Source organism: Dioscorea cayenensis, chromosome 7 (genome assembly GCF_009730915.1).
Source record: "Dioscorea cayenensis subsp. rotundata cultivar TDr96_F1 chromosome 7, TDr96_F1_v2_PseudoChromosome.rev07_lg8_w22 25.fasta, whole genome shotgun sequence".
In the NCBI taxonomy this organism is placed as follows: Eukaryota; Viridiplantae; Streptophyta; class Magnoliopsida; order Dioscoreales; family Dioscoreaceae; genus Dioscorea; species Dioscorea cayenensis.
In genome coordinates this window covers 1,270,664-1,404,801 of record NC_052477.1, presented here as the reverse complement: position 1 = coordinate 1,404,801, position 134,138 = coordinate 1,270,664, and the positions used below count along the sequence as shown (strand labels likewise).

The 134,138-nt window shown below is 35.9% G+C and overlaps 20 protein-coding genes, 1 non-coding gene and 1 pseudogene across 34 annotated transcripts; 7 read left to right on the top strand and 15 right to left on the bottom strand.

Moving 5' to 3' along the window:
• Positions 1-1,789: 1,789 nt before the first annotated feature.
• LOC120264727 lies at positions 1,790-4,584 on the bottom strand. The gene is made up of 5 exons (XM_039272548.1): positions 4,430-4,584; positions 3,222-3,389; positions 2,063-2,741; positions 1,881-1,965; positions 1,790-1,813 (listed from the first exon to the last, which is right to left on the bottom strand). The coding sequence occupies exons 2-5, from the start codon at positions 3,367-3,369 to the stop codon at positions 1,790-1,792; spliced, it is 936 nt and encodes a 311-aa protein (XP_039128482.1). The 5' UTR covers positions 3,370-3,389; positions 4,430-4,584.
• An 8,202-nt stretch (positions 4,585-12,786) lies between these two features.
• LOC120265408 (mediator of RNA polymerase II transcription subunit 19a) lies at positions 12,787-18,065 on the top strand. Of its 3 annotated transcripts, none has more exons than XM_039273300.1 (8): positions 12,787-12,913; positions 13,452-13,583; positions 13,851-13,918; positions 15,834-16,123; positions 16,203-16,430; positions 16,552-16,611; positions 16,721-16,849; positions 17,862-18,065. In XM_039273300.1, exons 3-7 carry the CDS (start codon positions 13,888-13,890, stop codon positions 16,769-16,771), a joined length of 660 nt encoding a protein of 219 aa, XP_039129234.1. In that variant the 5' UTR covers positions 12,787-12,913; positions 13,452-13,583; positions 13,851-13,887; the 3' UTR covers positions 16,772-16,849; positions 17,862-18,065. The 3 variants fall into 3 exon arrangements, with proteins under 3 accessions (XP_039129234.1, XP_039129235.1, XP_039129233.1); XM_039273301.1 differs by having other exon boundaries at positions 13,452-13,594; positions 16,552-16,606; XM_039273299.1 differs by having other exon boundaries at positions 13,452-13,594.
• A 155-nt stretch (positions 18,066-18,220) lies between these two features.
• On the bottom strand, positions 18,221-19,468 carry LOC120265409 (protein DOG1-like 4). Its single transcript, XM_039273303.1, has one exon. It carries the CDS (start codon positions 19,209-19,211, stop codon positions 18,552-18,554), a length of 660 nt encoding a protein of 219 aa, XP_039129237.1. The 5' UTR covers positions 19,212-19,468; the 3' UTR covers positions 18,221-18,551.
• A 2,209-nt stretch (positions 19,469-21,677) lies between these two features.
• On the bottom strand, positions 21,678-26,999 carry LOC120265602. The gene is made up of 7 exons (XM_039273547.1): positions 26,622-26,999; positions 26,501-26,572; positions 26,215-26,425; positions 22,866-23,064; positions 22,696-22,781; positions 22,376-22,467; positions 21,678-22,260 (listed from the first exon to the last, which is right to left on the bottom strand). The coding sequence occupies exons 1-7, from the start codon at positions 26,878-26,880 to the stop codon at positions 22,004-22,006; spliced, it is 1,176 nt and encodes a 391-aa protein (XP_039129481.1). The 5' UTR covers positions 26,881-26,999; the 3' UTR covers positions 21,678-22,003.
• A 2,713-nt stretch (positions 27,000-29,712) lies between these two features.
• Positions 29,713-36,247, bottom strand: LOC120265598 (lysophospholipid acyltransferase LPEAT1-like). The gene is given in 13 exon segments (XM_039273544.1): positions 29,713-30,067; positions 30,408-30,429; positions 30,520-30,605; positions 31,054-31,106; positions 31,472-31,535; positions 31,681-31,821; positions 32,703-32,836; positions 33,789-33,857; positions 34,116-34,180; positions 34,936-34,973; positions 35,100-35,228; positions 35,788-36,096; positions 36,098-36,247. Coding segments are annotated over 13 exon segments (1,233 nt in total). The 5' UTR covers positions 36,173-36,247; the 3' UTR covers positions 29,713-30,019.
• Positions 36,248-37,473: 1,226 nt separating this feature from the next.
• On the bottom strand, positions 37,474-39,835 carry LOC120264514 (peroxisomal membrane protein 11-3). 5 transcript variants are annotated; one of them, XM_039272327.1, is made up of 2 exons: positions 38,918-39,835; positions 37,474-37,499 (listed from the first exon to the last, which is right to left on the bottom strand). In XM_039272327.1, the coding sequence occupies exon 1, from the start codon at positions 39,620-39,622 to the stop codon at positions 38,921-38,923; it is 702 nt and encodes a 233-aa protein (XP_039128261.1). In that variant the 5' UTR covers positions 39,623-39,835; the 3' UTR covers positions 37,474-37,499; positions 38,918-38,920. The 5 variants fall into 5 exon arrangements, with proteins under 5 accessions (XP_039128261.1, XP_039128262.1, XP_039128258.1 ...); XM_039272328.1 differs by lacking the exon at positions 37,474-37,499 and adding an exon at positions 37,505-37,522; XM_039272324.1 differs by lacking the exon at positions 37,474-37,499 and adding an exon at positions 37,538-37,730.
• Positions 39,836-42,985: 3,150 nt separating this feature from the next.
• On the top strand, positions 42,986-46,133 carry LOC120265716 (probable protein phosphatase 2C 33). Its single transcript, XM_039273666.1, has 7 exons — positions 42,986-43,528; positions 43,623-43,794; positions 43,884-44,101; positions 44,189-44,296; positions 44,389-44,514; positions 44,605-44,837; positions 45,675-46,133. Exons 1-7 carry the CDS (start codon positions 43,313-43,315, stop codon positions 45,892-45,894), a joined length of 1,293 nt encoding a protein of 430 aa, XP_039129600.1. The 5' UTR covers positions 42,986-43,312; the 3' UTR covers positions 45,895-46,133.
• LOC120265717 lies at positions 45,939-50,866 on the bottom strand. 3 transcript variants are annotated; one of them, XM_039273667.1, is made up of 11 exons: positions 50,652-50,866; positions 50,205-50,311; positions 50,043-50,118; positions 49,688-49,740; positions 49,084-49,570; positions 48,736-48,896; positions 48,437-48,638; positions 48,058-48,184; positions 46,900-47,970; positions 46,592-46,839; positions 45,939-46,521 (listed from the first exon to the last, which is right to left on the bottom strand). In XM_039273667.1, the coding sequence occupies exons 9-11, from the start codon at positions 47,047-47,049 to the stop codon at positions 46,218-46,220; spliced, it is 702 nt and encodes a 233-aa protein (XP_039129601.1). In that variant the 5' UTR covers positions 47,050-47,970; positions 48,058-48,184; positions 48,437-48,638; positions 48,736-48,896; positions 49,084-49,570; positions 49,688-49,740; positions 50,043-50,118; positions 50,205-50,311; positions 50,652-50,866; the 3' UTR covers positions 45,939-46,217. The 3 variants fall into 3 exon arrangements, with proteins under 3 accessions (XP_039129601.1, XP_039129602.1, XP_039129603.1); XM_039273668.1 differs by having other exon boundaries at positions 50,205-50,290; XM_039273669.1 differs by having other exon boundaries at positions 50,205-50,277.
• Positions 47,525-50,302, bottom strand: LOC120264726 (calmodulin-binding protein 60 B-like). The gene is made up of 9 exons (XM_039272547.1): positions 50,205-50,302; positions 50,043-50,118; positions 49,688-49,740; positions 49,507-49,570; positions 49,084-49,381; positions 48,736-48,896; positions 48,501-48,638; positions 48,058-48,184; positions 47,525-47,970 (listed from the first exon to the last, which is right to left on the bottom strand). Exons 1-9 carry the CDS (start codon positions 50,300-50,302, stop codon positions 47,525-47,527), a joined length of 1,461 nt encoding a protein of 486 aa, XP_039128481.1.
• A 659-nt stretch (positions 50,867-51,525) lies between the features above and the next one.
• LOC120265789 (protein DEHYDRATION-INDUCED 19 homolog 2-like) lies at positions 51,526-55,340 on the bottom strand. Its single transcript, XM_039273755.1, has 4 exons — positions 55,081-55,340; positions 54,842-54,990; positions 52,448-52,743; positions 51,526-51,922 (listed from the first exon to the last, which is right to left on the bottom strand). The coding sequence occupies exons 1-4, from the start codon at positions 55,157-55,159 to the stop codon at positions 51,811-51,813; spliced, it is 636 nt and encodes a 211-aa protein (XP_039129689.1). The 5' UTR covers positions 55,160-55,340; the 3' UTR covers positions 51,526-51,810.
• Positions 55,341-57,248: 1,908 nt separating this feature from the next.
• LOC120265903 (zinc finger CCCH domain-containing protein 14-like) lies at positions 57,249-58,348 on the bottom strand. Its single transcript, XM_039273856.1, has 3 exons — positions 58,273-58,348; positions 57,598-58,190; positions 57,249-57,533 (listed from the first exon to the last, which is right to left on the bottom strand). Exons 2-3 carry the CDS (start codon positions 58,150-58,152, stop codon positions 57,249-57,251), a joined length of 840 nt encoding a protein of 279 aa, XP_039129790.1. The 5' UTR covers positions 58,153-58,190; positions 58,273-58,348.
• A 129-nt stretch (positions 58,349-58,477) lies between these two features.
• On the top strand, positions 58,478-58,551 carry TRNAT-AGU. Its single transcript has one exon. It is a non-coding gene; the product is annotated as a tRNA-Thr (tRNA).
• An 81-nt stretch (positions 58,552-58,632) lies between these two features.
• Positions 58,633-63,953, bottom strand: LOC120264386 (exonuclease DPD1, chloroplastic/mitochondrial-like). 3 transcript variants are annotated; one of them, XM_039272201.1, is made up of 6 exons: positions 63,848-63,953; positions 60,667-60,797; positions 60,198-60,299; positions 59,454-60,059; positions 59,000-59,205; positions 58,634-58,925 (listed from the first exon to the last, which is right to left on the bottom strand). In XM_039272201.1, exons 4-6 carry the CDS (start codon positions 59,987-59,989, stop codon positions 58,723-58,725), a joined length of 945 nt encoding a protein of 314 aa, XP_039128135.1. In that variant the 5' UTR covers positions 59,990-60,059; positions 60,198-60,299; positions 60,667-60,797; positions 63,848-63,953; the 3' UTR covers positions 58,634-58,722. The 3 variants fall into 3 exon arrangements, with proteins under 3 accessions (XP_039128136.1, XP_039128135.1, XP_039128134.1); XM_039272200.1 differs by lacking the exon at positions 60,667-60,797; XM_039272202.1 differs by lacking the exons at positions 60,198-60,299; positions 60,667-60,797 and having other exon boundaries at positions 58,633-58,925.
• Positions 63,954-68,884: 4,931 nt separating this feature from the next.
• Positions 68,885-72,027, top strand: LOC120264336 (two-component response regulator ARR10-like). Of its 2 annotated transcripts, XM_039272143.1 has the most exons (6): positions 68,885-69,246; positions 69,448-69,600; positions 69,725-70,099; positions 70,189-70,265; positions 70,601-71,785; positions 71,877-72,027. In XM_039272143.1, exons 1-6 carry the CDS (start codon positions 69,039-69,041, stop codon positions 71,943-71,945), a joined length of 2,067 nt encoding a protein of 688 aa, XP_039128077.1. In that variant the 5' UTR covers positions 68,885-69,038; the 3' UTR covers positions 71,946-72,027. The 2 variants fall into 2 exon arrangements, with proteins under 2 accessions (XP_039128077.1, XP_039128078.1); XM_039272144.1 differs by lacking the exon at positions 68,885-69,246 and having other exon boundaries at positions 69,546-69,600; positions 69,671-70,099.
• Positions 72,028-74,130: 2,103 nt separating this feature from the next.
• LOC120265681 (COBRA-like protein 7) lies at positions 74,131-76,456 on the bottom strand. The gene has a single exon (XM_039273632.1). It carries the CDS (start codon positions 76,429-76,431, stop codon positions 74,446-74,448), a length of 1,986 nt encoding a protein of 661 aa, XP_039129566.1. The 5' UTR covers positions 76,432-76,456; the 3' UTR covers positions 74,131-74,445.
• Positions 76,457-79,923: 3,467 nt separating this feature from the next.
• Positions 79,924-83,771, bottom strand: LOC120264890 (probable galacturonosyltransferase-like 7). Of its 3 annotated transcripts, XM_039272774.1 has the most exons (3): positions 82,321-83,771; positions 80,374-80,443; positions 79,930-79,994 (listed from the first exon to the last, which is right to left on the bottom strand). In XM_039272774.1, exons 1-2 carry the CDS (start codon positions 83,466-83,468, stop codon positions 80,416-80,418), a joined length of 1,176 nt encoding a protein of 391 aa, XP_039128708.1. In that variant the 5' UTR covers positions 83,469-83,771; the 3' UTR covers positions 79,930-79,994; positions 80,374-80,415. The 3 variants fall into 3 exon arrangements, with proteins under 3 accessions (XP_039128709.1, XP_039128708.1, XP_039128707.1); XM_039272775.1 differs by lacking the exon at positions 80,374-80,443 and having other exon boundaries at positions 79,924-79,994; XM_039272773.1 differs by lacking the exon at positions 79,930-79,994 and having other exon boundaries at positions 80,443-80,529.
• Positions 83,772-86,215: 2,444 nt separating this feature from the next.
• On the bottom strand, positions 86,216-88,888 carry LOC120264891. The gene is made up of 3 exons (XM_039272776.1): positions 88,787-88,888; positions 86,716-86,817; positions 86,216-86,625 (listed from the first exon to the last, which is right to left on the bottom strand). Exons 2-3 carry the CDS (start codon positions 86,807-86,809, stop codon positions 86,480-86,482), a joined length of 240 nt encoding a protein of 79 aa, XP_039128710.1. The 5' UTR covers positions 86,810-86,817; positions 88,787-88,888; the 3' UTR covers positions 86,216-86,479.
• Positions 88,889-101,667: 12,779 nt separating this feature from the next.
• LOC120264725 (extensin-2-like) lies at positions 101,668-104,786 on the top strand. Its single transcript, XM_039272545.1, has 2 exons — positions 101,668-101,709; positions 104,373-104,786. The coding sequence occupies exons 1-2, from the start codon at positions 101,668-101,670 to the stop codon at positions 104,784-104,786; spliced, it is 456 nt and encodes a 151-aa protein (XP_039128479.1).
• A 1,645-nt stretch (positions 104,787-106,431) lies between these two features.
• LOC120265757 lies at positions 106,432-112,070 on the bottom strand (annotated as a pseudogene).
• Positions 112,071-124,620: 12,550 nt separating this feature from the next.
• LOC120264724 (pectinesterase-like) lies at positions 124,621-126,413 on the top strand. Its single transcript, XM_039272544.1, has 2 exons — positions 124,621-125,623; positions 125,697-126,413. Exons 1-2 carry the CDS (start codon positions 124,621-124,623, stop codon positions 126,392-126,394), a joined length of 1,701 nt encoding a protein of 566 aa, XP_039128478.1. The 3' UTR covers positions 126,395-126,413.
• A 328-nt stretch (positions 126,414-126,741) lies between these two features.
• On the bottom strand, positions 126,742-127,338 carry LOC120264246 (pathogenesis-related protein 1-like). Its single transcript, XM_039272045.1, has 2 exons — positions 127,127-127,338; positions 126,742-127,037 (listed from the first exon to the last, which is right to left on the bottom strand). The coding sequence occupies exons 1-2, from the start codon at positions 127,302-127,304 to the stop codon at positions 126,742-126,744; spliced, it is 474 nt and encodes a 157-aa protein (XP_039127979.1). The 5' UTR covers positions 127,305-127,338.
• A 587-nt stretch (positions 127,339-127,925) lies between these two features.
• Positions 127,926-128,530, top strand: LOC120264245 (pathogenesis-related protein 1-like). The gene is made up of 2 exons (XM_039272044.1): positions 127,926-128,103; positions 128,186-128,530. Exons 1-2 carry the CDS (start codon positions 127,926-127,928, stop codon positions 128,479-128,481), a joined length of 474 nt encoding a protein of 157 aa, XP_039127978.1. The 3' UTR covers positions 128,482-128,530.
• The last annotated feature ends 5,608 nt before the right edge of the window (positions 128,531-134,138 follow it).

Sequence of the window (134,138 nt, the reverse complement as noted above, 5' to 3'; positions counted from 1 at the left end):
AGTTACGTATTGGTTCTATCACTGTACCTATCAATACCCTGATAAATATGTGCCACCACTCTCATATAGAAGAAAGTATGAGCAAAACCGCGTTATTAAGAACTTATCGACTAGAAACCGAAGACCACATAATTCCTGAGCATAACTGTAGAAAGAATCTTCTCACAGACACACATAAACATGTGTGCCGTAACACATAGTGAATCCAATTTCAGATAGAAGACAGTATAAGCAAAACTGCATGACAGCCCATCCCTAGAAGCCTACCTCAGATAATCCCTTAAAAAAGAGATTAGTTAAGGAACTAAAGCCATTTATTTCTAACAAGTTTGAAAATTGTAATGCCTCTACATTCATGCAGGTTTTGCCCAAGTATGTATAATACTTTTTAATGCGTCTAGATTTATACTTAAAAGATATTGATTAGATAATCTACTTTAAAGGAAAGATGAGGTGTAGTATAGACTGGCCAGTGTATCTAACAGGTGTGCAAACGGCTGAGGTTTGACTTGCATTAGATAATTATATAAATAGGAGATTCTTGCCTTTCTACTAGATGTTAGAGATGCAGAATTGGAAAGATGTGCATTTAAGCATTTCCTCCGCCAATCAAAGCCCAATGTTTGCATTACACACAGCTTATATTAATCATACGTTGGCCAGATTTTCATAAGATTACAATATATCCAGTATAAAATATGTGGAGCATGTAACAAGTAAATTACATAGTATTCTACCTGGTCAAAAAAAATAAATAAATAAATAATACATTGAAAACATAGCCTTAGAGTTAAAATTTTAATTGCACCACCTTGATGACCCAAAATACCTCTCCAAACTAGAGTAGTTTAATTTCATGGTATTAGAAAATTGCCAATATTGAGCAATTGCCAACATTATAAGTAAAGATGTTCTACAAATGTAAACTGTGTACAAGCCTATAGCATTGCCCTATAGTAATACTAATATAATGGGAAATCATCAATATGTTTAAGATTGTCCTCTGATAAATTAAAGAACTTATAATATCATTAGTACTCATAAGGAAAGAATAGATAAAATCCAGTAAACAAGGAAGCATGTGAAATGACAGCCTTTGACTTCCAAGTTGCTAGAACTCTAAAACAACTATGTTGACCCAAAAAAAAGTTTCATTCTATGTGGTACAACACGTTCTTTTTTCTTTCAAGTAATTGCCCAAGAAAATTAGCTGAAAACAGTTTTAAGAAGTTACAGAGTCATGCCATGAACTTCAGCAAACAAGAAAATCTAAGGGTACAATTGTTTTACTCATCATGTTACCCAAGCAATATCATTATGATTAAACTATAAATAAAATAGGCAATAGTCATGATAGAGTGGAGATGCATTTGAGCTACACACATTTTAATTAAAGGAAAGCACCATGTAAACTAAGAATGGTTGTTTTTTTAATGAATGCTTGCTTCTGGAGAAAACCTTGATGAGAATTTTAAGTTTAAAGATTCTGATCAGAATTAAGAAAAAAACAGTGACGCCATCGCTTTGGATGCTTACAACAACTCTCTCCTGCATTTATATGTCATAACAAACAAATTAAGATGTAAAGTATTTCATGCAAAATAGATTCTTTCAATTCGAATATTATCAGGGGTTAGTTTACTATAGTTGTCTTTAAAAAAGCAGTTATGAGACAGAAGTGAAAGCCTATGGGACTAAATAAACACTACATTGACTTAACAATGTTCTATGGGACAGAAGTAAAGCCTTTAGGGAGAAAATAGTCTATGTTTACCTAGAAAATCTCCTTCTAACACAAGTTGATAGACAGAATCTGGTTGAAAATAAAGAAATACAAATGAACATGAATATAAGTCATAAGCAAGGATTAATATAATTACTAGATACTCCAGAAGTTGCCTATCTTTGTTCGTCCTTGATTCTGCAATATCCCAACAACCTTTCTCAGCCAATTTTTTAAGTGAGCTGCACAATATAACACATTCTAGTGATGTGAACAATGGATATCTAAACTCAAGTTAGAAAACAGTTCCAAAAGAAGCAAGTGGGAAAGAGAATGTACCTTTCTTTATACAAATGATATACATATGGAAACTCTTGCTTGAGATTATTCCTCGTAATCATGTTATAAGCATTCTTTAGCATCTTCATGTCCAGATAAGTTTGAACAAGTAAACATAACATAGGTTTTCCCATGAATGTTGCCCATTTTTCAGCTGCTTTAAATTGATTGTTTTGCATCATTTTCACAAGAAGTGATTCACTGGATAGGTGGATCTGAAAGCGTTCCAGCAGTGTCACAGCAGTCATGTAAGACTCTGCTTTTATGAAGTTAAATATATAGTGTTCCATGTGTGCCTTGGCTATGTCTAGCATGCCATCATGCTCCAAACCACATATGGCTTCTCCAAAATCTTTCAACTCAAGATCATAAATTTCTAGAACCTTGATAAGAATGCGATCTTCATGGGGAACAAAACCGGCTAGAATGTCAAGAGATAACTGCACTGCATGATGTCTTGCATCTGATGAGTCCGATAAAACTGATTTTGAAGTTTTTACACGCCTAAGAGAAGATAGCAGCAGGTGGCTGAAGCCCTCTGTATATGGAGGCCCAAGTGAAGGTAAGAGATAAAGGCATTGTGCTACAAAAGTGGATGCATCTGGTTGTGGTGAATTGTACAGGGCTTGCGTAACCTGCTGCTGAAGAACTCGGAATTTATGAGTTGCTTTATGCGACCCTAAAAAATTTTGTTTAAAAACAAAATTGCAATTATTTTGAGGTATGGAATGCAAAATCAAGTGATAAAATAAAACTTTAATAAAAGGTAATGTTGATATTAAATTAATGCAAAATAATCATCTCTCATTGACAGAATAAGGTTAAACATTGCATTTACTATACTGCTATAAACAGCAAACTTGCCTCATACTGGTATCAAATGACAATTTAACAAAAGAAACACCAAGATATTTTTCAAATCAACCATGTGCAGATGGGCATTTTAAAAAACAAAAAGTAGTACTTGCATAACTCAAACTTCAGTATTGAGCTTTTCTTAATCATATGGATGCAGTAAAGTACATAGACGTCATCCATAGACATGCCAACATAGTTAGAACATGCTGTTAACATCCCCCAAAAAAAAAGTGATAATATAATAGTCATAATATTTTCAGGGTAGGTTGCTTGATAGAGATAATAGAGTGCAGAAATTTACCGCAAATGTAACACTCCTTCAACAAATATACAAAAGCTGCTGGCGGAACATGGGACAAATCCGAGAAAGTATGCAAACAAATTGAATCAGTTTGACAAATATTTTCTTCACATTTGCTGTGATGCATAGACACTTCCACCGATTTCATAGCTGGAAGAATACAAAAACCTACAAGATTGAGAATTTCAGAGAAAAATTAGCACATCAAGTGAGTCGGAGATCAGAAAGTTTTTTAAACTTTATCAAGAACTAAGATTCATTGTCTAATATAGAGAATTAACTTTGTCACTGTAGAACCATTGCATTCAACTAGTTATTTAAGGTTAACAATAACTCGGTTTCTTGTTATCCTCCTGTAAAGTCAGATAAGTTAACTAAGTCAGACAAATCATGACTGGTTGTTCAATTTCAAAATCCAAATCATCCTTTCAACCATAACAGAAGCATATAGCTGTAAACATCCATTCAACCCCCATTAAAAAATTTCAAAAAACCTAAACAACAAAAAGAATCACCAATTTAGGAAAATTCAAGAACAAAATCACCATACAGGGTAATCTAATTTATCAACAAGAAGTACCAATCCCTTCGCCGCATGGTCACTCACTTCAATGATAACCATGGCTCAAATCAATCAAAATCATGTCTAAATTATTTTAATTTATCAATGCAATGACAAATGATAGATGCACCATAAACATGGAAAAAAAAATCAGATAAATAACAGAAAACTAATTAGAAACATGCCAAGAATCTCTAATCTTAAACCAAATTCTTAGAAAAACAAAAAAAAAACAAGTACCAATGCAATGCAAGATTTGATAAAAATGCCATCCACATTTAAAAAAAAAAATCATATATAACCAGAAAGCAAATTAGAAGCAGCCCCCTAAAAAAACCATCAAAATACTAAAAAGAGGATCATCTCAAAATATCATCTACAACTAGAAGCAAACATGGATTGATAACAGTTTATACGAACTTGATCAGCATTGAAAGAAGAAAATTCGAAAAGACAACGATCTAAAATGCCTTTAAACCAGAATCAGGACACAAACAACACTGATTAAAGAAAAATTCTCCGGAAAAATCAGAACAAAAACATAGCAGTTGACATCCATTCGAATCCCATTAAGAAAAACTTTCAAAGACCAAAACAACGCCAAGAATCACCGATCTAGCAAAGTTCAAGAACAAAAACACCATACCAATGTGCTCCGAAGGCGAATCCGGAGGAGAATGAAGGATGAGAGAAACCCTAGGGTTTCGATTGGGCTCTCTCCAACCTCTCGAACTCTTCTTTCCAAAAACGGCAAAGAAATTTGCTCGCTGGGTCGCGGCCACGAGAGTCGTGCTTGGTTTCCTTTTGAATTCCAACAAAATAAACAACCATTGAAGAACGGTATATATATATATAGAGAGAGAGATTCTAATCCAACGGTGAAAATGTTTAAGTTTCAAAGGTTGATGATCTCGAGGTGAATGCACGGCTGATATTGCTCTGCTGTTGGAGTAGTATCTTTTAGAATATTTGTAACCGTTTAAATCACTGTCAAAAAAATATCTGATTTGATGCGTTAGAGAACTTTGTTAATTATGCTAATTATTTCATGTTTTGAAATTTTTGAAAAGAAAAAAGAAATTTATATAATATGAATGTGCTGATGTAACATTTATAATCACATGAAAGTTTTCAAAGAGCTACTCCTATGTTGCTTTTGGCCTTTGCTTTTATTTGATTTTCTTTTTTCCTTTTAAATTTACAAGTTAATGATAAAGAAAATCTCAAACTTACTTTGATTCAAACAGAGCGATAGTAGCTCTCTATGGTGACCACCATTATTTGTATAAAGGGACTTATTACCCAAAAAATAACTTTTTCTCAATAAAAAGATCTGAATTAAATTGGGCTTATGATATTGCTCCCGAATCAAATTATCCCGCTCTCAATAAAAACACCAATGATAATTACAACGAAAAACCCACAATCCCTAAAAGACCGATATGATAAATGGGATTGATCCTAATATATATATATATATTCATGGACTCTCCTCATTTAGGCGATATAGTAACTAATGAGACTAAACCAAGTTTATAATATACTAGCATGAAATTTTATTTATCGTTTTTATCTTCTTTTTACAATCCAATTCCTTTATCTCCTACGACAAAATTCACTATATCTAATCTATATCAATTTTTGTACTAATTTGTTATATTTTAATATATTATACATAATTTATCCATTTTATAAAATATTTTAGTGTATATACATTCATGGATATGCCAAGGAAAACTCATAATTTTTTATTTGAGAGGATAGTGAAATATTAACTCCTGCATAGGTGGTTCTAATTCAAGATTAAAAATTAAAAAAATTTGTTTAATCATCATTGCAAGTTTATATATAAATCTACAAAATACTATTTTTTTAAGTATATCACTTTATATATAAATCTAAAAAATATTTTTTTTTAATATATCACTTTTATAATAGAAGAGTTTAGTATTTGGTTTTCCTCCTAATTTAAAGGTCAAGATTTACATCTTTATGCACATTCAAAAGAATGTCATGTTAATTTAAATAACGTTTTCAATCCAAAGGGTTTATTATTAAAAATAGTGGAAATTATCAAAAACACCCTCTAAGTTTGCATTATTGCCAAAAACACCCGTTAGTTTTGCACTCCCCAAAAACTCCTTCCTTTTTATTTCCATGCTTTTCAACCCCCAAAGCATGTAAATCGGATGTCAACGCAGTGTTATTTTAAAAATTTTATGGACAAAAATGCCTCGCATGGGGAGTCGTGATCGCAGACCCATTTTTGGCAGTATGAGAGAAAGTGGGTGGGGGTTTTCAGTAGGGTAACCCCAAGAGAGGAATTTCATCTGAGCCTTTTTAGTTATTTTTTTCTCAACTAGAGTCTTCGCTAAACCATTTCAGCTCGTCTCCGAAGTTGTCTCTCACGTGCCAGCCTCTGTAATCGCACTTTTTCCCTTTCCACCAAAGATCTCGAAGGAGAAGTCCCCAGCAACTATATGCTATTTCACCGCTTGCTAAACCATGGTATTGAGTACGGTTTTTATGTTAAGCTGCTCATACAAAGAAAGATTTTTTTCGGTTTTGTTTTGTGCCTCTGCTTTTTGTTGGAAGATATTGAAGTCTCATGGGATTTCTCTCTGGGGTTTTTGTTAGTCTCGTCGGGAGATTTCTGCTAGGGTTTTGTGTTGTTTTTGTGCTTTTCGTCTCAGTATACACTCATCGTAATAGTTTTTTTCGATTGTTATGATTTGTGTAATATTTATAATGTACTAATTCCCTTTCATTTGATATGGTTTCGCTTTTTAAAAATGAGATGTTACGCTTAAATGTTGTTGTCTCGCTTTAATAAACTAGTTCTCCTGCTTTAACAAATGATATCTCCGCTTTATTAACCGAATGTTACCGCTTTAAAAATCTTATATTTCCGCTTAATGTGTTGTTATTATCGCAAGCTTTTGACTATGGCGGTCAACCTAGTTAACGGGCGATGCTATTTGACACCCGGTAGTGGAGACCTTAGTCGAATCGAAAGATAACACGACCCCTCTACATCGGGAGATCATCCGAGGACACCGCTTTGCAACATTCATCGAGTTTGAAGCTATCTACCAAGAGAGGCCCTTCTCGATTCTCTATTGCAACGAATGCGATGTACCGCACTCAATAAATTCGGGATCGGGAAAGCCTGGCTGAAGTTTCGAGCCCTCAAGATGTGGCCCTCGCTCTTGGTCTGCGTTGCTGATGGCGACGCAGCTGTGTTTAAGAAGAATAAAAATCCGATCGCTGTTCAAGGTAGGTATTTATCAAAAAAACCCATGAGACACAGAGACTCCATCAAGAGCGCTCTTGTCCAACCGGGTTCGGCAGAGGGGAAGAAGAAAAATTTTGTCAAACTCCTAATGGTGTACCTCTACGGGTACGTCCTCTTCCCAAATACATCATGCCTTGGCTCGAACTCGGATCGTTGATTATGTCGATGATCTACCCGCCACTGGGCGATACGCGAGGCGCGAGCGAGCGCATGAAGTGGGTCGATGGAGGACATTCCACAAGCGACCGCTCGAGTGCAAGATAGATCGCCGGAAGAAGACCAACACGGGGATATATTAAGGGGTGCTCTGGTCGCGCTTAACGTATGGTTTTATGAGCTGACCGGAACGGGAAAGAAAGTCCGATTCAGCAAGATCCCAAGGATGTTGTGCTACGGTGAAAGTAGTTACCAGAAGCAAGTGACGGTAGAAACCAACTTGTCATCGCTCGAAGGAAAAGAGGTAATAAATCATGGACAATGTTTAACATAAGTCTTTAATGTTTAAACATTGTATTTAGCGTTAAATGTGTTATTTATCTGTAAAACTTATTATTAAAGGTTTAAACATTGTGTTTTTCCGCTTTAAATAAATTTGATAATGTTTAATATAAAAAAACTATGTTTAACTTTAGTTGTTATAGTTTAAACCGAATGATTTTGTCTGAAATTGTTCGTTTATATATGTTAGTTTTGTCGAAATGGTTCCCGTGAGCTTGAAGAAGAAATATATGTTGGGGCCAATCGACTGAGGGATACTATCGCTCGCGAACCACTCGCCCGGCGAGGGATGAAAGAGGCGACCTCTATCGCGCCTCGCCAACCCCGTCTCGTACTTTCCACCCCACCACGCCGACGCATTCCTCGAGCCCGGAGAAGCCCTCCCCACCATGCCACATCGCACAGCCCCCTACCACGACAACGAGCAGCTCCCCGATTGGCAGGCCCCGACCATGGCGACCCTCCGACAGTGGCGACCACCCTGCGACATTAGGCGAGATGTCACCCGAAACTCTTACGCAGACGTGCAGGATATTGATGACCGAGTTTCCTCGGCTTGTCGCTCGTGTTGAGGCTCTGGAAGGACGTTCACAATCGACTGCGCCGTCCCTCCAAACAACTGAAGCACCCGGGACGAACGAGGCGCAGGAATTTGACGACGACGACATCATCGGGGTGGCCATTCCAAGACGGCCACATTCGAAGAGACTTGCGAAAAAGAGGAGAACAATACTGCCTCTGTCTCTACCGCCGGCTGACGATGAAACAATAGCAAAACCATCGGCGGCTGATGCTGTTACTGAGTCTGTCACCGTTGATGACATGGCCATGACGGTGGAGGACATCGTAGATAATGTGGTCATCGCCGCGGTGCAAAAGATCGTTAACTGTCTTCTTAACGAAATCCATGACCCGGTGGAACCGGCTGCCGAGATTGCGGCATCAAAGACGGACACAATCCCTGAAGAATAAGAACAAGCTAAGGATTTGTCTCCGATGATCGTCTGCCGTGGCCACGCTACCGAGAAGATAGTTGATTCTCGCTGCCGTCGGCGTGGCCGATCGTATCGCGATCGAAAGGAGGACACAATCCCACAACAACAGAAACCATGTAAGGATGTGTCATGCGGTTGATCCTGTCGCCGTCGTCCCCGCATCGAAGCCAGACACAATTCCACAACAAGAACAACCACGTAAGGATGTGTCCGCGGTTGATGTTATCGCCGTCGTCCCCGCATCGAAGGAAGATGCGGCTGGTCGTCGAACACCTTCAAGGCACAACGACAGTGCTCTATGAAGACCCCGACCGATCAACGCGAGAGATGATCAAGGCCAATCAACAATGGGACAAGGCGAGCCAGCAAGTCTTCGTTCCAAGAAGAAAAAAATGGGTTGGTCAATCTCGTCTTAACAAGTACGACAGGGGAGTTGATGAGGATCTTCCTTAATCGCCGTATGGACGGTGTAAGTTTAAAGTTTTTCATGATAGTGTTTAAATTTTTGTTTATAGTGTTTAACTTTCTATTGATATTGTTTAAATGTTTATATGTTATCGTTTAAGTTTTCTATTTAACGTTTAATTATTTATAATATCATTTGACCATTGATAATATCATTTAACTATTTAGAATATGGTCTAATTATATCACATTATCGTTTAATCTCGAAAGACTGTCGTGTGGAAGAATGACTGCCGTCGCACTACACGGGCCAATTTATACACTCGCTTGAGGGAAGGAGATGGTCACGAGATGATGTGATGGACGCTTTTTGTATGCATAATACAAAAAGTCGCTGAGCAGTGCCATATCCCTACGAAGCGCGCTCCATCATAAGACCGTTGGCATTTGTTTATGTCAAAGCGAGGACGGCACATGAGACAACTATGGCTATGATCGGAGATGCTGTGCGCAGCTTGCATGAAGTTCAAATTGTCATCCTCCCGATCATAATGAATGGCCACTTCCATGTCGTCATCCTTGACAATGACAAACAAGAATACAGGCATTATTTTTCATGCGCGGGGTACGAAAAAGACGCATCGGACATGGTAAGTTCTGATGGCAAGATCCACAGAGTTGCTGCACTGGTCGATCACTTCGTAACGATCATCGACACAACGACCAACGCGAAGATTTCGGCTATCCTCAACAATTATCTCTACCTTCGAATGTATGTCTGGGCATAAGTAGGTCTACATATTGTCATCGCTCGAATGAAAGTTCTCACTTCAACATGAGTCTCTGTTTAAACGTCAAGCTTTTTATGTTTAAACAGATACATATAGTGTTTAAAATAACGGTTTACTTTTTAACTAAAGTCTATATAATGTAAATAATATGTAAAACGTTTAAACATCTTTATGTATGTGATTAAACACCGTTGTCAGTTGTTTAAAGAGTAAATCGATTATTAGTATAACTGTTTGTATTGTTTACAATGCCGTTCTTTGTTATGTCTCTGTTTAAATTTGAAAATACAAATCTCTGATAACATTCTTATTCGATATTAACTTTATTTTGCCTCGTTTTAAATTTCATTTTTATCGGGTTTAACATTTTTCTTATGAAGTATCAGCGTAATTACAATGAAATGTACTTAAAATACAAATCTCGAGAAAAAAATACATTTAATACAATACAATACAACATTCATTTTATTATTAAATATCGACGTAATTACAAAATGACCATCACTTAAAAATACAAATCTCGATAAAAAAATAGAATGTAAGACAATACAAAAATTCTCATTTTAAGCTTCAAACTCTCCGTTTAACGCATGCGACGTAACCATCACGGACAGTCATTGCTTTATAGATCAAGTACATCGGGTGAATACGAGTGTCCACAACACTCGTTCGAGCCGGACCACATTTTTTTATTGATCGAGTTCTTTTTAAAAGGATATGTGATGAACCTTCTTTCCGGTAATCATCCGTGATCAACTTGTAGGGTGAAACTTTTTCTTCTTGACCCAGGCGAACGCACTTCCGTCATTGCTTACCCGTAGAGTGAGCAAGAAGGCGAGCATTTCGATTTGGGCGAGAAAAAAAGTTTTTCACCTACAGTCGTTAGGGATGACAAGAGGGAAAAACAATCATGACACATCCTGTAAAAAGTCTATGATCTTAAAAATGTGGTTTGAATGGTGCGAATGTCGTGAACACCAAATGTTCGACTCGACAGGATTACCATCACACAAGAAGAAGAGGAAGAGGAAGAGGAGTGGTTGCGCCAGTAGAGTATGTTCAACGAAATGGTTCTTCCTTCCCATTTATCTGCGAAATCCAACGACTGCTGCCGCTTTCGACTCGATTTTTTTATGCTCGACGGCAGTGGAAACGCTTGGGTAGCGAGCGTGCATTAATTCACGCTGAGACCGCTGCCACCATCGCGTTGTATATTTTTAAGCGGATAAAAAAATACGGTTTTAAACGATAAAAGAACAAATTTAAACATAGAAGCCAATATTTAAACAATAACAAATATATGTAAATCTAAAGTTCAATATTTAAATAATACTAAGAAGTATATACACAATGCCTACTCGGCAACAGATTCATTGCACGATCTGCGATTGTGACTGGAAGCGTGGTAATGGCTACAACACAACTTGCGGACCGGAAGGGTGGCAATGGCGACAACACAAAAACTCTCTATAATTTAATCGGAAGAGCTAAAATTGAGTACACCAAATGAGAAGAAGAAAAAGAAGAAAAAGAAGAACAAGAAGAACAAGATATGAGCACCCTAAACTTTGTTTGAGAAAAAGCAAGCAGGAGGCATTGGAAAACAATGCATAAAGTTCGAACATGATGTGATTGGGCGCCATTTTTCCCTCCTTTTGCAAGGGCAAAAAAAGAATTTCATATCATGGACCCACTTCAACTTACCGGCGGGGGGGTTAAAGGGAATGTAAAATATAACGGAGGGCTGTCCGGGGTGTGCAAAAGTTGGAGGGGGTTTTTGGGAAGTTTTGAAAATGACGAGGGGTGAACAGTAATTTTCCCTAAAAAATATATCATGGTAAAATGTAAAACAACATTTTCTTTAAAAAAAATGGAATTTTGGTAGAATATATATGTATTTTTAACTAAAAATGCTATATATATCAAGGACATGCATGTTGATTAGAAATTGATCATTTAGTCCATGCTTGGTGATACAAAGTTTGGACAATAAGCCCACACCCATAATTGAGGACATGTTATCGCTGCATATAGTGAGAATTGAACTCAAAATTTTTTAAATGTCTCATAATCGTTTTTTGCAATAAAACTAATATTGTTTAGTTATTGGCTCTTTAATCATAAATGTAAACTTTTAGGTATACATGCAATTATTATATATAAAAGAGGAAATGTAATATGCGGACATTCATAAAACGTCCACATATTATAGAAAAAAAAAAAGAAGAGAAGCAAGAGGAGAGAGACAAAGAGGAAAACAATACCTCAAACCATTGTGCTGGGTTCTGGGTGAGGTGGAGAGTCTTGAGGCTTTTATAAATGTTTTTTTGGAGGGGGAAGAGAGGAGAGGAATGAGGTTAAATGGCTCAAATTAGACATGTTATTGATATGATCAATAATCTTACGGTGAAGAATTCATCACAACATCAACACGGTTCATCTCACTTTTTTATTATCCATCAAATTAATGTTCATGAATTATTGTACATCCGACTTTATTGTTCATAAGAGTTATGTTATACCCTAAACCAAATCCATTAGATTTGAATTGAATAAAATTTACAACTAGATAAAGAAAACGTTCACTCATACCCTCTATTTATAAATACAACATGTAAATTTCTCAGTATTTAAATTAATTAAAATTTTAAATTCAAAACATAATTTAATCAATAATTAGAATAAAAAAATCAAGAGATTTATTTTTGGTTTAATTGATGTACATGTTCTTTGTGTACTTTCTGCCCTTTTAGTCATTGAAATATTTTTAAGTACAATTACCTAAAAATATTGTCGTAAATTAAATCGACTCAACTCGATCAAATATAAGAATTTAATTGTACCTAAAAATATTAGAAGGAATAAAAAAACAGAAAATACACAATTATAGGATTATGTACGGCAATTAAACCTTTATTTTAACCCAAAACTCCGACCCGCTAAAAATCCCCATCCGACCCGTTATCCATTAAAAACCCGAAACCCGTTAATCCCCGCTCTCAAGTCTCTTCGCTTAGTTTACCCGTCGTCTCTTGCTTCTCTTCCTTTCTGTTCCTCCAAACACGCGAAGCTCATCCGATCTCCAGAACTAGGGTTCCTTCCTCCGGCCACCTCGCCGCTCCAATCGGCGATCCCCATCATCGGAGGTACACCTCGATTCATGCCTCCGATTTCAGCTTTGCCCTTATCTTGAATCTCATTCTTTGTTCGATTTCTTCGGCCCATCAGCGAGAACAAAACCCTAGCTCTTGGGTTTTAATCATGGAGCCTTGTTGAGCTGTTTTGGAACTCCATTGTTCTTCCAACTATGTGAACTATTGGTGTTCTAGTTTGTGAAAATTCGTTCTAATTAAGTTCGTGGCTTATACGTTCTGATTGATATCGATCAGCTTGTGTATTGCTTTATTAGTGATTTTGGATTTCGCAATGTGAAATTTTTATATAAAACGAGAGGATCTGTTGTGGTTAAGCTGATTGTGATAGCAGGATGAGTTGAGATGTATTCGGATTGAGTGGAAGTTGAGATTGAGAAAGGAAATTTCATTTATTTATTTATTTTGTGCGTGTGGTTGAATGAAAGATAAGATTGAGAATAATTTATCTGAAAGTCAGTGTTTTTACTTTTTATAGGTTAAAATTTGATTTTTAGCAGAAACCCTACTTGTTCTGATCTGTTCAATGTAGGCATCTTCACAATACTGGAGTGTGCTTCAGCGTTGGGTAGAAGTCCAGGGCAGTGGAGACAGACTTCATCCTGTGAGCTCTGAAGTTGTTTTTAGAAAAGCTGTCACATCTGTGTGGCTGTTGCTTTAAGCTGTAAGTATCAGGTATAAGCTTCTCTCAAATTTTTGAAGTTTAACTTTTTTCTATAGATGGCCAAATCTTACAAATGGTACTTGTCTCTTGTTCAGTGTTTTTGTCTGTTTTTTCTTTAGTATAGAAAATCTGGTGCGTCTCTTATTTGTCTATAACTTAAATATCTGATGTTTTTATCTTATTTGATTATATCGTAGACAATGCTGCGGTGTGTTTGAAATTGTACCTTGATTTGTAATATTTATCATGCGATTATTTTAACTTCAGAAGTAGATGGTCTGCACATCCATGTGGTTTTGATGTGATGGATCCTGAAGGCAAGAAATTTGGAAGAGGTAACTTATTGGAACTGCAGCTCAAGTTGTTTGTAATGAAATTTCATTAATTTTTATTGAGAAAATAGGTGTTCGCCCATTCGTTTAATCTTTTATTGCTTTTTTAATCTGAGTTTTGGATTATAATTTTCTTAAAATGTAGGGGTGTTTCTTTTTTAAGTATACATACCCCTTTTGATAGTGAATATTTCCATGGAGTATGCAAAGAATATTATGCTATATAAGTTACTGTATCAACAAGCTAAGCTGAGTGAAGCTTGTCTGCTAGGCATGCATTCAGAACCTTACTTGAATCAGGCTTAGTTAATTCAGGACTTTGTTGAGTCAATATTAGCTTCTGCTTAGTATTCAGCATATGAAATCAAATTAGTTGCTACCCAGAACAAGGAGCCATGAAGTAGTGAAAGCAACTTAATAGTGTTATCATCATGCATGACATATTGCCACTATTACTTTTGATCTAAGCAAGAACCTTAGATACCAATTAAATGCCAAGTGTGTATGCTTATCCAAATTTAACCAATCCCTACTAGCCTGGAGCTAATTTTCCTATAATTGAACTTAAACGAACACTTGGCCATATGTTACTAGCAGTGCTACCTTGATATGCCATTAACATATCTGGAAGAAGCCAAAAAATGTATCTTCTATTTGATCTTATTGGACATTATGATATAGATACACCATAAACATATGTGCCTCCAAGTAATATACATCCTCCATAAGTGCATCTTCTTATTGGAGGGAGTGCTATAGATATGCCGTAAATGTTTCTTCTTCTTGGATGACTGATATAGATATGTCAAAAATGTATCTTCTCATTCCCAAGTGATAAGTGAGTGACTGTTTGTGTCATCATGATCTCATATTTCTTTTTCACTCCAGCACCCCCATCTTAAATTTTTTTGTTTTTCATTTTCAATATGAAAGTTGTTCTTATTTTTTTAAATTACGGTCTTTCTTATCTTTCTCAATTTTTAAGACTTTATAATTTTTGTGATATTTCATGACTCTAGGAATTTTTTATATGGCTTTAGTTTAAATTTTAATATAATTTGAATCTCTTATCCACAGTTTTGTTTCTTTAAAAAACAACTTGTTTTGGTACAATGATATTCTTGTTACAGACACATGCATGTATGCCTTTGTTCGGGTATTTGGATAATGTATGAGCTAAAAAATCTGAGCTTTAATAACAGGTGATCTTGTGAGTGAGCTGAGCTTGCCCACTTATTAATTTAAAAAAATAAATAAAAATTTTTTAGCTATTTGTTCGGACTAGATAAGTACCATATGCTGAATTCACGTAACTTAGAAAGTTATAATGTGAACTAGTGAACTTAACATTGGTTCAGATAATTTGAAACATTTGACAAGCTATTCCAGGCTGTTTCTTCCCAGTCTGCCCATTTGCTTTCGTAATTCAGGATGCTTTTGAGATACAAACTGATTGCCAATCTCCTTCAAGTTATTCATGAATTATAACTTGACGCTTCTTATTACAATGTCTGTGCTGTTTGAGTTGTAGAGCTCAATCTATTATGATAATTTGTTAATTTGTAATATTTCTTATCACACCCAGTCTGTCTGTTTGCTTTTGTAATGCAAGATGCTTTTGATATATGAACTGATTGACAATCTCTTTCAAGTTATTTATGAATTATAACTTGATGCTTCTTTTTTACCTCTAGACATGGGAAAAGATTACAATGTCTGCGCTACTTGTGTTGAAGAGCCCAACTGATTATGATAATTTGTTAATTTGTAATATTTCTTATCGTATATCACAAACATTCTTGTATGATATTGGGCTCCATGCAGCTAGAGTTCAGTTCATTCAGTCACAGGAGGCCAAAATTCCTAATCCCTTGGTTTTGAGAGTTTCAAATGGATTTATTCTTGTTTGAAATTTCAGGTTCTCGGGAACTTACAGGCGCTGTTGATCTTATAAATCACTACAAATTGTTGCCTCACCATGATTTCTTTTGCAAAAGGTCTCTGCCAGAATCAATATCAGACACACATTATCTTCATAATGTTGTCGGGGATACAGAAATACGGAAGGGAGAAGGGATGGAGCTGGATCAACTGTTCCAAAACGCCCCGTACTTGAGAGAAACAACCGCGAACATTCAACCCTTTGACTTGGATATCCTTGGACAAGCATTTCAGCTGCGAGAAACAGCTCCCATTGATTTGCCCTCTGTAAGACATTCACTTCTATGGGGATTCTTAAAGTACCCTTGGTAGTTACATTTATGCTTATCTCATGAGTTATCTATAGGCAGAGAAAGGGGTACCTACTATTAGTGGGAAATCCAAAGGTGATTCCAAAGACAAGGAGAGGAAACATAAAAAGCATAAGGATAGAGATAAGGATAAGGATAAAGAGCATAAGAAGCACAAGCATCGTCACAAGGACCGGAGTAAGGATAAAGATAAAGAGAAGAAAAAGGATAAGACTGGACACCAGGATTCTGGCGGTGAGCCTTCGAAGAAGCACCATGACAAGGTATGCCTTTATTTTTGTAGTTTTCTTTTCCCATGATCCTCTTGTATCTGCCATAGTTTGAGCTTGGTTCCAATTTTGTTCTTTGATTCCATTTTTATGCATGTGTCTTTGTCAAACGCAGAAGAGGAAGCATGAAGGTAGTGAAGATCCTTCGGACATACATAAACACAAGAAAAGTAAGGTACTCAATTTTATCCAACTATGCTGCTTGCTTTTCAGCTTATACACCAACCTGCATAACCATGCCCATTCCCATCCTCAAATTTATCCCATTTACCACTGTTTTTCAGCACAAGAGCTCAAAAGTCGATGAAACTGGAGTTGTAAAGCTTGCTGGGTGATAAACTTCTTGTGCTCATTAAATGTTTCACTTTTTGCAAATCATGTTGGTTGGAGATTAATCTCAAGGACATTGGGAGGTATGGCCATTTATCTTGACCTTATACTGATATTTAATCTGTCATATTGAGCATTTCCGTTTATTCTGCAAGTAGCTTCATCTAAACTTTCTTGGCATTTTCATTTCCTTGCTTCTTCCAAGTATTCCTGTCATTCTGATCAAAGATTGCATCTTGATACTAAACATTGTCACTATGAAGCTAATTTTTTTTTTGGGGTGGTGTATTAGGGTGTCAATCATTTAAACCCACTAGCATTGCTGGTTGTTGAATCATATCATTGATAATATGCTTGAGGAGAGAAAGGAACATAGGCAGCTAAATGGCATTTGTTTATTTTATTAAGGGAGTTGGTCCTGAGGAATCTTAATTGTGGATCAGGATATACCATCTGCACAATAGAAAGAAATAGTTTGTGTGCACGCTCTCCTAGTGTAACAGATGACAATTCTTTCTAAAAGATGCTCTTAGTTCACTTCTTATACACGGAATAGTGATGTAGCAACTGTGCTATTGGATGTATTGGCTTGCTCAAGAATTGCAAATCATCATCAACTCATTTTCAATTTGTTCTTTTTTTATTTTTTTCAAGTGTATTGGTGGAATGTTGTGTCAAAATCTGTGGTTTTTTTTTTCCTAGGATGTCATAAGATATTCAAATCAATGTTCCACACTGCTGTATTTAGGAATTAAGTTACTGACAGATGAAGTACCACCATTTGAATTTAATAAAAATGGCGAACGATGGCTAGAATTATTATTCTTTCAAGCTATAACCTCAATGTTTTGGTAGAACAATTTCACCCCAAAAGAATTAGTCACTAGATTGCGAGACTAGCTGATGGAGAATTGGATATGTTAAATTATCGCTATATGCTCCTTGTTGAGTTTCACACTGTTTTTTTACTTGCCCCTGTAGAATGCATGGAAGTTGGAGATTAGTGTAATACTTGTGTTTTTTCTTCTCAATAATTTGGTGAATTTTATGATGATCATTGGCTACTATTGATATTCACATCTGTTATAAATGCAGGGAGCTTATCAGGGAGAACAGAAACCAGTATACATCTTCAAGAGGAAGCTCATAAACCCAACCACGCAGCCATGCAACCTTTTTTCCCAGAGACTGGCTAAATATTAATTTTGATCCAATGTAGTGTTTGTAGAACAGACAGGATAATGTAACAACAGCAACAACAGCAGCATCAGCAGCAGCAGCAATTCTCCTTCAATTCCACCCCTCATACTAATTTTAAGTCACATGTCATTCTCACAAAAAAATTAGCTCAACAGCATCTTCCATTAAAAATCTCCAACTTTTCAAGCAAGACCAATCAATTGCTCCCCACTCAATCCATTGTCCATTCTCAATGTGCAAAATGCAAAATAGTGTATTGGAAACCATTTATCATTATTGAGATTGCATGCAAAGTAACACTATTTACTAATACCCCTTGTCTATCTAGCCCTTTTTCGCTGACTTGTAAAGCATTTCACCATCAACAACGTTACTCCAACAACAACAACAACAACAACCCACCATTGATTACTACCACAACCAAGTGAACCAACTACTACTACTACTACCACTCTAAAGTCTACAACAAACAAACACTACTAGTAAAAATCCAAACCACTTACAACTACAACAACTAAAGTGATAACTACTACTCCAAAGTTATACAACAAAGAAACACTAGTAGTGAAAGAAAGAATTCTAATTCTAAGTAGAAGAGGAAAAAAACTTGAGCCTGATTTGAAGATGAAGACTGGCAGCAGCGGCGAGAAAATCCACGGTTTGTTCAACGCTCAAAATCTCGACCAAGCTCGTGACGGTGTCAGCGCGCAGCGCATCAGCGGCCGAGACAAGCGCATCCAGCTCGGCCAACAACAACTGCGCCGCATTCCCAGACGAAGAAGAACCCCCTTCACCTTCACCTCCTCCTCCTCCTCCTGATGTTGTTCTTCTTCTCTCTCCTCTCGCCAACCTCAACATCGCCGTTGACGCCACGGCCTCTTGAACCTTAGCCAACCCATCCTCAACCTCCTTCTCTCGAGCCACCGTTAGACGTCTGAGCTCATCGACGGCAGGGGATTGAGCAGGGGTGAGTGGGTGAGTGATGGCGCGAGGGAGAAGACGGAAAGCTAAGGAAGGACGCCAACCAGTGGCCCAGATAAAGGTGCGTTCTAGTGGGGTTAGCCATGGGGCGGAGAAGAGGAGAAGGACATCAGTGCGGGATTTTTGGGCGTAGTATTCATGGTAGTGAGCGAGGACGCGTGAGATTAGGGCACGTTGAGCGGGGATGTCATCGCGGTTGATTGAGAGAAGCTCGCCTAGGAGTTGTTCTTGGCGTGATATCCATGCTGGGTAGTATGATTCCATTATTATTGAATAACAATAACAATAACAATACCAAGAAGAAATTAACAACAACAACAACAAAGAACCAAGAAGAAGATGAAGATGATGATGGTATGTATGTGTGGATGTATGAATGAAGGAGATGGTGTGGAGATTTATAAAAAGGGTAAGAAAGAAAGAAAGAAGTGGTTGCTTAGGGATGAAGGAGGGCCGGTGAGCGGTGGCGGAGTTGAAGGCGGCAGGGAAGGCTCGCTATTAGAGATAGAGAGAGACAGACAAATAAGAGTAATTTAGATATATCATATATATATATATAGAGAGAGAGAGAGATATTATTATTATTATTATTATTATTATTATTATTATTTTATAAACAATTATTATTATTATTATTATTATTACAAATGGCATTGGATTTGGAGGCATATGCCACGGAAGCTTTCTGCAACTTGTATGAAGGCGTGATGGGGGCCCACATAACTTTGATTTAAATAAAGACAAAAAACAAAACTTGGTAGCATAAGCAAACCTTGTATATATACATATATGAGTATCCATGAGCTGGGGACATCTTTAAATTTAATTAAATTTAAAATGGAAGGACTTTCACATTAATTATTGGATTATTATTCATCAAATTTATTTATGTATAATATTATATAATATTATATAATAATTATGTATAATAAATTTGTACGGTGTTTATATAAATAATAGCTGTTGGATCATCATCAAGCCATTATAAATAAAAATCTCTAATAACTATATATATTTTTATCTGTGCTTGTGCTATGACGAGATTGATGTTTTTTTTTTTTTTGAGAAAGACAACCAGCACTATAACCCAAGGACGGGAACGTGTAGAGAGTAAGGCTCAACGTCGACCCATGTACTTTCACCTCACGCAAAACATGAGATTTGATCACTGAGTTTTTTTAAAATAAATACTTTACGTAAAAGACCTGATATCAATTGACGCAAAAGTCATTGGTAATGAGGTTGATATTCTCACGGAGAAGATGACTTCTGTGTTTTTAAGTTTTTTTATGTATATATGTATACATTTATTTGTTATGTAGTAGTGTTGAAGACTTAGGCGATAAGTGAAGCAACAAAAAGACAAAATAAGGGAGGTTTGGATTTGGATATAATAGATGCTGGATTTTGTACGTTTGTTTTGGATATATCTGCACTGGGGAAATATAAACTATATTTGTGCAAAAAAACACATTTAAATCTATATTATGATATATTATTATTATGAGAAATATATCACATGACAAATAATTGATAGCGAGAGATTTGATTATTTTTATTTTTTATTTTTTTAATTTTTTTCTCCCACGCAAATACAGTACATGTCCTCCACAAATATCGGAATTTTCTTTTATAAATTAATAAATGTCTAAAAATTATATTTGGCAACGTAATTTTTAAAATTTTTTAATCATATATAAATATTATTATATGGGTATATTCTTACACAAATCTCAGAGACACACATAGTAATATAATAATATCGAGGGTCAAAAAAGTCATCTCACAATTCAATGCCGCCTAGGAAACACACACTATCTGATAAGTTTGCTGACATAATGAATGAAGCACGCGGTCTAATAACATTTGTTTTTTTTATTATAAGATTTTGATATATTTATCACGTGATTTCAGAGTTATCAAATAATAAACCTAAAAAAATCTTCATATTTAAAGAAAAATATTATTGAATTCTTTTATAAACATGTTTTAGTGTCCAATTAAGACAAGATGTTAATTAAATATTTGATAAAATAGCTCTAAAATTATTTTGATAAATATAGAAAAGATTACACCTAAGCTAAAAAACCAGATATATCTGTATGCGTATGAGCGTGTGTGATAAAATTAATCCTATCATAGGCTGCAATCGAACTAAACCAAACTTTGTGATGTTCAAACTTAGCTCAATACTATCTAAACCAAGCTCGAGCTTGAGCCGAGTCTATTTCAAACTTCCTTTGTTAAACTCGAGCTCGACTCGCTAAGGAAAGTATCAAACTCAAAGCTCGGCTCGAGTCAAGCTCGCTAAGGAAATATCAAACTAAAGCTCTGCTCAGGTAGGTGGGTTGCTATAGTATAATAACTACAGTGCAAATTATATAATAATACAGATACAATACATGCATTACAGTATTTTTAATCACTATACCATACCTACGATTTAAAATATGTTTAAATTACTATAATATTATATGATACAATACTGAGTTTCACACGAGACTTAACGAGTCGAGTAGTGTGAAACTTGAGCTCGACTCGATTATTTACTCAAGCTCGAAAATCAAGAGCTCGAGCTCGGTCCATTTGCTTAATAAACAAGCTTTTTTTGAACCGAGACTCGAGTAGCTTGCGAGCGCCTTGCTTCATTTGCAGCCCTAATCTTATGGGAAAAGCAGCTTTACTAGTTAATATATGATCACATTCAGAAAGACAACGAAAAATATGCAATTTTAAACATTCAAACTGATAATTTCACAATTGGGTAAACAACATATATTCATCATCATCACAGCACTGGAACACACACACACACACACACACACACACACACACATATATATATATATATCTGTATATAAAGATATATGAGTTACCATAATCCAGCACATGAAAAATACAATGGCAGCATATTCACTCTCTCATCTTTCTTTCACTGTTTTTTTCTTTCTTTTTAAACATGCTATATCTATATCAGAAATATCCCTCTACTCTCAATCTATTCTCAAACAACTTGTTTTTTTTTCCCTCAATGCATAACCCACAAATAGAGGCTGTCATCTCAAATGGGATGCGAAAAAGCGAAAGTCTGGGTGATTCACCTGTCGATCGCGAAGCCATTTATCTGCAGTTTCTTGTAGCGATGTCACTTGTTGCTGCTCATCGTCGCTGTCTGAAGTCCAAATAGAACCCTTAAACTTGTATGAAGCCAGCCCAAATACGGGTAAATGCAGCTTTGTTGACATTCCATTGGCACCGCCGGACTTCCTTGTGCTAGATGAAGGACGATCCTCGTTATGGCCACTGCTGTTACCTGCCCATGTAAAACCATTTGAAACATTCAGATTATATACTGTGATGGATCACATTATTGTTTCTGTGAGACTGATATTCAAAGTGTTCAAATGTACAGATGTGAATGTCTTTACTTTTAATAGGTGTGGCCAGCAAATGGAAGGTCAAGAAACAAGCATCCAAATCGCGCAATGTGGGCCCTATCGGAATCCTATATATAGGGTACCTGCATTGGATATCAAATAATTTGTAAAAATAGATTAGCACAACTAGGGCATGAAAAATGGAGAAGGATCACAAAGCAAGTCAAACATATCAAGAAATGACACTAATAATCAACCAATAGATCTTTAGATTTTCAAGTGGGTCTCAAAAGAGCCACCCACTTATGAACTTATCTTTTCCTGAATATATGAGAACCATCTACATGGCAATGGAAGCATAGTGTGCATACCAAGCTACAGAGATCCAACTGGAAGGACGCAGATCACAGCTTCTATATGTCTTTAAATCAGGAAATCTAGTAGCAAGAGATGAAATCTGCAAAAATATGCAAGTGTAAATGATTGTGAAGGACAATATGTACTCTAGCCTTCATAAAAACCAAACTAGCACCAAACTCGCCTTGTCAGCTAATGGTTCTCTTCCATAGGGTGGATCTCGCTCCAAATACTCGAATATTGGTCGTTCTGGTTGGTTGGAAATCTCAGTATCATTTGCAGGACAATCTCTTTTCTGTCTTGAGAATTGGTTGGCATCACCCTCACTTCCATCACTGCTTGTACCCTGGCCAATGTCACCAACACTTTCCTCACCAGGGCACCTTCAGCACACACAAGAGAGTCAACAGTGTTAGTGCCTGAAAGTAATGCAAGATTAAGCAAACAGCTTCTTGCTCATGTTGATAAGAGTTTCACAGGGTTAAATTATCCAAGGGTGCCCATATTTCCACAGACTTTGGCCAGACTTAAATCATTATATCTGAATCATCATATATCATACAATAATAATTTAAACACAAGAGAGGAAGCAATCCCATGCTGGCACGATTAAGGCTATTAAATGAAAAAGCAGCTCGTGGCATCAGTCAAACTGAGCTCAAGCTTGATTTTTAAGCCAGATATTGATTTCAAGCCAAGCTCAAGCACAGACTGGCTTGTTGGACATTGTATCAGAATAGCTTAGTTGGCAGATATTATACAAAATGTACAACATATAACATGTACCTTCTTTTCACCATGAAATTATGTTGGCTATGCAGGTTGGAGTATGTATTTAAAAGATTGGATACTGATTTGATGATCCTAGGATCATTTCCCAACGTAGAAACAAAAATTCTGTTCTTAGCTCAGGCTCAGATTGAATTTAAGCCAAACTCAATCTGGGGGAAATATGGATTCAAGCTGAGCTGGAGCAAGGCATGCTTGCTCAAGCTCAGCTTGTTAAAGGTTCTAGTGTGGTCCAAATCACGACCGACATTAGAAATTTTGATGATGTGAGATATCATAGCAACATAACTGTGATGTATAAGATTCTAAAACCATAAGTGTACATATGACAATTAGGAGAGTGGGTAAAATGAGTGCTCATAAATGTCAGAAGCAAAAATAGCAAATTAGATCACACAAGAAGAGAATTTGATATCAAATTTATTAAACACATCTAATCATACACAGGGCTGTCATTAGCTACATTTTCAAAAGGCTTCAATATGAGAATCCAGTTGTACTCAACATATTTAGAACATCAGCCAAAAAAGGTAATGACTACAGTTGCAACCATAACAAATCATTTTTAATATCTCACACGAATTTTTTTCTTAAACATCATATATGTAAAAACAATAAATTGATTTCTTGGCTTCCATTGCTAGTTCCATGTCCTAAATCATTCTAAAAATTTTAACACTAGGTGTAACATACATAGTTGGATAATGATAAACAAGGTTACAATGTTTGAGATAACAATCTACAGTATGCATCATTTCAAAAAGGTTTATATGTGAATTAGAAAAGTGTGTGTGTCAGTGGCAAACAAAAACTACTCCCCATTGTGGTAGTTGGGATCACATGAGAGACCCAAAGCACAAACCTCCTTAAAATTTAGTTGTTAAATATTAAAAAAGTCCAATATGAACGAGATTTAATTTTCCAGGCAACAGAAATAATAAATCATAGTTCTCAACATCAATACCAAATGGTGTTTCCAAGTTCTAAACTGACGTAAGGCACAACCACTTCAAAATGAAGCTCCTGCTTATTGGAAATCTTATGCCTCTACCGGTTAACAAACAGAAAAGGTAAACGTTCGCAAACTTACGTCACTAGACATTGAGAAAACTACCAACACTACTTACAGATGTATTGGGTGATTAAAATGGAACATCATTTTGAATGGAACAATAAGACAGAATAATAGAAGCCCACCTCGTGCCAATCCCTGGAGGAAATACAATAATTGACCACCTACGCTAACGACAAAAACAACCAGTGAAGCTAGAATAAATGCAATGTGAAGGAGATCTTCACCCTAGATCCAGACTTTGACCTTGAAATAACACCCCAAATGAGACAGAATTAGCACAATGGAATAATAAATAGAATTGAATCTGCATATCAAGTTTTGGTAGAGATAATTTGGTAAATGATAACATTGACTTGAGTGTGATAAATGTTAAGAATTTCAAGCTGATTTCTTTATTGCAAATCTTGTTTGTAAGAGTTGTATAGCTTAATATGATAAAGAGCAGTTAGGAGACTAATACTACTATCATCCTTTCTCTCATCAGAATTAATTTTCTTATTACTGATTTAATTTGAGGCTAAGTGAGAATCATTAGTCTGGAATTCAATCTTCTCATGTTTGAGGTACTAGACTACAAGTGAAGTACTAAAGTAACAAAGTCCTGGCTAAGTCCTCTTCCAAACACAACTTGTGATCTTTCACATATGAAGTTATACACTACATTCCATAAACTTCACAATTAGAACAAACTACGTCACTAGACATTGAGAAAACTACTAACATTACTTACAAATGTAATGGGTGATTAAAATGGAACATCAATTTTCGAATGGAACAATATGACAAAGAATAACAGAAGCCCAACTTGTGCCAATCCCTGGAGGAAATACAATAATTAACTACCTACGCTAACGACAAAAACAACCAGTGAAGCTAGAATAAATGCAATGTGAAGGGGATCTTCATCCTAGATCCGGACTTTGACCTTGAAATAACGGCCCGAATGAGACAGAATTCGCACACTGGAATTCAATCTTCTCACGTTTGAGGTACCAGACTACTAGTGAAGAGCTAAAGTAACAAAGTCCTGGCTAAGTCCTCTTCCAAACACAACTTGTGATCTTTCACATATGAAGTTATACTCTACATTTCATAAACTTCACAATTAGAACAAACTTCGTCACTAGACATTGAGAAAACTACTAACACTACTTACAAATGCAATGGGTGATTAAATCGGAACATCATTCTTGAATGGAACAATATGACAAAGAATAACAGAAGCCCACCTTGTGTCAATCCCTGGAGGAAATACAAAAGTAACTACCTGCGCTAACGACAAAAACAACCAGTGAAGCTAGAAATAAATGCAATGTGAAGGAGATCTTCATCCTAGATCCGGACTTCGGCCTTGAAAAAACACCCCAAATGAGACAGAATTAGCACACTGGAATTCAATCTTTTCACATTTGAGGTACTAAACTACTAGTGAAGAAGAACTAAAGTAACAAAGCCCTGACTAAGTCCTCTTCCAAACACATCTTGTGATCCTTCACATATGAAGTTACACACTACAATTCATAAACTTCACAATTAGAAATTAGAACTCTTCTTTATAGATAAAGAATAAACACAAATGCATTAGCCCTAAAGATATTCATTTCTAATTCCAGATAGAACTGCAAACAACCCAAAGCTAAGAAATGGATCAACATACTATCAACAATACCTCGATCTCAAGGCTGACCTTGATGAATCGACATAAATCTGCAAAGCAGACAAGTAAGGCACATAGTACTGAACCACAGAGTCTCTGCCATTCAACACCAATGGCACTCCAGCACCATAAGCGCTCCACTCCGCAAACGACTCCCAGAGATCTTCAAGGTTGAAGAAAGGGCACAAATCACCTCCATCACGATTCCTCCGGCCCCCGCACGCTCGTCTGCAAGCACCAAAACCGATCAATACTTCCCCAAACTCAAGAAAATAGCTTTAAAAAAAGCCCTAAAAACCAACCTTAGAGAAGTACTGTGCGGGAACGGAGGGACTAGTGAACTCAAGGAACCGCTCCAGATTCCCAGCAGGGCGAAGGAGGAAGCGGCAACGGAGAAGACGAAGTCGAAGACGCAGAAGAAGAAGAAGAAGAAGAACCTGAAGCCGAGGGCTTCGCCGATGAATCATCAGACTCAGCACGGTTCTCCGCCTCTCGGACTTCAACCACCGGCGCGGAAGTCTTAGTCCGGGGCCGCACAGCCTTCTGCGGCTGCGGCGCCGCCGGCGGCTGCTCCTGAAGCTTCTGTTGCTGGAGGAGAAGCTGTCGCCTCATGGCCGGCGGATTGTAGAATCGATCAACGCCATGGACGCGGGCCGAAGACGAGCCTCCAACGACCATTTGGGCAGCGAGGTCGGCGATGGCGATCGAGGAATTAGGGTTTTGGATCTGCGAATGGTTTGGGAGAAGAAGAGGAGACGATGAGCTTTGTCTCTTCTCGTATCCCGTTTCCCCAACGTAAAAAAAGGAAGCTGTTTTTTTTACATTTACCACCTCTTAAAATTTAGTAATTATATATATCTATAAATATAGTATATTATATATATATATATATATATGATTATACGTCGTTCTCATATCACCACCGTTGAATTCAAATTCAACGGATTTGATTTTGGTTGCACAATAATATATAGAAACAGTATCAGTTTTACTATACTTATAAATAGTAATATATAGTAATTTAATTTGAACTCCGCTAGATCGTGATCGTAATAGTATTTTTTATTAATATGAACTGTCAAAATTGATTTTCACTAGAGTTACATAACAAAGTTAAAAAAAATAATACCTATAAATTATTCATTTTTCTGGTCTCTTTCTATGAAATATATAGAGTTACTATTTTGAAAAAAAAATGTTTGATAATATCTAACGGTTGTTATTTATGTAAAAAAAAATTGTGTAAATTTATTGTTGTTTAACTTATTTGATTAATGATGATTTAATAGTTATTATTTATACATAAAATTATGTAAATTTATCATTATTTACTGTATTTAATTACTGTTAAATATTATTTAATATAGTTTAATACTGTATATAAAATAAAGATAATCGTTGGATTTACATCCAATAGTCACGTAGTTGATGTGATATGATGCGCCTATGTATATATTTAATTTATTAAAACGTGCACTTTTTGGCTATTGTTGGTTGTGTTGAGATGACTTGGCTCCACTTGGCAGTGCATGTGGAATTGGATAAAGAGGAAGTTGCTAAAAGAATTTCCATGATAATTTAATTATTTTTAAAAAATATTTTAATAATTAATCCAGATAAAATACAATTAGTAAATTATTTTAAACAAAATATGCTGAGTTATTTATTTACAGGAATAATGCATTTTTCTTATATGTGAGAGGTTGGGGATTCTAATTTTTTTTTTTTTTTTACAATAATAATTTAAAGTTATGAGTGGAACATATTTATGAGAATAAATATATAAATAAAATATCTACATACATACTAATAATATATTTTTTTATTTATATATGGGAAAATTTAATATTTTTTCATGATTATTTCATATATTAAGAAAATAGATGCCTATAATAAAAATTAGAATGTTGAAATAGACATCATCGAAAAAGATTAATTAAAAAATAAATTTATCCAAAATTGAGTGAGAGAGAATTATTTAAAATGACCAGTAATTATTGATAGATTATCATAGGATTTACATAGCCAACCCCAAATAGTTATTGTGAGAAGAAAATGCTTATGTATTTTTAATAAAATATAATTTTTTTAATATTTTAATTACAAAGAAAATATAATAATTATAACTTTAAATAATATTTGGATATAAAATTATTTGATAAGCTATATATATAATTTTAAACATCATCAAAGTGCAAATGATATTTCATCAATAATAATAATTACTATGTTAGAAAAACCTATTAAAAGAGATCTCTCTTTATAAATGTCCGCAAATGACATTTATTATATATATATATATATATAATACGTCAATTGAGGGTGTTATATATGAACGTCCGTAGTTGAACATAGTTCATATTAGAGTGGTGCAATAAGAGTTAATTGGGTTTTAAATGGGTCAATTAATTTTGATACTTTTCACTGTTTTACTATTTCTAAAATAATTATACTGTGCATTACACAGTGTACAAAATCCATTCAACGGCTGATGCAAATGTTCATAGAAAATCCAACGATTGATACAAACGTTCATAGATTTTGAATTTATAAATAATTTATTTATTGAAAAAAACAATGGATTTTATAAAACACATCAATGAATTGAAGATTTTGCAAACCAAAATGTTCTGATCATCGTGCGGCTGGATCAAGATGATGAACAGGAGCATATCACTAGGCGTGCCACGCTGGCAGGTTGGCCTGGACCAGGACTACCTAGTTAACATTTGGACCATTTTTAGACATGGACCCACCTCACTCCAATTGGATAAGGTTTCTCTTTATGTTTTTCTTTTCCTTTTTTTATTTTATAAAATTAGTAAATTATGAACTAATCCTTCAAAAATGTTCGCTTATTTATTTTATATATATATATATATATAAATTCTTTCTTCCACTATGAACTGTTCTTTCACAGAAAAAGAGTGTTAAAAACCCATTAAAAAATGGAATAAAAACTAAAAAGTGAGAAAATTGCCAACATTACCCTTATAAATTCATAATTACTCTTGTACATCATCCCTGCAAAACATTTTTATTTTCATACAAACCTCTACAATTAAAACCAAATAAAAAATTCAATAGGAAATTAAAAAAAAAAAAACCTTGATTTTTTGTCAAAAAGGATAAGCGGTATATGATTTTTTTTTTATAAAAGGACCTGTCTGAATATTATTTGGATAATATATCTATATATATATACACACATACCAACATCCACAGTTGACGTACTACAATGAGTATTCATTAGGGTTGATTAGTTTTAAATTTTGAATTTTTTTTATAATTACTGTAGATCTAATAGAAATTAAGTTAAATCACTATACATTATTCATCAACACAATAATAAATCTAGTAAAAATAATACTGTATAATTAAAATTTATTAAAATACTGTATACAAATTGATTAAATAGTTTCATACCAAAATACTGTACACAAATTGATTAAACAATTTAGATCAAAACACGGTACATCATACTTTTCACCATATATTATTTATAAATATAGTAATATTATTTATTATATATACTATTGTATTGAAATTCAACTGTTGATACCAGATTCCATAGATTTTGTGTGTATATATGTAAATGTATATATATATATATATACAAACAAAAACAAACAAACAAATCCATTTAAAACAAGGAACACCATGAGTGCTTCACTATAAAAACCATATGATTCAATTTGGAGTTGGTGTTTGTTTGCCTGAGAATGTAGATGATTATGCAATCCATACTTCAATTATTTTTTTTGTTCAGAAAGAACAATAAAGGAAGCATTGAATATGTACCAGAAAGGCTGACCTTTCAGTTGGAAAAGATGATAAGGATGTTTAACATTGGCATTGCTAAAACCTGCAGAACAGATGACATCAAACTCGGTAAATTCAACAAGCAAGCATTGAGCGACGGACATGGAAAGACGCCGTGATAGAACAGAATAACGGAAGTGGCTGTAACAAACTTAGAATGAATGATCTAACCAGAGTTGTTCGAGTTTTGTGAAATGATTCTGAAGTTTTGAGCAATGTAGTAAATCCGTAAGTCATTGGCAAAATATATATCATTTGATTGTGGTATTGTTTTGAGGCGGGGAAAACTATGTACAAGGTCAGAAACTGATCTCTAGATCCATTGTTCAAATGATCAGAAAAAGAAACAAAAAATGAATGGTGAAATGTGACGCGTGTCATACCTTTTTTTCCTCTTGTGTGAATCTGTCATGCCCTTAAAAAACAATGAGCAAAAACAACATCAACAATTGCATCAGAACATAATTCAATAGGAGATTTTCAGATAATTGTTACCTGATTAAAGAAATCATTTCAGTTCCTCTATGCCAAATGGTTTGCCCAAACTTGAGGCCAAGGAAATACTCTGAGTATACAAACAACTGGACAAGTAGAAGTCACAAGAAGGCACAGAGCATGCAGTAAATTCAAGAGACAAGAATAAACAACAAGCACTATGCATGTATTTTGCCAGAAAAAAAAAAGATTATGGCAGCACAAGAAATCACATGTTAAAAAGTGCTAATAACCATGCTAAAAGGAAGAGAAAAATATAAAACCAAGTATGCTGATAAATCTTGATTTAGAATAGCATTGTTACAAGATAGTTTCATATATTCTATCTACCAATTGTCATTAAATTACTTTACAGCAAGATTTCACAAGTAAAACTAAGGAAATATGATTCGACAAAAGAACAGATACTCTTGACAGTTCTTTCAGCACACGTGTTGAGATGGTCCATAAAGATGCATGCAGACAATATGTCTATTCTACATAAATCCAAATTAGATTTGATAAAACATACCTGCAGATAACCAGAGAGATTACCTTGGTGTTGAACCAAGTACAGCATAAGAGGTGCATAACCAGACGATATTTGTCTAAGATATTAAGAGAAAAAAATAGAGGGTTAAGAGATGAAATAAATAATAAAAGAAGGGAAAGTTATACATTAATTACTGTCATACTCACAAATTTGTACATGGGCTGCTCTTAATTAGATGAAGTTATGAAGTTGTTGGAAAAACTAATGCTATCAAAGGCACCACTACTCATAATGGAACTATAACAACATACGGTCATGTATATGGAGTTGATGTTATACCGAACAGACTACAACAATAGCCAACATTTCTGTACATAAAGACATAAACCATGCGACTCAAAGGAGCTTTTGATGTCTCGTGAGTGAGGACAAGGGGTTTTCACTCGTCTTTCTGAAGTAAAGCACGTGGTAGACTATTACCCTTAAGCATCGCATGGTACATACGTTTCTCAGCTAGTCCAAGATCTGAAAGTTTTAAGTTACCCTGCAAAGAGCCACAAAACATAAGTCAGCAACAGTATATTTGATCCCAGACTGAGCCCCTAAACATATGACATTTTGGATATCAACAAATATCACTCCTTGTACTGGTCAGAAATAAAAGTTGAAAGAGTGAACTGTGTGCATACCTCAGTAGCCATTAGCTTCCGAACATTGTTAGCGTAAAGTTTAGGGTCTTCTTTTTCTTGTTCTGAAGGGTGATATATGGGCAGATAGATTACCTCCATATAATTAACAAATTGGCAAAGAAGGTAAAAGACATGGTGAATCTGTAAAGAAAAATGTAAAATAATATATCACCAACTCAAGGCATAATATTTACTTATCAAAAAGAGTAATTAAAGTTTCAACTCAATTTTTAAATATAAATATGAATTCCCAGTACAAAGGAAAGCACAAAGAGAGATGAAACGCAAAAAGACCTATAACTTGCAAAATATATACTGCTTGGGTTTTAAAGTATAGCTCACAAGATGGAGTTCTCTTTTCTACATCACACTCACCCTTGTAAGATTTTTCAATTGTGGATTTGCCGCCCACTAAAATATAAATTAATAACCATTTAATAAATAAAAACCATGCCTTGTATATATATGCAGCAACAACTTTAAGTAACTTCATGGTATCATAAACTTATTAAACTAAAATTACTTGTACAGCTGCTCCATTTAAATCTAGTATTAGCCCTAATCATTTTATAACTGCAGTTAAAAGGCACAATATTAACGAAGCATCAGGGCAATGATAATATAACATTGGAAGAAAATCAGCTATCTAATCCAAATGTCAACATAGTACGATCAATGAAGTGAAAGTGGTCAGGAAGGCAACTACCAATAGGATTCAACAATATGAAGACAAAGCAAAGTAAGAATAGAATTAGTATATAAGGCCCTAACCCTCAAATTTAGTACAACATTAAAGATTAAAGATTCTTGTAAATTTAGTTGTTCCACCAAGCAACTCATTTATCTTATATATGATCAAATTGTATCCAAGCCTTTTATCTTTGATGTCGCATGATAATCAAGCATGATCAGTCTACAAGTAAAATGTTTCATGAATTAATAAAAAATAAATACAATTTATCCCAATGTAACTGAAACATTTACAGAACCATAATTTACAGTTAATAGAATATATTTCTCACCCCTGATATGGAATCCCATGCAGGACTGAACCTACTGTAAGGATATCTTAGAATTACCGGGTGAACAGGTACTTTTGCCAGAAAGGCTCCTGTCTTGAAAGGGAGGAGGAAATCTCCATTTGTTGTAGTACCCTCTGAAATCAGACAGGTAGTCAGACAACAGAATAAAATAAGGTTGGGTAAAGCACAGGAGACATTAACACCATTCCTGTTTTACAGATAATGATCAAAGCTAAGAGGTTAAATAAAATTGCAGAAAAGAAGTTGCATATAAATGGAAAAAAAGAAAAAAATGAAAGCAGTCTGTGTGGGATAGTGTGTCACGTAGAGAACAATTGAAACTATCAGGCTACAAGAATAATACAATTTTAAATGTATTTGATGCTAAAGAAGAACTTAAATATCACAACATAAGATAAAAGCATTAATGATGATCTCACTATAAGACATCTTGTACATAAGGAAAATGCATTCCATCTGAGTTAAATGCTGTGGAGTGTGACATTTAGGGTTGAAGCTGCAACTATCTCATAAGTTTAAAATCTTGGAGAATAGATAAAAATTTATATAAAAATGTGAGCACATAAGGTTATCAGCTGAGTCACAATGTGAATATCATTTCAAGGTTGATGTCACCAAACCCCAAAACATAGTGTATGAAACAAGCACATGCAGATCCAGAATACTTGCAAGAATCAACTCAGTAATAAATCAAGACCTTTTGAACCAAATTAACTCATAGTATAGTATAGAAAGAATACACCAAAGATTGATTTGAATTATAAATGATATCCAACAAGTGGAAGGTTGAGATAAGGATTAGAGTTTCATTCGTGATTACATGATTTTTTGGTAGATAAGAAAGTTATATGGATGGAAATTCTATAAAAAGGCATTCTGAAAAGTTAAGCATGAGTGGTGATGAGGAGAGCTGTAAGAAGCCGAAACCTCATTAGTGAGCAACAAAATCATATGCAAAATTGGCGGTGTAACTTTAATATCACATTTAATGCATAGCTTACCAAAGGGCATAACCACGCTACATCACAAGCAAAGATAATAAACCAAGATTGACAGTTATTTGACCTGGAAAGAGCATCATAATTGGGGCGTACTTATTTTGATGCGCCTGTTGAATTCTTCCTGTTACAATGCCTGCAGGCAAATATAAATCGAATACCAGAAGATTAAAGAAATGAACATGAAAAAGATTGTAAGCCACTTCAACATTATACAATGGAGATGGTTGGGAAACAAGTGTTTTATTGACAAACATATCAGCATGCTTAAGTTTAATTTAGGAACTAAAAAGTTTGTGTGCTGAATGAAGAAATTGACTGAGTTCCCTATATGGATGATACAATCTATTCAAAAAGAAATGAAGGAACATAACTGATGCAAATGCTAACACACCTGCAACACCCTTAAATTTCAAAGATTTTGATTCCCGTTGAACATAGACACAGCCAAGGCATTTGCTGCAACAAGCAAATGTAAAGCCATTAGCACTGCCTAACTAGACAACACTTGATGCATGAACAAAATATGAGACATCAGCATCATGATGTGACAAAGAATGCCAATGTCAAGATTCAATATTCTTGTCAACACTGTTAATTATGGTTTCACATTGATTGATGATTGCTAAGTTAGACATGGTGTTCCACGATCATATGGATCTAATGGATTCACATGCAAGAAGCTAAAAGTTTTAGTTTAATAATATATAAATATATATCTTGAGTTTCCACAGTTTGAGACTCCACTTGATAACAGGCATAGTATTGAAAACAGCACTATGACAAGAGAAGACTGTGGGTCCTGATTGGATGTAGGCATAACTTTTAAGATGAGATTTTACTACATATCAAAGGTTCTCTTTGGGTATGCTTCCTTTGTCTAAGCCCCACAAAAGGCATCTTCAAAGAAAAGAAATCCTCTAAATTTCAAGTTGCTAATGGGGTAATGAAGACACAAACAGCTGAAAATTCCAAACTAAACAAACATACACAACAACCTATTATATTTATCATCTATAAAAGAAAATGAAATAAAATAATATGTTCAAGGTAAAGAAGATATTTAAATGATTTAATGATTTATTAAGGTATAGAACTACATAATCAAGTACAGATAAATTGAGTAACTTCAAAACATGAAATCAAATAACCACAAAAGTCAGGTTGGTAAGAAATTATAATGCATGTTTAGCATACCACTAGTTTGGACTAACCTTATGAGACCAACTAAAGGCAGCTTTGCCACTGATCTCTTCAACAATAAAATTCCAGGGAAATTTTTTGCACGAGCAGTGGAAAATGTCAGAAGGAAACTATATATATAAGGTAGCAGGTACGTCCTATAATTAAAAATCTTATTCAGCTATAGTCACCATACCTTGGCAACAAAGCTTGGGAAAGATGATGACATGTGATAAAGAATATCCAAATAAGATACATGATTAGAAACAATTGCCCCTGGTCTTTCAGATTCCCTGCTAAGCCCTCTACAATCATTCTGCAATACCTGTTGGTAACTTTTTTTGTGAAAAGAATACATAGAGCGCATGACTCACGCAAAAAAAGCAACCAACAAATTTAAAGCAATGCATTGGCAGTAAATGATGTGGCGAGAGCTAAAGTTAATAGGTTCCAATATTGTTATACCAACAAGCTAAATTGACGGATTTCCTAATGCAAACACGGCATTCACCAACATGAACTTTTGTTTCATTTGAATTGTTGTCAAATCTAATTAAAACATAAAACACCATGGTACAGATTCAGTGTTTCAATTATGATAAATGAGACTAAATATACAACAAAAATTCAACAACGGAGTGAAACGATTGCTTTCCAGGAAATTTACAGCAAAGGAAAAAAAAAAAAAAAAAACTTTTTTCCTAATGAATGGTCACCTAAACTGCATGCATTTTGACTGCATTAAACCTATCTTCATCCCCGAATCAATTCAATAAGTTTTTCTAAACACTAAAAATGTCCATTCATGAGAATGGGAAAGGAAACCACAAAAGGAATTCAGTAGCATAAAACTCATCAAAGAAGAGATAACAATGAGTCATTACCTTATACTCACTGATCCAATAAAACCCTAGATTGAACAGCATCACCCTCGAGAGAAACCTCCCCAGTTGAACAACCACAACTCTCCTCCACCCACCCATATGGGCGAAGTCTTCCTGCTCCTCCTCCGCCCAATTGGGATCTGAGAACATCGTGCAGAACCAACACACGAAGTAGTACAAAACCAGTAACCAAATCCCCACCACAAGCCGGATGGGCACCAGCGTCACAATCGCCAACCCTAAGAGCACCTTCTCCACCGCCGGGAGCGGCTCCCACCCCATCGTCCCGTAAACGTCCCGCCGGACAAAACGGCCGGTAATTCCTCTCCAGCTCCTCAAGGTTCTCCTCCGGAGTCGCAGCGGGTTCCTTGAGCTTCGTCGCCATTGATGGAGCACTCCAAAACCCAGAAAGTTTCAAACAAAAATAATTTTTTGTTTGTACGAGGGTGTTATTGATAAATGTAACAACTCGGTCGCATGTTTTGCGAAAAAAACCCTCTACTTAATAAAACTTATATTTTGGGCTTTTGCAAAAAGACGAAAAATTAGGTATTTTTCTTTTAAAAAAAAAACTAGGAATTCTTCTAAATAAATTTTATTTTTAGCGAGAGTGTTGCCAAAAATGCTACAAATCCATGGCTTTTTTTTTAATAAACTTTTGATTACATGACTAATCATCATTTGCACTATTGAGCACCGATCCCTGTATAAAACATTAGAACTTTGAGAAAACTAGATTCGAATCCTAACTCACATAAGTAAAGAGCAGATTTTGTAGAGCTCAACTTCTGTGTGTAGGTATAGAGCAAATGTTATAAAGCTTAATTTCTATGTATGTTTACCCTAACACTTGTTTGTTTATATTTGTCAAAAATTGCCTGCGTGAATCTATACACAGATATAAAATTTTTTTCTCCATATACTGAGGAGACTCATATCAAAACACGGACTAGTTTATCTGGTTGTGGCTTGAATAGACTTGTTTCTTCCTTCCTCACTTGTCTTTGTTTTTTTCGTCTATTTTTTTTTACTATTGTGATACCACTCCTAGTGGTCTGCTGTTGTAGAGGGTTGTTGTATATTTTTTTCTTTGATTGAAGTGGTTTATCACTTTTTTCACGAAAAAAAAAAATCTAAAAAATATAATCAATTATGAGTTTCATAAATATAACAATAATATGAAAGAGACTATCCAGTTAAAGCTTTCTTCAAGGTTTCAGTGCTTTGATAACAACAGTCTGTCAGTCACATTCCTGACAAATAGCTACTGTTCATAAATTATTCCAATCTAATACAAGATTTTGGTAAGTATTTAGCTTCAATGTCGAAAATATTTCAATATAAAGAAATGGAGTTAAACATGCAAAACATTCATAGAATTCCACTGGCAAGGTTTAACAGTTTAAGTAAACATTCAAAATTCAACATTCAAACACTCCATCAGAAACTAATGAGAATTCAGTTTTCTGCAATCAAAGATGCTATCAATGTCAAATTATCAAGACCTGCGGGCCTATTGGTACACGGATCGCCAATAGAGCTCTCACCGAATGATGAGAGTTCGATTCTCGGCTGAGGGTACATTTCTGGGAGTTGTGAATAGTAGTTGTGTACGAGTGATTCCAGCGCCCACGTGAGCGCAGCCCGTCCCCACTTGTTCCACCGAGACTTGTGCACGTCCCTGGGGTCTCTAGTGGGTTTGCCCCGCTCCTCTTCCCCAAAAAAAAAATGTCAACTTATCAAGACAATATACAGAAAAGAGTCAGTTGAAGGAATTCAGTAGAACATACATTATATAGAGAATGAGTGAAGAAATCGAAGAATAGTTTCACCAATCAACGAGAATATATAGAACACTGACGACACAATCAGCTGTATTGCAATCACCCTGATATCAACCACTTCTCAGCAATCCTCGTTTAAATTGAACAACATGATACAAACTACAGAAAAGAGAATAATAAATCTGAAGTGAATTTGCTTCTAAATTTTCAGCAAACTAGATGGAGAACAAGATTATGAGAATATTTGGTCATCCATGAAAATTACATTATTTTGGTAAAATCATCAAGACACAAATCCCTTCCAAAGCTGACAGATTCTATTGACATAAAAACAGAGGCATTAAATACAGAGACATTAAACAGATAAGAATGCATGAAACAAGCAGAACAACACAATGAATTTGATGCAACTGCAAACTATCCCAAGTTATTGAAGATATATATATATATATATATATATTGCTGCTCCAAGGATCGCACAAATCACACACATTAGCATAGTATCTACTCCTCTAAAGCTAAACAATCACTCAAGCAATAGTCATTCAAATAGAATAGCATAACGCAAACTAGAGAAAGGACATATTGGAAACTTTTTTTTACCATATTTACGGAGAACTAGGTACAGAACACATTAGATGGATATCTAATCATTCTCGAAAATTGCAATATTCTGGCAAAATCATCATGGAGAGCAGGCCACATTCAACTTCAAAATGCATCCCATTGACATCCAAATCAGAAGCATTAAACAGATAAGAATGCAAGAAATAAACAAAGCCACACAAATGAATTTGATGCAAAGGGCAAACCACCCCAAGCTAATCAATATATATAGAACAAGACAGACGGTTATCTAATCACTTTGCAAATACTCTGGCAAAATCATCGAGGAACACGGCCACCTTCCAAGCAGATGATGCACCCCATCAACATCAGAAACGGAGAATCAAACAGATAAAACATGCATGAAATTAACAGAATCAGAACCACACAAAGGACTTTGATGCAGGTTCAAATATAAATATATTTTACTGTTTGATGTTCCACAAGTACATTTTCATGAAAAAATACAGTATAAAAAAATATCTATTTTGTTCAGTGTTCCACAAGTACATTTTACATTCCCATGTTGTAATACTTATCAGACAAACAACAGTTCCCAATCACAGTAAAATCAAGCCAAAATGGGAACATTTATCCCAAACTAAAGCTTCACTAACAACAAAAGACTAAAATGTGTTTTTCATTTCATGAGAACTATGGCATCAATACAATTATTCCAAAGATCGAAGTTTTATTAATTCTGTGAACTAAAATAGTTGAGAGAGGGAGGAAACAAACACCTGTCAGCAGGAAATCCAGTTCTTGTGTGTGCTAATTAAAGCTGAAAGCATTCCAGCAGAAGCCATCAACAGCGGATCCGAGAACCACCCTTTCCCATCCCTCACATCCCCAAGCGCCATCAATCCGTCCGCCACATCCTGAACAATCGACAACTGCTTCAAAACCAGTTTCCCCCTCAGCTTCTGGACCTCTTCATCGCTCTTTTCTTTAGATTGTAAACAAGAATTGATCTTTGTTATCTCCTTGAGCTTCAGAGTGATGCTGCCGATGTACCCAATGAGCTCCGCCCAAACTGCAATCTTTTGTAACAGCGAGGCATGACGAAGGTCAATCAGCCCGGTTTTGGAGAGCCAGACGAGCTGTTCTATAAAATAGTAGATACCATCCCCACCGTAGGCTATGGCAGCGAGGAATGGATCGCCAGTGGACGATCGGAGGGCGTTGACGTCCTGGACAAACTTCCCAAGCCTAAAGGCCTTACGGCTGAGGCCAACGCTCGATTCGAATGATTTCACGCGAGGTGCTAGCTCCGGGGGTAGGGTTCCGGCGGCGAGGGCGATCTTCGCGGCATATCGAGAGATCTTGAGGAGCTTGTCCACGCCGTCGCGACGGGCGAGGTAGGCTTCGAGGTGGACCAGAAAGTCCCGTTTCCGGCGATCATCGCTGGAAGCAGTAGATGGTGGTTTGGGGTCGCCGGAAGCCATGGAGATGATCGGAGACGACGAGGAGCGAATGCGGTCGCTGATCGAATGATCGATGGCGGGCGGGAGAGGAGAGGGCTTTAGCGGATCTTATAGGTCGGATCCGTTAGTGAGCCGCAGTGAAATCCAGGGGCTTAGCGGATCTTATAGAGTGGATCCGTTATTGAGCCGCTGTTATTGGGCCGCCTTTGAGAAACCAGGGGCTTAGCGGATCTTGTAGGTTGGATCCGTTAGTGTTGACAATAAGAATTAGCTGTCATTCCTCCTGATGTACTAATATAGTAAAGTTTGTGACTTTAATTACTAGTTAACTCAAATGAAAAGCATAATAAAGATTACCATGAAGATTGCCTTATTAAGTCATCATGTAATCCTTAAACTTGTTGACTACTTTGACTCTTTTTAATGCTCGTGGTCAAATGGTGTCATCTTGATCACCCGAAAGTCATGCTGTATTGTAGTGTCACTCGGCCTATAAAAGATAGTTTTTGAGGTAACGATTGAGAACCTTCATTTGGTTATTTGGTTGTTCGATTAGAAATGATACACATTGCTCATGAGCAATACAGTATCTTGTCGTTTGAAGATTTCTTACCTAAAACTTTGAGTGAAGAGTGGGTCACAATTTGTGCGACCGAACAACATCTTGAATAAAAATCTCAATGACTTGGGGAGCATTGAATTGAGAACTAAGAGCAGAGAAGTGTGTTTGTTTTGAGAGATGATTTAGTACTATGGGTGAGAAAATGAGTATCGATATAATTACATGAAATGATATGGCACGGTTTAAAGCGTGTATGGGTTTAGTATAAATGGGTTCATGTCGAAAATGAGTTGATACGATAAAACACGCTTAGATTAAAACAGTTTTCATGTCGTAATCATACCAACTGGTGCAACACACGATTAATACGAATATAGTGGTAAGAAAGTAATTCTAGCCAACATATATTGGAGTTTTAGATATTTAAGTATTTATGTATGTTGAATTTAAGTATCTAAATATTGATACATATTTATTGGATTTTGAACTAATATATTTTGGATTTAATTCATGATTGTTGTGATTATTGATTTATGGATTTTGTGTAAATGCAGTTAAATGAATTGTGTCATGTTACACGACCCAATTATAAGAGTGCTAAGTGAGTCGTGTAACATGTCATGACCCAATTACATATTAAACAATTTAAGTGGGTCGTATTGTGTTACATGCTTCATATATGGGTCGTGCATGCATTTATAAAATCAGGCACGATTTTAATAATTGTGTTGTATCTGCATTTAGCATTTTGGTGTTATATTTCTATTTTGACACTACACGATTAGACACGTTTACACGAATTGCCACCTCTACGATTTACCACTGTTGTGATAGTGGTTTTGCCCGACAAAAGAGGGTAATGGGAGGTGAAATCTATCAATAGACTCATAGATTTGCCGATAAGAGGCTGGGTTGAAGAAAGGCCATGGGAAGCTCTATTGAATGTCATGAAATAAATTATTACATTTGTGCCAAAAGACTCATAGCCTAGTGGCATAAGCGGCCCAATCAGTGGGAGAAGTTTAAGTTTCATTGAACTCGGTGGTAACAATAAGCAAGAGCACACAAATAAGATGATCAATTCCCAACCCATGTGCATGCTCCTCACTTCGCTTATCGCATTTGTCAAAATAAAAAAAAAATGTTACACTTGTATTAAAATTTGTTATTTTATGGAGTACAAAAATATAGAAGAACTTTTTATGATATTAAAAGCAAAAAAGAAAAATCGAATAATAGTAAAAGAATAAAGTTTCGAGCAATTATTGGGAATTTGAGGACTGAAAAGTAAAGTTAACAGATGAATCGGATCAGTTTGGAAGTTATCGGGTTCGGACTTAGATCCGATAAGGCGTGAGAAACAGCGTTTGCCGTGACGTCATCGTTGGCAGGTGAAACACAGCTTAAGAAGCTGCGGGCGAGAGTGAACAGGACGTTAAGGGCACGTGTCTCGCATGTGAGGTTATAATAAAATTTTTAATTAATTAAAATATAAAATTTTAACATATTAAATTAATGAATTATATTCTATAAAAAAACCAAAACCCCAACCAAACTGAACAAAAAATTTGGTTTTATTACGAAATTTTTTCTGATTTGGTTTGGTAACAATTCTATTGATAATTTGGTATTCGATTTTTCTTTTTAAAATTTAGTTTAATCGAACCAAATTATATATAAATAAAAAATATATATATAGGCTAGGTTTTTGTGTAAGTTATACATTATTAATTTAGAAGTCCATTATTTAATATGTTATAATCCGTTTAAAATGATATAATGATGGATTAATAAAATTATGAATTAAATAATTCGATTAATTGAACTACAAATCATTTAAATTTTTTTTATATAATTTTAGTTAAATAACAAATTTTAGTTAATAATCAAACCGAATAAAAAAATTTCTGTTGTTAGATTTAGTTTAGTTCTTATTTTTTAACATATTTTAATTTAATTAACTGATAATTCGATTTGATTTGGTTACCGAACATACTGATGTTTTCCTCTAGCGCTAGTTATTAACACTGTATATGATAACTAACAAAAATAAAATAAAAATATCATGTAACAATAAATAAATAAATAAATAAATAAATAGCATAATATTGAAATAATAATAATAATAATATTATAATATTGGCGACATGCGCTCCGTTAAAAGCGGGCTTGGCCTTTCTTCTTTGCTTTTGTGTCAAAGCCTCTCTGACAGCTAACAGGGTGGGGCCCATACCACCCTTTGATATGGGTCCCACCCACGCACATGGCCACGTCATCAGGTCCCCGCATGTCTCGCTCGCTCATATCCCACCCTCTCTCCACTCACATTTCGCCACGTGTCCTCCGGCCCTCACTGGCATCCGAGGCTTCTTCCCGTGTTCCATCTTGCCCTTCGTCTCTTCCCGTAATTACGCATTAAGCCATACACGCTTTAATTATTTATTAATTTACATATATGTTTTAAAAGAAATTTAAAATATAATTAAAATTACCTAAATACTCAAAAAACCTGGTCTCATATCAGTCAATATTCAGGCTAATTACTCTTTTTGTGGTCGAACATATTTAAATTTTATGGTTTTATATAATTTTAAAATTTATAATATTTTCAGATAAAATTAAATAAAAAAATGGAGTGAAATTATGGTGTCTTCAACCGAATGCCATAAACCTAAATTCAAATGGAAAATTTTATATATATATATATTATATTTTAAAAAAATATAAATTTAAAATAAAATTTAAATAAAAAAATAAGAATACACTACAGAGGGTATTAAGGTCAAATCAGGGGAGAGTATTGAGAGCAAGTGGGCTGGGCCCAAAGAGATAAAAGATCCAATAGAAGGGCAATATCGTCCATTCGCAGCTCCCGTTCTTCGTCTCTCCAGCGAGACTCAAAAACACCGACCTTTTTCACTCCGATTCGTTGCTCGAATCCCCCAAATCCCTCGCGAAGTCCTTCGAATCCCCCAAATCCGTGCGATTTCCATTCGATTTCTTCGCTTCTCCTCCAATTCCACCTTCGAGTTGGGATTCCCAATTGGTCTATTGGTCGGTTGCAATGGCGTACTGGGATCTGTGGCGGGGGGAGTGGCGTTGGCGGAGTTGATGGACGTCTAGGGCATTGGAAGGAACGCCGGAGCCAGATGACGAATACTGTGGCTCCAGATCCGAGTGCGAGGCCGCCGATGGTACCGCTTGCTACTCTCCTTGGCCGTGAGCTTCGCGGGAGCAAGTCGGAGAAGCCTGTTGTCCGGTTTGGTCATGCCAACCTTGCTAAGCGTGGCGAGGATCTCTTTCTCATTAAGCCGGAATGCATCCGCGTCCCTGGGAACTCATCCTCCACCTTCTCCGTCTTCGCGGTATTCCTCGCTTTTGTTCAGTTTATTTCGCTTTGTTTTGTTGGCTGTTGGATCTGTAGTTGGACTGATGAATGGGATTGGTGCATATTCTTAGATCTTTGACGGGCATAATGGAGTGTCAGCTGCTGTCTTTGCCAAAGAGCATTTATTAGACCATGTTTTGAGTGCGATCCCGCAAGGGATCAGTCGAGAAGAGTGGCTCCGAGTACTACCGCGAGCGCTGGTTGCTGGATTTGTCAAGACTGACATTGATTTCCAGCGGAAAGGTGCGATCTTGCTTTATGGATTCACTGTTTGTTGGTTTGGTGTTTGTTTGGAAATGGAAAAATTAACTCTTTCGGTGTGGAGATGGCAGGGGAGGTGTCAGGGACTACAGCGACGCTCGTGGTGGTAGATGGGTCAACGGTGACGGTTGGTTGTGTGGGTGATTCCAGGTGTATTCTGGATTCCCGGGATGGGGTGGTGTCTTTGTTGACTGTTGATCATAGGCTTGAAGAGAATGCTGAAGAGAGGGAACGTGTGACTGCGAGTGGCGGTGAAGTTGGGAGGCTAAACCTTTGTGGTGGGCAAGAGGTGCTGAGAGATTTCAATGTTTGGTGGCTTTAGTGTGATTTTCTTCTCATATCTTAAGCTTTATTTTTTTCCATGGTTGCTCTGTAGATTGGTCCCCTGCGATGTTGGCCTGGTGGCTTGTGCCTTTCGAGATCGATTGGGGATACTGATGTGGGTGAATTTATCGTGCCAATTCCTCATGTCAAGCAAGTAAAAGTGAGTGTTCTCCTGCCTTGTTCTTAAAGTCTAGTTGGTAATTTTTGTTTCTGTTTATACCTCTTATTGTACTAAGTTACTTGGTCCATCAGCTTTCAAGTGCTGGAGGACGTTTGATAATTGCGTCTGATGGCATTTGGGATGCTCTTTCCTCTGAGGCGGCTGCCAAGTCTTGCCGAGGGCTACCTGCTGATCTTGCTGCTAAACTAGTAGTTAAGGTGAGGATTTTAATAGCATTTGGTTTTCATTTTGTTTCAGATATATTTGTTTGTGAATAGCTGAGTTCATGTGAATCTTGTGCTGTTTAGGAAGCTTTGAAAACAAGTGGTTTGAAGGATGACACAACATGTCTGGTGGTTGATGTTGTTCCATCTGAGACTGTTTCCTTACCGTCATCACCTAGAAGAAACCAGAACAAATTTAGGTCTCTTTTATTTGGAAAAAGGTCTCAGAATATTGTTGGTAAGCTGGTAAACAAACTTTCATCAGTTGGATCTGTGGAGGAGCTGTTTGAAGAAGGCTCTGCTATGCTAGAAGAGAGGTAAATTATGTTTGCTTTCTTGTTTCATTAATTTTATTTCTTTATATGTTAATTCAGATGCATCACAAGCTAGTGACACCTTAACTGACATTGCTAACTTGACTATACCTTGATTGTTTGCTCCCATGGCTAAATTGACTAGAATTTTGATACTTTCTGGCTCTTTTGATTTGTTGAAACAAAAATCTTTAGTTCAATTTTCAATTTTACTTTTTAAATGAGACTCAAATGCCTGTTGTTTAGCAATATCTTACTTGTAATCAATTGTTAGTGGGAAAAGGTTGGATCAGGTGAAGCAAAGCAAATAAAAACCAAATGATGTAGATTTGCAGAATCCAGTCTCCCAAGTATAAGTATTTGAATTTAGTACAATCACATGTGTTTGTCAGACTATTACTCAACTTTTCACAGTTTGCTTTAGCTTTAGCATCATTACTCATTTGTAACCGTGTTAATAAAATTTTAGCTGACCAATTTTAAGTTCACAACATAGTTTCACTTTTTTAGTCTATGATCTCAGAAATAATTTGTCTATTTTTTTTCACTCCTTTATCCTTTATAATTGATAGTATTAAGTTTGCACTCAGATTTCACTTTGGCCTTTAAAAGATGCCATATTGGTTATCCAATGTCGCTGTAAATCATCACTCAATTACTTTTTATTGCACGCGCTTGTATTATCTAATTCTGAATTAACTATCATCGTTAAACTCTACAGATTGTGTATGCTCATTTATTATAATGCGTAATATATCGCGGATGATAAGCCATGTTCTTGCCTTAAAGTTTCAGATTTTACAAGTTCGTCTTTAACTTGATATCTTTCGCATGTTGTAGGTTGGGAAGTGATTTCCCATGCAAGACAAATTCATCGACTTTCCGTTGTGCAATCTGTCAGATGGATCAAGCACCCAATGAGGGATTACCTGTTTCACCAAGCCCATTCTGTTCACCCACTTCTAAGCCATGGGAGGGTCCTTATCTTTGTGAGGAATGCCGGAGAAAGAAAGAAGCCATGGAAGGCAAACGACCAAGCGCCACAGCGGTATCCAGGTGAGAGGGTGGATGACGTGAAACTACAGTTCTGTTTTGAGTATTGTCCTGCTGATTCAAGTAAAAAAAAAATGGTGAATAATGTGTTTGTTGTCATTGTAAGTTGCCGCCGTTTTCAATTTGTTCGATGAGCTAACCACTGTGCCAAGTTTGCAATAGTTTGATTACTAACCACTATGAATTTGTAAGGAAACACTGTCGACATGCTGATTATTCTCAAGAAGCATCTTTTGTTCATCTAAAGCTTTGACAACTCCAAATTTTTCAAGAATGGTGGAAGATACAACTGTCATAATTTTTGTTATCATGTACAATGTTTTATACAAATCAAGCAGGGATGGGGGCCTTGTTAGCAAGCACGGTTTGTGGTGGAGCGGTTGGAGTAATGAAGTGAGGTGGGTTAGAAGGCGGCATGTTAGCTTCTTCTTGGTTTAGTTTTTGTGCCCGTAGAGCGGTGAGATAAAGGCCTACTCCCAGGAGAACAGTTAGCAAGCCGAAAACTCCAGCAGCTACGTAAAGCCCCGGGCGAACAGCGGGGCAGCTCAATCTCGCCTTTTGCCAGTCACTCGTATGCCCTGACTCAATGCCAATGCTGATGATCAGAAGCAACTCTGCAATGGCAAAGCAAACCCTGCCGGAACAGGTTATGATGTTAATAATATTTTTCATCGATGATGTGAAGATTCACGAGATTAAGATACCAAGTGGCGATGATGAGCGCGCACGCCTGTATCGTGAGTTTTTTGGAGGCATGTGACGGTCGAGGGTCTTCTGGAGCGGTCCAGGGTACCACTGCTGGAGGTTTCGGGCTTGTTACGGCAATTAGCATGCAAGCATGCTCCGCAAACATCGCTGTTGCCAACAACACGAATGCGAAGACTCCACACAGCAACGATGTCCTCCCGCTGTTCTTGTAAGCACATGCTCGATCAACGATCAACCATGATACCTGCCAGAAGAAACACTTAGATATACAATAGAAGTACAAACATGATCATCGGTTAAATACCTCAGATCTTGCCGCTTCACCGGCGAGGCAAAGAACGAAGCTTAATAGGCCACAGAGCACAGAGAGTACAAGGAGGAACTGGGCAAGCTTTGCATTGTTTTCATTGATTCGACGTTGTCTCATAACGAGATCCGCATGAGTGATTGGCATTTTGAAGACTATGAATGGATGAAATAACTAGTTCTGGATATAAATGAGAAATTACTAATCAAGATTGAGACTTAAATAAAGCTTGATTAGAGCCTGAGCATATCTTCATGAGTTGGTAAGATAGCTTGAAAGAAGAGGCCAAGTCAGGAATCCATCCATGCATTGAGTCAAGGCATGCATCAAGCCTTTACTTCTTATTTAGGTGATTCTTTCAGCTGTTCATGCCATGCATGTGCATTCATGCTTGATTGAATCTGAAATTTAGATTGATGAATCATCCAGGACTATTAAAATTTGGATAAAAAGCCAAGGATGAAGGAAAAAGGTGCTGGAATAAAGATTACACAAGAGAATGCCACAAACTTAACAATCAACATACAAAAGCTTTCTCTATGTACACAATCTTCAAAAGAGCAAAAGCAAAGATCTCTTGTTCTCCGGCATTAGGCCGAGCGATGTTCATTCATATCATGGTTCATGGGCGGAAATCTAGCCAGTGGAGTTCGTTCATATCATGGTTCAAGGGTGGAAATCTAGCTCTTCTACTTGGTGCGCATTTACCTATGGACATCCATCTGAGTGCAGCCATCAGCTTCGGCATTTGCTTGTTCCACTTGCCAGAATAAATCGGGGGACCGACATTATGTGGACGGGAAAAGCAGCCCAATCTTCCACCAGTGTTTACTTGTATGAATCCATTATCATCGTGCAATATTGAAGTTGAAGATGCCATGGGCATGCATTCTCTAGAATTATAAACTATCGAAAGTCCGTTGTTGTCTGGACTTACTGTCGGGACATCAAAAAAATCACCTATGTTGAAGCTATTGGATGGGAATGACATGGGAGGATAGTGCACAATCGGAACATCGTTGCCTTGTGATGGAACATCACATATTGCAGGCGTTTGATGCGGAAAACCTGTTAACAGAGCTGATTCAGTTGCCAAAGCTTTTCAATGTCTGCCGCTAATTTAGAGTACAGAATGTTCTCAGAGGATAGTTTTACCATGATACATAGGAAGAAAGCCGTCTTGGTATGGAGGACCAGGCAAGCTTTCAGCTAATGGTTCATCACATTCAACGATTTCATTGGGACTTCTACACGCACGCAGTTTCAATTCTTTCACAATAATCTGCAAAATCAGTTTACAGAGAAGATGAGTAAAAGAACAGGTTTTTCACTGCTTTTAGTCGAGAATCCTGAGATGATTTACGTGTTTGTGCATGTAAGTAGTTACACAGATATGCGATCTAATGTCAACTATTTATTCTGTTTCAAGAAAATTGTATCACAAAACAACGGCTAACTTGTTGGGTGAAATCTCAAAACAAATGTAGAACGAAATTTATAATTTGAAAACAATTTTGAGGATCAGAATGCACACCTTCTGAGATGCATTGAGGTGATCTGTTCGAACATGAGTTTCATGGAAAAATTGCTTGGAGTACATCAAAAACTGAGTTGAAGATTAGTCCATTCCCATGTTCATTATTCCTATACGAATAATACTTTCCATCTTGAAGACACTCACTTGCATGTTCAACAATAGCATCCCACATCCTGTTTGACATCCCACCGCCGAGTAACTGCAAGAAGGGAAATACAAAAAAGAAAAGAGTTGATTGAGGTTTGATACAAATTATACACGTCTCTCTCTGATCATATTAACTATCGAATACTTACATTCCGAAGCTCATCTGGATCCATTTTCTGGTAACGTAGGAAATCTTTAACAGTTTTGATTCCCCTGTCGGTAAGCCTCTTACAAAACGCACCGTCTTTACTGATCTTTTCCAGACGCCATATTTCATCGTTCAATGATGGAGGATGATGCTTCTTGTACACTGAAACAAGCAGAGATGTAGTTTCATAGTCATATCGATGTCTCTAAGAGGACTAGAAAATCACAGGCATTGTTTAGTTAATGTGATTAAAATGGTGAAGTCAATGAATTTACTTCCACTGCTCTACCTACAGAATTAATAAGCTTGAATGGTGAAATATAAAGCAAAGAAACATATATCTACTTACATTCTCCACGGTGATCTTTTACCAAAAATGCTTCACTTATTGCTTCTTTAACCCTTCCTTCAGAGCACCTACTCTTTGCACCCAGCCTGAACTTCCGACTTCTAATCCAACTAGAGTTATCAGTAAAAGTTAGATCACCAAGAAAACCAGTCCCATTATTGAGGCTAACCACCAAGTCCCCTGTGAGCAATGGTCTTTTCCCTTCTCTTTCACGCACTATGCCATCAGCAAACTCCTCCTCCGTCCATTCCTCTTGTCCATCACCACCAAAATCACCATTAATAACAAGGATGTCAATCTTCAACGAAGACAAAAGGACCAGACGCGATGATCTCATTTGAAATAGTATCCACAATAACTATCTCAACAGGGCTTTTGTCCTCAGCTTCTATTTTGCTTGCAGTGAAAAGAGTGTGTGACAACTTTACTCCGGAAAAGGAGTCGATAACTTCGAGCTGGAGTTCCCTGGATCCGATTAACAGGCATCCTACAGAAAAATAGAAAGTAAACTCAAATAAGCATATTGATGTATCATGCAAATCAACTCATTAAAAACAAATATGGTATCGTGTTAAAGTAATTTTAATTTATGATGTGAAAATACCTGGAGATCAACGAGACATGACGACAGAGAGCATTGTTAACCTCTTCTTTCACCTGGTGTAAAAAGCATCATGCAGTAAATCAGTAACCAAGAAATAACCAAAGTAACATCAACACATCAATAAATCAATTCAATCCATGCTAATTCATGAATTTATAATCCAGAAATGAATTTCCTATCATAATAAACAGTCTTTATATGAGAAAATTTTTGAAAGAACTAACAGAACAATAGCTTCTTCAAAAACAATAAAACATAGAACTCCTAGAAATTAATTTCAGTTCGATGAACTTCTCAAGAATTCATGGCAGACAAATTTAGATTATAATTTGTAAAAATTCAATATCATCCCTACCACTCTCCGTAGAAAAGGCTCGATCCTCGACAAGTGCCGTTGCATACATTGAGCTCCCATCACTTCTTTCATTGCACTGGCAATAAAAAATAAGAAAATGAATCAACAACAATTCAAAATCCAATCTTGCAACAAGTGAAACCCTAAATCAAACACACTCACTTGATCCATATCTTCGGCCTCTTCGATCCCGGAACCAGAGAGCAGTTCTCCTCCTCCTCCTCATCATCATGCTCTACATGCGGCCTCTTCAAATTCATCATTAGATTCTTAAAAAAAAAAACCCTAATAATTGAGCTGACAATCCAAGTTCTTGATACTATAGATATATATATCTAAAGAATCAACCACTGAGGATCGAAATCACAAAGAAGCTTCCTTGAAAGCGTGTTTCTCACGCGAATGGTCTAAAAGTCTCATTCCAAAACCCTAAAAAGACACGCTTTTGATTCGATTTTCATCGTAAAAATAAAATTCGAGCATCGAATGATCCAAACCCGAGATACTCATGCACGCAGTACAAATCCAAAAGTTCAAATTCTCAAAAATATAAAAAATAAAGGAAAATTAAAAAGGAGAAGACTGGGACCAAGATTAACACGAACTTACTCTGAAGCATGCGGCGAAGATTCATGGAAGCAGAGAGGAAGGCAGGGCGAAAGCATGAGGAAACTGCGCGTTGACATGAGAGTGACGACCCCCAAAGCCATGGATTCGTGGAGAGATCGAATTGCAATTTGGGAATTTGGAATCCGAAACCCAAGATTTTCAAAAATTAGGGATTTGGAGAGACAAAAAAACAGCAGGAAAGTGCGAGGAAAACTCGGGCACCAAATCTTTATTTATTCTCTTCTTTTTTTTTTTTGGGTTTTTTTTTGCAAATATAATTATGAACAGTTACAAGGGTTTTATTAAGAAATAATTACCCTTATGAAAATAATATTTGCTAATATATGCATAAAATGATTTTGATTTTCATATAATTAAAGATATTTTTTTTTTGTTTATTTCTAATAAAAGGAACGTTAAATTTTTTTTTTTTATTAATATAGCAACAATTACTGATTTTGTTTTTATAATTTTTTTTATTTGATAAACTGAGTTTGTTAGGTAGAAACTAGACTTGACTTTGAATAGTGTATAACTACCAGTAGTTAAATTCAGGTTGGAGATTTTTTTTAATGTACTTTTAACAATTATTAAGTTTTTAAAATTATGTCTTTTGGTTTTGAGTTGATTTTATTTTTTTAATAACAAAGTCATGGTCTAATAGTCAAGTGATTCAACAAGTGGGAGAGTATCACAATTTTTTTATATATTTATTTATGTGGACCATTTAAGGTAACATGAAATCAGAAGCAAATAATAAATATATTTTGTAATTATACAACTTTATAAGGGCATATCTGTTTAAAAAAACAAGTCTTTGCCTCAAACCTTTCCCAGAAAAGATCCATCCATGAACTTTCCAAGAAAATCCACATACAAATATTATGAGACTTTTTTTTCCCAATGAAAACACAAATATTCACAAAAGTATCATGGCACAACAAGTAGGATTTTTAGGTCCCTCAGTTATTCATACTCTAAACACTGAACATATACAAAATACATCAAAGATTTTATTCTTCTTCGGCGACAGGCGATCGTCGCATGTAAATTTCTTAATATCGCCATTTCAGTGACAGACGGAACAGTATGCAGATCATGTTTGCGTTGTGGCGTTGAGGACTGCTGAAGCTGCAATGGATATCGAAGAGTGTTTTCCTTATGAAGTTTCTTCGAATATAGTGGACAGCACAAGTCCCCGCACAAATTCACTCCTTCGAGCTCTCTCCTTCTGGTCTTTATCAGATAGAGATGGTTCAATATTTGGGGACCTGAATTTATAGCCTTGATTAGTGAAAATGATTTGTTGGCACGAGTTATAAATGTCAAAAGAAAAATAGAATTTGAATAATCCAAAGAAATGCATAATATGATAAGGTACGCGTCAAATAACTTGTTCATTATCAAACAGTGTCAGATAAAAACTGCAACATTAGTATCAAAAACAAAACAACTCAGGTTTAATGTAATGAAGAAGTGATGGAGATAAATGTCAACATAAATTTGTCCTAAATGAACTCAAGGAAGTAAAGGTACCCAATTTTGTGTGATAATTGAGGTTCTATATGAGGAAGGTACACGAGAAAGACCTAATTTATGCACATAAATAAAAGTACAGGACAAATTATGGCTAAGCATAAGCCACATCAAACCATTAAGCCATTTCTGTAATATTATGCCATGGATATCATTATTTAATTGTAATAACTAGTGGCTAAGATATGTGTTTTCAAAGATGATAATCATAGGTAAATCATTCACGAACTTGATCTCAAGCAAAGTTAATGTGAAAGTACCTTTCTACAGCTTTCTCATCTGAACCCTTGGCAGTGAGGGTGACGTTACCTCCATCCAAATGTCCAGGTTGCGAATCTCTCAATGAATCAGAAGCAGGTAAAGTATAAATAAGGGATGAGAGAAATGGATCAGGAGCTGCGGGAGGAATTGAATAAGAAGACCCTCCTAGAAGGGCTTGCAGGTTCCCATCCCTCAGCTCTAATCTCAACAACGAAATTGTGGAATGGGATCCTGATGAATCTTTGCGTAATCTTCGTCGGCGTTGCATGTAGTTTCCTATTAAGGAATTTAAAACCTGCACGAATTGGGATGATCATCATTTCTCAAAATACATAATTATTGTAGTTAAAATACTCAGGTATTTGATAATTACTATGATTGCTACAGAAAAAATATGTAGTCACATTAAGTTTCAAATCAAACTAGCAACCAATAGAAGGATTGATATATTTTCCATTTCTGTAAGCAACGACAAAATTGTTGATAGTTTCTAACCAACAAATGACTACTATTACTTATATGCAATGCTACCATATAACAAGTATAATTTGTTTACATCCTCATGTAATTTTTTTTTTAAACATGGCTCATAATACAAGAAGTTTCATACTGCATATATAGAGAATTAAAGTTTCATTTTCCATGCCATAGAGGACCACATTCTTGCTTTAGATTTTCATTTAATTTGGACAAGAAATTTCTCAGACCAATGACATCTCATAGTCACATGCATTAAAGTTGGCTTGTCTACATTCTAGCTAAATGACTCATGTGAAATTAACTCGTTCTTCATGCCAAACACATGAAGTTCAAACAGACTAACAGCGTTTGGCCTCATACCAAGTGTTGCCCATGACTAAGTGATAGCTCACCAGTTTAAAAACTTTACAAATTTGAAAGGTTTGCAAAAGGCCATGCAGATTTTATCAAATGATTCAGAAGAAAAATGTTATTTGACTATGTTATTAGTCTCTTGAGTATATCCATTCTTCTATAGTATGAACAAGTCACAATGGCATCAAAATAAGGTCAATGGCATGAGCCATATCTTCTCCTTGTAGTAAGACCCAACCATTAGCATAGGACAGGGAATCATCTATTGATATCGGTTTAGAAGAAGAAAGTCTGTCATGTGGACTTTAGGAGAACAAGATACAGACCCTTATTCTCCATGCTACAAACCAGGAGCAACTTTCCCTTCCATTGAAGATAACAAAATGACAAATTTAAAAGTAGGGATTGTCGTCACACACCAGAGCAATGAGAACATTTGGCATTTCTCTTGGTTTTCACTCAAAGAACAAGTCCATGAGTTCCCATTCATTATCTATTTATGCTTAACATTTAATTAGATATACTTTGTATTGTTAAATTTCCTTTCATGTAAGAAATGATTGATAGTACATGGCAACATGGTGATGTTGTTGATAAGAAGAAAAGGAAAGGTATATGTATAGCATGATGTAGTAAATTCATTAGGAGATCATCTTGCTCATATAACATAAAAGTGTACATAATACCCAAGCTCAAACTAAGTTGACACACACTTCCAAGCTGAATAACCTGCCAGACAATTATTGTAACATAGTAACCTTTCCATGATGTGAAGACCTAGAGTTACCTAAATACATTATAGATAGAGGCGAAACTTCATTTCAGGCTGTTTGAACCTAAACTCAATAAATGCATGAGGTACGCCAGATTCCTATTCCAATTGATACAATAATAAGAAACCAAAGGATGACTATACACTAAGGTCCATGCATTTTATACAAAAACTTCTCACTATAAAGAAATTTACTAGGGAAGAAAGGAAGAAAACTGAGCTAAATCTATTAAACAACGAACACATTACTCAAAAAAAGAGAGTTAAGTTTTAATCAGCTAACAATGAACAAGATAGAAAAAATCTACACAATAGCAAACAAGACCGATAACTTAAGATGGAAAATAATAAAATTAAAGAAAGTGAAACATAACATTGCAAACTTCAAGGAAATAACAAACAAATACTCTTACTGCTCCTTTGGTGTGCACTACATCACCAACGAAATTACAAATAACTTAGAACCAGCTCATGATTTACTTTTTGTCAGGATAAAGAACCAAGACAAAAAAAACAAGGCAAGCATCTGTTTCGAAAACCCAGCAAAACAACGAAAAGAAAAGATCCAATAGGCTGACAAAAGAGCAGAACAAATTTTCATCACGTTGCAATCTTTACTAAACAAAAACAAGCACAGCACAATCATCAAACACACAAAAAAAAAACAAAAACAAAAACAAAAACAAAAAAAGAGCGAAAATAACAAGATTTATCATTCGAGCAAAAAAATTTAAGATGCAAACTTTAATTGTTTTAAGGTTAAATACTATTGAATAGAATTCAGTACCCCAGTTCTCGCCTCAATAGGATGCTCCTCATCGATGTGGCAGCAAAGCCCCACAATATCAAAATCCTCCCCACAAAACGGGCAAGCATACTCCGCTCTCGACGCCTCATCATCACCAGCATCGATCTCTTCAAACCCAAGGTACATATCTACAAATCCAGAAACCCAATCAAAACCCCCCAAAAACCAAAAATTTCCAAACCCTAAAACCACCAAATGACGCCCAAATCGAAACTCACCGTGGCGCGATTGCTGCGCGTGCTGGTGGCGCTTGGAAGCCACGGCGGCGGCGAAACGGGACCACGAATCGGACTCCATAGATCCGAAAATCGCTGCAAAATCCGACCCCGATGAGCTGGTTGGAGCGCTGAGGAGGGGGAGTAGCAGCAAACCCTAGAAATCAAATTTAAAGGACTTTTTTGAAAATTTAGAAAAATTTAGGGCTTTCGAGAGAAAAAGGATGAGAGGTCGGTGTAGCCTCTGCTTCTCAAAACGCGCAGCTTCTACAACGAATGCTACAAAGGAGAAATATATAGAGCTTAGGATCACCGTTGATTTTGCCTCGAGATGAGGTTGTGGGTTATGGAGACGTGGCGCGGTTTTATTGGGGGGATTGGGTGTTTGGTGTTTTGGGAGGTGTGGATTGGGTGATCGGCCTCGAGATAGGGAAATTATGTGGGGCCCAGGGGTTTGAATGGTGGGTCCGGAAATATGTGATTCAGTGTGGTTGTTGGTGATTGGGTGGTGCCAATAAGCCCGACAAGGAGATCCAAACGTGTCGGCTTTTTTACTGGCTTTATAAGAAAAAGATTTAATTATTATTTATATATATATTCTTATTTATTTATTTTATTTATTTTGAGGCTAATTATTTTTTAAACTTTTTTAAAAAAATTGGGTGAAATCAAGGATAAATAATTAAATATTTATTAATATAACTTTTATTACACATGCTTCAGAGCATATAATTATTTTAGTTATTTTTTAATTGATAATGATAAAAACGGATTAGTCTATATCACTGACACATTGATCAAATCTTTCAGAAAGAAAGTTAATGATGTAATGCAACTATGCAAGATTTTGATTTGAGACTTTGATAATGATTTATTTAAGTAATTTATAAATTAAATTAGTTTAAAAAAAAATTTGGGACTGAATATTTAAGTATGGCATAAGTTGACATTCGCCTACATTGGTATTTATTTTTATTTAAAAATTTAACAAACTACAGTGAATTAATAAAAATTAAGAGGGGAAAGAATAATTAAGTCCAACCTTAACTTTTATCTAAATACAACCATGTTATTGAGTCTTTTTTTTTTCAACTAATAACACCCCGTGCTCGTATTGATTTACTTATCAAGACAGCACCAAACACAAGATTAAGGCTATCCCAATATTCAAAACTAAGAAATAAAAAGGTTTTCTTCTTCAATGCACACTAATTTCATGTTATTCAACGCCTCGTTTCATATGCAAGCTTTCCTTTTTTTTTGCAAGCTTTCCATTTTGAAGTCCAAGTTTGAACATCAACCCAGTTGATAACAAAGTTGTTTTTTTTTTTAAATAAAGTCGACAAATATCACTCAATAGAGATTGTCAAATGACATATAGCTACATTGGGTTAATAATTCTGAAAAGTTTATTAACTCAGCTAAACATCACATGAGATGATTAAAGTGCTACCATATATTTGTAATTTTTTTTTGACAAAATTGACAAGCGAAAAACTAACACAAAAAAAATTCAAACTCAAGATCTCACAATTACAAACATGTGTAGTTACGCATTTGTAATTTTAAATTATGTTGCAAAATATCTATGTACCAACAAACTATTTTTATCAAAACCTATCATTATTAAAAAATTTAAATCCAGAAAAAGAAAAAAAAAACACCCAAAAAAATTAACCAATAGGTTTAGTTTTTTTTAAATTATTTTTAATTCAAACAATGGGTTATATAGTTTTAAAAAGGTTTAATTGCCGTACAGGTCCCGTGTACTTTCTGTTTTTTTAATTCTTCTAATATTTTTAAGTACAATTAAATCCTCATATTTAGTCGAACTGGGTCATTCTAGTTCACAACAATATTTTTAGGTACAATTAAGTCCTTACAATTTATACTTGTCTATCTACACAGCGGACTAAATGATCTAATTCAACTAAATATAAAGACTTAATTATGACCTAAAAATATTGGAAGGACTAAAAGAACAGAAAATACACAATTACAGGGGATCTTGATCAGTTATTAAACCTTTTGAAAAGCAGTCACAAAACTAAGAAAACTTTAATATTGAAGCAAACATGAAATGAGAGAAAGCAAATTTCTAATTACTTATTCATGAAATGTTCATGCAATCCAGAGAATTAAAAGAGTGTTAACATACCTGGTTAAGAGGATCAGAGGGCTTTAGGAAGGGAGTGGCGGAAGTGGCAGCGGTGGCCGTAGGGGCAGCCGGAGCCGTCCGGGGAGGTGAGCATGCGGCAGAGCTGGGTCTTGTACCGAGGGTGACGGATCACCGGGCGAAGCTCACCGAGCCCATGAGCGAATTGGCACCGTGTACCGTACGGACAATAGCCCATCTCGCCCCACTTGTTGCACAGCTCGGTCTTCACTGTTCCCTGGTCGAACACATCGAGCTCCACTTCTCCACTGGTTTCCTCCCCTGTTTCAGCGTCGCCGCCCTGAGATCCACCGAGAAAAATTAGGGGAAATTTGGTTGGATTTTCATGTGGAAATGGCCCTCACCTGGATGGGCGAGACTGGGAGGCGGAGGCGATGAGTTCGATTCGCGTCGCCGGAGCCGGATCGGGCACCGGATCCGGCCTTACGAGAGCTCAGTGGCGTGCTTTTCACGGTGAGGAATCCGCTAGATCGGATCGAGATGCTCTTTGGAGTTCCTCCCCTGGATTCACCTTTCCCGTTGATGGAGATCGGTGGCGGCGTTGGTTTCTGATCATTGCCCTCGATCTCATTCTTATCCCCTTCTTTCTTCTCGGCCTCCGGCGTGTGATCGGGATCCGAGACTGCTTTAGTCTCGGCGGCTTCCAGCTCCTCAATGAGGAAGAGAAACTCGAGGTTCTCGGCGGCGAGTCGGCGGTTCTCGTTGCGGAGGAGATCGATCTCGGCCATCATGAGCTGAGCGCTGTGGAAGCACTCTTCGTAGCGGCAATTCATCTCATCGATCTCTCGGAGGAGCCGCCGCTTCTGGATCTGGAAAGACTGATCGCCGCGGAACAAGAGGTAATCGAAGGAGCAGCACGAGCTCGGCGTCGTCGATGTCGGCGTGATCTCTCCCTCCATCTCAGCGAGCGATTTGTGCTCCAAATCACAAGTAATTCCTGAAAGCAGACCAAAATTAGATGAAAACATTGATGAAATGAAGAGGAAACGAGAAGATCGTGGATGAAGAACAGCAATAACCCTAGGGTTTAGTGGGGAGCTCCCGATCGAAGAATGCCGGCGAGGTCTCCACCGCCATGGATGAGCGAGCTTCGAGATCGAATCCGAGCGGGAAAACGGTACGAAATGGAGGGGTATTTATAGGTTTTTGAATCTATGACATGAAAAGACACTTTTAACCTTAATGTATTTACTATGATATTTTTTTTTTAAGTTTGCAACATCTGCTTTCGTAGCTCAGTTGGTTAGAGCACCCGTTTAGTAAGCGGGAGGTCTTGAGTTCAACTCTCAACGAAAGCAGTTTAGTGTTTTTTATTTTTTATTTTTATTTTTCCCAGTGAACTGTGTCTAAACAATGACATACAATTACTAGAATTGAATACCTAAGTAACAAGAAATAAATTTGAAAAAAATAATTGTAATAAATACAAAAGTTCTTTTTCATTCTAAATCACATTGCATCTATGCTTTTCATTGTCCATGCTTGACTAAATCCGAAGCTCGGAAAACTCTATCCATGATTTCGGGAAATGTTAGTCTTAGATCAAATGCGATTCTTGAAAACACGGACGATAATGTTATAACGTCTTGCATTGCCCTGTGCGCCGGACCGATTAAAGGGACTTTGTAATGTTCTTGTAGAGCATTTAAGGATACTGACTCTAGCTTTGAACCTGCAAAGCAAGATGAACATAGGATGATTTCAGCAAATGTTGAGTTGCAGACAATGAGAAAATATTGCTTTTACCATCTGGTTTCACCAATTTGTTTGCAAGAGGAAGCGTATCGAAGAATAGCCAATCATCGGGAATTTCTGATGAACCGCGCTGGAATTCTCTGATAATGAATGGTATATCAAATCGACGTCCATTGTGGGCAATAAAAACAACTGGTTTGCCATCAATTTGACGGCTCTTTACATATTGCAGTATTATCGGAATCAGCTCATCGAACCTGACAAACAAATCCTGAAGGTGAGGTTCTTCCAGTAAAAAGTTATACATTCTCAAACTACATATCAATACCAACCAGAACTTTCAGATAATATTTATATTGTTTAGAATTTTCAGCTTAAAATAGTTGATCAATTTACATGTGCATCAAAATTTAATGATTGGGAAGATCAATTTGTTTGGCTGATTTTAGGCATCATGGTGTTACTATGAATAGATATAAAAGATTGATACTTTAAAAGAGCATACCTTGGAACACCAGGCCTGTTGACCATTTGAGAACTGATACCGTGGATATTATCATTCAATATGAGTTTATCAGGCCTGACAAGAGTTTGGAATGTGCTGTTCTTCCCTCCATTAAGATCTCGGAATGCAATCTCAATTATTCTGTCTTTAGTACGACTGAATCCTGTGGTTTCAATATCAACAACAATAAACACAGCAGGTCTGTCAATGACTCCGTTTTCTGTTACCTTCTGTTGGATGCCAATATTTTGCAGAGTCTTAGGTTCATGATCTTTAGTTTCCACTACATGTATGTTTGCTGGTGATCCCACTGTTTTGGGGATAATTAGATTGTTCTTGCATGCTTTCTTCTTGTTAGATTTCTGCTTTCTTTCTTCTACTGTTGCCGTGGTTGGTCGCAGGATCTGTTTTCTTGGGCAAACCACTTCTTTGGAAGCCAATACAGTATGAAACCTAAGCAATTTTATTCTACAGCTGCTTGCAAGACTGTTTCTTCCTTGATAAAAGTTGGCCAGCCACATACCAGTTAATGACATTTTTTGAAGACAGTGAATTCTCACATCAAAGAGCTACGGATATCAAAATGCGCATGTGGCTGAATTGAATCTGAGATTTGACAAAGCCGAGAATTTAAATTTTTTTCCAAAATAAAAAAGGCAACATAGTAAGCCTCCATGATACTTTGTTTGATTTGAAAAAAGTATATAGCAATAAGAGAAAATCATGTCATGAAAATAAAATTACCAGAAGAGATAAAAATTAGCCCCGACAGATATCAAGTAACAAAGTTCAAGACCCAGGAATCAGAATTTTATTGTTCCTCATTCAATGCACCTTTATAAAGATCTGCAAATGAAACATATTCTCTAGACAATTATATAAAAAGGCAGCCCATTGGATGGACTGTATTACTGAGCAATTAATGCATAATCTCTTTTGAGTAGAAAACATTAGATCAGCTCAAAATGCAACATGCAATAAATTGTATGCAAGAGCATGCATCAAGATAATTAAACAATGTTCTAGGCACATATTAACTTTTACAGAAAACAACTACAGTCATGAATAAAAAGAATGACCTGGATGCCTATGTTAGGTAATATTACAAAATTAAATAACATCATCAAGGCATGTGGAAGCAATTATAAATTTGCGAAATGTTCTAATTGTTTTAATGAACACCGTAATTTAATTAAAAGGCCTAGAAAATTACCTCTTAATATTTAAAAAGCCTTTGATGTACTGAATTTGTTTCTCGGATTGTCGTAGATCTCCTAGTGCCGAACGAAAGTCCCACGCCTCTAGATCATACGCCGGAATTGAGAAACAATCGCCTCTTCTTCTCTAAATAACGGCTAGGGTAAGAGAAGAAGAAAGAGCTTGGGGAATTTTCTCACTAGAGAATTAATTGATTTTTTCAATGGTTAGAGAGGAGTCATATTTATAGAGACTTTATAAAACATGATAAACATTATTTAATTATGAGTTCTATTTGAAATATGAACCTTTATAATATGATAAACATCATTCAATTATGAAGTCATATTCAAAATATGAACCTTCATAATAGGATAAACATTACTATAGAAGTTCTATCTAAAAACACTTTTGTCTTTGAATGCTTATAATTTTGATTATCTATTCGACTACATCGAATTTAAATCAAAATTTAAACTTAAAACAAAAACCCTATACCAATTTACAATTTCACTCATCCTATGAAGTAAAATTGTAAATTGACAATTTTACCCCTGCATTCAAAAACGAAACTGATTCTTTATCCTTTTAAGCGTGACTTCCTAAATTCGTTCCAATTGGCAATGGGAGGATACCAAAGAACGTAGGTGACACTTAGCTAGCCCCGTGGCCCCACGTAACCTAATTGAACATGAATGAGTAGATTATTACGAACTTTTCTGATTATGATTACCATATGTGTATAAACCTTTCGTTCTTATATCCCAACTGAGTGAGAACCATGGTAATTGTCAAAATCACAGAACTCGATCATATGTAAATAATTATAGTAGGGTGAGATTACCAAACTACCCTTCATGTCTCACACGATTAGTTTGACTGCCTTGGCCAATGTCTTCTAATCTCACATATTTATAATCGCATAGGATACTAACTCGTTTACTTCCGAGAGAACGAATTCTTTCTTGGTGATCACTCACAACTGCTATTTGCCCGACATAGTTGCATTTCGAGGTCGGTCCTACCAAAAGGTAAACTGATCCTAACGACTCTAGTAACAGATTAGACGTCACAGCTACATTGTGATCATGATACCTCAGGTCTAAGGTCCACTCATATGATCATAACCAACAATCCCAATCATTGACTGTCAAAGAGTAAAACTCATGTGATTGGATTGTTGTGAATCATGTTCGAATACACCAATCCTAGTGATGTATTTATGATATATGCTCCCACTATTCCATAGTGTTCAACTAGTACTCTTTGTCAAAGCATTTATCATACAAACCCTTACGAATCTTTACCGCCTAATTAAAGATTCTCTGATTTGCGAACTATTTAAGTGTATAAGTACCAAACTCTTCTAGTGCTCTCCTCTTTATCCCAGAAAGAATAGAAGGTTTAACTTAATACATATGGACTATGATATTCAAAACTAATTATAATGCCATCACAAGGTTTATATGAACATCAAAATAAATGCCTATTAATAATAATAACAATGTATAATATAAATAAAATACCCTAATACAAGTATCCTCGTTGGCATTCGAAGGCGTAATCCTAACAGCCTAGTCATGAAACAAACAAACATAACTTGGTCTCTAGACTCTCTACTCTATTTCACATTTGGAGCTGTAGAAAGTTGCTTTCTCTCTTCCCTTTCCTTGACTTTATTGGTATCTTTATTTTGCCCTCTGTCTATCTCCCCTTCGATTCTGGCAACAAAAATACAAACCCCATGACAAAGATGATAGGACATTTATAGGTTTCCACATTGCAGAGAAGATTACCATAATTTTGAAGGCTGCCAACAGGTTAGTTTGAGAACATATTTGATGAAGCTAAGCATAGAGTTCATCACTGAGTGGGTGAAATTAGAATGAATTTACCAGAGAAAAATGGAGATAATAAATCAGGTATTGAAGGAGGCCAACAGAGGTAGTGGAGATTGGTGAGAGTGTCAAACCTTGCAATACTCTCTCAAGTCTCAAGTCAAAACCTATTATACACAGATAATGGCGGGTTCAATTACATCAGAGCTACTGATAACTTTGATCTTCCATTTTTATTTCTAAGAAACTGAACTTCAAATTCAAAAATAAACAACCTTATACGAGAACTATTTTTCGACAACTTCAGCCAGTTAAAGACTCTGAGAAACAAATATTGTAAGAATTTCTCTTATTGAATACTCTGATCATTTCAGCCTTTGGATTCTAAGAAAAGCCATACAATTGAAATTCTTCATCCAACAAATCCAAAATTTAACTTTTTCAGATTCATGAAACTCTGAAACTAGGGCATCATTAAAAATGTCAACTAGAAAAGAAGAGTATGAGCGGCATACAAAACCTTCTATTAGTATTGCCACAAATAAAGGAAACGACAGCCCAAGCGAAATACTGAAGACGGCATCCTTCTCCATGTAATACAAATTTCATCTACTTTGGCACTTTGAGACAATGATTAAACAAATGAAAACCAACAAAAATCTACAGTTCACCAACACAAAATTCAAGTTTCCAATCAGTAAATCCTTCTGCTTCACAGATTTCACACAAAGAAAACAGATCAAACCACCAATTAAAGCCACATAATCAATACTATAATTATTTCCCCACAAGTTCAACTAGTTAGAAGCCTACTGAGAGATAAGCATTATAAAGATTAGTTTGAATATTTCAGCCTTTGGTTTTTAAGAAATACCATATAAATTGGATCTCTTTCAACCAATAAACCCTAAATTTAATTTTCTGATTCATGAAACTCTGAACTAAACATCATGAGTTAGTAATGACAATGCTATTTTGAGCTACACAACTGAACTCCAAAATTAATGTTGAAAAAAAGATACAATCTTTCCCCGTGCAGTATAAATCCATTCACTTTGGAACTTTGAGACGATGATCAACAAAATGAAAATTAACAAAACCTATGATTTCAGCTATAGAATTTCTTCATTTTTCAGCACCTTTCTTCATCTAGCCTAAGCTTCATCCACTCTAACCAACCAAAAACTAAACCAAACAAAAATCCAAGATTTCAGAAACTAAATTTCAAGTTTCCAACCAGCAAAATCCTTCTATTTCACAGATTTCACAGAGAAAACATAAAAAACAGAGATCAAATCACATAATTAAGCCAAACAAATTCCACAAACTCAAACAGCAATGATGCTCAATGATTCATACCTCCAAATGTTCGCCAAAAATCCTCAATGAAAACCGGAGCACGGATCGAAAGCAGCGAGCGCGAAGAGAAAAAGGGAACAGTGTTTGGGATCGAGCGAGGGAGTGAAGCTTTCTAGTCCTCAAAGGCTTAACGGTTTGGCGTGTGAGGGTTGAGAACCCGGTAAGAGACCCGAATCCGATAACCAGATCCGTTATCCATTTTATTGCTTTTAGGAATCGGATCTTGTAGATCCGAATCTATTTAGCGGATGATAAAAGGGTATTCGGATCCAGATCCGGATCCAAAAATATATCCATTTATATTATATATTTCATATTTTACATATGAGAAATATATATATATATATATATACACGCTGACGACAGTAGTCACTTGCGTAGGTATTTTAAGTTTTCACTGAATAGATAAGTTTGAAATTCAGTTTATGCAGACACATGTGAATTGAAATATTAACTTTTTGCTTATGCACGCTCATAATATGACTTGTTTATTTTGTCATCAAATATCTATATATAAACTTATTTTTAGTTGCATAAATTTTGTAATGGATTGGGCTTTGAATTTCATTGTATGGGCCAGTGAAAGTTAGATGGGAGAAATTCCAAGTAACATGAATATTTTTATTATTATTATTATTTTTTATTAATTACCCAATTCTTTTGATGAGTCTGTATATATATGTACAAAATAACATTTCTACTTTCAAAGCTATTTATTGGGATATCCATGGACTTAAGTGATTTTTTAACGTATTTTACATGTAAACATGATTTTTCCAACTAGAAAGTGATATTTTCTTATTAACAATAAATAAAATCTTAAATGTTTATAATATTTTTGTATATAAATATATTTTTTTATAATTATTAAATTTTTAATACACAATCTACCTATTAGTTGCCCTGGAATTAATATTCTTAATTTATATATAATAATTTAAAAAAATAGGGAGGGAACCATATACAAACTATTTTCAACAAAAACAGTCTCTTAATTTATAGTTAAAAGCTCTGTGAATATCCTATAACGTGGTTGGTCCACTTGTAAAACCAATTATTCCAAAAAAAAAAAAAAAATTATTTGCTTATATCTAGTTAGATGAGAGAGAATTTGGGCCTGGCCCAATTCCAATAACATCAACATTAAGATCTAAAACTATCATAAACAAAAATTAATTTCAAAATTTTTAACTAAATTAAACAGAGAATAAATACAATACATACAAACAAAATCATCCAAGATGTGTTTAATTTGAGGGATTTGAAGTTTAAGGATGGAAGTTGATTTTTGATATAAAAAATTAAAAATTTCTTTTTATTTCCAAATATCTCTTGAATATAAGTTAGAAAGTAATAAATTAAAATTAAATTAAAATATACTCCAAAACAAATAGAGATAATAATAATAATAATAACAGAAAACAAACAATCCATATAAGACTTGCAATAATTCACAATAAAACAAGTAGTGACCAACTAGCAAGTCCATGTAGCATTGTAAGAACTAGAATTGATGGATATCAACTCATGGGTCCCTTAAATTTTTATCACTCAATCTCATGTTCCCATCAATACCCTCCTCTTCATCCAAACTCCTTTTTATTTTTAAATAATAATAATAATAATAATAATAATAATAATAATAATAATAAATCACCACTCAATCTTTGGAAATTAACAACATTTTCCAAATGTTCCTTTCAACAATTTTTCTTTATATTATCCCATCTCATAATATTTTAATATTTTAATTTTTATCATTTTAATAAATTTTTATAATCCTAACATCAGAGTTTGTCGTCTCTTGTGATCAAACGTAGATCTACTTAAAAAAGCAAACTCATCATCTCTCTGGTCTACTAGAGCACAACAGTTCAATGTCAATACGTGTGAAATAAAAAAATATGAATAATTTGATAATTTCACATATATTTAAATTTATCAAGCGTAGATTTACTAAAAGAAATAAACTCACCATCTCTTTGGTCTACTAGAGCACAATAGTTCAATGTCATTATTGCTATCGGGTGAATAAAAGTATGAATAATTTGATAATTTCACATGTATTTAAATTTAAAAATAAAATATATTTTTTTTTAAATGAAAGACTTGGAGTTCTTCTCTCATTTATCTCCAATAATAATAATAATAATAATAATAGCTACTTAAATAAATAATTGGGGGACAAGGCAAAGGCACAATGTCAACAAGGTATAGCACAGGGTTACCCCTCAACCATTGTGAGTGCTTTTGAAGATGGAGACAGTGGAAGTGTTCCTCATTAAATACCTTATCTAGATTGCCATCTCTCCGGCAAATACCACGTGGCCATCCGACACATTCCCACGTGTCCACCATTTTTAGTAAGCCCCACATTTTGTTATATTTAGTTAAACTGATATTCTCAGTGTCGGATTGTGGGTCGTGTTGCCTCGTGCCACTGTCGGACTATCTTAAAATTTATATATATATATATATAAATAATATATAAAAAATAAAAATAAAAATAATTACAATTTTCCGGATTTATTTTCAATGTGAAATGTGGTATTGATTTATCAGCACCAGATTTCTTATATAAAATATTTGTATTATGCTGAATTCGAACTTTAACTTAAGTTATGTATATTAAAAGTATAAATATGCTCATGATTAATTTTATGTTTGAAACAATGTTTCAAACATGTGATTTGTTTTTATTTCATAAAATACACTAAAATTTTAAAATATAATTAACTTTTAAAATATCAAAGGTTGTTGGGGTGCTCATGCTTTATGTTGTTTGATTTGCTTGTGAGGGCGTGGGATCGAGTTTAACCCTTTTATATTCGTGCTCAAGCAGAAGATGATGAGTTCACTTCTTTTGTGTTTGTACTATTGTTTTCATGTTAATACCACTCAGTGCCTATGTCTCGATCTGTGATGAGTGTATTTTTGATATTTTTAGTATGTATTAATAATTTTAAAAAAATTAAAAATTAAAAACGTATACTATAAGTAAAGAGACTATACGATTAGGATGAAAATAACCATGGAATTTTTTATTTTTTTTAATTTTATCAAAAAAAGAAAAAAAGTTTGGGATCAATTGAAGTAAGGAAATAAAATTTTATATAATTAATTTTATTTTTCTTAAAAATGTGAGAATCCATATTCAATAAATGAAATTGTTTCATGCTATATTTTAAGCAAATAACAAAATAATTTAAAATTTCAAAATCAAACAGATTGGGCTCAGAACACATCTGTCACCTCATGCTGTCCAACTTAAGATAAAAGTGAACTTGCACCAACCACCAATCACATGTTGCCACATCATCAAATCGCTCTCATTCCTTCAAAATAAATAAATAAATAATTAAATGGTGGTGTCCCTTATGAACGCACTTAAGTCATGACCTTGAATTTTAGGTGGAAGTCATTATCAAACACTAATTTTTGTTTTTTTTCTATGATTAAAATTTAATTAGAGTTCTAATTACTTACTCAATGTAGGACATACCTTAAGATGTGACCTTAGTTTTCATAATATCAATCTTTCTTAATTAAGAAACTTAAAGCATTTAAGTTGTATAAATTCCTTAATAATCACATCATACCTCATTAATGTGATTTAAACTAAATACTAATCTAAATCAATTGGATAATAAATTAATAAATAATTATTATAAATATTAATGTGCTTTTGAGCCCACTCATTCTTGCATGTTAAAAGCACACGTGCCAATGTTCACCACATGAATATTCATGTGGCCACACCATCACCTCATCACTCCCAATTCATTTAATAATTAAATTATAATTATAATATTATTATTATTGCGTGAATAACAATGCATTTTAATTTTTTTAAATTAATAAAAACAAAAAAGAGATAATTTTTTTAAAAAACCCACCTAAAAAGCAGCCTATCAACACGGTAATTTAGAAAAATTTTAAAAAAATATATAAAAAAAGGTGAGATAATGAGAACCGTTAGATTCGGAATAAAACTCACGATGGGTTTCCACGTGGCGGCAATGATCTCGCCACGTGTAAAGAAAGGGAATATACTGAGAGCGGTGTGGTGGGCTGAGGGTGTAGATTGGAATCACGAGACAGTGCGTTAAAGTGTACCCACGCGGGCACGGTCAGAGGCGGCGGTTGAATTGATCTTGCGCTCTCTAAAGCTGTTCCAGCGGATACGTGAAAAGACGAGAAAGACATCCTGATTAGGTTTCCTTTTTGAGGCATCGCACCTGAATTGGCTTCCATTTCATTATTATTATTTTTTATCTTAACGTAAATAATAATATTTTTTTTATATAGTTTTGCATTTGCATGTAAATATGCAAATGCAAAACTTAAAAAAAAAAAAAATATTATTTAACCATTATTTACACTAGTGATGTGTTATCAAGTGGTGTATGTACTGTAATAGTACTGTTTATGTATTGTACTTGTTCTAAGTACTTTTTATTAGATCCGGATTTATCTCCTATGAGAAGTGACATATTCTCTGACATTGCTCTAAGTACTTTTTATTACTTTTTATTAGATCTGGATTTATCTCCTATGAGAAGTGGTATATTCTCTGACATTGCTCTAAGTACTGTTTATTAGATCCGTGTTTGTCTCAAAGTACTGGTCATACACTATATTTCGTCCCAACAAGTACATTTCAGGAGTCAGGAAGTCGATAAGTTCTGTTTGTTCTTTGACATCGCTAATATTTTTGGAAATATATATATTATTAATAATTTTTTACTAATTGACATTAATAATGTTACAGAAATCTTCTGATTACATTGAAGTGTACGGTAAATAATAGATCGGTGATATAATTATATATATATATAAGTATTTTAATTAATTAGTGTTATTAATGATGAGTCTTGAACGAGTCTTCAGTGATATTCGGCAAAAATATCTAAAACGAAAACAAAAATTTAATTGATTAAATAAAATTAAATAATAATAATTAAAATAATAAAATTAATAATAAGATTTCTTTAAAGAGAAAAACTCGAGAGCAATCAAACAGACCGAGTTCTCAAACTCTTTCATTTCTCAGTGCATTCGCTTTCTCTCTCTCTCTCTCTCTCTCTCTCTCTCTCTCTCTCTCTTTCTCTCGATTTCGATTTCGAGTTCGAGATCTCTTGGGCATCAATGGTGGCCATGGAGCTTGGCATTTGAAGGTTTAGGATTGGCAATGAATGCTGTCTTGTTATTGGGGATGGATTCCATCGGACAAAGTGCTACCAACTCGCCGACGCCACTGTCCAACTACGACGCCGGATCAACAAGCAGTTCCTCAGCTTTCCGGAAGTTCCCCGCCGGCCTTCGAGTCCTTGTCGTAGATGATGACCCATTATGCCTCAAAATCGTGGAGAAAATTCTCCGTAACTGTCAGTACGATGGTAATAACGAGCAATCATCTAATTCTTAGAATTTGAAATTCAGATTATTTGGATTAGGTTTTTTGAGTTTGGATAGAAGTTTTTTTTTAAATTTTTTTTTTAATTTTTTTATTGTTTTTCAATCTGTTATGGTTGTTTTTCAGTTATTGTTATTGATAAAGTTTGAATCTTGAATGTTTGTTGAATTGGATGATGGATCAGTTACAACTTGTTCAAGAGCAGCTGTGGCTTTATCCTTATTGAGAGAGAGAAGAGGATCATTTGATCTTGTTTTAAGTGATGTTTATATGCCGGATATGGATGGATTCAAACTACTTGAACTAATTGGATTGGAAATGGATCTCCCTGTTATCAGTGAGTATATATAGGCACTGTCATGCTTGAAAATCGGATTTTTTTTTAAAAAAAAAATTTTTTTTTGAAGGGAGATACGAGAAATGGATTGTATGATTCACTGTTTATCTTGTTCAATGGATAGTGATGTCTGCTGATGATAGCAAGGATGTGGTTATGAAGGGTATAACTCATGGTGCTGTGGATTACATAATAAAGCCTTTGAAAATGGAAGTTGGACAGAATCTATGGCAGCATGTTGCAAGGAAGAACATGTGTAATGATGCAGGATTGAAGCAGACGGTGAGTGTGGAGGAGAATGATAGGCAGAAGAAGGTGTCTGATGATGGTGATAATGCATTGCCATTGTCGGGGAATGTTAAGAGGAGGAAAGATGAAAAGGAGGGTGAAAATGAGCAACGTGAGGATTCATCATCGTCGGTGAAGAAGCCTAGAGTTGTTTGGTCTGTTGAGCTACACCGGCAGTTTATTGATGCTGTCAAGCAATTAACTACTGAAAGTGAGTAGTCTGTGTTTAGCTCTAGATGAACAATATAACTTCATTAGATCCTCTCTGTTTCCCATTTATTGTATGCTTCAATTTTACAGGGGCTGTTCCAAAGAAGATTCTTGAGATAATGAAAGTTCCGGGGCTCACCAGAGAAAATGTTGCTAGCCACTTGCAGGTAGTGATTTTGTGGTTTCTGTAATTGTTTGTATGAGTATTTCTCTTGATTTATGTTACCTATGCATCATCATCATTTTTGTGAATCATGTTTGTAGATGTTTGATTGTTGTGGAGGAGCAGGATGAAATTTTTTAGTCTTTAGGCCATTTTAATGAATTGTTAATAGTAAGTTGAATCCCAATTCCAGAAATTGAATGAAGAACACCTGAACTTTGTTTCTGATATATAATGTATACTGGAAAAATAAAAAAATGTTGTAGAGCCACTTGTTTTCAATACATCAGGAACTTCAAGCCACTTGTTTGCATAATGCTTTCTTTTGATTTTAAGCAGAAATATCGGTTGTACTTGAAAAAAACAAATCCCGAAGCACTAGCTCAAGGTGTCTCAGATGTAACATATGGTCCAATTGATGCCGTCAATGGCTTTAGTCATCCCCATGAAAATCATATGAACATGAACATAGGGACAAGACGTGGTACAGGCTCTGGAATTGGCATGCCAGTTGTTGATCGGTTGAATTACATTAGTTCTGCTCCACAAATATCAAATTCTACGAGAATGATATCAGGGCAGCATTGGAGTAGCCCTGGTCCAATGAACTTGAATACTGGTGCCTCATTCAATATGGAATCACGGCAGCCACAACCACCAGTTCTCCAAGCATGGGGAAGTTTGAGCCACCAAATAGGTAACAACTCAACAAATTTGCTCAACCCTCAGGCTTCATTTTGCGCAAATACTTCATTCAGTGCAGGCTCACTTAGTGGGCAGACAAGAAATTCCATGATTATGCAAATGCCACAGCAAGGACAACATCTTCCAATATCTCGGCAGCAAAGTAGCTTGAACATAGATGCGCCAAGACAAGCACAACTTAGCAGTCAGTTACTTAATGGAATCACTGGTGAACACGATTGTTTCAATCAGCAAGTACTCTTTAATGACATCTGTCTATATGGAGAAGCAGCATTAACTGGAACAATGCTGCCTGGTTCATATGGCTTGGCACCTCAAACTTTATATTCTGATCTGCAGAACAATTACTCAAATGCATCAGTTGGAAATTCCTATCCTTTAGGCATGGGCACCACTAATCTCAACTCAACCAGGATGTTTCAAGAATGTGTGACTTCAAGTGGACTTCTAGATTGGATCAAGCCGGGTTTAAAAGGAGTAAAGGATGCAAATCATATAGAGGATTGGAAGTTTCAGAGTACTTATTCTTCTTCTGAGTTACCTCAGCATCCTAATATTAACTTCGGTTCCTCCATTTCAGCATCTACTGACCTAATGGCATCTGTAAAAGACGGGAACACTTGCGCTGTAAGCAAAGGTGCTTACAAAATAAGATCTCAACTTGGGAAAGTAGAGTCTGTTGCTCAACGAAATAACACCTTGTTATTTGATAATGCTGGACTACCTAGTGATGATATTTCAGACTTAAGCTGTCAAGACGATCTATTTGGTAATATTCATATAGAAAACGAGGAATTCCTTGATATGATTAGCCAACAGGTTCATTTCTTCCACTTGATTGTTTAACATTTTTGCAATACTTGCACTATTACTTTAAGGATCATTAAGTTTCTAACTGATACATGTGCAGGAGTTGGCAGGACATCTGGAATCTGATTTGGACATCAGTAATTATGCATTGGGTGGCAATTTGCAGTAGTTCATTGAACAATCAACTTATCTTTTTTTCTGAATTGCAGTAGTTGTATCCGATCAATTATTCAACTAACAATATTGAATATGTGAGTACATTTTCCATTGATCGAATGCTCATGTGTCTCATGCTTTTGCTGATTGATTAACAACTTTGTGCAGAAAAAAAGAGTGTTCTTGAAGAGCATGGAGAATGCAGAAATCAAAATCCTCATTGATGTGCAAAGTTTTGATTACTTACATTTCATTTCAAGCAAGGACTGAAAAAAAAAACTGATGGAGAGTGAGAACTTCTGTTTGTTTGGTTTGCTTGGTTTTCTTTGTGCAGTGTTTGGCAAATGGTTGAGTCTCTGAAACCAACTGTGCCTTCACTCCAGTGACCAGCCTTCCTTTTTTTTTAATGTTTGCTTTGGAATTGTTAGTTTAGTGTACAGATCCAAGTTTGATTTTCATTTGATTCATTTAACCTTTAAATTTTAGTTCTTAGTTTTTTTCCATTTTTCTCTATGCAGGAAATTCTATGATGCTTTGAATGATTTTTATTCTGTGTAGTTATTGTTTATTATTTGGAAACTCTATTGGTGAATTTATTTTGTATAAATAAAATTATTTTTTATTGCAAACTCATTGTTATTTATTTATTTTTTATATAACAGTTTTGTAGCATGAACAATTTCAGAGTTGTTTGGTTTCTGTTGGGAATGGATATATATTATTACTGTTTTTGTTTGTTATATTATATTGATCACCAAAGTATATTTAAATGAACAAATTTTGTTTAGATTATAAATAAATGTTTTGATATTAAAATCTAATTTATAATTATATTTATTTATCGGAATGTTTGTATAGATAATTTGAATCGTCGATCCATACATTTAATTTTGATTTATAATTCAAGTAATATATAAATTAAATTAAAATGTGGGCTATTATTTTTAGGCATTATGGGCATATGAAATTAAAAAAATAATTTTTTTAATTTACATAATATTTAAAAACTTATATCAAGTTTATTCAAATAAATAAATCAATAAAATTTAAAAAAATAAAAACTTTAAAAAAACTTTTAAAAACGAAATTTGATCTAATGCACACATATCACATACACACATAAATTGTTAGAAAATCATAAATTATGAGTTATGACTTATCTTCAAAATTTTCAATTTTTTTAACTAGTCTTTGAAAAGATGAGGGTATAAAATGAATTAAAGTGAAGAGAAAGAGAGAGAGAGAAAAGGATTTGGTGGTGAGATATAAGATAGAGTAAAAAAAAGGAAGAGATGAAATGAGAAGTTTAATAAAGAATTAAAAAAAAATAACAATAAAAACCTTTGAAAAATTCATCTCTAGATTATTCTCATGCTTACTTGTTCATTTGGTGGAAAAAATGGTTAAAACTCTCCAACTTTCAACAATATTTGAGAGTCTTGCATTCCAAATAACTGTTTATGATAATTTGATTATTAATGAAAATTTTGAAATATTTGCATATCATTATTATATCTACATATGCAAACCAAAAATTAACCTTTTTAAATTGTGTTTAATTTCAATACCAAGGCCAAGGGTACACACACATATATATATATGGTGTTTTTTTTAAGGTATGTGCTTATTCTATTTATTCCCAAAAACATAATATTTGAGAGAATAAGTATGTTAAAATATCTCAGTCACAAATGAAAGGAAAAAGGCAAAAATAATTGTTATAAAATAATTTGTTGATTTAGTTCAATGATCAATACTAAACCAGACAAGAGTTATATATTACATATAAAGGAAAGTTTTTTTCTTAAGATTAATCAAAGTTTGCCAGCAAAGAAGGTTTGTCACTTTAGAGAACTTACAAACAATGAAAAACATACTAAATAGTAAAATGCAATGCATGAGAAAGACAAAGAAAGAAATACTCAAAAAAGTACTCCTAATTCATGTTCTCTTGATATGCATTGAACTAGTAAACTTTAAAAAAAGTTGATCAAATCAAAAGGCCATGAATATATATATAATATACAATAAGAGAATGATAAAATGTACCCAAATTGGCATAAATTTGGCCAATGAGAAGAGAGATGGATTTGGAGAAGAAAACAAAGCAAAGTGTTTGTTTTGACCAAATGAACAAATAGAACAACAAGTAATCAACCACTCACTCCAAATGTCATGACCAATTCAACAACATGATATCAAAACAGTCAACTTTCATCTAAATTCAAAGAAATGTAAGTTTCAATCACAAATGAAACAAAGCACTATGTATACAGAAGTCAAATGAAGCAGATAATACATATGTTTTCCTAGAGGAAAAATCACAGAAGATGACACTAAAGGTTACATGCTTTCTAAAAGAGTATTAATCAATAAAAAGATTAAACATCACCTGAACAGTATGGACTATGGTAAGCCCTGGAAAGCTCTCATTTTGATCAAAATGCAGTAATGCCATCAAGCAATGACCATTGTCTAAAGAATCAAAGAATCAGCAGGAGCAACCACCAGAGCTATTGCTGCAAAACAAGAAGAGTTGTTGCAACAACAACAGTCAAGCATAAGCCAAGCAAGCTGAATCCAGTTCCAATTCTTGAACCACCATTAGAAGGTAAGTAATCAGGAAGAGAACACTCCTCCCCATTGAAGAACACCTTCTTCGGGTATCCATCCCCGGCAACAACATCAATACCAGGGGTATTCTTCTTGGAGAAAGATATCACAGATTGTTGCTTCCCGGGGATTCGAGGATCACCAGGATTAGCACCATCAACTTCTCCAACCAAATAATTCAATCCATCAAAGCCTTGTAAGAAGACGGTATTATTCCCAATGGCAGTGCCATTGAAGGAATAGGAAGCTTCAAAGCCATCATAAGCTTTGCCCATGTCCAATGCGACAAACCAATTGGCCAAGCTAGTATCTTCCCAATTGAAAAGTGTGATCCTTGAGCTCCAACCTCCGGAATAGTCAGTGTAAACATGCCAATTGATGCTCACTCCGCAGTTATCAGGGCAGGGCAAAGGGTTAGGGACCTGAAAGTGTTTGATGCTAGCCCAAGCTTTGGCTTCAAGAGTTCGGTTGTCGAACGGGACAAGCAATGCTTGAGGAGGGAGGAGCAATGCAGGGGCAGTGGTATTGCAGGTTCTGCGAGAACTAGAAGCAGGACAGCCACAAGCACAAGTCTTGCAAGGAATCACAGAGTCGTTGTAGAATGAAGAGAAGGAAACGCAGCATTTCGAACTGGAAGACTTTGGATTAGTGATGTTGCAGACGACTTGCCAGCTTGACACGGCGGTGGATGAGGCTTGGAGGCCACTGGGGTCAGGGAACTGAGAAGGAGAAACACGGATTGGCTGAGAGCACTGGTAGTCGGGGTTGAGGGAGATGCCGGAGATCTTGAAGTTTTGAGGAGGATAGAGCTTGGTGCGGTTCAAATCCGGCCGCATCTTAAAAACTTGGACTTGGAACGCGGATTTAGCTTGAGATGCGTCCATGGAAGAGGGCAAGATGGTGCCGTTGCGGCAGCAGAAGGGAATGCGGCCGCGATCGGTGTCGTTGAACATGGAGACAGGAAGATCGAGGATGGTGGGAGAGCGTTGACAGTTAAGAACCTTGGAAAAGTCTAAGTCTTGGTAGTATTGACCTTGGATGCCGAAGATGCAGTCGTTAGCGCCGGAGACGGAGGTATAAGCGCCGCGCATGGAGTAGATGAACTCGTCGTGCATCCATTGCCAGGAGAGACGCCAATTATCGAGCCGACCAAGAGGGGCGTTGTTGGCGATGGTGACAAGGGCGAGGTAGCTGGAGGAGAAGGACTGGATAACATCGTAGGAGATGGTCAGATCGCCAGAACGGCGAGGAAGAAAGGGTTCGGAGACGGAGGAGTTGTCAAGGGAGGTGGTGGAATTATCAAAGGTGGGATCAAAAACGCAGCAAGAGGAGATCGAGGTGGTGGAATTGAAGGTGAAATCAGGGGCAGGGCAGCGATAAGAAGGGTCAGAGAGGGAGAGATTAAAAGGGAGAGGGATCGCCGGGGGTGGAGAGCCGAAGAGAGTACCGACAATGGAAATGGAGGTCTGGATCTGGGTGAGATCGTTAGCAGTTTCGATAGGGGTTTTGAGATCGGTGTTGGGGAAGCCGGAGAAGGAGGTGGGGGAGTCTTGAGGGGTGGAATAAGGGAAGGCGGAGCCATCAGTAAGCACGCCGGGACTGGCGGAGACGATGAGCTCGCGGTGGCGGAAAGAGATGAGGAAAGCCCAAGACAGGAGGTCACGATCACCGGAGTTGAGAATGGTGGCGGTGGCGGTGAAGGAGTAGGGTTGGGATTTGGGGTTGGAGACGTGGGGACGAATGATGTTTCGACCGTCGAGAGAGTAGGTGAGGAGGATGCCATTGCAGCCCGGAGAAGGAGCAGGGGCAGGAGAGTTCGCCGGAGAAGAAGAAGGGATGGAGATGAAGAGGAGAAGGAGAGGGAGGAGATGGAGAAGGAGATCCATGGCGTTGGAGAAGAGAAGAAGAGAATGGGAATGAAGAAGAAGAAGAAGATAGAGTGTTTTGGAGAAAAGAAGGTAAGCGCGTGGGAAAAGAAGACAGCTGGGTGGGGTTTTTTTCAGAGGTTTGAATAATATAATTATTATTCATTTTAATTATTTAATTATTTAATTAATTAATTAATTATGCCGGCTTTTGGAGTGGGAGGAGAGTAAGGAGGAAGTAGGAGTATTATTATTATTTTATTTATTTATTATTATTATTGTTAGTTGGATATTTAGAGGTTTGGGGGAATAAAAGTAGTTTTATATGGGAATGATACAGTGATAGAATTGGTTTTTTCTTAGGTTGGATTTTTGGATTTTTGATGGGTTTTTCATAATAATAAAAGAATTTTGGAATTTTTTAAAGTTGGATAAACCACATGTATTAATTAAAAAAACACTGATACAAAACATCCACTACATGTAAAAAAAAGATAAAGAACATAAAAAAAATAAAAGAAAGATAAATCAGTGAAGAGTGGCTCACACCAGGAAAAAAGAGACAGAGAACTACTAGCCTTCTTCCTGTGATCACGTGAGCAAACAAAAATATGTACGGATGAAAAAAAGATGAAAAAAAATATGTATCAGAAAAGATGATGTATATTTTATTTGATATATATATATATATATTTTATAAAGGAAAAAGAAAGGTGAAACTTTATGAGCTTGAGTATGGAATTTTGAAATTGTGAGGGTGTATGTGTAAAAAGGCTGATAAAGTATGAAGTTTTCAAAGGGGGTTGATTGAAAAAAATAGGAAACATAAAGTTTGGGTGTTCATGGACTTTTCTGATTTGAAATGTGAGATTGGGGCCCACATTTGAAAAGATCATCGAAAAAGTATTGAAAATTTATTAAAAAGAATATTATTTGGTTCGAACATACAAATTCAAATTCAAACTCAAACTCACAAAGCACAAAAGCTTGAATGTTAATTAAGTTCAATTATGTGTGGTGTTTATGTGTTTTAGTAACTAAACACTACTTAATGTTGTTACTAATCTTATTAGTTTTATCTACACAAGTTTTAATCACCATGATATAAAGATGATATATTTATACATATCGAGTGATATCAATCACCTCAACGTAACTAATAATTCTGATTTAAATTGGTCTTTTATACAATCAATTTTATTATTCTCATTATTTTGTAAAATGACAGAATTATATTTTAATAATCAGTGATTCACTTTACAAAGCAGTTGATAATACATATATTTATTGGTAAAAAAATTTATTATCATTTAAATTAGTTTAAAAAGAAAATTATTTAGAACACGTTATTTTGAAAATTAAAAACTCATCCAGCTCTTTTTATTACCGCAAAATAATTTCTCAATATATATATATATATATATTTTGATAAATAGGCAACAAACGCCCCTAATCTAATGATAGTCAGAGACGTACACGTGGGAGTGGTGCTCACCGAACCGTACACTCACTTTGCGTGAAGCGGGATTCGAACCCGGGTCTCCCCGACGGCCGTTGGCAATTTCTCAATATATATATATAGGCACATCTTTTACGGACATCTCATAATAACTTTTAGATTTATATCTAATGACTATTATTAATTCATATATACACCGAACACAGAACATTGTTAAATAGCAAGGATGTGTGTGCGCACTTTCAAACTGGAAAAAGGCCCAATCCAAACCATTGATATAGAAAGTGAGAGTGAGAATGCCCATTGAAAGAGCCGAAACCATTTGATAACTCAACAATCAAAAACATTGGAATCCAATTCAGTGTTCGGCCCATCAGAAGAGACTAATTTCAGAAGGGAAAAGAAAAGCCTTTAATTAAATTTTTTTTTTCAAGTCAGAAAAATGAAAATGATATTATTTTTTATATATGTTTTTCTTTTTCCTATGGAGATACAATCTCTCGAAGTTACAAATTGTTTTTATTTTAAACAAAAAAATTGGGAGTTCCCATTAAGTTTTTTTTGGTTAAATCACTTAACTTTAGTTAAATATCATTTTAACCACTAAATTTAAATTTGTTTCGAAATACCCACTAAAATTACTAGTCATTTTATAGCATGTCACTGGATAGATTAATATCTCCATCAGCTAATTTGAAAATCTCCACCAGTGCGCTGACTAGACTTTTTCCGGCCTCCACATCAACTAATGAAGATGCTAATCGATCGGGATGACCTATCAATTAAATGATTAATAATTTTAATGAGTATTTCGAAACAAATCAAAATTCAGTGATTTACCAAAAACCCACCTTAATGATTAGGAAAATAAATGCAATGTTTGAAAAAAAAACTAAAAGAAAAAACTCTTTAAAAAAAAATCAACAGGTGACAAAAATATATACGAACAACATAAGTGTCAACATAATTTCCATTAGGAGTGCACTTAGGAAACATTAAATGGTGGGTAATCATGTTACTCAAGGTAGCAATGAGATTATTAAACTATTAAATAAATGATCGTGTTATAATTTAAACCAAATAATTAATTTAAAACTCGTCCAATCTCAAATTATGTAATGTATATATGGAAAACCTATCATGTACTAATAGTTTCAAATTAAATAATAAAAACAACTAATCATGTAATATAATATATATATATATATATATAGAGGACCAATCCTCTATGGACGTCCATAGATACGAAATTTATGGATATCCATTATCAGCCGTTGGATCTCGATCCAACGGCTAACATTGATGAACAGTAGATACTATAGTAATATAAAGCGATGAATTACTCGTCGAACGAAAGATAATCGCAGCGTGATCATCGTTTATCGATGTTAGCCGTTGGATCATGATCCAACGGCTGATAATTGGACGTCCATAGATTTCTTATCTATGGACGTCCATAGGGATGTAAATTCATATATATATATATATATATGTGTGTGTGAAGAAACGAACATTCACAAAAACATCCATAGTTGAGACTAGGATTTATATTTTTAAACATAGTGAAATTATTTATTATATAATGTAGAATCGTTGGATTAGAATTGATCCCCTCTGTATAATATAATATGGTTTCATGAGTTAGTAAAATGTAGGTTTATGGGAATATAAAAATAAAATCATAAAAAAAGTAGATGCTCTCAAAAATTCACTGTAGAAGGTTAGAAACTGCAACATAAACTACATCGGTGAAAACACTCGCCTTTTGCAAACAAAAGCACTTTCATTGACAACATCTAGATAAATATATATATATATATATATAAAAAAGCAGCTCATTTTACAGGTAGAAAAATAGCACCAAACATGACAATGGAAAACATGCAGAGAGACTTAAAAACAGAGACTGACATGTGACATGTTTGCAATGTGAGGTGGCAAGAAAAAATACCAGCCATTTGTTGGTCAATTGTCTCATAAATATCTCCCTGGCATGTCTAGTTTTCAGAATAAATCAATATAAAAATAAACAATTAAATAATTACCTTTTTTTATTTTTTTGGTCACCAGATCTTTGAGAAGCCCCATTTGATTAGTGCTCTACTTCTGCTTCAATTTGATTAACCTACATTATCATTGATTTCCAAAACCATTAGTAAATAGAATGTGCAAAACATGTTGTTTAAACCCTGCATAATGTTTGGCTAGTCCTTTTGATGTCCACCACTAGACCACTCTTAAAAGTCAATCAACAATAATGGCAATAATACTCCATGAACATATATGTAAATGAACTTGGGATTCCTTACAAAAGTAAATGCTCTCAAATGAAAAGCTTCAAACATGGTTTTTATCAAATAACAATAATGATGATTGAATACTGTTTGTACACAAGCATATAGAAAAATAAATGAAATACCAACCACTGATATGTTCAACTAATTCCAACCATCCAACAATGAATGGTTATAGCAAGTATGTAAAACAGTAAAAGAGATCAATACCTAATGCACTTTGTAATTCTTGGATTTACATCAAAAGTCCAATTAATGATCAGGAAGAAGGGATACAAGTCTGCTTCAGAAAACACAAACAAGAGAGAACATCACATCAGATGAGCCTGAACGGACAGCCAAATGTTTGATAAGAACCATGCTGGCCTGGTCCATGAATATGAAATGCTATCAACCTCACACCAATGCCCCATAAGAGGAAGAAGAGATACAGAAGAATCCAATCAATAGAAGAATAAAGAGTCAATTCTTTAAGATGACAATCATGCTTCAGCATTGTTTAAGAAACAACCTAATCTGATGTATAAAGAATAAATAATAGTTGGAAGGAGACTAATAGCAATATCAGAACAAGCTAAAACTAACAACTTTGCTGATATGAAACGAGAATAAAGATTTCGGTTTGTGATACTTTTCCTAAAAGGATGCAATTAGAATAGTAAAAACCACATAACCACTACTAAGACAAAGACTGATAAGAAATCTCTGAGTCATGTTTAAGTACTTGTTCGAAAAGCGGGTTGGGACCACCTGGTTTTGCCGTATTGAATACGCGCGCACTCTAGTGGAAAACAAGAGCCAGGTCTCCCCTCAAATAATACAAAGATGACTAACAAAAAGAACTGGATGAGAAAAATAGAAAATGGTAGTAATGTATATGACATTGGACCAAATGCTAGTAAATAATAAACAGCTTTACAATAATATTCATAACAAGTGAAATGAAATAACTTTTATACTACTCATTTAAACAGCTTTACTTAACAGCCATAAAATTGCTTTAGATCATGACTTATACAATAGCGATAAAGTTTATCGAACCGTGTCACCTATGGATGCAAATCGAATTGTATATGATGATACAACCTAGTGCGAGCATGGTTACTCGAATAAAATACATCTAGAGCTGGCAGGCTTCAACACTACTTGTCTGGATATTAAAAACACCCATCATACAATACTCTATATACATTGATTCCCACTCCCAAGCAAGCATGCAATTTGACGCATCACTCAAATAAACAAATCAAAAGCAGTTCAAATATTTCATCCATAATTGGGTAGCTACAACTAAGTAAACCTCCATAAATTGAACTTTTCAGAGGAAATAATCAACACAAGACATCAACAACCAACCATGAATAAATGCATCACTGTACCTTGGCAGGAACTCATATTATATATATATATAGTACTGTGTACACATCCAATTCCTACTCCCAAGCAAACATGCACATTTGACAAAGCACTCAAATAAACAATTCTTAACATCAACTAAAACCAAAGTAAAGCTCACACAAATGGAAGCTTTAAGAGAAAACACAGAGATCACAAGGCATGAACAATCAAACATGAATAAATGCACAATGAGATGTTAGATTCTTTGATCGAAGTAGCTGGAAGGCGTTGACGCAACTTGGCCAAAACTAACTTATAATTAAAAAAAAAAACAGAAAAGAAAAGAAAAGTTTCCAATAGCAATGCAGTACAACGCACAAATTGATTCCTACTCCAAAGAAACCATGCACATTTGCCTCAGCACTCAAATAAACAATTCTCACCGTCAACTGAAAACCAAGTAAACCTCACAAAGATTGAAACTTTCAGAGAAAACACAAAACACTGTGCCATAAAACCATGAGCCTGAATACTGTTTAATAATAATTATTATAAAAACAACAACACTGGCAGCTGCCAGTTCATCAGGCTCAAGTTGGCAAGTAGAAAAACAGAGGAAGAAACCCATGACTCAACTCCACCTTTCACAAGAACCAATCGAATATCTCTTTTAATTATTATTAAAATACAAATCACCTCGTGAAATTAAATCACCAAAAAACTAGACAAAATTAAAAGGAACGAAATTTAAAGTGGGAGAAAAAAAAAACAGAGAATTATAACTAATTACTTAAAATTCAATTAATGGATATCGGTTACCGCGAGGAAGAAGAGGAGTCGGCGGCGGCGGCGGCGGCGGCGGTGGCGGTGGCGGTGGAGGTGGGGCCATAGAGGTCGTAGTGGGCCCAGATGGCGTCCAATGGGCATGGGCGGTTGGAATCCAGGCGAGCCCACGGCTTGCCGCTGCCGCTCCAGTGAAGAAGGCTCACCGGACCCGGGTGAAGATCGCGGCAGCTACCCTTCACGTTGTCGCCGCCGAGGCCATGCTGGTTCCACCGGTGCTCGATTGGGGCAACATGTCCGGCGAAGACGAGAAGGAATGGTGGTAATGAGCCCAGTTCATAGATCCGACCAGATAAGCCACCGCCTTTCTGGATTTCCATCCACTTTTCGATCCTTCTCGTGAACGCCGCCTTCCGCCATTGATGCAGATCCATAACCATTACACCAGTGTTGAAGTAGCATGGACGGCGGTCGGCGAAGGTCCCGGCGAGGCGGGGATTGGACCAGAAACGAGAGGTGAAGTATTTGGTGAAGTTGGCGTGGCAGTATTCTGGGGCACCGATGGTGCGGGAGCCGAGGCGCGTCCGCCACAGCTTGGCGATGTCGTCGACGAGGACGAGATCAGAGTCGAGGTAGATGACACGGCGGACGCAGGGCTCGAGGATGTCGGCGAGGTAATTGCGGGCGTAGTTGAGGGGTTGCTCGAGCGCGGAGCGGACAGAGGTGGAGATAAGCCGGCGGACGCGGTCCGGGTCGAAGTAGTAGATCTTGAAACGGAGATCAGGGAAGGCGGAGAGAACTAGGGTTTGGAGACCCGGATCAGAGACGAGGAAATGGAAGAAGATGCTCTGAGGGCAAAGGGCGTGCTGGAGAACGGAGTGCACGGCAGCGATCGAGCCGCGGAGGTATTCCTCATCGAGAGTGATGGCGATGTGGACAAGAGAAGGGTCACAGATGGTGGAGTTCTCAGCGACGGTAGCACATTCAGCGGCATTGCGGAAAGGGGAGGCTTGCCGGAAGGAGAACCGGTCCGGCGAGGAGATCCGGCCAGGGAATCGAAGATAGGGATCGAAATGAGAGGATCGAATGGCTTCAGCCGGAGGGAAGGATTGCAAAGAAGGAGCGAGGACGATGATAGCCATGAAGGCTGAGATAAAGCCAGAGATCCTCAACAGCAACATCATCAACCCACGCCGGTCGCCGCCCTTCCTCCGGTGACGGCGGCGGCGGCGGCGCGGTTCAAAATCAGAGAAAACCAGCGAGAAACCCTAGTATCATCAACCCACTTCCGGCCACGTTTTCTCCGGTGATTCCACTGGGCGGTGACTGTATCGCAGTTGGAAAGGCGCTAGTAGAGTAACACAGCGGTGACGGCACTCGCGGTACGCTTCTCCACCCCCCTCCACTTCTCTTCACGGAGGGAGGAGTAACTCCCGGCTATCCTTTTGGCTTTCTTAACGACAGCAACCCACCACCGTTTCCTAATATTCGACGATATTATCAAAAAAATATATAAATATATATTTATATATATTTATTAATTAATTAATTAATTTATATATATATAGATGGGAAATAATTAATTTGAATAATTAATTGGGAGGCAAGTTAACATGAAGAACAGTAAAAGGTTCGCAGGTATCCCAGCTGGACTAGTCTCTATGGACAGAGACGAATCATGTCCGTCCATTTGTCCTCGTGATTCGGACGAGATGATTTGGTGTTTTTATTACCTGATTAAGGGAAACAGGGAGGGTAGATTGGTCATTTGGGTTTCGTGGGGTTGGGTTTGATGTTTGGAAATGACGGTTTTAGCCTTTTTAGGATGACGAGGAAAGGGTTGCACGTGTCGTGACTTGGGAGAGCATGCGATACGTGGATGGCCCGTGGTGAGGTACGTACGAAGGGACGGTCAGGATGATTACGCCGATGCAGTAAGGGTACGTGTACGGTCGGACCACGGCCGACAAGGTGAAGGATTGCCTCGGGATACACAACAATTAGTACACGTGGTGAAATCTCATTGGTGGATAAGTTGATTAGTGCGTTCTAGTAGCCGTTGGAAATCCCATGACTAATTCTTAAAAGGTAATTCGTTTTAATTTTTCTTGTGATTAATTGTAAAATGTTGAAATTCAAATTAGTGATAAGGATTTAGGAAAAATGGATGATTTGGATCATTTAATGTTGTGAAAAGTGATAGGGTTGGATTGTTGCTTGAAGTGATTGAGATTTGTGACCTAAAGAAGGGAGCTATCAGAGGATTGATTACATGGTGTTTGTATAGATAAACATTTGCAAGATGGTTTGGTTGTTGAGATGTCATTACTCAATGTATACTAGACTACAGGGCCACTGTTGTTGGGTAGCGGGGTACATTGGCCGCAGCGGCGGACCCAAAAATTTGATATAATCCGGATTTAAATAAAAATCAATCTTCACGATAAACACACTGTGTTCCAACCACGGTTTCACCATGAACTCCCCTTTCTTTAGCCCAGACTTAAACTTTATCGGGTGAAGTTCAGGGCGAGGCTGGTCATGGGCGAGGCGCAGGCGTGGGCGGCGACTGGTCGCGATCGCAGGGCGCAGCTGCCGAGGGCTGCGCTGGATCGAGGGAGGCGCGGAAAAAAATTGGGTTTAGAAAAACCGCCTCGATACTAGTGTTAGGGTTGAAAAGATTAAACAATTTTTTTCATTAACACAAAACCTACTAATGTCATGAGGGATATATAGATACATGATTATATAAATAAAGGTAGTTTATACTGAAATATAGATATACAGCTGTATACACAGCTGTATTCCCTAACACTTCTAACATTTTTCGGCCGGCCAACCGGGCTTTTATATATATATTTAGAAAAGGTAGAAATACCTGATTTAGTTCATCTAATATAATTAATTTAACTTTTTAATCCCTCTGATATAATTTGATTTTAAAAATTCTTATATTTTAATATTTAAAAAATATAAATCCTCTATAATATAATTTATCTTTATGAAATTTATGAGTACTTACATTTTTTTTAAAAATATTAAAATAAAAAAATCACCGGAAACAAATCATATTAAAAAGATTAAAAAAATAAATTAACTATAAATAGGATATTCTACCCTATATATATATTTAAAAAAAAATTGGTTTGTTAGGATATTAAAATGGTTATAGGAGGGGTTGCAATGGTATTATGGTTTACCACGTTAATGTGTGTTTTATTCCACGTGACCATAGTTATGCTATAAAACAATTTGATTAAAATAACAATTTTGATAAATTTTAAAAAGAAAAATGCCACAAATGCATGTGCATCCAAGGACACAAGTATCTATTACTCTTTGGCATTTTACTAAATATTTTTAACAAAATGACATTTATAAAGTTAAATAATTCTCATATTATTCAATCAAATAATTATAAAAAAACCACCATAAAATCATCAAAACCCTAGAAATTTATCCAAATTTCAAATGAATGCAAAAGTGGAGCCTTTTCCATGGAAGGCTTTATGCATATATATATATATACACACACACAGAGAACAGGTCAGTCATCTAATGGCATCCTTGATAACAAATCTTAAGACAGTAAAATCAACGGTTGAATTCAGATCCAACAACTGTACATCTACTCTACAAGTGTTAAAAAGGACATGTAAATCAACCGTTGAATTTAGATCTAATGACTGCACTGCACGTTGAGTTTAGATCTAACGACTGCACATCTACTCTACAGTGTAGAGTATTCAGTGTGATGCTATCTACGTTGAACACGAACGTTCACCATATATAAAATTGTGAACAAACCACATGTCAAGAGTGAACACATGTGTGGTGCACAGCCGCAAACTCAATAACGCATATTCTCACCTTGCACAGGGACTGAGAAAAGAAAAGGAAATCACAAGTGCTCCTGAAAAAGATAAGGAAAGAATTTACAAGCATCCAACACTATGGGCATAATATAAAACTTCACGGTACAAACAACCGATATCTCGCATAAAAAGACATAACTCATTGTTCAATTGGTTTATTTAAATGCAATCTCAAGGCCAACGCATGCAAGATTTAAGGGAAAAAAGTTGATAATACGTTCAAAGGTATCAAACCAGAAAGCCTGAAAACCATTTAGTGAAATAGAACAAAGTACTGAACTGTCATACAGTGGATGGATTTGCACATAGCCGCCTTCAACTTATGATTCAGATTGCTTGACGATGAAATTCTGGCGGCTTATGGGGTTCATAACGACTGGTGGTCCAGCGGTGCGAGGCCATGCCTGGAATTTCTTGTCAGTGGCTTCCCACCATTCTTTGTCAGAAACTGTATGCGGAGTGGTGCCTAGTTTCATGAACACAATTAAGTTCAATTGCCACGTGGTATCAATGAGATAGTTAAGAAGTTAAAAAGAAGAATAGAATGAGAACAGACCTCCGAATATCTTTTTCTCGGCAATTAGAACATCGCAGAAATATGCAATCGCAAAGCTACCAGCCAAACCTCCAATGATGTATTTGCCTGACATCTTTAGAGCTGCATAGTAGATGGAAATCATTTACAGAGAAGAGGGCAGCAAAAGAACTTTGTGGTTTGCAATTTTAAATGACTGAGCAAACAATCTAATTGAAACACAGAAAAGATATAATTAATGCAAATCCTAGCAGAATTCGAAATGATGGTGCAAAAAAACCCTTCCATCCATTCTTTCATTTTGAGCAAAATCACATCCAGAAGTTTCATTCGAATATTTTACTGACCATATAAGGTTATGAAAAAGGATATTGAAAGAGAGCTTATATCAATCAAACCATCTTCCTAAAAGGTAATGTTTGAAATTCCTAAAGATGCCTGAAAATCTTGAATGCTATTCCATTAAGTCATCAAAGACTCAAAAGAAGCTAGCAGACAGAGAATTGTAACAATCAATCTAACTGATTCTAAAACAAGATAATAAACAAAATCCATCAGTGGGAAAAAGACAGAAAACAGAGGATGAGACGTATGAATATCCCTTGCACAATGCATTCGAACATGGTTATTGAGCTCAAATATAAGACTTTCCCTACTAGTACCTTCAGTGAACCTAACTAAAACTAACAATGTGAATACCACCAAATATATGCATTACGTTAATGACCATGGAGATATGAGAATGAAGCTAGCAAGATCTTCTGAGCACCAAATATATGCATTCCAACCAAAAGAATATGGTGGTGATGTTATCTTTGAACTGGTATGTCTGTTACACATAGCAAGGCTATAGGCAAAAAGGCAATAATAGATTCAGACGTCAGCAATAACCATGGGACAACAGCAGATAACAGATACACTAAAACAAGTTTTCAAACAACACAAAAAAACCCTTAGTGTTTACCAGTTGCCACAGGTCATAATCTAAACCAGTTGCTCAGTGCTTTCCAAAACCAGTTGATTGTAAATCAAAAGAATAGTGTACCATAACAATCAGCAGATTTTCCAAAAATTCATAGTACTCATGCATCTAACTCTTTCATACAAGTGAGGATCCCACAGTAAAGACTATAGAAGCAGTATCACAAAGAACATGCAACATGATCTACTTTGCATATGCCCCCTTCAGATCTCTCAAAAACAACAACATATATATACACATCCGACACGACCTAATGCACATTAAGTCTCAACAAAGTCGGAAGGCAATCCTTGAATTTGAGCATGAAAATAGTTGACTGTTATCTTAAAAACAGAACATTTCAACCATCAATAGCTAATCACATAATGTTAAAAAAGTTCATCAGACTCATGAGAAGAAAACGCTCATCAAAATTTATCTTTACACTAAACCAATAACGTGGGAGCTCTACATCCCACAATGAAACAAAGGTTTTCTGCTCTAAGACAAAAAAGAACCGCAACAACTAGCTTTCCCTTACGACATATCTAATCAGGTCATCATAGCGTAAGGCTGCAAAAAACTCTTACAAAACCTAACTAAAAGTGATTTAATTTCTGGTTTGGAAGTTTGCATATCTTCCTCAAATTTGACATTCCACACGCACAATTAGACACCATAATCACAAAACTAAAAGAGTGAATTGCCATCATTGAACGCATCCTAAAAAAATTTTTTTTAAAAAAAAATCCATCTTTACAACCGAAACTAGAGAAATTGCAAAAATCGATTTTGAATCCAAACAATTCTAACGAAATACTATAAATAGGCCTACAAATCCCCAAAAAACTTAACACACTTGACATGCGAACAAATGAAACAACCCAGAAATCTTCAACAAAACTAAGATTCAGTTATTTCAACATAGATCATCAAATAAAAACCCAAAAATAACTACAAACTAAGAATCATATTTATGAACCCTAGTTCTCCATCTTCTCCATCACCAGGATCGATTTCACCACCAAATCAATCATAATAAGTCCAAATTTTTCAACATCCACAAAGCCCGAGATCCAAGAACAAGTAGAACAAGAAGAGATTGAAGCAAAGAAAGGGTTCGATCTTTACCTCGATACGCCTCCGCGAGAAGACCAGCGAGAGAAAGAGAGGAGACGATGACGAAATCGAGAAAATTCGAAGCTAAAGAAGAGCTGTCTGAACAAGCGGATTCGGGTTAACGGGTAACAAACCCGGTAGTGATAGAGCGGATTCGATGTCAAAAACAATCTTGATCCGAATCCGTTAGCTAGTTATGACATTGATCCGAATCCGTTTGTGTATAACGGGTCTCCGGATTAAATCCGGTTGTAAACTTTTGATGGAGGTCTTTGGTATAACTTAAAAAATATATATATATTTAAAAAAAATTTAAAAAAATGTAAAACATTTAGAATTTTTCATTTTTCACATTTTTGTAACTTTTTTTTCTCAAAAGTTTTACAAATAACTAATGATCTCTTAGTCTATTGGTACTGAATCACTTGTGTAAAGTTTTCATTTTGGGAAGATTCAGGATTAAAACCTACACAAAATGAGAGAACGGTATTGTTGAGCTTGCAAATACACTCCGCAATAATGCACGCTCCTGATTTTAAACTTTTAAATGAAAGTGCTTGTCCCCTAGTATAAAAAAAAATTTACAAATAAACTCAAAAAATTTTCACACATTGACATTTTCTACAAATTATGGAAATTCATCATCAAGCATTTCTGTAATACCCTGAACCTGTGGATAACTGTTGAAAAATATATTCAGGGTATTACTACTGATTGCAGATAGAATTTTCTACGAGAATGTCTTGTTGAGAAACCCCAAGTGGACGAGCAAATGCGACTTAAGTGTAAAAAGTTTTTAAAAGATTTTTGGGTTAAAGAGTAATAGAAAAAGGATTGATATGAAATGCTTGTGAAAAACTAAGGACTGAAAAGGTAAGTTGAAGGGATCATTTGGAAATATTGTTATAATCCAAGGACCATTGGATAATTTGAAAGGACCTTTTGAGAATATTATTTTTATAATCCAGGGACCATTTGTGAGTTTTTCAGGGACTGGTTTGTAAGAAGTTAAGTTTTGAGGGACTAAAAAGTGAATTTCGGCTGAAGAGTTAATTGAGAGAAAAAAATCTAGACTTTTTGATGATTGTTCATCTTACTTCTCCACCATTTTTGCTACAGAACTCGAGAGTTAAAAAGAGAAAAGAGTGAGAGATTTGGAGAAATTGGAAGAGATAAAAGCTTTCGGTATTTGGAGAAAGAATGGATGAAGTATTATTTGGTAAAGTATTTTTGATGATTTATTTGTTGGTATACTTGAATGTATGTGTGTGTATTTTTGGATTGAGAAATGTAATTTTTTCTTGAGAAAGAAGAAGGATTTATGATGAAAAATGATGAGTTATTGTTAATAAGAGTTGTTCGCTCAATTTTGGTTGGAAAAACACCATGATTTGAGTTGGAATTTGCTTGAAATGGAGGTGAGTTTCCGGGATTCTTGTAGTATCTTGCTAGCACGAGATTAGGGTTTGGTTTGATTAATTAAGTTGATAATTATGATGATTAGGAGGTTAATGATAATGGTTAGATTGAAATGGGTTGAGTTAGTCAAATTGATTTGATTAGATCAAACCAAGTTGGATTGAATTGATTGAGTTGAATTGATTTGGTTGAGTTGAGTTGATTTGGTTGAGTTGGGCTGATCAAATCAAGTTGAGATGGTTTTAGGGTTTGGTTCAGTTGATTTGGGTTAAGGGTTTTGGACTGAACCAGAGTTGGTTCAATGGATTTTGAATAAAGAATTGAGTTGGTTTCGAGTTTGGTTAGATGAAATTAAGTTTGGTTCAGGTCACATTAAGGTTGGTTCGGATTGATTCAGGATGTTTAGCTCGAGGCGAGTTTGTTTAAATACAAGCGAAAGGCAATTGGACTATGCAAGGTCGGGTTTTTAACCCGAGTTGGAGTGAAGTGGGCCCAATAGAGTCTATTATTGTTTCTTGTATTTTCTTTTTGAGTTTAAATATGTTATTTATTTTTTATTATATTATTACAGTAGGTGTTGTTCGGTCTTGAGAGGAGTTCAGGATCTAGGAAGGAACCCAAAGGGACCCATGGGTGAGTTGGTAGTGGCTATTATTTTTTAATATTAATTATTATTATTATTTTGAAATAATTGTTTAATAACTAGTATTTTTGGAAATAATTATTTAAGTATTTCATTTTATCATGTTTAATTTTCATGTATAAAGGTTAAAATATATGTATATTTACTTACGCAGTTGATGTTCACGACAATCGTGTTGATCAGTCGGTTTCGTATAATTATACGTGTTGTGAATAGTGAAAAATACATGTATATGTGATTTAATTATTCAATTCATGTATTTATTTTTGATGGTTATATATGCTTTGATTTGGAATGATTTGTGAAATCATGTGAGCGTTTTAAAATGTTTTCACCGAAGCAATATTTGTGGAATTGGTTTTCATTCTCGGAATAGGAATGGTATCGTGGATCCGGATTTTCTTGGTTTATCGTTGTTATACTTTTGACGTTTGGGCTTTTGTGGAAATGATGTTTATTTTCGTGATGTGAATGCTTGTCTCGGATAAGGATCCTATGATGTGATTTACTCTGATTGTTTTATTCTTTGATGTTTACGTGTTGGTTTGGATGGTGACGGGCTAAGGCCCAGACTCATGCAGATAGTGGGTCCCAGGGCCGGACCTTTAGAGGTGGCGTGGTGGACACGAGGTGTTGATTTGTCCGGGATCGGTGGGAGGCGTAGAGCCACGATTGGATTATCAGTCGGGATCTCAGAGTCGCCCACATGGGGACCGGGGGCCCAGTGCTGAGCGCGAGGCTCAGGACGGCTCCCAGACCCTAGTCGCGACCAGGCTAAGTGGGGAGAGTTTTCGAGTCGTGGAATTGAGAATGGATTTTTTTATATTACTTGTTATTTTGGGTTTGTGATGAGGGCGAAGCCCAGTGCAGCTCTTAGGAGGCGGTCTCTCCACAACAATTTGGATTTTCTTAGAAAATTGATTTGATATTGATTTGTGATGAATTTATGTTTAAAAGTTCTTTAAAAATGTATTTTTGCTAGAATTCGGTATTTTGGAAAAGTTGGAAAAATTATTTGAGAAGTTGGTATTTATATATTTTATATATCTGTATTTGAATATTTGAAATTATTAAGTCGTCTCTGAGCCAGCTGAATGTCTTTGATATCTGCGAGAGCAAGACCCTAGATTTCTGTTCGAGGTTTTAGAGCTAGTCGAGGGTTAAGTCCAAGAGCTGTAGTGGGTCCCATACTTTTCTTTATATTTGTTAGTATCGTGATCTTGTAGCAGTTGTACCTACAAATTTGAGTTATTATATTTGTTGTATTTATGTATTTGAATCCCTGCGGTTGGTGTAAAGTTATAAATTGTAATTTGTAAGTCGATTTGGTTTCTCGAGAGGTGTCAGGGGTTTCCAGGTTAAAAAGGAATTTTTAGCGATGGGTGCCACATTTACCTCGGTAGAAGGGGTGGGTGTGACATCTTTTTGGTATCGGTAGTGGGAGTTGAGATATCCCCGGTTGGTAGAGATCGCGGGTTATGTCTCGAGCCTAAGTTTAGAAGTCGTGTCTAGACTTAGAGGGTTAGTAGTGATTGACAGAGAAAGTTAAGGGCCCGAGTAGAAGTATTTAGAGTCTCCAGTCGGGTTAAAACCCTAAGTTGCGTATTGGGATTGAGGGGCCGATAGTAGGTTTTGACATTTGAGACAAAGAGTTTGAGTAGTGTCTCGTGATCGGGATCATGTGTTGAGATATTTTGTCGAATTGGTTTTATTCAAAATGAGTTAACTTAAAGATGCCAAAGAAAGGTGTTTGGCGTGCTTTTTATCGGCCCGATACGTAGTGATTTGTAGTGTGATTATTTACTATTGAGCGAGTTGTAGCAAGAGAAAGCGGTCTTGGACCCATAAGTGAAATTGATGATATCAGATTGATGTATGCTAGGGAAATTTCGAGGGACGAAATTTTTAAGGAGGAAGGATTGTAATACTCGAACACGTGGATAAGCTGTTGAAAAAAATATATTCGGGAGTATTACTACGAGTTGCGATGAGAATTTTTCTACGAGTAATCTTGTTGAGAAACCCCAAGTGGATGACAAGGGACTTAAGTGTAAAAGTTTTTAAAAGATTTTGGGTTAAAGAGTAATAGAAAAAGGATTGATATGAAATGCTTGTGAAAAACCTAAGGACTGAAAGGTAAGTTGAAGGGATCATTTGGAAATATTGTGTTATAATCCAAGGACCATTGGATAATTTGAAAGGACCTTTTGAGAATATTATTTTTATAATCCAGGGACCATTTGTGCAGGTTTTTCAGGGACTGGTTTGTAAGAAGTTAAGTTTTTGAGGGACTAAAAAGTGAATTTCGGCTGAAGAGTTAATTGAGAGAAAAATCTGAACTTTTGATGATTGTTCATCTTCTTCTCCACCATTTTGCTACTGATAACCGAGAGTTAGAAAGAAAGAGTGAGGATTTGGAGAAATTGGAAGAGATAAAACTGTGGTATTTGGAGAAGAATGGATGAAGTATTATTTGGTAAAGTATTTTGATGATTTGTCGTTGGTATACTTGAATGTATGTGTGTGTATTTTGGATTGAGAAATGTAATTTTTTCTTGAGAAAAGAAGAAGGATTTATGATGAAAAAAATGATGAGTTATTGTTAATAAGAGTTATTGCTTTCAATTTTGGTTGGAAAAACACTTGTATTTGAGTTGGAATTTGCTTGGGAAATGGAGGTGAGTTTGCTTGACGGTTCTTGTAAATGTCAGAGTACATGCTTGAGATTAGGGTTTGGTTTGATTAATTAAGTTGATAATTATGATGATTAGGAGGTTAATGATAATGGTTAGATTGAAATGGGTTGAGTTAGTCAAATTGATTTGATTAGATCAAACCAAGTTGGATTAATTGATTGAGTTGAATTGATTTGGTTGAGTTGAGTTGATTTGGTTGAGTTGGGCTCGATCAAATCAAGTTGAGATAGTTTGAGGTTTGGTTCGAGTTGATTTTGGGTTAAGGGTTTTTGGACTGAACCAAGTTGGTTCAATGGATTTTTGAATAAAGAATTGAGTTGGTTCAAGTTGTTCGGTGAAATTAAGTTTGGTTCGATCTGCAATTAAGGTTGGATTCGAGATTGATTCGACGGTGTTTAGCTCGAGCCGAGTTTGTTTAAATACAGCCGAAAAGCGATTGGATATCTGGTCGGGTTTTTAAACCGATTGGAGTGAGTGGTACGATAGAGTCTATTATTGTTTCTTGTATTTTCTCTTTTTGAGTTTAAATATGTTATTTATTTTTATTATATTATTACAGTGGGTGTTGTTCGGTCTTGAGAGGGGTTCCGGATCTAGGAAGGAACCCAAGGACACCGAGTGAGTTAGTAGTGGCTATTATTTTTAATATTAATTATTATTATTATTTTGAAATAATTGTTTTAATAACTAGTATTTTGGAAATAATTATTTAAGTATTTCATTTTATCATGTTTAATTTGCGTATAAGGTTAAAATATATGTATATTTACTTGCATGTTGATGTTCACGACAATCGTGATTGATACATCGGTTTTCAGTATAATTATACGTGTTGTGAATAGTGAAAATACATGTATATGTGATTTAATTATTCAATTCATGTATTTATTTTTGATGGTTATATATGCTTTTGATTTGGAATGATTTGTGAAAATCATGTGAGCGTTTTTAAAATGTTTCTGACAGATATTTGTGGAATTGGTTTTCATTCTGGAATAGGAATGGTATCAGCTGGATCCGGATTTTCTGGTTTTATGCATTGTTATACTTTTGACATCGGGCTTTTCGTGGAAATGATGTTTATTTTCAGTGATGTGAATGCTTGTCCGGATAAGGATCCGATGATGTGATTTATCGCTGATTGTTTTATCGCTTTGTACGGCATGTTGGTTTTGGATGGGCTGACGGCTGGCTAAGGCCGACCTCATCGCGATGAGTGGGTCCCGCCGGAAGCCCTTTAGAGGTGGCGTGGTGGACTCGAGTGTTGATTTGTCCGAGACGGCAGTGGGAGCGTAGAGCCACACATTGGATTATACATCGGGATCCTAGTAGTCGCTATGGGACGACGGGCCAACGCTCGAGCATGCGAGGACTCTTGCGCTCCCAGCAACCTCAGTCGCGACGGGCGGCTGGTGAGGAGAGTTTTCCAGTCGTGGAATTGAGAATGGATTTTTATATTACTTGTTATTTTGGGTTTGTGATGAGGTGGCAGTTCTCGCCGCTCTTAGGAGAGTCTCTCACTACAATTTGGATTTTCTTAGAAAATTGATTTGATATTGATTTGTGATGAATTTATGTTTCAAAAGTTCTTTAAAATGTATTTCTCAGAATTACGGTATTTCTGGAAAAAGTTGGAAAATTATTTGAGAAGTTGGTATTTATATATTTTATATATACTCGTATTTGAATATTTGAAATTATTAAGTACCACTCTGAGCACATCTGAATGTCTTTAGAATCTGCGAGGAGCAAGACCCTAGATTTGCTGTTCAAGTTTAGAGCTAGTCGGGGTTAAGTCCAAGACCGTAGTAGGGTCCCATACTTTTCTTTATATTCATTTGAGTATCGTGATCTCAGTAGCGGTTGTACCCACAAATCTGAGTTATTATATTTGTTGTATTTATGTATTCGAATCACTGCGATTGGTGTAAAGTTATAAATCAGTAATTTGTAAAGCCCGATTTGGTTTACGAGAGAGAAATGTCGGGTTTCCAGCTAAAAGGAATTTTTAGCGATGGGCTACATTTACCCTCTAGAGAAGGGGTGGGTGTGACAATTTCTCATTTCACAATTTTTCACCAATTATTATATAGCTTATGATCAGAAGAAGAGACAAAAGTTGGAGGAGACAATTCACTCAGTCAAAAAAAACCTGGAGTTTGAAGAACCCAAGAAAAGGTGCAGCACCCTAGTAGCCCCGAGTTTGTGTGCGTGAGTGCGGGATAGTTTCTTCATCTGTTATGTCTGTGTCTCTTAGCAAACTTTTCTCTCTCACCTCGAGAAAGTTCTCTCGTTATACACTTTGCTATTGTTCCACTCGAGTGGACTATACTTTTTCTTCGATGCTTTTAGTACCTTAGCAGCTATGTCGTATTACGCTTATTTTGTAGACTTTTGTATGTTTTGTTTCTTTTTATTTAATAAGTACGTGATTTATCTACATTAATACCTCTTTTTAATAAATATTATTATTTTTATATACAAATAAAAATTTTAGTGATGGTATCCAGCTAATCAATCCTTGATGAGTTCCAATACTCATTAAAAAAAAAAAAATATGATCATGCTACTGAATTCAGCTCACTGTAAATCATTAAAGTTTGAATGTCTAATTCAAGTTTAGACTTTTCTTTGCTCTATTTATCCCCTGTTTCTTTACTTTTGCACATGCATAGAAGTTGCTTTTTACTGTTAATAAAAAGCTCTGTCTCTCTCTGTCTCTGTAACCAGAACGACGGATAAGGATTAGAGATATTTTCTTTTTATATTTTTATATTTATTTATTTGCTTTGCTCTCTGGGATCTCTTTTATCTATTGTTTTGTTTGCACCGATTTCTCCAAAATTAGAACCAAATTGATGAAGAGATAAGAATGAATTTTTTTTAAAATTAATATTAAAATATATATATATATATTTTTAAAAACAATTTCATGAGACCTAGTATAAGTCCATGATCAAATATTGAAATCATTTTAAAAGTTTTTGTCACGCATGGACAAATGATGGTAAATCCATAGAACCAAAACCAAAACCAGTGAGGCTCAAAGATGATAGAACTTGTCTCAAAGTAGAAAGATAGATATAACAAACTAACAAAAACAAAAAACAAAGACTTTAAAGATACAACATATACAAATTATATGAATGTCCAAAATACAGGATTTAGAGCATACAACAAACAAATACAATAATCCAACTATGACACGAGAGGAACACCAACTATTAATAGTATACTAATCAACCAATCCATCTACTACTCTTGATCTAAAAAGAACTTTAAATAATTTTTGATGAGCTGACAATTGCCCAAGTACACGCATTCGACATACGATATCTAAAACATAATGCAATTTAAAGGAGGATAAATATTTCGGTCTAGCACATGATAAGGTAAATAAAACACACCCTTTTAAACTTAATTACACACATGCAAATTGAGGCACAATACTCATGCAAAACTCTAAATAAAATGAGCATATAAGAAATGGAACACACACAAGTATTAACAATAAAATAGCTTTAAAAATGTGATTCCCTGGGTATGTGACAGCATGCCAAAATATGCATCTAATCAAAGATAGTGAACTAAACTAGATATAAATCAAGAGATAAAGCAACAAATGAGACCCTCTAAACATCATTAAATTGATGAAGGGCAACAGAAGAAAATAAGATGAAATGAAAGGTATGAAACCAGCTTCAAAACTACAACCTAGGTTCATACACTAATTGAGAATAATAGTATGTTAGAGTTATAAGATTTAGCATGCAATACATGCAACCGAAAAACATGAATTATTTCTCCAACTCACATGCAGGGGTAATGAAATTATAATTAAACATCAAGATTTAAACATACATCTAATAAGGATATGAAAAACTTACTTAGCACCAACTCTTAGTGTTCTCAACAATAAGAATGACAGAAGAAGAACTATTAGAGAAGGAGTAGAAAAGCTTGCAGTCTATAGATACATTGATAATAATGCTAGAGAACAATCAAGAGAAACATGCAAACATGAAGAATAACTTGGAGGGATAAGAGAATTGTAGAACCGATGACTTGAGAAACCGAAGAATCAAAAACTATGGAGTTAGAAAGCATCACATCTTCAAATTTGCAGCAATGAAGGAGAGAAGAAAAGATTCATTTAGAAGGCAATTAAGCCTCGGGTGAAAAGGTGGTAACATTTCTGGGATATATAACTGGCTCACCGGCTTGCATGGGAAAGTACAAAAGAACTATTCAAATATTCAAGACTCTCAAAAACATGCACTCACAATGAGGGTATGATGTACAATTTTTTCTGGGAGAGAGACAGGCGAATCCATCTGAGGCTCGGGGGACGTGCAAGTGCCGTTGGTGCGACAGTGGGGACAGTAGATGTCTCACGCGTCGACGAGATCACCCATCTACAAATATTCTACGAAATGTGCCTCATCTAGGTAGAATCGAGCTACTCATGCTTTCGATGAGCTTCATCAGCTGGCATGTCTGGATAGATCAAAGTCGTTGGCTACAATATGTAGTTCAAGTCCAAATCAAATGGCAACAATTCTAAGCACTTCTTAATTCTTACACTATTTCAGAAACCCAAGGATTACATAATACTAAAAACTAAAATTTGTTGTGTTTCAACATCAATATTTCAATAAAACAAACACTCACATTAGTTCAACATAAAAATTATGTACTTGACATTTTTTCTAAAAGACAAGCTTATTTAAATAAAAAATTAAAATCCATAATTAAATATAATAAAATATTTGATTTTAAAACTAAATAGTATAACAAAACACCAATAGAACAGTTTATCACTTGTCTCTATCACTACTGACAGTGTAGACATGATATAAAAAGTAGACATATGTATATGTCAAGGAAGTACCCAATAAATCCCTTGAGATGTTGCATGTGATCAATAAAAGGCTTTGTATGGCAGCCATTTTGACACCCTTTCAAAAATTGATTGTGACCATTTAGTCTCTGCTATTAATTATTATTTTATTAAAATTACATTTTTACTCTTATCATTTTTCTCTTGTTTTCACTATAATCCTCATCCATCTCTCGGCCTCACTGTCTCACCAGCCATCTCCCTCTCCGGTGATTTTTGACCAGCTTTTGATCTTGACCCAGAGCTCAAAACTCAATCTTCATAACAAGTTAATTTTAGATCATGGAATAATAAAATTTGTCGAGACTTTTTTTAATCAGATGAGTTCTCTTAAGTGGTAAAAAAAGCAGAGACGCAATTAGACCTGACCGAGGTTGAGTTGAACCGTAGAACCAAGCAAGACTTGCTTCACTATTAGGCCAGAACCCGAGCAGTAAAGGTTTTAGGTTCCAAGCCGAAGCATGTGACTTTGGAGTTGGGTTAAGGAGATTTTATGAGTTAATCGAGCACGAACCGAACCGAGCCGGCAGAGTCGGTTCGGTTGACCTACCAACCACCAAATAAAAATATATATAATATAATTTTTATATAATTAATTAAATTAAATTATTTAGATAGCAGGCGGGTACGAAATCGTGTGGAGCCAGACGCAGGAGTGCAGCAGCATGACTGATGGTTCGGGATTGGGATTCACCTCAGATTTATAAAAGCCAGGAGCAGGCGGGTTTTGAGCAGAAAGCACGAGCCTTGAGTGGTCATTAGTCACGAGACCACCATTATAACGAAATGGGAGGCAGAGTGCATGGCAGGGACCCACAGAGATGGTCACACAGCGCAGCATTACTCGACATGGCTTGGGAGATATGCTATGCTTTCGTGAATTGAGAAACATAGCATTTTGATGATACAATAGGACCTATTATCAATGGAACATTTGATTATTAGTAAGTCTTGCTGCTGAGAAGGTGAGAGATGTGAGATGGATATAAAATGGTCAATTCAAATAAATAGAACCTTATTGATTATATGTGAACCTACACGAGCCATGTTAAGTCACTTTGACACACTATACTTGACCTGTCTAGTCGTTGTCCAGCCAACTATCCATATAAATATATATATACACATGCAATCACAAAATTAATGAAGGACGTAATTATTAACCGATAATTTAGTTATCCATGTGTCCAATCATATAATTATCATCGAATTTTATATTTTGATTTTAAATTTATTCACTGGATAAACCCCAAATCAATTATTCACTCTCTCTCTAATTCCCAGCAAAAAGAAAACTATTTTTCTCATTAAAAACGAAAATTAAAACCAATAATACCCTTTATTCACCAAACGGCACACTACTCATCTGTTCACGACGATCTGACACGTCCATCTCCGATCAACGGCCACGATCCCTCCACCGCGAAACCAATATCGATTTATAGATCTCGACGAGCACCTTCTCATCATACTCCTTCACCGCCGGCCGCACGAGAACCCGGCAACGCCACTCGCTTCCGCCAATACCCACTGTACCGCACACCCACCGCGGATCGCCGCCGATCTCGCAAAAGCCAGCATCAGCCGCACATAAGCGTCACGGATCCACGTCAAGATCGCTTCCTCGGCGACGCCTTTCTCAACAGCGATCGAAACACTCGAAGCGATCCGGATCAGCTCCGAATCCTCCAAAACTTCCCTCACGCCGCCTCCCATCTCCTAGCTCAGCCTTCTGCCAGTCTGCCGTCGCCTCCTCCGCCGCTTCCCCTCCGGCGAGATCAACCTCCCGCACGCTTTTCTCCTTCAATACGATGGCATCAATCCTCCGATTGAGATCTCTCCATTCTCGAACTTTTCTCGATTTTTCCAACTTTTTAGGGTTTCGAGATGAGGGAGAACCATCGAGCGAGTGGTGTGTTTAAGAACTGAGATATGGTCACTGCTTTCGCGCGCGGTTGATGGGCCATTATTATAACTACACGTGTTTGTGGTCAAATCACCGCTTAATCTTAACCGTTGATACTCGGGAGATCGTTTTCAGAATTCGGGTTTTTAGATTACGTCCCTCAATTTTTAGGACACTGCTAAATATTAGTTTAAAGTGGACGTATTTGCCAAAATAAATATTTTTGGGATAATATGCATGCTATGTTTAATTATTTATATTTAAGTTCCACGAAAATCGGGCGGATCACATGTGAGCGGTTGTTGCATTTGTTTGACAATGCTTACGTGGCACGTGATTCGCATGATGGTTTAATCTTGGCCGTTGAAAGGATTGTTTAGAAGATTCGATGTTGTCCATCTCTAATATTTTAGAGTTTTAGTTTGATGAGAATTTATCTCTATTTTATAATTTGTTGTAAATAAGTATACACTCATAGTATGATACAAATTTACATAAATATTAATTTAAATTTGTGTTTTCATAAGTACGAGGGTAAGACAACCACTAAATGACCTACTGAATGGTGCTGGGTCAAATCCCTGAACTGCATTACTGTATAATATAATATAAATATGATAATATAATATAAAAATATTACTATGGTAGTGTTTGTAGCACTTTGAGGTGGATAATGGAATTACAAATGGCGGGTTTTCAATGGGGGATTTGGGTTTGGTTTGAGTGGAGCAGATGTCCAATCAATATAATAATCCAACATGCATTTATGCTCAGTAATTAATTATTGACTAGTATGTCGACACATGATATGTTTTTATTAATTTTATCTTTATATATATGTTGTATGTGGCATCAAGACAAGGACTTATTTGCATGTTTGCATGGATCATTATGCATAATATTTTTATAAAACTACTTGAATTTTCATAAATCAACACATATATTTTATATATATATATATATATGTTGTAGACTTGGTAAATGGATTGGATTGGATCGATAAAGATTAAAAATGATTTATAAATTTACATTGGATTTGGACTTATCAACAGCATCTCTTTTTCTTAATGTCTGATTCTGGTTTGGATTGATCAATATTAGATAGATAACAGTTTGGTGCAGGTTTAGTTAAGTTTAGGATTTTAAAATTTTGGTGTGACAACTTGTGGTTTTGTTGAGTAGAAATACCAAAATTTCATTTAACTACATATATATTATAATACAGATTTTGCATTTTAGTCCAAATTTAAGTGCGTGTAGTATTATTAACATTAACATGTATCTGGATAAAAGCATCTCACATGATGCACTTTTATTTAGCTTTCAACGATGTATTGGAAGAGAGTTGAGCTACTCGACTTTCCATATAAGGTTAAAGCGCCATAATCGTTCCGACTATTGTGAGGGGTAACTATGTTGGTTCTTTAACTACTTAATTTATTTTATATGAAATAATACCATTTATTAGGAGTGATACTTCGGATGTGCATTTCACTTGAGACCAAAAGCGAATAAATAATTAACAAATTTATGCGTTGTTGGGTTTCAATTTACTCATTTATTAGAGAGATTAACACATATCTAATTAAGATCCCTTTTGCTTGTATATAGAGATAAATAATAACATTATCTGTTTTATGTTTTATTAGTGTGCACCATTAATAATAGGTGGTATCCATCCATTCCGGCCATTTTGATTCCCATTCATATTGAAAATTTTCCATAATCAAACATATTATTTACCAATGTTTTTCTCTTTCTCTAGGTGTTGTTTAGTGTTGTTGTAGCCCAATGAATTTGTAATAAAAACCAAAGAAAATCATATATTCCATTATTTGTCCACATAATAATAATAATAATAATAATAATAATAATAATAATAATAATAATAATAATGTTATTTTGCATCATCTCAATATATATATATATATATATATTAAAAGGGTCCCCCACTGAAATGAATGGAATAAATCAAAAAGTAATGTGTTGTTGGTCATCCCATCCCCATTCCATGCTTATCTGTCCAGCCTGTGATTCCAAACATGCACCAACATGCCATATAGTTTTAAAAAGTCATAAAAAAGTTTTTCTATTTTTCTATCATTACAAGCATATATGTATGCATTTGAAAGCGTGTTGGTTTAATTTAAAAGGCATGACATGGTATGTTTGGTTGTGTTTGAGCAAAAATAAAAATAGAAGAAAATGTGATGAGACTCGTATGATGTAAATATGGAATTAATTTGGATTTATCAATAATTTCTTTGTTGTTTTGTCAATAATTTATTAGATCTCTGAGAAATTTTGGAATTTAAATGAACTTTATGATTATCTATCCATGGTTTTTTTTTATTTTTTTTTTAACCAAATGGGTAAGCACTTGTCGGGTGTGTGTATCATCTTGAATTGATCCTCCAACTCATGCCTACCCACTAGATGGGTTACATGGGTACAAAAATTAGGTTGCAACTACGGAGATTTATACCTCTGGACCATAAGCTTTTTTATATCTATTCAAAAATTACAATAAAATTATTGAAATATTTTATAAATACATAATTATTTTGAATATATAGTCATTTTTTATTTTTCAATTATTTGAAAAGGATGAAAAAAAAATCTTATTTTTCTCTGTTAATTTTTTTTTATCTTCACTAGACCTCTCGTCATTCATCAAGAGTTCAATATAAGTGAAAGTTCTTGTATCTTGGGGACTTGCGAATTAGATGATTAATTCCTAAGCATGTCTCTTTCATTAACTATGCTTGTTGTAATTGTTAATATAATATATATATATATATATATATATATATGATAACCTTCATATATGTGCTGTCCTTGTCTTCACTTATTAAATTTCAAACTATTCTAATTTCAAATCATGTATCTTTCACTGGACCATAATAAACATTGTCACACCAAACTTTTTGGGGTTCATTAAATCGCTCTCCCCAAATAAAAATTTATTGTATTACTAATTAAGACAGCATATCTGTCTCCTCTTAAGAAACACCAACTTGTGTATTTAATTATCCAACAAATTCAATTAATGTCAAAATTTTAAATATTTTAAAAACTAAACAACATTTACTATTATAATTTAAAATATTATTTAAATTATTTAAAATAAAATAATTTTTGAGTTTAAGTTTTTATCCACATTATCTTTTAAGTTTTAAAACATATGCATCCCATCATATGGCTAAATCTTCGGATTAGTTTTAGAACTTATAATATTTTAAAAACTAGTAGACCAAAAATAAGAAATTATGTATATATATATATATATTAGTTTTTGATTTCTCAATTTTTCATATTAAGCCAATATATATATATATAAACATTTAATTCAAAATCATTTACTTTACATCAGTTTTTTGTTGTTGTTTTTATTTTTTATTTTTATTTAAAGTTTAAATAAATAAGCAGCTACTGAAATATAAGCGTATTCTACTTTCGATAACGTACATCGTTTCGTAAGATTTTTATTTCAAAATCCCTCTAAAATGATAATCTTATATAAACAATTTAATATCAGTAGACCAAATAACTGTTGATAACATCCACGTTTCTCAATATTGGGCCAATACCGTTATGTAATATGTATATATTCTAAAAATTGAAGGTACACTATGTGTTAACTTAAGTCAAGCATTTCACATGCATTTCATTAAACAATGTCTCAGAGTCAAAAGATGAAATTATTCATGTCACACGTGCCAGCCAACTATAATCCAGCTTGGCAACCTCTTCAGCACGTGTGAAATCCCCTTCCCACCACCGACATTCCCGATTCATCCACGTGTCCTCATCTTGACCGTCCATTCACTCTCTTCTCTCAATTAAAAGTTTAAAACCACGTCTCTTTCTAACTATCTCTCTCTCTCTCTCGTTCTCGAACTCCAAAAGATGACGTTTCCCACGTTTCCCCTTCTCCTTCTCCTCTTCACCGCATCTCGACCGTCCATTTGTGATCCAACGGCTACGATCAAGACCGATTGCACAATGTGCTCTTCTTGCAAAACCCTTGCCAGCCTCTGCCGCCGCCGCCACCGCCGCCGCCGAGCTCAAGCTCTGAATGCCCGCCGCCGCCTTCGCCACCGAGCTCCGGTTACTACTACTCATCGCCACCGCCTCCATCATCATCCGGCTCGGGGACCATCTCTTACGCTTCACCGCCACCACCCTATGGCGGCGGCGGTGGTGGTGGTGGTGGAGGGTACTATAAGGCGCCGCCGCCGCCGAACCCTATACTACCGTACTTCCCGTACTACTTCTACAACCCCCCGCCGCCGCCGTCGAAGTACGTTTCCCTTTCGCTTGCTCACCGTGCGATTCCCGTTTCCCTTATCGCCCTCTTCTTCTCGTCGGGCTCTTGGCCTGGTGCGTCTCGTGATCAGGGTTATCGGGTTTCGGGTTTTTCGGATCTGGGATCCGGATCCGGTTAATGTATTAATAATATATATTATGGGTTCATTTTGTGTAGTAATAATTAGTTGGGGTAATTAAGAGGAGGGATAAGTAATAATGGTAATTAGTGTTGCATTAATGAAGTGTTAGAAAGATGATTAAAAATGTAATAATAATAAATAAAGGTGGTGGCATTGGATTCCTTATTCTGCGGTCATGAATGGCTACTTTTTATTGGAACGTTTTATTTTTATTTTTATGTTTTTAAGATAAAGATGATGTGATAGAGTTGTTTATTTTATTTTATTCTATTGAATTTATTTATTTGTTTATTTATCTGTAGAGAGAGAAAGGAGGAGAGATCCGGAGAATATGGTAAGGTGGGGTGTTAGTTAAAGAGGGGGTATGGGCGAACATGGTTATGTTTGGTTTGATGGGATGAAACACTTTATGCTTAAAAAGATTACGTGGCAGTGTCTTATTGGTTGTACTGTTTGCATGTATATGAATGACCCTGTAAAGATTATGCTATATAAAGTAATGACAATTTGATGGATTCTGATTGCTTTCAAAAGAACCAAAGATTTATTCTTTTTGAAAAACACACACTGCTCTTTTTAAAAACTAGGCAACAGCAATGATTAAAAAAGCACTTTCCCCTCAAAAGAACTTTGGCCAAAACTAATTCTCTGAGCCTATTGGTAAATTCTGAGTTTTTTTTTTTTGATAAAATATCAAATTATAATTTTTTTTATTTATTATTATAAGGTTTAAACTTTAATTTCAATTAAAATGACTACTCAATTTCAATCAGATAAACAACATATCTAATCTTATATATGATGATGATAAGAAATTTTCAATAACTAAATAATCATTTTAAATCAAATTAAAATTTAGACATCAAAATTAAAAACAAAAACCATAATTTAATGCTTATTGAAAAATTTACTCTACAAATTTTATAACCAAACATATTTTAATCTATTAACACTAAATTTTATGGCCTGTATGTGCACATATTTCCTATTCTAGAACCAGAATATTCTCTAATTCTAACGTATCACAACCTGAATTGTGTTGTCAAAAGAAATTGACACGTACAGGCCAAAACCAAAAAATACTCTTCATTCTAGAACCCGACAATATAAGCTCCATAACATGTGTTGTTCACTTTATAAAATAATAATAATACTAATAATAAAAATCTTGTTAAAAAAACACACACACATCAAAGGATACCAATATCTCACCAGGAAAGAAATATATGAGAGAATAAATCACAGTAACAAACAGTGCATGAAATGACAATGATTTAAATAGGTAATACATTTGGTAGTCCCTCAAAAACAAACCACTGGACCGAATGAGTGTTGCTTGCAAAGCAGGCATATCTAAATTCAAAACACTTAACAGACTATTTCACTTAACAATCTGCTTTCTCTTCGCACTATACATGACACAAGAGATATAATATAACACAATACCGCTTTCAACCATGAAGATTAAAAAGGTGAAGATTCGTTTCCGTGTGAGTACGAAATACGAAAATACGATGTTTTCTGTCCGCCTACAGCATTCAAAGAAAGCCTGCGAGACCAAATCAACCTCCAGTTGAAACAAGACTGCATCAAGATGATCTTGTTTAACACCGTTGCCGCCTCAATTGCAATGTTGTATGTTTACTGGACTGACTGGACTGGACCCAAATAGACATGACAGGACTCCTCAACTGACCTGACGCTTCCTCGGCACCACTGCTCCTTGCAACTCTCTAAACAACATTGTAATGATGCCACCATCCAGAATATGAATAATCAGTTCTTGAGGTCTTTTTCATAGAAGCACAATATGATAGAGATGGAAAATAAATGGAGAAGAATCAGTGTTATCCATACCTTCAGCCGAAGTTGAATCCGCCAGGAGGTGCTGCCGGCTGCTCACCGAGTAAAAATCCAGGTTGGGACGCATCACCAGTAGGCATCTCATCTTCATCCTCCAACCAATAGGTTTCGAGGATCTTGACAGCCTTCTCATAAATTTCAGTGTTATCATGACTCTGAAGGTTCTCAATCTTCTCAAGACCCTCAGCATCGTCAATCATCTGAGCATAAATATTTCGTCCCCAGAGGCACCCAGGTTCTTCTCAGCTTCCCCAACCTTCAAGTGTTCTCAAGACCTTCTAAGCAAACAGTGACAATTCTAGGGTCCGGGCAAACCAGGAGGTCACATAAGGGTTTTATACAGCCCTGGCTCACTAGATACCTGGATAATTCATCACTCAAGATATAAGCATTACAAAGAAGATTATATTTTCACAAATAAAAGAAACATGTTTCAACTGATTATGGCTGTGAGGTCTGTGACAACATACTTGATTTTGTTCATGGGTACCACCAGAGTAGCAGTAGAAATGGCATGCTGCTCTTTTTAATGTCAAACTCCGCAGTTTGAAAGCAAATGCACAAAGGGGACCAATGATCTCAGCAGAAATGACAGCCTAGAATTAAGAAAAGAACATGTACATTGTCAATTTGCAGATGAAATTGTATTAAATAGAAAAGAAGAGAAATGATTCACAAAAATTAATGTCAGTTAAGTGAACTTCAGTTTGGCAGGCATGTTTTTCATTGTACCTCTTCAGTTTAAATGAAAAATTTGAGGAAAACATGTTTGTGTGCTCACATACCTGTATCTGCTCCTTATTACCAGCAGTGATGTTAGAAACAGTCCAGCAAGCTTCCTTCTTAATGCTCTTCTTATGGTTATGGGTCAGAAGGTTCAGGAGACATGGGAGTGCTTGATGATTGATGATATACTACAAAACAAAAAGAGTAATCAGCTAAATGAAATAGATGATGTTAGAAAATAATAATAATAATAATAATAATAATAATAATAATAATAATAATAGAACAAAAGCATGCATGAACAAATGGCAAATACAAAATAGAGCCATACAAATTAATTGCTTGTAATAGAAAAATGAAAAAGGACCAAGTTTAGAAGATCTCCTATCAGGCAAAAATACAAAAATATCTTCCAAACAGTGAATGTTATTACAGTCACAGACCTTGAAATGCTCAACTAGTGAAGCAAAAGAGTCATATAGATATGTTGTCAAAAATGGGAGCTAAAATATCCAAAGTATGATTACCAGTTTCCTAAAAAGGGATAGTTGACAGAAACCCACATCCTTATAGATAAAATACTCTTAAATAAGACGTTTAGCAACATATCATTTTACCTACAGCCATTATCACTGAAAATCAGGTAAAGATTAAGTGAGGGTTGGAACCAGCCCATACAAAGTGATGTTAACATTGTCCACCAATGCTTGTTTGCAAAAAGTAAATGGAAAGCGGAGCTTAGAACCAAGCTAGCCTACTGAAAATCTATGTTGCTGAAGTACATCATAATTAAATATGAGCGACACAAACAGAGTTGCATTGCCTCTTTTAAAGATGTAAATTGCTACTGCAATAAAAAGAATGAAGCGGATTGACTTCAACGCCAATAAAGCAAAATAGAACATTAGGGCCCTAACATTAGGTCAAGGACACTAGTTGATCAGACATGAGAATTGAGAAATAAGACTTTTGCAGATACCATATCAGCAGTATATCACAGGACCTTTTGGCTTTTCACTGAGTGGAAATTTGCTAGGAGATTATCATGAAAGGGAGGCTTCTATAGTAGAGGATATGGGAAGTTTTTATTCAATAAAATTTCAACAAACTGAAAACTGAAATACATGGAGAAATGAAATGCAACATGTTGCGCCAGCTAGTTCGCATCAAATCATTTCCAAACTGAGTTGCGCTCACCCATACATTATGTTCTGCAATTGGGCAACCAGGAGATCAATTTTTGGTCAAAGGATCCATGACCTGACTGGATCCAATAGCATAAGAAGGCATAGAGGCTGTAACAATGACAAATTTAACTTAGGCCCACAATGAGTCAATAAAGAATCAGCAGATTTTTATCCTTGCCACATAAGGATAAATTTAAAGGTTGTTTGGTAACACTAAAATTCCATAGGATCTCCTATCACCACCACGACAACTAGTACTAGTACTACTACTTTTTTTAAAAAATATATTCTCAGAAAATTTTTAAATTTTAAATAAAAATTTCAAAAATGATTGAAAAATATATTTTAAGAAAATCATTTTAAATATATTTTTATTATGGTTCTTAAAAATATTATAAATATCCATGTAGAAAATTCTTTTCTTGCGTTGAACTAAAACACTCATTCCATAGGATTAAAGTCCATCAAAAATTTCTACAAGAATCATTTTTCACTATCTACGGAGACCGTGCATTTACATCCAAACAAACCTTATATGGCTAAGAGGCTAACTCATTATGAGAGCTGGACCAATATACATAGTTAATGTGTTTCTCAAATGAACTACTGCAATAAAGGCAATGCAATTACTCATTACGCACTATATACATCATCTATAGAAATATCAGATCTCACAACAAAGAGTGATGAACAATGCACAACCACTTTCTAATTTATAGAGTTCGCTTTGCCCTTACCTAATTCTTAGAGTAAAACAATGCAAAGGCAAGCAACACTTTCTAACGATCAATTTAAGAATTAATAATCAATACAATTTGATTACTTAATTGATTACTCAATGAGTACTACCCCTAGAGTCCACTCCTTCCCCAACCATTAATCAATTTATATGACCATTGAGGAACCTTTTTTACAAAATTTCTTCTATTCCAATAGATTTATTTGTAATTGTCAATTCATCATTGAGATCAGTTGTATATAGAATAAAGCCATTTAAGTTGTCTCCAACCAAGTTGAAAGAACCCTCAATCAATATGTTGCCATCATAGTAACGTCTTCCATATGGCTTAATTAAAACAATAATTTAATTGCAGGACAAGATGAGATTTCTCTAGGCATATTTAAGTTTAGCTCCATTATTTGTTACTCCCAATTAAGAACAGTAGTCGGGATGCCCATCTCCATCATCTTTCAAGGATAATGGAAACAGGAGGCGTTATGCAGCATATTCAATTCTGAATGATCAGAAGAATTTTAGTATCTGTGACCAACCAGACACATTATGTAGGTATCTTGCAGAATCTGAAGAAAACACAATGATTGTAACATTAATCATTTAACATATAATGCTCATTCATCATGTTTGATTTATTCATAGATCAGATGTCACATTAACACAATTGTTCACAGAAGCAAACAATTCATGTAACAAAAGAGCTATCCAAGATCTAATCAACACTTGATGTATCAGTCATGTCCAGATCATAAGGTGAAGATAATGGCTAAAAATGCCAAAAATGTATGTAGAACACAAAAGGCACTTAAAAGAGAATATACCTGAGTTTGTACATCATCCCCAGTGACAATATTTCCAACAGTACGGAGAGCAGGAATCAGAACTGATGGTGATGGATGGCTAAAGAACCCACACAACAAGAGAATAGCAGGGGAATTAGAACATTTGGACACAATGGAGAAAAGAAGAATCAAAGAAGTAGCACACGAGCAAAACTGATTAAGGTGCCTAAAACATACAGAAGAAGCTCAACAAGTCTTGGGCAGACACCAGCTTCAATGACAGCTTGAATTTTGTCATTTGTACCATCAGAGAGATACGAAAGAGCCCAGCATGCATCAGTAAGAACCTCCTCATCATTTGAATGGATGAGGCGCTCAAGTGCAGGAAGTGCAGGTTTTGTCTGATTACAGGGAAAAAAATACGCAAAAAATACACAAGTGTGAAGCAAATAAACCAATCACACACTGAGGCAACAAGGTTCAATAAAAGAGATTAAGCCAGAAGGCAAACCAGTTCAAAGTTTGGTTGTGGTTTTCCCCTGCAAAAGTTTGACAAAGTCCAGGTGGCATTCCGCAACATAGATAGCTTAGCATGCTCATTCAGCTGAGCCAGCAATGGCATCAAAGCACCATGGTTTAGGACAAGATCCCGGCACCTTGGTGAATCACCGGCAACATTGCCGAGAGCCCACACAGCCTACATTTAAGAAAATGAAGGCAAAAACTAGGTAAGAAATCATGGAGAAGAACAGAATTTGACAACAAATAACAACCAACAGTTGCTATATAGTTCATCTATGCACCTGGAAAATAATAATCAAATAAGAAAAAAAAATCAATATTTTGACCAACTCAATGTCAATGTTCATGTTTGCACCCGGAAAAGTATAATCAAATAAGAGAAGGAATCAATATTTTGACCAACTCAATTGCAATCTCCTAGGCATCATTCTGAATGGCACAATAACTACCATGTAATAACATTTCAGTTTACACTGACAAAAGTTCAGAAAGACTAGTAACCGCGTTAAGTTTAATCAAAATAATAAAAAAAAATCGATATACCTGCTCCCGCACATCATCACTGGGGGAACCAAGAAGCTTCACAAATATCGGAACAGCCCCATGGTCTATCACCACTTTAGTGTTATCAGATGTACCAGAGGCAATGTTGGTCAATGCCCAAGCTGCTTCAAACTGCAAAGTTACACCCAAATCATCAACAGAAGGTACAAGAATACAACACCAACCGAAGACAACAATATCCAGACCTGAAGCTGGGGATAGTCCTCCCGCATAAGAAACTCAACAAACTTCGGCACTACACCAGATTGAATAACCTCTTCGATTGGAGGGCTTCGTTCTAATGCAAATAACACCAGAGATGGTTTATAACAGCAATGAAACAGATCAAAGATCAAAAGATCATAATGATATTAAAAACAAAAGCAGAATTTTTTCAAAGAAATCCAACCAATTGAAAGTAATTTCCGGAACTGAGTGGTCGCCTCAAGCTGCATAGTGCTATCATCGGAGTAAACCCCAGCCACCATCGCCGGCAAGCTCTCCAACTGCGATCCCAAAACACGCAAACCATGAGTTCACAACAAAAACCCTTGCCATGATCGATGCCCCAAAGACTCAAACCCTAGGTCAACCAGAAGCCAACCTTCTTCTCGATGGCCGAGGCATGGATGGAAGCAGTGAACTGCTGGGCCTGCATACCCTCACGACGCTTCTTCTGAAGACTCTCCTCCCGGCGGCTCTTCCGGATCTCGACCATGTTGTCCTCCCGCCGCCTCCGCCCTTCCTCGGCATCCACCGCCACCTTGTACTTGTTCCTACGAACCTCCGCCCTCTCGCTCGGCCTGAGCGACATCGTGGCGATCGACCACAAGCTCGACAAGAATCGAACAAACCCTAGAAAGCCGATCTGAAACCCTAGAGTTGCTTTGCGGTTCAAAATGCGAATCAGAGAAACCCTAATTCAAACGGATATAAATTTCAAGGTTTTCACAAAATCAGAAAACCCCCTGAATTCTTGAGAATTATTTCTCTCATAGTCTTCACAGATATGAAAATTTACAGGGATATATTTGAAAATTAACTCCCTATTTTAACTAAAAAAAATTAATTAGTTTATGCTTAACTAGCCCCTGAGTCATTAGCAATTGCAAAAAACTCCACACACACACACACACACACACACACACATATATATATATATATATTCTTTTTTAAAGTACATAAACTTGCATTAAATTTGAAATAATTTAAAGTGGCAGGAATTAATCATTCTTTTTCTTTAATATTATCCTGTCCTACGTGATCATATTGGAGTATTAATAAATAATGATCCAATAAATACATATGACAATGTTGTGAACAATAATTTCTAAAGTAAATAATAGGAAAAATATATTTTTTAAACGTTAATTATTTTTAATGCTACCATCTTCATGGAACCCTCTCAAGTCAAGCGAAAAGACCTCACCACATCTCATTTTCCATATGCATATACAGCGGCGGAGGCAAGGATAGGGGGGTGAATTAAAAAAAAAACATTCAACTAATAAAATTTTTTATTTTTTTTTTAATTTTGTTCATATATTAATTTATAATTTAGTTTATAAATAATAATTTTTTACAAAAATTCTACTAAAAATATAGTTTTATATATTATATAACTTAAATTTGTAAAAATGAAAAACTAAAACATAGATTTTTTTAAATATATTTGAACAAATAATAATTTTTGTAAATATTTAAAAAAATATTATGTTTTAGATTATCAGTATTAATTTGTTAGAAAATTAATTTTTAAATAAAAATAAAAAATCTTAAAGAGATAGAGATATTTTAAAAATTAAAAATAAAACCAAAAAGAGAAGGAAAAAAATAAAAACCGAGAGATAAAAATATAAAAAGAGAGATATCTAATTTATAAAAAAACCTAAAAAAGATAGAGATATTTTTAAAAATTAAAATTTAAAAAAAAAAAAAGAGAGAGCATGAAAAGGGGAGGGGGATCGACGGCCACAGGGGGCGGCCCCCCTCTCCCTCCACCCATGTGCACATATATATATATACAAACCTCTGTAGATGACGCGGCCTTATATATATATATATATATGATGCAATATATTAATGTTATTACTACTTTTTATCTTTTTTTTACATTGTTGGTAGATAGTTGATTTTGATGGATCTAATGGGTATAAATACTGTAAGGCCCCGTTTGGATGACGGAATAAGATAGAGGGGAATGGAAAAGAGAGGGGAAAGGACAAAAGGAATGGAAAGGGAGGGATGGAAATAGTAGTGATTACTTTGTTTGGATGAAGGTAATAAAGAGGGTAGTTTATTGGGAATGAGAAAAGTAAAAGAGATAAAACTAATGAAATTACTTTTATGCCCTTAACACAAGAAAATATATTTATTTATCATTTATAAGACATGTTAAATGTTATTGTTATATTTATTTATTAACACTAATTATTTAAATAAAATTTAGATATTTGATTTAATAAATATATTTATTTATGTCATATTTAAAAAAATCATTACTCATTTCATTTAATTGTAAATAAATTTTAAATATTTCCAATTTAATTGGTTGTAATTAATTATTTAAATTAAAATAATATTTATTTTATGCAATATTGTAATTATTATTATTACAATATGAAAATATTATGTCATAAGGGCAGTATGGTCTTTTCATGAGGGGGGAATGGCCATTACCCCCAATATTGGGGGTAATGGCTATTACCCTGGTGGGAGGAATTTAATTACCTTACAGGGGGTAATCATTCAACCCTTATGGTTACCCAAACGTGGGTATCCATCAAGGTCAGTAATCATCCCCCCCTGTAAAGGAATGATTACGGTCATCCAAACGGGGCCTAAAAACCATATATCTTCTTGTTTGGAGATTGCTTAGGAATAAAGAAAGTAACCGAAGCGTACCTGCTCTTAAATTCATTAATGATGATGATTGGGCCTTGTGGTTCTTTTAATTGATCATATGCAGAGAGAGAGAGAGGAAATGAGAACCTAATATAGGAAACCCTAATTTTTAATCTCAAATCACGACCACACCTTATTTATAAAAAATATTTATGGGGGGGTTAATTACAAGTCTACCCATCATAGACTTAACGATTTTGCCCCTAGGAATTCTACACAACATATTATTAATGTGTAAATCAATACATTTAAAATTAGATAATTAGAACCCTATTCAAATTTGAATTAGATCACAATAATTGGGTCCATTCAAAACTTAAATATAATAAGATATACACAATTATAAACATTAATTGTGTAAGTATACACAACTTATGCACATAAGTCCTTATATCCCTACATAATGTGTAATCCACAACCCAACCAGATCGTAGATAAATTATCTACAAACGTTCGTAGATGATCGGTCCCATATATATATATATATATATTGTTTTTTTAGCCTTTTTTGAGCACAATTAAACTCAATGATTCAAGGGGTTTCGCCAAAATATTTTCACATTTTATTAAAGTTGAGTAAGTCTTATGTTTAAATTGTTACATATGAGACCAAAACAGTTGTATCGAAGTATTAGAATGAAATTATATACAATAGATAATATTTTAATTGTTACGTATAATATTCGACCCTCTATTTTAATTAAATACAAATATGAAAAAAAATCTTTTTTTGATGTTCAAAAGTTGTACCTCAAATATCTTTGATCTCTTATCTTTGAACGAAAGCTCAACGCTTTTAAATCTCACGCTGGAATCTAAAACAAGCCCCTTTTCCTGAATTAATCTCATAAGAGAGGTAATTCTTGTTCTAAAGTTAGAGAGGAGTCATATTTATATAAACATCACAAAACATGATAAACATTATTTTTGTCACACCCACCCCTTCTACCGAGGTAAATGTGGCACCCATCAGTTAAAATTCCCTTTTAACTGGAACCCGACACCCTGCTTAAACAAAAATCGGACCTATAAATCACAATTTACAACTTTACACCAACTACGAGGTTCAAATACATAAATATCATGAATACTAATAACTCAAATTTATGGGTACAACCGCTACTAAAGATCACAACAACAATAAATAGAAAGAAAGATATGGGACCCACTCGCAATCTTGGACTCAACCCGACTAGCACTATAGTCGAGCAGGCAATCTAGGGTCCTTCTCCTGCACTTACAGAGACATTCGGTTGGTCGGGTAGTGGCTTAATAATTTCAAATACTTAAATCAAGTATATATAAAGTATATAAATACCAACTTCTCAAATAATTTTTCCAACTTTTCCAAAAATACCGAATTCTAGCAAAAATACATTTTTAAAAGAACTTTTGAAACATAAATTCAACATAGATCAACATCAATTTGATTTTCTCAGAAAATACAAATTTTGTGAGGGACTGGTCTCATCACAATTTAAAAATAACATAAATTTCAAATTCAAAATAAAGCAATACCCAACACTCACCCAAAGATAACATGAGTCTAGAAAAACTCTCTAAACCTTCGCTGGGGTCAGCGGCTAGGTTCGAGCCGTCGAGGAACTCATGTCCTGACGCTGACCCATCGGTTCACCGGTCGGTGACCCCGGCCACCCGATGAATATCCGATCGTGGGCTCTCCGCTCCCACCGAACCGGCCCCTCGTAGAAATCAATACTCGGGTCCACCACGCCACCTCTAAAGGTCGGCCCGTGGGGACCCACTCATCGCGATGAGTCGGGGCCTTAGCCCGCCGTCACCGTCCAAACCATCAAGTAGATACATCAATAATACAATCGATATAAATCATATCACAGGATCCTTATCCAGGACAAACATTCACATCACTGAAATAACCATTATTTTTCCACAAAGCCCAATGGCAAAAAGTATAACAATGTATAATACCAGTAAAGCCCGGATCCATCGATACCATTCCTATACCGGGAATGAAAACCAATTCTACTAACAATCGTCGATAAAACATCTTTAATATGCTCACATGGTTTCGCAAATCACTCCAAATCAAAAGCATATATACCCATCAAAAATAAATACAAGAATTGAATGATTAAATCACATATACATGTATGTTCACTATTCACAAATACGTATAATTATACAAAACTGATGTATCAATACGGTTATCATGGCACATCGTAGGAAAATAAATATAAGTATATTTCGACCTTATACGAAGTTAAACATGATAAAATGAAATACTTAAACATTTATTTCCAAAATACTAGCCATTAAACAATTATTTCAAAATAATAATAATTAATCAATTATTTAAAATAATAGCCACTACCAACTCACCTGGTCTCCTTGAGTTTCTTGCTAGACCTGGAACTCCCTCCCAAGCCTAATCAACACCTAACAGGATAACATAATAAAATAAATAAACAATTATGACAACTAAAAACATAATTGAACCCAACAGAAAATACATGAAAGCAATAACCGACTCTCTAATTGGGCCCACTCACTCCAATCGGTTCAAACCTGACCTTGCATAATCAAATTGGTCTCCAATTGCACTTAAGCCAACTCAATTTGGGCTAGACCATTCTGAACCAACCTGAACCAACCTCAATTCCACTGAACCAAACTCAAATTCACTGAACCAGGTTTAATTAAACCCACTAGCCTTGAACCAACTTAATTCTTATACAAATTCTGTTGAACCAGCTTGGTTCAACCGAACCCAATTCTCTTCCAATTGGTTCAGCCCAAACCTTTAGCCCAACATCTAAACCAAACCCAAATCAACTTCAACCAATTTAATTCAACCAAACCATTCAAGTCCAACCACACTCAACTTGATTTGATCAAACCCGGGCACTGGATCAATTCAATTAAACCCAACCACTTCAATTCTCATCCAAACCCAATTCCAATTCAATTAAATGGACTTGGTTAAAACCAAAATCAAACTCAACTCAATCAATTCAATTCAACTCAACTAAATCAATTTGGCTAAACCCAACCAATTCCAATCCAACCATCATCATTAACACCTTAATCATCATAATAATCAACTTAATTAACTAAACCAAACCCTAATCTTGGCCTTACGATGAATTCATACAAGAAACCGAAAATCTCATCCTCCATTTCAAGTAATTTCAACTCAAATACAAGATTTTTTTCCAAATAACTTCAAGATTCATCATCAATCAACAACAAACCATGATTATTTCTACTCAAATCCATCATTTTATTCATCAAATCCACAATATATATATACATCCAAACATACACAAACATTAAACAAAAACTACACCAAAGAAACCCTTACCAAAGCAAAGTAACTACTCCGTGAACTCTCCCTACGATCTCCAAATCTTTCTCTTTCAAAAACCTCTAATTTCTCCCATTTCTTCATATTTTTTTTTTTCTTTTAACTCTCGGGTTACTGTGGCAAAATGGTGGAGAAGAAGATGAACAACACTCAAGCTCTAGATTTTTCTCTCAATTAACTCTTCAGCCGAAATTCACTTTTAGTCCCTCAAAAGATATTTTCTTATAAAACAGTCCCTGCAAAACTCACAAATGGTCCCTGAATTATGAAATAGTATTCTCAAAAGGTCCTTTCAAATTATCCAATGGTCCCTGGATTATAACACAACATTTCAAAAAGATCCCTTCATCTTACCTTTCAGTCCTCGGTTTCCATAAACATTTCATGTCCATCCTTTTCATTTATTCTTTAACCCAAAATCTTTTAAAAACTTTTACATTTAAGTCCTTGTTCTTTCCACTTGGGTTTCTCACCAAAATTACTCTGTACAAAAAATCTTACTGCAACTGTAGTAATACCCTAAATATATTTTTCCAGTAATTATCCAAAGGTTCAGGGTATTACAATTTTATTATAAAATCACATGATATACATATCAATCTCAAAGCAATTTTTATATTCAAACACTTATAATTTTGATTAATTATTCTATTTTATCAAACTTCGATTAAAATTTAAACTTAAGACAAAATCTCAGGTTAATTTACAATCTCACTTTATCTCGTGAGGTAAAATTATCAATTTTATCCCTACATTCAAACTAAAAACAAAACTTATTCTCAATTCTTTTAAATGTGACTCTTTAGGTTCGTTATGAGAGGATACCAAAGTATGTAGGTGACATCTAACAAACCATGTGGCCCCATGTCATAGTTCAATTGAACATAATGAGTATATCATCACAGACTTTTTCCTATAAAGATTACCATATGTCTATAAACCATTTATTTTTGTGTTCCAAAAGAGTGACCGTAGTAAAGTAAGATTACCAAATTACCATTCGTGTCTCACACAATTAGTATAACTAATTTAGCCAAAGTCTTCTAACCTTACTAATAATTGTATAAGATACTAACTCATTTACTTTTGCAAGAACGTAACCATTTTTTGTGATCACTCACAATTTTTATTTGTTTGACATAATCGCACTTCGAAGTTGTCCCTACCAAAGGGTAAGTTGAGAATATATATTCTACTAAAAGACTAGACGTCACAAGCACATCATGATCATGATACTTCATATCTAAGGTCCAATAATATAATCATAATTAATAATTCTAATCATTTGTGGTAAAAAGTAAAACACATATAATTGGACTGTAATGAGATATGTTCGAATACACCAATCTTATCAACGTATCTATGACATATGCACTATCCTATACTATTCAACTTATAGTGTTCTGTTGGGGGGACTTAATGCTTCACTTAAGACCCCTTTCGGAAGCACTAACACACCCGTAGATGGCCCAATAACCTGTCAAGGTTAGTCTCCAAAACACATGCAAAGATAGGACTATAATAGAGAAAGAAAGATAAACACACACAAACCACGACACAGTAATTACGTGGAGTTCGGCACTCTTGCCTACGTCTCCACGGGGGTCGGGAATTGAAATCCACTATGAAGAATATCTCTGATGGCTTGAACAACTCTCAAGCTCGTCTCAAGAAGAAAACAATAAGAAAATCCTGACTTATATATACCTCATATCCAACTCAATGAGAGATAATCTTATTAGCATATATTATATGCTAATATATCCTTATATACTAACATAATAATATATGCTAATATATCCTTATATACTAACATAATAATATATATGCTAATATATTTATATAACATAAGTCAACATGTGACTAACATGCACATGCCCACAAAGCCACTCATAGTTATTTCTTATCATTGTTTCTCTTCACATGTTCAATTGTCAAAACGTGTACCATAGAAATCCATACGAATCTTTAATTGCCAATTAAAGATTTTTTTTGATTTGTTTATTATGTAAGTGTATAAGTTTTAAGCTCTTTTAGTGTTTTTCTCCATATCTCATAAGAAGTAGAAGGTTTAATTTAATATACATAGATTAAAATATTTAAAACTTATTAGAATACCAACACAAGATTTATGAAAATATCAAAATAAATTCCTAATAATAATAATAATGTAAAATATAAATAAAATACTTTAATATAATTATCTTTGTTGACATTGAAGGGCATACTCAAAAACATCTCCCCACTCAAATTTTCATATATCAAATGGAATTTGAAATCAAATGGGCCGATAATTTTATACACCATTTATAATATCAAAATCATTCTTATATATATAGATAGAGTGGGCACATTATTTGAGAACTTTCATAGATTTAAACATTTGTGATCAACTGAAGGATCTTAATCCATCGGGCGTCACTGCTTATATGAATAGTAACACTATGCTTATGAATAATAGTACTGTAAAAAAGCCGTACAACCTTATTTCTACTAGTACATACAGTAAACTAAAGAACAAACCAAGCACCCCATAACTACCGTTTCTCTTTGTCTCTCTCTTCCACTGATATTATTATCAACTACATCCGTAGTTGACGTATTCTCATATATATATATATATAGTGAAAAAGCCATCATATTCACACACTAAATTTTCAATTGTGTTGAGTAAAAAAAATTTTAAATTTTTGACTTTTCACTTGAGAGATAATGGCATCGTCCGGTTGTTGTGCTTCCGGTGATATTTCATTTTCTTTCCTAATCAATATTAACCTTAATTTATCACAAATAATTTCATACTGCTATGAAATTAACTTGGAACACATCATGCACTAACCAATGGCAAACCGTAAATAAATTCATCAACAATGGCAATTAATCAACTAATTTCACAAAAATATCTAATGCCCTTAAAACTCTTGAACCTTCACCCCCAACAAGATCCACTTGCCTGGTTGACACTACTAATGCTGCGGTGGCTAACTGGCATAAGGCTCACATCTCCAAAGCAGGTAAAGCAGTGCTGATTAATAGTGTCATCATGGCCTTCCCTTTATATTACCTGTCTGTATATCCAATTCCTAACTCGGTCCTTAGTAGGTTATCCCAAATTGCTAGAAATTTCTCTGGGCTAATGATGGCAATAGTAGTGGCATCTTGGTGGTTAATTGGAATTCTATCTCTTTGAGCAAATCTGAGGGGGGTTTGGGCATCCGAAATTTTCTTAAAGTCAAACACTCTTTAATGGCTAAAAATCTTTTTAATTATCTTAACTCTCAAGATTCCATCTGGGTCAACATCCTCCAATTGAAATACGGCAACCACAATTTTTGGATGCAAAAAATTCCTCAACATTGCTCTGTTTTTTTCAGAGGTTTATGTAAAACTGCAGACATTCTGAAGTCTCAAATCTGGATTAAAGGTGTTAACCCTTCTTATACATCTGTTTTAAGTCAGGCTTGGCTCTTTGAAATTCGAATTCTTTTCAAACCACTATTTTTCAATATGGATGAGGATTTTGAAAATTTGCAGATGAGTGATTTCATTGATAACTCTAGGTGGACATTCAAAAGATTACTCATATTCTAGGCCCTATATGGAATTCTCCTATCATCGAGCATGGGAAGATCACCCTTGAGGATGCTAACCAATGGGTGTGGTTTCCTAAGACCAACTGTAATAAAATCTCTGCATCTGTTTACTCATATCTAAATTGTACTCAAAATGACACTTTCGCGATGGGATGGATGGGACAATGTTTGGCATTTGAATGTGGCTCCCAAAACTAAAACTTTTATTTGGTTGCTTTTGCATGGAAAGGTTAAAACCTTCGACTTTCTTTATCAACTGAAAATTGGTCCTCCTGATATGTGTGTTCTTTGTGGCTTAGTTGTTGAGACTTCTGATCATCTATTTAGACTATGCCCTAAGAGCCAAGGTGTGTGTAGCATGATTCAAGATCTTACTGGTAAGACTATTTTGTTTTTTGAGCACATCGCTAAAGATGAGTGGCTTGATTATGGTCAGGCTGGGCATTCCAAATATACAGCTTCTTTGATTGCTGCTACCATATGGTTTCTGTGGAAAACTAGATGTGATGTTATCTTCAGAAGGATCACCCCTAATTATCATCAAATCGCTCTCAATGTCATTGCCTACTCTAAAGAGTTTTTGTTTCACACCAGTAATTTCCAATTTATTAGCTTTTATATGCAGAACTGGCCTCATTTGGGTGCAATGAGGACCTTTTCATCGGCTGTATGGAATGAAGGGACAGGTAAAAGGGGAGCTGGTTTTTTCATAGTCGATTCAGACTTAAACATTGTCCTTGCATGTTCATATCCTTTGGAGTATACTACCAGTCTTGAGATGGAGGCCAATTCTCTCCTCTTTGCTTTACTGAAACTCAGAGAAAAGAAGGCTTGTTGTTCCAACATTTTCACCAGTTCGAGGGAGATGTGGGGGATCTTCAACTGTAACGAAGAATTAATCCAATGGAGGGCTCACAACACCCTTAATGAAATTAGGAACAGTTTGGCTAATTTTCCTGATGCACAGATTGATCTCATTCCTCACTCTTGGAACAAATTTGCTATGGATCTTGGTAAGCATGGCATTATGGCCACTCAATTAGCTCTCCCCCCTCCCCAAAAAAAAAAAATTCGCCCCTATGCCTCCTCTTCCGAGATCCGCGCCGCTTATCGCAAGCTCGGTGCAGTACACTCCACTCTAATTTTTAACTTTTCAAGGGGTTTTTTTAGAAATGGCACCCTGACCGGAACCCTAAAGCCGTCGGAGAAGCCAAACGCCGTTTTCAGCGAATCTAGAAAGCATATTCCGGTATGTTCCTTAACGCCGCCGTTAAGTTTCTATATTGCCTTTTAACGGACATTGACGGTGTTGGGTTGTGGTATGTTGTGCCTGCACTTCTTTCTGGGTAAACATGCTCTACGACGCTGGCGCGTTTGATCCCTTTGAAGATGATGATCAGATCCGAATCTCAAAGATTCTTTTTGCCCTTTTTTAATAAATAATAGAAAATGAAAATTTGTTATTTTGGACGGCAAGGATTTTTCGGATTTTATGCAAGAGATGATCTCTATGATGGATAGTGTGAGACCAGAGGTATGTTTTTCTTTTTTTTAATAATTAAATAAATGAAATACCTGTTTTGCCCCTTGTGGCATGGTTGTAATTATGGGCTTGTTTTTGGGTAGAAACCGGATAGCTCTGAGGATTTGCGGAGGATGCTTGCGGAGTTAGTGGGTGGTGAGGAAGTGAGACGAAGGCCGTCCGATGGGGGGAGGAGGACACGTGGCGAAGCAATGGGGAAGAAATGATGATTGTTATTATGCGCCCGCCCTTTGATTTGGGTTTATTGGCTGACTTGTTTGGCAACTTGTCCTTGTGAGATATGAAATGTGGCTCAATTAATTTCTCAATAAAAGTGTTTTTAATTTTATATATATACTCTATTTTATGCTAATTTTTGTTATAAATTTTATTAATGAATTTGTTATTAATTTGGTGAGCTTTTGTTGTTTTTTTAATAGAAGATGAGGGTAAATATCTTGGTGAGTAGCATACTATGGTCATTTTTAGTTTTGGGTGATCAAACTTGATGTTTATTATTTTTGGTCACTCAGCTTTTAATTTGTGTTCACTTAGAGGTACCAAGAGAATTTTTGGTAAAAATTTGATGACATGTAAGTTGGATTTCTACCATGTTAACATCGATTCATCGTGCCATCAACATAAGCGGACATGACATGTCATCAAATGGGTCATATGGCCACTTTTATTAACACAATACATGCCATGTCAGCCTAACAACCTAGTCAATAAAAATGGCTATATGACTCTCTTTGATGATGTAACATATCTATGTATGTAGATGACGCTCGGACTAGTGTTGATGTGTCAAATCCGCTATATATGTCATCAAATTCTTCTCATAATCTCCTTGGTACCCTTTGGGTAAACACAAATTATAATTGGGTGACCAAAATAATATAAATTGAAGTTCGAAACTCAAAATGAAAAATAACTATATTACAGTGCCCACTCATAAAGTTTACCTTAGAAGATGAAATTAAGAGAAGAAAGTACCCATAGCCTTTAATAATTATTGGTAAAGAACAAATAGTTTTTTTTGAAGTTAAGGTATTCACAAAAAAAAAAAAAAGACTTTGAGTAGCTTTGAGTAGTTTTAGAGAGTTTTTTTGTGATAGGTTACTTTTCATATTTTCTGACATAAATGTGGCTGATATTGGTAGAATTAACTCTCAGGTGTAAATGGGAACGTCAGATTTTAAGTGAAAATTATGTGGTTACATGTAAACACTAACATTAAATGAAAATTATAAATATTAAGTTTGAAGTACAAGTTGTAAAATAGAATAAACCGACGAAATAAATTACAGTGACAGAATATGAAGTATATTGAAAAAGGAGTGTCTATATGGAAGATTCAAATGTCAGGGGGTTTGTCTAGTATGTTTTGAAACTGTTACGGATTTATAATTTATTTTCTCTAATAATTAATATAAAGTGAAAAAAAATAATATTACTTTTTTGGCTTAAATAAGAATGTTGGGAAAACTACTTCAGCATGATTAAGGTACTTAATTCCATAGAGGTATTGAGGGTTAAAAAAAAAAAAGTTATATCAATTTAACTCCATAGAGTAATTGAATGTTAACCAATTTTTTTTACGTAGAGGATAATTTTTTTTTCTAATTACAGGATCTAGAAGTGGAATTGAAGGAATTTGATTAAAATGATACAGTTGATTTTTATTTATTTAGATATTTTCTAGCTCTTAATAATATAACTTGGAGCCCAAAAATTCATATATGATCCTATGGGACTAAAAGTTTGTTATTGTTATTTTATATAATATAATATATCATAACATAACATCTAAATATAAAATTTTTTACATGATTTCTTCATCAAAATCTCACAAGTTCAAGAGTAAAAACTTGGACCATTTAAATCTAACAATGTTTCTATTTTTGTCCGTGGCCATCCCTACATGTAGGAGGGGGTCCCTAACTAACAACCTCTTATTTTGTCCTTTTCTTACACTATATAAACTACCTTTCCTCTAGTTACTCAAAACCATCCCCTTTGGGACCTTCTCTTTTCTCCCTTCCAAAACAAACACTCCTCTTGTGCTTTTGGTTAGGGACCTTAATAAGCTCTCCCTCCCCTGACCATGGCCAAGAAGAAGCTTGCCGTCATCGGTGGCTCAGTTATCCTTCTAGTCGCGGCTGCCGCCGTCATTGCCATCACTCTTACCGAATCAAAATCTAATGCAAATTCTTCGACGTCCTCCAGTAAGAACTCTGGCTCATTCAAGACCTCAGTGAAATCCATTCAGGCCATTTGCCACCCCACAGACTATAAACAAACATGTGAACAAACCCTTACTGCTGCCGCTGGCAACATTACCGACCCGAAAGGGCTCGTAAAACTCGCCTTCCAAATTACTAGTGACCGAATTCAACAAGCATTGAAACGTTCCACTGTTCTTTTGAATGCCGAGAAGGATCCTTTGAGTGTTAGAGCTCTCAAGGATTGCCGCGAAGTTTTCGGCTATGCTGTTCAAGATCTTCAAGATACAATTGATCGCTTTAGTGACTTTGATATCACAAAGATCGACGACATGGTTGATGATATTAAGGTGTGGCTTAGCGCCGTCGTGACTTATCAAGAAAGTTGCCTTGATGGCTTCTTGAACGTCACTTCCAACGCCGGCCAGTCGATGGCCTCTGCGCTAAACATTTCAAAACAAATGACTAGCAATGCATTAGCCATGGTAGACGGATTGGGTTCGCTCATTGGTTCAATCAGCATTCCGCAGTTCAACAGGAGACTTCTTGCTGAGGCGACTTCGGGAGAGTTCCCATCCTGGTTGTCGGCTGGTGGTCGGAGTCTTCTTGGCGTGTCACCACTGCGTATGAAGCCGGCCGTCACAGTCGCTAAGGATGGCTCCGGTGACTTCAAAACCATCAATGAAGCACTCCAGGGAGTTCCAAGAAAAACCAATACAAGTTACTATGTGATTTATGTCAAGGAGGGAGTCTACAATGAGTATGTCGAAATCAGCAAAGATATGATCAATGTGTTCATGATCGGTGATGGGCAAACAAAAACAAGAATTACTGGTCACAAGAACTATGTTGATGGAATCACCACTTTCAAAACGGCTTCGATGGGTGAGAAGTAAACTATAATGCAAATAGATAAAATGCAGACATGCTAATTTATCAATTTGTTTGTTTGTTGCAGCTGTAATTGGGGATGGATTCCTTGCAAAAGATATCGGGATCGAAAACACTGCCGGACCTGAAAAACACCAGGCAGTGGCGATGAGAGTGAGCGGCGATAGATCAGTGTTCTACCAATGCCAAATGGATGGTTATCAAGATACATTGTACGCATACGCAAAAAGACAGTTCTACCGGGACTGCACAATCTCCGGCACGGTTGATTTCATATTCGGTGACTCTCCATCGGTCTTCCAAAACTGCAAGATGGTAGTGAGGAGGCCAATGGATAACCAACAGAACATTGTGACAGCGCAAGGGCGAAAGGATCGCCATCAGCCTTCCGGCATTATCATCCACCAATGCAAGATTGTTGCTGACTCCGACCTCCACCCTGTGAGGCAAACAATCAAGAGCTACCTTGGAAGGCCATGGAAGCAGTACTCAAGAACTCTCATCATTCAGACTGAGATCGACGACCTTATCGCTCCCGAAGGGTGGCTACCTTGGGAGGGCGATTTTGCTTTGAGAACTTGCTTGTATGCAGAGTTGGATAACTTTGGTGCTGGTGCAGGGAAGGATAAGAGAGTGAAATGGAGAGGTATCAAGAAAGTAAACTACTCCGGAGCAAGGAAGTACTCTGTCGAAAGGTTCCTTCAAGGAAACAGGTGGTTGCCGGCAACCGGCGTGCCGTATGTCGCTGATCTTGTGCCGCAGTGAGGAAGGGCAACCAGATCGAATTAAGGGATTAATTAGCTTCTTGCTTGTAATATCATTAATGATGTTTGTAAGGTGAGATGAAGGGTAAAACTTGCATTGCATGCCCTTTGTATTTGCTTTTTATATAATAAGCAAAGAGCTATATTGATTCATCTTGTAAATTTGTTAGCTTATTTAATGCCATGCAATGTCATGTGGATCATCATATAAAGAAAAAAAGTCTCACATTTTATTCCATACTTGTGAATTAGAAAACATACCAAGTTGAAAAATACAAAGCAAGATAACAGACACACATTAATTCTTATTGCAGAGATGATAAGTAATGTTCATGTTCATGTTCATGTTCATGCATAGGCATTAGGGTTCGCAATGAGATAAGCCTCTGCAGCCTTGACTATTGCTGTGACAGCCCCCTTTGCTTTCTCTTCCACTTCGGTGACTTCGACTCCAGGGAGAAGCTTGTATGTCATGACCATCTTAGCTGCACATCCTCCGGTGCTAGACGGAGTGAACTTGTACTCAGTCGTCGCCATTTCAAGCTTCGTCCCTAAATCCCCGCCTTCGACAAGGCTATGCTTAGACTCAAATTTCTCCAAATCGACAAAATCAAGACGCTCCTTAATGTACTCAAATGGCAACACTATATTCAAAAGAATTAATTCGTCGTGAATACGAAAATATATATCAATGGAAAAGAAAACATAGCATTAGATTTAGATAGCAAATAACCTGGTGTGAAGTTGAATTGCCGAACACTTCCAACACCTTCAGATTCATTGAGAATGATCATTTGAGCACTTGAGACAATCTCCGGTGTAAGTTTGGGTGCGAGGTTGTGCCACTCGAGCAGAGCTTTGAAAAGCCGTGGAGCGGCCACCGGAGACTCAACCTCAACAATCCAACTCATTCTTCCTCTTTCCTTAGTTCTAATACCACCTCAAGCTCTTGTGAAACTGCGTGTGAAGAAGAATGGTGATCAATGGTTAGTATTTATAGAAGTTCTTGCAGGGTTGGTGAATGAAATTTGACAGCCTAGCAAAGCATGGCACATGCATAGACTTTAAAAAAAACTATGTTCATTTTCTTGTAATCTCATATTCGCTTTTATGTGTTATTCTTAATAGTTCATGAGGCAAACATGGTGTTTCTTTCATTTATATTTTAGCAGAGAAAGATAATGGAAATCACCATTCACCAACCATTCTTTGATAAATTAAAGAGAGAATGAGTATACGTGCTTCCCATGTTCTCTAATAAAATTACTTTCCATACACAATGTTTGCCTCATGAACAATTAAGAAACACATAAATCCAATATGATGAGATCTATCACAAGGAAATGAACCTCTTTTTTTTTTTTTAATATTCAATCCATGTAGCATGTTCCATGTTTTGCTATACATGTTGTCAACTTTTATTCACCAACCATACTAGACCTTCCATAAATAGTCACCTTCAATCACCATTCTTCCTCACAATCAGTTTCACAAGAGCTCGAGGTAGTATTGAAATTAAGGAAAGAGGAAGAATGAGTTGGACAGTAGAAGTTGAGTCTCCGGTAGCCGCTTCCCGGCTTTTCAAAGCGCTGCTCGAGTGGCACAACCTCGCGCCGAAGGCCACACCGGAGATCATCTCGAGTGCTCAAATCATCACTCTCAATGAAACTGAAGGCGTTGGAAGTGTTAGGCAATTCAACTTCACACCAGGTTTGCTATCTAAATCTAATGTTATTTTTTTCGATAGATATATATTTTCGTATTCATGATGAATTAATTCCATTGATTGTAGTGATGCCATTTGAGTATATTAAGGAGCGTCTTGATTTTGTCGACTTGGAAAAACTCGAGTCTAAGCAAAGCCTTGTGGAAGGAGGTGATTTAGGAAAGAAGCTTGAATCGGCCACAACTGAGTACAAGTTCACTCCGTCGAGCACCGGAGGATGTGCTGTTAAGATGGTCATGACATACAAGCTTCTCCCTGGCGTCGAAGTTACCGATGAGGAAGTGAAAGCAAAGGGGGCTCTCACTGCATTTGTCAAGGCTGCAGAGGCTTATCTCCTTGCAAACCCTGATGCCTGTGCATGAACATGAGTTATATAATTAGTGTCTGTGATCTATGGAATAAGATTCCTGTGTGCCTGGCTGTCTGTATTTTCATTTTCCTGCTTTGTTTGGCAAATCTACCTATGTCTACTTTCTGATTCACATATTTGGAATAAAGTATGAGGAAGGTTATTTATTTATTTATTTATTTTTTATTAATAATTTTTATATATATACATATATCTATGGATAATTAAAACCCTCAACTTTTTTTGTGTTAAGAGGAAAATAAATTGTAACTTTTTTTTTTAAAAGTGGATAAACCGGCCACATGTATTAAAAAAAGCACAAACATCTATTAGGTGTGGAACACAAGTACGAAAAAAAATGAACAATAGAGGAACAACAAAAAACAAAGACAGACAAAGAAAAGCACCAGGATAATAGCCCTACAAGGTGAAAGAGTCATAACAACAAAAACACAATACTTGTTGTATAATACATATATTTTTAATTGTTTTAATTTTTCTTTTGACCATATTCCAAATTATGCGTTGAAAAGTGTTGTAAAAAGCAATGGGCGATTTGCTTCACGACGACCTCCGATCCTTGGCGGTGTTTGCGACGGTGGTCAGTATGGAAGATCTGAAGGCGATAGAGGAGGGTGGTCTCGTAAAACCTTCACCTGCAACAGGCAGTCGGGTTCCAACCGCCCCCTGGAAAAGACCGTCCTGCCCCAAAGAGTAGTATTGTTTGGGAGGGCACCACTTTTGTCCAAGCTGTTAGTCCTTCTAGAGAGCAAGTGTCGACAGAGGAGATTCAGAAGACTTCGGAGAAAGATGCGACGGACCTCCAGGTTGGCTGGGAAACATCCAACTTGCGTAAATATAGACGCAATCTAAACTCCGATAGGCCGAGTGCCATTCGCTTTCCTCTACAAGGTTTTCTCCCGGTGACTAGAATTAAGCGACCTCGATCGCCGCTGAGTTGCAATCACTGTCTTCGCTCTACCCATAAAACCTCGGAATGCTGTCACCGTCTTACTTGTAAACATTGTGGTGGTGAGGGTCACATGGCTGTGAACTGTAGAATGGAGCTCCCCTCACCTCCGTGACACCGTCCTGTCCATCCTAAGGCAAAAGAAAGCTCTTCTGTTGTTGCTAACACAGTGGATGGCAACCCTAAAATGGATAGAGATTCTGCAACTAGATCTAGATGGCAGCATTCTCATCTCTCAATCTCACTAACGTAGGAGACAGTAAAGTTTCGGAAAGAGCTGACCAAAATTGTTATCCTTGACATCATAGGATCCCTGAACGGGCCTAGAGTGGGCGCCATCTATGAATTCAAGGGTAGCTCTTACTTGTCCACGTTAAGCAGTAAATAAGAAGCCATCAAGGCAAGCAAGATCGGTGAGTTGAGTCTACCTTCTAAGATGGGACTGTGTGTTATCTCTATAAAAACCATGGTCGGTGGAGATTGGGTTCATGGGTTCGGTGACGGGGAAAGCTCAAGTCCTCCTCATCTGGAATATCCCACTGCATGCTTGTATCAATTGGTTGGTTTTGGTAGATATTCTGAGGCCAACTGGTGATCTGGTAGCAATCCCGCAACCTAGCAAGCCGCACAAGTCCTTCCTCTCAGTTCTAGTTCGTTGTCACCACGAGTGGTGCTCCCTCATGAATTCGTCTTGAGCTTTGGAATGCGATAGTTCATTGTACTAATCACTGATAATCATCTCCCATTCTCGACCTTCTGGCGAGACTTAGAGAAATATGTTTATCAATCGTCACCCCAGGAGGACTTAGAGTTTAGAACTGAGATTGCTCAAGATAGCCCGATTACTGCTCTAAGCTGTGAGGCCAAAGAGAAAGAGGTGATGTGCACTCAGACTAGTGCCAACGACAAGACTGACAAGAAGAATTCTGAACATGATCCACCTATATAACGACATTCATAGATGTGGCCTCATTCCCAACCGCAGTCGACCTGTTTGGGAAGCGCAACTCCCAGGGTCTTGTAAAGCTTGCCCGTTTAGAGAGCATGGCTCCCGCAGCCTCACTGAAATCAATTGAGAATCACCCGATGAGCATCGCTCTTGGGGTCTCCGATGCCTACAGGAAGAACCGAATGCTCATAGACAGGCAACTCACCGAACTGATGGTCTTTTGAACATGAGCCTGATCAAAGCTTGCTAGGTTTTACCCTCTGGTTCCCCGACGTTGCATTCTTTAATCCGATCATTGCACAAGTCTCCTGAAAATGTTCGTGTTGTTGAACATGCATTGGTCGAGATTCCTTCGATTTTGGGAGACAGGACAGATTAGTACGATAGGATGACGAATTTGGACTCAACACGTGGTGATCCTGAGAGGGAGACGTGCTCTCAAACGCCATGTACTGATTTAGTTGGTGTATGCTTGACCAAACCAGGTTCTCAAATGCAGATGCTGACGGGCCTAGTGAAGTCAGGAGATAATAAGATTATTGGAGAACCGGTGATGGCTTCTGGGCCCTTCTCCATCGGCCTTGCCCCTTCTTTGGAGGCTCATGCAAACAACTTAGTTGGGCCTGAAAATCTTGGAACTAATTCTGCTGCCTTATTGGAGCCCGCTAACTCAGAAGGCCAGGGACAATTTCAGCCCATCAGTGGGGATAATTCAGAGGAAAACAACATCTTTTGCAACCCTTCAAAACCACCCTCAAATCTCACTCTCCCTCCGAACTTCAGTTGGGTTTTTCTCCATGGTTTTTGAACGCTTGTCCCAACCAAATTTTCTAAGGAAATCTCTACCCGATCCCTATCAGATGATATTTTACCGAATCCTGATACTCAGATGTCTGAGGGGTCGGGAGAGGAATGGTACAGTTTAGACAGCTGTGAGATGGAAGATTTAGAATCGAACTTTGAGGGAAAAAAAATTAAAAGGGTTTTCCACATTGGACAAATTGAGGACTCTACTCAGGGTACAAGAAGAAATGAATGGAGGAAAAAACCATCCTCGAGATGGAACAAGGAGGCAGGTTTTATATGACAACCGCCCAGATTAGTTAAAAAGAAAGGAATTTCTAGCATGACACCGGAAGGCGCTTCCTTGTAAAAGACTTTCTTCAATTGCACCATGCAGATATCTATTGTATTCAGGAATCTAAGCTTAGTACAACTGACCCTACCATCTGGAGGTTAGTTGGTGGATCCCGTCGTGATCATTTTATCTTCACCCCTGCTTTAGGTTTAGTGGATAGTATGATTATAGGGTGGAACAATAGTTTGTTTGAGGGGCACATGATTTTTCAAGGCACTTACTACCTCTCAATTGAATTTAGGATCAAATCTAATGAGATTTGCTAGGTTTGTACCTCAGTTTATGGACCAAATGCATGCACGTCATTTAAAACCTAACTTCTGGAATGAAATTAGAAATTGCCATCTGGGGGTGGGTGTGCCCTGGGTAATTTATGGTGATTTTAACTTAATTTTCTCCCCCTGGGACAAGTCGAATGGTTGTCCTAATCTTGATGATATCAGACTTGTGCAAATGTTAATTAGGAACCTTCACTTAGTTGGGCCTCTATCTTTTGGTAAACGGTTTACTTGGACCAATGGGCAAGCTAATTCAATTTGGGTTAAACTAGATCGCTTCCTAGTCAACCTTGACTGGACCTCTCTTTTCCCCAAAGCCACTCAAAACTATCTTCCAAGATTAGGCTCTGACCATGTCCCAGTAAGACTTGAATCAGGAGATCATTCCTCAGTCAGCGTTCATTTCACTTTGAACGGACATGGTGTTCGGCGGAATATTTTCTAGATCTTATCAATGTCTGGTGAAGTACTTCTCATTTCCAAGGATGTGGGGCTTTCATCCTCGCCAAGAAGATTAAACTCAAGCATTGGGCGAAATCGGACTTTGGATCGATTAAACTCAAGAAGCTGGCATTATTGCATGAGATTGATATTCTAGATACTTATAAAGAAGCACATCCCCTCATCGAGGAGGAATACTCCAATGACTCTTTCCTTGAGAATTTAACTTTTGCAAACCCTCAAACACGAAGAGATATACTGGAAGCAGAGGGCACAGGTGACCTGGCTCCAAGAAGGAGATGAAAATACCAGGTTTTTCCACTTAGTTGCCAATGGAAGGTGGAATAGGAATTTTATCCCTTGGGTTATTAAAAACAATATTATGGTGAATGACACGAAAAGTTTTGGTGACTCTTTCACCTCTTTTTATTAGAAGCTATGTGGCTTAACCTAGGGTTTCCACATTAAGATTAGCTGGTCACATCTCCTTGGCTCCAAATCTCAGCATGACCTTTTATCTCTTGACATCCCGTTTTCTCAAGAAGAAATAAGAAGGACGGTCTTTGATTTGAATGCTGATAAAGCTCCTAGACCGGATGGTTTCCTGATCTTTTTCTTTCAGAAATATTAAGATATTGTCAAAAATGATATCTTCAAAATTTGTGATGATTTTTACTGGGGGAGAGCCAACTTAGAAAGAATTAATTGGGTTAACATTGCTCTAATTCCTAAAAGCCAAAGCCCTAAAAATCCCTCACACTATTGTCCTATAAGTTTGATCAACTTGTCCCTTAAGATCGCTTTCAAAGATTTTAGCAAAATGGATCTAAGACTTAAGATTGACGCATTAATTGATGAGACTCAATCGAGATTCATAAAAGGGAGGTGTATAACTGATAACATTGTCACCGCTCACGAACTCATCTTCTACATGCAAAAAGCATCGCCTGTCCAGATTGATTCTTAAAGTTGACTTTGCAAAAAGCCTTTGATACTCGGTGATTGGTTCTTCTTTATTAGAGCTTTTAAAAGATAGGGGTTTTAGTGATAAATGGATTAGATGGATTAACTCTATCCTCACTTTCCCCAAAGAGAAATTTCTCATCAATGGTTGCCAAAGTGGCTATGTCAGATACCGCAGAGGACTTAGACAGAGGGACCCCCTCTCTCCTCTTCTTTTTATCCTTGCGATTGATGTACTTAGCACCATGTTTAACAATGCGCTTAATTCTAGTATACTCCATGGGGTAGTTCTTGGTGACACTGGAGTTAAGATATGTCATCTGCAATACGCTGGTGATCTTCTCATCTTAACGAGTTGAGGAGGAGAAGACCTTCGAATCATCAAACTAATTCTTTACATTTTTGAGGGCATCTAGGGCCTCATGGTCAACTTTGATAAAACTTGCTTGTTCGCCTCTCAAAGAAACCTCACACCTCATATCACCTTTTCTAGGACGATTCACTGCAGTTCGGGTGCCCTTCCAATTACCTACCTTGGTATCCCAATTTCGAGAGGAAGACCAAGAAGGCAGGACTGGGATATCCTTCTTAACAAAATTCGGTCAAGACTTGCTTCATGGAAATCTAAATTACTCTCCTTAGGCGGAAGGCTCACCCCTGTTGAACTCGCTCAAGGCCATCCCCACCTACTAGATGCCAATCTTCAAACTTCCTTCTTGGGTAGCTAAGAATATTGACAAGATTCGCAAAGACTTTCTTTGGTCAAGTCCTGACACCCAACAAAACAACATCATACTAGTTAGTTGGGCGAAATTGTGTCGATCTAGAGAGCAAGCAGGCTGGTAGGGCATTCTAAGTCTGCAAACTTTTAATAGTTCTCTACTTGGTAAATGGTGGTGGAATATTGCTTCTAGTGTTCGCTGGTGCGGAG

Excerpts from the sequence above, each read along its gene's own strand:
- LOC120264727 (XM_039272548.1), bottom strand. The coding sequence starts at position 3,369 with ATGAAATCGGTGGAAGTGTCTATGCATCACAGCAAATGTGAAGAAAAT. Across the intron at positions 1,966-2,062 it reads TATCATTTGTATAAAGAAAG|CTCACTTAAAAAATTGGCTG; the intron begins GTACATTCTCTT and ends TATATTGTGCAG. Across the intron at positions 1,814-1,880 it reads GGCAACTTCTGGAGTATCTA|ATTCTGTCTATCAACTTGTG; the intron begins GTAATTATATTA and ends ATTTTCAACCAG.
- LOC120265408 (XM_039273300.1), top strand. The coding sequence starts at position 13,888 with ATGGATCCTGAAGGCAAGAAATTTGGAAGAG. Across the intron at positions 16,431-16,551 it reads CGAAGAAGCACCATGACAAG|AAGAGGAAGCATGAAGGTAG; the intron begins GTATGCCTTTAT and ends TGTCAAACGCAG. Across the intron at positions 16,612-16,720 it reads ATAAACACAAGAAAAGTAAG|CACAAGAGCTCAAAAGTCGA; the intron begins GTACTCAATTTT and ends ACTGTTTTTCAG.
- LOC120265409 (XM_039273303.1), bottom strand. The coding sequence starts at position 19,211 with ATGGAATCATACTACCCAGCATGGATATCACGCCAAGAACAACTCCTA.
- LOC120265602 (XM_039273547.1), bottom strand. The coding sequence starts at position 26,880 with ATGGTCGTTGGAGGCTCGTCTTCGGCCCGCGTCCATGGCGTTGATCGA. Across the intron at positions 23,065-26,214 it reads AGGTCAGCCTTGAGATCGAG|GTGCCCTGGTGAGGAAAGTG; the intron begins GTATTGTTGATA and ends TGTGTGCTGAAG. Across the intron at positions 22,261-22,375 it reads GCTGGCCACACCTATTAAAA|GTAACAGCAGTGGCCATAAC; the intron begins GTAAAGACATTC and ends TTACATGGGCAG.
- LOC120264514 (XM_039272327.1), bottom strand. The coding sequence starts at position 39,622 with ATGGCTTCCGGCGACCCCAAACCACCATCTACTGCTTCCAGCGATGAT.
- LOC120265716 (XM_039273666.1), top strand. The coding sequence starts at position 43,313 with ATGACGAATACTGTGGCTCCAGATCCGAGTGCGAGGCCGCCGATGGTA. Across the intron at positions 44,515-44,604 it reads CTGCTAAACTAGTAGTTAAG|GAAGCTTTGAAAACAAGTGG; the intron begins GTGAGGATTTTA and ends TGTGCTGTTTAG. Across the intron at positions 44,838-45,674 it reads TCTGCTATGCTAGAAGAGAG|GTTGGGAAGTGATTTCCCAT; the intron begins GTAAATTATGTT and ends CGCATGTTGTAG.
- LOC120265717 (XM_039273667.1), bottom strand. The coding sequence starts at position 47,049 with ATGCCAATCACTCATGCGGATCTCGTTATGAGACAACGTCGAATCAAT. Across the intron at positions 46,840-46,899 it reads GTGAAGCGGCAAGATCTGAG|GTATCATGGTTGATCGTTGA; the intron begins GTATTTAACCGA and ends TTCTTCTGGCAG. Across the intron at positions 46,522-46,591 it reads GCGCTCATCATCGCCACTTG|GGTTTGCTTTGCCATTGCAG; the intron begins GTATCTTAATCT and ends CTGTTCCGGCAG.
- LOC120264726 (XM_039272547.1), bottom strand. The coding sequence starts at position 50,302 with ATGAATTTGAAGAGGCCGCATGTAGAGCATGATGATGAGGAGGAGGAG. Across the intron at positions 49,382-49,506 it reads GACTCCTTTTCCGGAGTAAA|ATTGACATCCTTGTTATTAA; the intron begins GTTGTCACACAC and ends TCTTCGTTGAAG. Across the intron at positions 48,185-48,500 it reads TCTTCAACTCAGTTTTTGAT|ATTATTGTGAAAGAATTGAA; the intron begins GTACTCCAAGCA and ends CTGATTTTGCAG.
- LOC120265789 (XM_039273755.1), bottom strand. The coding sequence starts at position 55,159 with ATGGAGTCCGATTCGTGGTCCCGTTTCGCCGCCGCCGTGGCTTCCAAG. Across the intron at positions 52,744-54,841 it reads CTATTGAGGCGAGAACTGGG|GTTTTAAATTCCTTAATAGG; the intron begins GTACTGAATTCT and ends CAATTCGTGCAG. Across the intron at positions 51,923-52,447 it reads GATGAGAAAGCTGTAGAAAG|GTCCCCAAATATTGAACCAT; the intron begins GTACTTTCACAT and ends CTATAAATTCAG.
- LOC120265903 (XM_039273856.1), bottom strand. The coding sequence starts at position 58,152 with ATGGAGGGAGAGATCACGCCGACATCGACGACGCCGAGCTCGTGCTGC. Across the intron at positions 57,534-57,597 it reads TCCCAGTCTCGCCCATCCAG|GGCGGCGACGCTGAAACAGG; the intron begins GTGAGGGCCATT and ends GGTGGATCTCAG.
- LOC120264386 (XM_039272202.1), bottom strand. The coding sequence starts at position 59,989 with ATGTCATTAACTGGTATGTGGCTGGCCAACTTTTATCAAGGAAGAAAC. Across the intron at positions 59,206-59,453 it reads AACAGGCCTGGTGTTCCAAG|GTTCGATGAGCTGATTCCGA; the intron begins GTATGCTCTTTT and ends TTTGTTTGTCAG. Across the intron at positions 58,926-58,999 it reads CAAATTGGTGAAACCAGATG|GTTCAAAGCTAGAGTCAGTA; the intron begins GTAAAAGCAATA and ends CTTGCTTTGCAG.
- LOC120264336 (XM_039272143.1), top strand. The coding sequence starts at position 69,039 with ATGAATGCTGTCTTGTTATTGGGGATGGATTCCATCGGACAAAGTGCT. Across the intron at positions 69,247-69,447 it reads CCGTAACTGTCAGTACGATG|TTACAACTTGTTCAAGAGCA; the intron begins GTAATAACGAGC and ends ATGATGGATCAG. Across the intron at positions 70,266-70,600 it reads ATGTTGCTAGCCACTTGCAG|AAATATCGGTTGTACTTGAA; the intron begins GTAGTGATTTTG and ends GATTTTAAGCAG.
- LOC120265681 (XM_039273632.1), bottom strand. The coding sequence starts at position 76,431 with ATGGATCTCCTTCTCCATCTCCTCCCTCTCCTTCTCCTCTTCATCTCC.
- LOC120264890 (XM_039272773.1), bottom strand. The coding sequence starts at position 83,468 with ATGATGTTGCTGTTGAGGATCTCTGGCTTTATCTCAGCCTTCATGGCT. Across the intron at positions 80,530-82,320 it reads GACTCCTCTTCTTCCTCGCG|GCCAGCATGGTTCTTATCAA; the intron begins GTAACCGATATC and ends TTCATGGACCAG.
- LOC120264891 (XM_039272776.1), bottom strand. The coding sequence starts at position 86,809 with ATGTCAGGCAAATACATCATTGGAGGTTTGGCTGGTAGCTTTGCGATT. Across the intron at positions 86,626-86,715 it reads CGAGAAAAAGATATTCGGAG|GCACCACTCCGCATACAGTT; the intron begins GTCTGTTCTCAT and ends TCATGAAACTAG.
- LOC120264725 (XM_039272545.1), top strand. The coding sequence starts at position 101,668 with ATGTATTGGAAGAGAGTTGAGCTACTCGACTTTCCATATAAG. Across the intron at positions 101,710-104,372 it reads TACTCGACTTTCCATATAAG|CCTCTGCCGCCGCCGCCACC; the intron begins GTTAAAGCGCCA and ends AACCCTTGCCAG.
- LOC120264724 (XM_039272544.1), top strand. The coding sequence starts at position 124,621 with ATGGCCAAGAAGAAGCTTGCCGTCATCGGTGGCTCAGTTATCCTTCTA. Across the intron at positions 125,624-125,696 it reads TTTCAAAACGGCTTCGATGG|CTGTAATTGGGGATGGATTC; the intron begins GTGAGAAGTAAA and ends TGTTTGTTGCAG.
- LOC120264246 (XM_039272045.1), bottom strand. The coding sequence starts at position 127,304 with ATGAGTTGGATTGTTGAGGTTGAGTCTCCGGTGGCCGCTCCACGGCTT. Across the intron at positions 127,038-127,126 it reads GCAATTCAACTTCACACCAG|TGTTGCCATTTGAGTACATT; the intron begins GTTATTTGCTAT and ends TTTTGAATATAG.
- LOC120264245 (XM_039272044.1), top strand. The coding sequence starts at position 127,926 with ATGAGTTGGACAGTAGAAGTTGAGTCTCCGGTAGCCGCTTCCCGGCTT. Across the intron at positions 128,104-128,185 it reads GCAATTCAACTTCACACCAG|TGATGCCATTTGAGTATATT; the intron begins GTTTGCTATCTA and ends CATTGATTGTAG.